Source organism: Artemia sp. Qi Xiang Cuo, chromosome 7, assembly GCF_049724085.1.
Source record: "Artemia sp. Qi Xiang Cuo chromosome 7, ASM4972408v1, whole genome shotgun sequence".
NCBI classification, from domain to species: Eukaryota; Metazoa; Arthropoda; class Branchiopoda; order Anostraca; family Artemiidae; genus Artemia; species Artemia sp. Qi Xiang Cuo.
The window spans coordinates 62,649,300-62,771,545 of NC_142800.1; the positions used below are offsets into that span (position 1 = coordinate 62,649,300).

General features: G+C 35.4%; 1 protein-coding gene across 1 annotated transcript; it reads left to right on the plus strand.

The window, feature by feature from the left end:
• The first annotated feature begins 27,194 nt into the window (after nt 1-27,194).
• LOC148950549 (transcription factor kayak-like) lies at nt 27,195-96,770 on the plus strand. The gene is made up of 6 exons (XM_089092474.1): nt 27,195-27,292; nt 40,130-40,239; nt 69,931-70,177; nt 82,816-82,988; nt 90,718-90,828; nt 92,945-96,770. Exons 2-6 carry the CDS (start codon nt 40,141-40,143, stop codon nt 93,359-93,361), a joined length of 1,047 nt encoding a protein of 348 aa, XP_088948600.1. The 5' UTR covers nt 27,195-27,292; nt 40,130-40,140; the 3' UTR covers nt 93,362-96,770.
• The last annotated feature ends 25,476 nt before the right edge of the window (nt 96,771-122,246 follow it).

A 122,246-nucleotide genomic window follows, 5' to 3' on the forward strand; every position in this document is an offset into this window, starting at 1 on the left:
GGATTAGTTGCCCTCAAATCACTTTCGACTATTAAAAAGGGAATCAGCCCTTTCTATTTTCAGTCGAATGAGCCCTTTTTGAAGTTCCCACGACAACTCCTTCGATACGAAGGGCCCTGGTCTAAACAACAACAACACCAAAAAATAATACATTATACCCACATTGATCTTGACTATAAAAATGTCAAGCCTTCCAATCACTTTCGACTATCAAAAAGGGCACTAGGCCTTTCGATTTCCAATCGAATGAGCCCTTTTGGAAACTACAACGCTTTCTATAAACACCTTATATACCCCCAGGGCATAAATTATAACCCTTACCCTAAGGTCTGTTAGGGTGGTTGTCATCCTCTAAGACCGAATTTCCTGAACTTTCAACTACGTTAAACAAAATGGCTATCTCAAAATTTTGATTGGATGTGTTTGGGGAAATGGCGGGCGTGAGAGGGGCGGCAGTCGCTCTCCAATCACTTTCAACTATTAAAAATGAAACCACCCCTTTCAATTTCCAATCACATGAGCCCTTTTGAAGTTTCTACGACGACGCTTTCAATAAAAACCTTATATCCCCCCCGGGCATAACTTACAACCCTTGCCCTGAGGGCTGGGGGGGGGGGGTGTCATTCTCAAAGACCTAATTTCCAGAACTTTCTACTACTTCGAACAAAATTACTATCTGAAGATGTTGACTGGATGTGTTTGGAGGAATGGTGGGCGTGAGAGGGGGGTTAGTTACCCTCCAATCACTTTCTACTATTACAAAGGGCACTAGCCCTCTCAATTTCCAATTGAATGAACCCCATTTGAAGTTTTACGACAACTCTATCTATAAAAAAATTTATATGCCCTTAGGGCAGAACTTACATCCTTTGCCCTTAGGGCTCTGGGGGGGTTTGTCATCCTTAAATACATAATTTCCTGAACTTTCAACTATGTTGAACAAAATGGCTATCTCTAATTTTCGATTGAATGTTTTTGGGGAAATAGTGGGCGTAAGAGGAGGGTTAATCACTCTCCACTCACTTTCGACTATTAAAAAGGGCAATTTCAATTTCCATTCAAATGAGCCCTTTTTGAAATTTCTGTAACAACTTTCTATATAAACTTTATATGCCCCCAGGGCATAAGTTACAACCCTTGCAATGAGGGCTCTAAGGGGGTTATCATAATAAAAGACCTAATTTTAAGAACTTTCAACTACGTTGAACAAAATGGATATTTCAAAATTTTGATTGGATGTGTTTGGGAAAACGATGGGCGTGAGAGGGGCGTTAGTCTCTCTCCAATCACTTTCAACAACTAAAAAAGGCACTAGCCCTTTCAATTTACAATTGAATGAGCCCTTTTGAAGTTTCTACACTTTCAATACAAACCTTATATGTCCTCAGGGCATAGCTTACAGCCCTTGCCCTGAGGGCTGTGGGGGACTGTTCTCCTCAAAAATATAATTTCTGTCTGGAAGTCAAATACGCTGAACAAAATGGCTATCTCAAAATTTTGATTGGATGTGTTTCGGAAAAGGGTGGGCGTGGAAGGGGTGTTAGTCACCTTTCGATCACTTTCGACTATTAAAAAGGGCACAAGCCACTCCAATTTCCAACTGAATGAGCCCTTTTCGAAGTTTCCACGACAACTTCTTCGATACGAAGTGGCCTGCTCTAAAGGAAAAAATTATTAAATAATATATTGTGCCAACATCGTTCTTATATGCCCCCAGGGCATAGCTTAAAACCCTTGCCCTGAGGGTTATGGGGGAATGTCCTCCTCTTTATTTAGTCCCCGTTTCTTGTCTCGTTCTCGAGTGTCCCCGTTCTTTACTTAGACAGCCCGATTGCGCTGCCTATGATTTATACAACAGCTTTCTATATAAACCTTATATGCCCCCAGGGCATAATTTACAACCCTTGCACTGAGGGCTCTGAGGGGGTTATCGTCCTAAAAGACCTAATTTCCAGAACTTTCAACTACGTTGAACAAAATGGATATTTCAAAAATTTGATTGGATATGTTTGGGAAAATGGTGGGCATGAAAGGGGCGTTAGTCGCTATCCAATCACTTTCAACTATTAAAACCGGAACGGCCCCTGTGAAGTTCCAGGTGAATGAGCCCTTTTGAAGTTTCTATAACAGCACTTTAACCAAGAACCTTATATGCCCCCAAGGCATAGTTTGCGACCCGTGCTCTCAGGACTGTGGGGGGAGGGGCTGTAATCCTTATGCATGTAATTTCCAACTACGTAAAAACTTTCAACTACGTTGAATGAGATGGCTATCTAAAAATTTTGATTAGATGTGTTTGGGGAAAAGGTGGGCGTGAGAGGGAGTTAGTTCCCCTCAAATCACTTTCGACTATTAAAAAGGGTACTAGCCCTTTGAATTTCAAATTGAATTAGCCTTTTTTCAAGTTTCTACGACAAAGACTTCAATAAGAATCTTATATGCCCCCATAACTTATAACCCTTGCCCTGAGGGTTGTGGGGGAGTGTCCTCCTCAAAAACATATTCTCTAACTGGAAATCAACTTCGCTGAAAAAAACGACTATCTCAAAATTTTTATTGGATGTGTTTGGGGGAATGATGGGCGTGGGAGGGGGACTATTTCCCCTCCAATCACTATAGACTATTGAAAAGTGCACTAGCCCTTTGAATTTCCAATCAAAAGAGCCTTTTTTAAAGTTTCTACGACAACGCCTTCTTTAAAAACGTTATATGCCCCCAGGGCATAACTTAAAACCCTTGCCCTGGAGGTTATGGGGGAGTTTCCTCATCAAAACATATTTTCTATCTGGAAATCAACTACGCTGAACAAAATGGCTATCTCAAAATTTTGATTGGATGTGTTTGGGGGAATGATGGGCGTGGGGGGGGGCAGGTGCCCTCCAATCACTTTCGAAAATTAAAAAGGGCACTAGCCCTTTGAATTACCAATCGAATTAGCCTGTTTTTAAGTTTCTACGACAACGCCTTCTACAAAAACCTTATATGTCCCCAGGGCATAACTTAAAACCCTTGCCCTGAGGGTTGTGGGGGAGTTTCCTCCTCAAAACTTATTTTCTATCTGGAAATAACTACGCTGAACAAAATGGCTATCTCAAAATTTTGATTGGATGTGTTTGGGGGAATGATGGGCGTGGGGGGGGGGGGGGCTAGTTGCCCTCCAATTACTTTTGACTATTAAAAAGGACACTAGAACTCTTGCTTTCCGATCGAATGAGCCCCTTTCAAAGTTTCTACGACGACCCCTTCCATATGAAGTGCCCTGCTCTAAAGGAAAAAATAATAAATGATATATTGTGCCAATATCGTTGGCAAAACCCTTGCCCCGAGGGTTGTGGGGGAGTATCCTCCTCAAAAACATATTTTCTATCTGGAAATCAACTACGCTGAACAAAATGGCTATCTCAAAGGACCTCACAGATCTGGCAAAAAAAAATGAAAAAGATGCACGTTTAAAAAATCTGATATTAAAATTTATCTATCGAAAATCAGCCACCTGACGTTTGTAAGCCATTTATCACACGAGACCGGTGAATTCCCTAGTGGTCTTAAACTGGCAAAGGTAATACCATTGTATAAAGGGGGCAACAAACAAGAACTATCGAATTGCCGACTGATTTCGTTATTACCTATTTTTTTCAAAAATCTATTAAAAGATAATTCACAGGAGACTTTATGAATATTTGGATAAACTAGGAATATTGTGTGACAGCCAATTTGGATTCCGCAGTAAACATTCTACTAGCAATGCTGTTCACCCTCTTCGGGATATAGTCAATGGAGCTCTAGAAAAAGGTTTTATTCTTTCAACGATCTTTGTCGACTTCAAAAAAGCCTTCGACACTTTGGATTTTGAGTTGTTGCTGTGTCGCCTATCTAGTCTGGGGATAAAAGATGTTTACTTGGATTGGTTTAAATCATATTTGTATGGAAGGTCAACTAAAGTAATGCTTGGTGACATCGTTAGTGGAGTCTATCCTGTTAAATGTGGAGGTCCACAGGGATCAGTCCTGGGTCCGTTACTCTTTGTTGCATACGTCGATACTCTAAGGTTCTACGTACCTTAAGCAAATGTTACGGAATTTGCAGACAATACTGTTTTGACGATCTTTACACAGTCACTGGAAGAACTAGTGGATAAAGCAAACCGAACGCTGGAAAACCTTTTGGTGTTTACCTCCTTGAGTTACCTTGCTGTTAATACTTCTAAGACAAATTATATAATTTTTAGTAGGGTAGGAAAAATTTTAAATAGTGCTTCTATAGTATTTGAAAATATGTCGCTTTCAGAGGTTTTTGAAAATATATATTTAGGATTGTATGTTGATAATGATTTTAGTTGGAAGAAATATAAATATGATTTTGTCTAAACTCGCACAAGGTTTTGGAGTGATGCGGCGTTTGAAACACGTGTTTCCTTTAACTGCTTTAAGAAATGTATATCATACTTTTTTTCAACCCTTTATTGTTTATGGTTGCTGTACTTATACATTTAATTTTACTTCAAACATTAAAAGATTGTAGATTCTACAGAATAAGGCCCTACGAGTACTTGGTGAGTTTGTTCAGTATGAGAACACGCGTGAATGTTTTATCACTTTTAGAATTTAAACGTTCTTCAGATCAGTGACCATTAGGCGGGAGTGTTTACTTACCAATTGCTTAATAGATTATCCCCAGAATATTTTAGAGATTTTTTTAAGTTTAATTATGATTATCATCATCATAGGACTAGAGGTCGTGGAAGCTTAGTCTCAGAAGTAAGGAGTACGAGTCTATCTAGTTTTGCAATTAGAAATTATGCAGTTAATTTGTGGAATGGTTTCCCGGAGAGCATTAGGGAGTCAGAAAACCAGTTTCAGTTTAAAAATAGATTAAAAAAGTTTTTATTGGGTGGGAATTAAATATATATATATATATATATATATATATATATATATATATATATATATATATATATATATATATATATATATATATATATATATATTATTATTATTATTTGGGAGAGTTAAATTGTATTGAACGGTATGAAAAGAGAAAGGAAAAGTGAATGAGTTTGGTTTATGATAAAAGATTGTGTGACGCTGCTCAAGCCACAATAGTGGCTTAATAAAATGTCATACGTTCTTACCATTTCTACGTTTGTTGATAATATTATTAAAAAAAATGGGGTAAGTGCCAGTTAAGTATGGTGTAATTATTAGTTGAAAATAAAAGTCATCTCATCTCATCTCATCTCATCTCATCGCACTCGATATTGCATTTCCAATTTATCTAGCCTTTTTTGTAGTTTCTACTACAAAACGTTCTATAAAAACCTTATTTGCACAATTAACAGAGCATAAAACCCCTTTTACCGCGGGCGTTGGGAGAGTGAGCCTCTCGAAGTCTTATTTTCTATGTGTACGTCAACTAGCCTATGCTAAACAAAATGTTTATCTCAAAATGTTGATTGGATATGTTTGGGGGAAGGGTGAACGGGGGGGGGGCTAGTTGCCCTCCAATGAGTGTCGACTACCAAAAAGGGCACTAGCCCTTTGAATTTCCAATCAGATGAGTCCCTTTTGAAGTTTCTACGACAACGCCTTCTATAAAAACCTTATATACCCCAGGACATAACTTAAAACCCTTGCCCTGAAGGTTGTTGGGGAGTGTCCTCCTAAAAGGCATATTTTCTGTGTTGATATCAACTGTGCTTAACAAAAGTGCTGTATCAAAATTTTGATTGGATGTGTGTGGGGAAATGATGGGCGTGGGGGGAGGGGCTAGTTCCCCTCCAATCCCTTTCGACTATTAAGAAGGGAACTAGCCGTTTGAATTTCCAATCGAATGAGCCTGTTTTGAAGTTTCTACGACAACGCCTTCTTATAAATCCTTATATGCCCCCAGGGTATAAATTAAAACCCTTGCCCTGTGAGTTGTGGGGGAGTGTCTTCTGGGGGAGTCTCCTCCTAAAACACACATTTTCTATCCAGAAATCAACTAGCCTACGCTGAACAAAATGGCTATCTCAAAATTCTGATTGGATGTGTTTGGAGGATCGATGGGCGTGGTGGCTAGTTGCCCTCCAATCACTTTCAACTATTAAAAAGGGCACTAGCCCTTTGAATTCGCAATCGAATGAGCCTGTTTTGAAGTTTCTACGACAACGCCTTCTATAAAAACCTTATATGCCCCCAGGGCATAACTTAAAACCTTTGCCCTGAGGGCTGTGAGGAATTGTCCTCCTCAAAAACATATTTTCCATCTGAAAATCAACTACGCTGAACAAAATGGTTATCTCAAAATTTTGATTGGATATGTTTGGGGGAAGGATGGGCGTGGGGGGGCTAGTTGCCTTTCAATCCCTTTTGACTTTTAAAAAGGGCACTAGGCCTTTGAATTTCCAATCGAATATGCCTGTTTTGAAGTTTCTATGACAACACCATCTATAAAAACCTTATATGCCCCCAGGGCATAACTTAAAACCCTTGCCCCGAGGGTTACGGGGGAGTGTCCTCCCCAAAAAGATATTTTATATCTGGAAATCATAGACACCTATGATAGTAGCCAAGTCATAACGTTGATGGCAAGTTTGCAGAGTTCATTGCATCATTACTGACTTAATCGCTAAATTTGATGCCAATGAATCTTCTTAGACCTGAGTGGTTGAATGCGTTAAGGGATTGTATGCTGGATACTCTCAGAGCCCATGTCTCACAGCCGTATAGTGGGACAGACTGAGCGAGGGCCTGATATATCCTTATTCGTGTCTTCAAAAGGACTTTTTCTGGTTCCATAGAGAGTGGCTTAGCTGCGTGAAGACTCCAGTTGCTGAAGCAATACTCGGCTGAATTTCTGATATGTATCCTCCTATTGGGTCTACCAGAGAGCCTAGGTACTTGAATTCAGGTATCTCGTGTATAGGCAACTTTTTTAGTAAGATCTTGGGGTCTTGAGAGGATATACCAGACACCATGACTTTTGTCTTCGAGGAGATTATCGCCAGGCCCACTAGAGAGGATTCTTCAGCTACCTTCTATAGCATGGATTGGGCTTCTGAACAAGATTCAGCTAATAAGCTAATATTGTCGACATAGTCCAGATCGGTGATCGTGAAGTTCAGAATTACTTTAACCCCTGAGAAGGTCAAGCTTGCTCTGGTCATGATACCGTCAATCACAAAATTAAATGAAACAGGAGATAATATACATCCTTGTCGGGCACCAAAATCAATTCGGAATATCGATGAGAGCTCCCCACCGACCTGCATTTGGGATCGCGTACGCTGGTAGTATGCTTGAACAAGCCTGACTATCTTGTTCGGTGTCTCCATCCTCCGTCTTGGCCTTCCAGATTCTATCCATTAGAATAGAGCTAAAAGCCTTCATAAAGTCAATAAATAAAGATACTGTTGGTTTCTGGTGTTTTGCCCTGTGTTCAAGGATTTTTCGGAAGACGAATAGCTGGTCGATTGTTCCCATGCCTGGGTAGAATTTGTCTTTAGCCCTTTTTGAAGACCGGAAGGATAATAGAGTTTCCCTAATCGCGTGGAACCATCTCTTCTTTCTATATACGATAAGTTAGCTCATGGTGCCTGCTTACAAGTGCTCTTGCTCCATACTTCTGAAGTTCAGCCGAGATCAAATCAGGACCAGGGGGTTTATTAATTTTCAGGCACTTGATCGCTCGTCGGGCTTTATCTAACGTGGGGGGACCCAAGCTCACATCTTTGTAGACACTACTGGGTGGGTTTGGTTCCTGCAGGGCAGCGGCAAGGGTTATGGCTACGCTGATTTTGATTTGTTATTGTGGAGAGTTGGTGCTGATTAAGCAGTTGGTCAAAGTGCTCCTTCCAACGATTGATTATTTCACATTTCTTTTTAGAGTAACTTGCCGTTTTCATCTTCGATGGAGGTACCAGTAGGTTTGAGTGATTTACTCCTAATTGATTCTAGGAGCTGATAAATCTTCCTGGCCTCGGATCTTGATGCAGCCGCTTTCAAGTCTTCGACGATTTTCTCCCAGTACTGGTTCTTATTATTCTTATCCGACTGGTGGCATTCTCTTCTCAGGCGCCTGAACAACTACGATTTTTTGTTTGAAATTGTTTGCTTGCACTCAGCCAGCTGGAATGTGCGTGTTGACATCCATCCCTCGGAAATTATTTTTCGCTATCCTATCGTAGTTTTTGTGGCCTTGTGGATTGCATTGTGAATGGTTACCCACCCTCTACCCAAGCTGGGAGTTTGCTCGTCGGTCGTTTGCACTTGGATAGCTTCAAATCAATTAGAGATTTCTAAACTGAATGCCTGTCATATAATAGGATCATTGAAGCGATTGGTGTGAAATATTCATGGAGGTTTCATCTTGGGGCGTGCTGCTAGTCACAATTTTAGATCTAGCTTGACCAGGAGATGATCCGACCTATGTTTTGAACCAATGTCTGCTATAATCAATCTGGCTTTTCACTCTACCATCTCTTGATTACCACGTGGCTGTATGGCTGGGCTTGTGTTTGAATAGTGTATTGGTAATGACCAAATCAATGGTCATGGCAAACTCAAGAAGCCTTGATCCCATGCTACATCTGGTTCCAAAACCAAACAGGCCAATGACAGACTCAGTATTATATATTTTTATGTCGCTTCTGGCGTCAAAGTCACCTCCAATCAAGGTGAGGTCTCATATCGGGACCTTCTTAAGTTTACAAGTTAGAAGTTGGTAAAAAAGATCTGCTTTGCTCTCCGATGCGTCTCTGATTGGAGCTTGAGCCTATACTATAATAACTGGCATGTTGAATACGTGGAATTTGAATCGCACTCTTGCTACTCTATGTGAGATAGGCTCCCACTCGAGAAGTGGCCTCGATGCAAGGGTGCTTTACCATATGCAGATTCATCAAGGGATCTGGAGTTGAAAAGGGAGAATAAAGAGTCTTCCTGGGAAGTTCTAATCTCTAAGCTTTCCACAATACTGTTGAATCGAGTTTCTGAAACGTGCATAATATCTATGCTATAACGATAAAATTCCCCAGCAATGAACAAATGAGTCGTCAGGCATTTGATCGAACAGATGTTCCAGCACCTTACACTGAGGGGCTTTTTACATTTTCCGAGAAGGCCAATTTTTCCGCCAATTTTTCCGAGAAGGCGTCGATGAAACCAACAAGACAATACTTGCCAGGAATGCCGTAGTATTGGTTGGACTCTTAACATTGATTTGCATTTGGATGTTTCATGGAAATGCGTTTAACCATGCAGGTCTTTAATCACTGACGGTTTGGCCTAGCCCTCTCTGTGGGACTAGACTAACCTGTTTGAGGGATCACATCTCCCAATTCCATCAGAACCGTCTAGACTATTTAAACCCAACCTAGTTCACAGAAGCTTTGGTCAGGTTGTCACGTCTTTTTTTATGTAACCAACTAGAAAAAAAATCAATAAACACACCTATGAAAAGAAAAAAGACACTTAATGAAAAACATACCCGAAATATAGGAATGAAAAAATAATCTGATAAATAAATAGAAATTATCTCTAACAATTTATAAATCAAAACTAACGTTTAAAAAATCAGCCACCAGACGTTTGAAAGTGGCAAAGGAATGACAGCCCCAAGCAACAGCTGGAAGTGTATTCCATTCTCTTGAAGGTGCAATAGGGATTATTATATTATCAACACAACACAGGCAATGTGATGAGCTTATATATATATATATATATATATATATATATATATATATATATATATATATATATATATATATATATATATATATATATATATATATATATATATATATATATAGATACTTTATTAGCGGCTAAACCGAAAATCCAGTATTTCATATCTACAACTACAAAAAAAAAATGTAAATTGACACTAAAAAGAAATGAAAAATAAACAGAACAACTGAAAAGAAAAAGAACTACTTTAAAAAAACAAAAACTACGAACTAAATAGTAAGCAAAGGCTATCACTGTAGAAATCAACTATGAACATAAATTTACAAACACTAAGCAAATACAAATTGAAAGAAGAGAAGGTTAACAGATGATTTAAACTTTTTATATGAAGAGCTTTCGGATATAAAATTAGGAGACTGGAATACAATTCGAAGTGTCACAATTAGCTGTGCAAAAGTAAACAAAACCCATGCAAGGACAATGGAAATTATGTTTGAGCAGGACACTCCCCCCACAGTCTTCAGGGACAAGGGTTATAAGTTATGCCCAGGGGACAAATATGGTTCTTATGAAAGGAATGCTCTTATAAACTTCAGAGAGGGCTCATTTGATTGGAAATTGAAAGTTCTAGTTCAGTTTTTCAGCATCAAAAGATATTGGAGGGTAACCAGCTCCCCCCCCCCCCAAACCCCCTTTTCCCAAATGCATCCAATGAAAATTCTAAGATAGCTATTTTGTGAAAAATAGTTCAAAGATCATATAGAAAAAATTCTGGTGTCGATACAACCCCCCCCCCACGCCCCTTTTTCCCAAATGCATCCAATAAAAATTTTGAGATAGGCATTAAGTTAAAAATTGCTCAAAAGTCAAATAACAAAAACTCAGGTATCGTCACAACCCCCCCAGGCCCCGTAGGCAGGCATTGTAAGTTATGCCCTGGGGCATATATGTTTCTCATGAAAGGGATGATCGTATTAACTTCAGAGCGGGCTCATTTGATTGTAAATTGAAAGTTCGAGATCACTTTTTAATAGTCAAAAGAGATCTGAGGGCAGCTAGCCCCCCCCCCCACGCCTTCTTTTTCCAAACTCATCTAATGAAAATTTTGAGATAGACATTTTGTTAAAAATAGTTCAAAGGTCGTATAAGAAAAACTCCGGTGTCAATACAATCCCCCAGGGCCCAGGGGAAGGCGTTCTAAGTTATGCCCTAAGGGCATGTACGGTTCTTATGAAAGTGATGCTCGTATAAACTTCATAGAGGGCTCATTTGATTAGAAATTGAAAGTTCTAGTTTACTTTTTAGTCAATAGAGTTAAGGGCAACTAACCCCCCCCCCCAAAGCCTTTTTTTCCCTAAACCCATCCGCTACAAATTTTGAGATAGCCAGTTTTTTGGAAATTATTCAAAAATTATATAACAAAAACCCCCCTTGGCCCCCATAGGCGTTGTAAGATATGCCCTGGGGGCATATATGGTTCTTATGAAAGGAATGCCCGTATAAATTTCAAAGAGGGCTCATTTGATCGGGAATTGTAAATTCTAGTTAAATTTTTAAGAGTCAAAAGATATTCGAGGGCAACTAGTTTCCCCCACACACCCTTTTTCCCCCAAGCCCATCGGATAAAACTTTTATAATAGCCATTACATTAAAAATAGTTTTAAGGTCAGATAAGAAAAATTCCTGTGTCGACGCAAGTAGGGAGTCAGGTATTATTCCTAACAGAACATAATTTATTCACTGATTATTGATCCACTAACGGGTCAATGACACCTTTTTCAAGGTCAATCAGGGGCTGTTTCTAAGTGTATTGACTCCGGGACGAAGTTTGCACATGCGCATCGTTTTATATCGTAATCATACAATAAATGTGTTTGTACTATATTAATTTTCTCCTACTCGTTAAGCCTAGAGTAAGGATACCAGCAGAGACTTCTAAAATAAAATATCAAAGATAAAAAAAATTTCATTGAATATAGCACTTTAACATTTTTTTTTCTTAAGAAATCAACCATTTCTATTTTTCATCAATACTATTTAGATAAAATTATCCTTCTGATCATTTATTGATTCTTTAAATAAATATTTATAATGCTTATTAAATATATGACATCCTCCTCCACTGCCGCGTCCTCAACGATAATAACTTAAATTTGAGATGATGGTATTGTAAGTATTTGAATACTGGCATCATCACCATCATCATTATTGATTATTTCTATATTCCTCAAAAGGGGCTGTCCTCATATAAGCGATCATCATCATTATTGATTATTTCTATATTCCTCAGAAGGGGCTGTCCTCATATAAGCGACCATCATCATTATTGAGTATTTCTATGGTCCTAAAAAGGGGCTATCCTCATGTAAGCAATCATCGTCCTTAACACAGACTCAGGCCAAAGGTCTCCTTCATACCAAATCATCTGATTTATACGACAGTCCACCTTCTGTGTCGTAGATCTCCCTTATATCATCTCTAGTATGTTCGCTACTGTTAAAAAGAAGGAACTCTTCTTCAGATACTGTTGAACTCTATGTGTCCCATATGTTCTCTCTCTAGTGGAGATACTCGGGTGTGCTCTATAAATTTAACAAACAGGATTACTTAACATTTTTCATTATATTCATAATTGTCATATTTAAAATTCATCAATTAGCCAGATATCTAAACTTTGAATTTTTTTTATGAATGCAGGACGAGATTTATGTCATTGATTAAAGCCTGTACGAGATTTGATGTCTTTAGTAAAACCTGGAAAAAACCTTCCCGATAACTAAGTTTTTCAAAGAAAAGTAAGGGGATGAGATTGAACCATTAAAAGAGAAGAAATAAAGATATGTTAAAATTACTACTAACATAAATTACTATGGATAAACAAATGACAACCAAAGCAATTTGATGTTTTAATTTATTATCATGTCAAATTAGAAGAAACAGTTAATGCAACAAATAAAATTGGGGTCATCACCCTCTAAAACACTGCAAAAGGATGCATGGCATATATTTTGATCCAAAGCTGGAATTGGTTTTAACCAAAGTTTCTAATTTGAGCCAGAGAAATGTATTTTCCATACAAAAAAACTATAGTTTACGGTCAAAAACCTTTATTAGTTCAATTTTTCCGGAAATGGTTTATTTTTCGATCAAAAACTGGACTTTTCCTAACCAAAGATGCAGGATTACTTAATAGTTTTCTTTATATCTATAATTTTCTTACAAAAAACTAGAGTTTACGGTCAAAAAACCTCTATTAGTTCAATTTTACGGAATAGATTATTTTTCAATCCAAAGCTGGACTTTTTCTAACCGAAGATTAACATATTAGCCTAGAAATTATATTTTTTATAATTTTCTTACAAATAACTATAGACTGCGATCAAAAACCTTTTTTAATTCATATTTTATGGAAATAGTTTATTTTTCGATCCAAAGCTGGACTTTTTTCTAACCAAAGTTTCAGGTTAGGTTAGGTTAAGTATTTAATATATGCTATGCTTTACCCCCTACCCCTAATGTGCATATATATAGCCCAAATTGGTTTCTAATCTATTAAATTTTCATTCTATTTTTTTATATTAGCATTAACCAAACCTGACCTTTTTCTTGTATATAATCTATTAAGCGCAACAGTACCGTTGTTTCTTTGTAACCTAAGATATAGTAAAAAAATGGCAACGCTTCGTTATCGTAACTTATCTATCCATTTAGGAACATAAGTAAAATAATTGAGCTTGAACTGTATTACTCTTAGGATTGATCCAACTCAATCCACACAGCTTGAATGATGAGGGTAGGTATGTGGGAAATTCAGATCCTCAGGCTTGGAGAGCACGCCCTTACATTTTTGCACCAAATTACAGTTTTATGAGTATGGCGCTCATAATAAAAACTGCTTCTAAATGGAGAATCCAAATTACGAGCACTCGGTGTGGACAAGAAATTCCCTTGTATAACAAGTATGTATAATTCTAAAGATAACACCAAAAACATTGTATCTCACTCATCAACTTGGCACTTGCTAAGAAACTCTTCAGCACACGACTTAACGAGAGCCTTACCCACAAGACATTTCAGAAAAAGCCAAATCTGTAAAATTCCTTTTTAAACACAGCAGAAGTTCAGAAGCATAAGAAATTAAAAACATACTATCGCACTTGCGCATCAAATTAGCAAAAATGAATTATTTTAAGAAAGTGAGCTGTATTTGTTAGAGTGTCAGAAACATTACATATTTAATTTAACCCTTTTTTGAGCTATAATAATGTTTGGTGTGATTGACACAGAATATATTGGGCCTTTCAATATTCCACAACTGGCATTATTTTCGAAGCAGCTTTCTTACTGATAGAAGAACAACGGAGTGAAGTTCATAGCTATAAATGGAACCTCAAATACAATATGCATAAGTACGAGAAAAACAGATGGAGTCCAACATTGAATTTTATAAATCGAAACGGCTTTTACATTAAAACCGTAAGACCACGTAATGAAAATAGCAATGAAATAAAACATATACAGGAGGAAATTCAGGAAATATGCAGTGTTTTCGGTGTGCAAGATATATATGTTAAGGGAAACATACCAACTGATAAACTCTTACTAGAAAAATGTGATAAGGACATAGCACTATTCAATTTAGAAGACTTCAATGTGAGGAATACCTGCATTCGGTACATGATCCGGAAGATAAAGTTAGATATTTCGCTCAATGGGTGCTGGAAAAGATACCTGACATGGAAAAATGTATCAGATATCCAAAGACCTAAACTCATATTCCTCCTCATATCAAATGAATTAAGCTACTTTTAAATATTTCAATATGTATTTTTTCAAAATGTTTTAATATGTTTAAACAATAAACATCTTAAGCCTCAACCGTCTTTATTCTTTAGAATAGTTCATCACCATGAAAATTATACTTTCAGATTCAGCATGTCAGGGAACACACTTTCAGGCTCAACATGTTGGAGAACCCTAAATGATCATCCCTAAAAAGGTAAGTTAACCTAAAAGGTTAAAGAATTTTTCTGAAATCACACTTTCAGATTCAGCATGTCAGGGAACACACTTTCAAGCTCAACATGTTGGAGAACCCTAAATGCTCATCCCTAAAAAGGTAAGTTAACCCTTGGAGAACCCTAAATGATCATCCCTAAACAGGTAAGTTAACCCTAAATGGTTAATGAATTTCTCTGAAATTACACTCTCAGATCCAGAATGCCCAAGAAGTCATACATTACTTTTCAACTTCATGTATATCCCAACACCAAGCAATTCAGCAATGAAAAAGAAATATGTTACAGATCAATTCAAACTTTTTACTGAGAAAATAAAAAGGTTCCACTTCAATTCAAATTTTTCTCAAAGAGATGAAAAAATTTAAGTTCTGCTCCAAATCTATCATAGAAGATAGAAAAAGTTATATTTTGTTCATGAATATTCACCATGAAGATAAGGAGCTAAACTTTAATTCTGAGTTTTCTCGAAGAAGTGCAAAAACGTTCAAGTTCTCTTCTGAATTTTCTTAAAGAAGAGGAAAAGTTAGCTAAATTCTTAATTTTACCAAAGAAAATGAAAAAAGCTTCCACTTCAGCTCATAATTTCAAAAAGATATAAAAAATTTAAATCTCTGTTCTAAATTTACCCATAAAATGACATTTTATTGAACCATAGAAATGAATAGTCATATGATTTTATTGTAAAAGCCACTATACTTTATAAAATTCTTTATTTCATGTTTCATCTCCTTAACATTTCCGGAAAATTTTAAATTAATATACACAATCTTAAAGGAGTTTAGATCTGATTACGGGGTTCTGAAAGTAAAAGTAAAATCTTTAACGAGAAATAAAAAATAAAATTTAAACTTACATTAATTACATCAGCACCATGTGGGACATCAAATTGATTAGACTGTACAATAACTGTTTGCCCTTGAAGAACCGGAGACTTCACTAAAGCTATTCATTTCAATATGCACTGAAGTAAAAAGTATCAAAACCAAATAATATATATGAGAACAACAGTACAACTCTTTCAATAATTAAATTAACCAATGTTATTTAGAAGTACAAAACAGTTCGCAAGCTATAGGACTTCTTTCATTTACATATAGACTTCAAAGTCCCCCGCAATGAAACAATTATAACAACCCGAGGGCTTTATTCTTAAAATGAATACGTCGTTCTATTATTAAAGACAGTTTCAAGCTCATATCAGCAAAAATGTGAAATGTTTGCATTTTTGGCCAGAAAAAGATCACGAATGTCTATTTATTTGTTTCTTTATTTTTTCTTGTTGTTTTTTTCCATGGGTTATCATATCGATCCAGTGGGCCTAAAACGTCGATAGAGGGCTGATTCTAACAGAAATGGAAAGTTCTAGCACCCTTTTAAGTGACAATAAATCGTGAGCCCCATCCCACACCGCTTTTTCCCAAAATCGTCCGATAAAAATTTTGACATAGCTTTTTTTTCTTTGGCATAGTTGAAAGGCCCAATAAGTATGTCTTTAGAGATAAAATGATCCCCCTACAGCCCCTTGGGAAATGTCCTTAAGATATAAATTTACCTATTGTTATATTTATTACTGGGAACTATGTATACTGGGTTTTATACTGGGTATTAGAGAAATACATTTCTCTGGCTTAAATGTGAAACTTTGGCTAGAAAAAGTCCTGCTTTGGATTGAAAAATAAGCTATTTCCATAAAAATTGAACTAATTGAGGTTTTTGACCGTAAACTCTAGTTTTTTTGTAGGAAAATTATTGATATAAAGAAAAATATTAAATAATCCTGTGTCTTTGGTTAGGAAAAGTCCAGCTTTGGATCGAAAAATAAACCATTTCCGTAAAAATTGAACTAATAAAGGTTTTTGACCGTAAACTATAGTTTTTGTATGGAAAATACATTTCTCTGGCTCAAATATGAAACTTTGGTTAAAAAAATTCCAGCTTTGGATCGAAAAATATGCCATGCATCCTTTTACAGTGTTTTAGAGGGTGGTGACCCCAATTTTATTTGTGGTATTTACTGTTTCTTCTAATTTGACATGATAATAAATTAAAACTTCTGATTGCTTTGGTTGTCATTTGTGTATCCATAGTAATTGTTTTAAGTATTAAGTTTGACATATTTTTATTTCTGCTCTTTCAATGGTTTAATCTCATTCCCTTACTTTTCTTTGAAAAACTTAGTTATCGGGAAGGTTTTTTCCTGGTTTTACTTAAGACATCAAATCTCGTACATGCTTTTATGAATGACATTAAATCTCGTCACGTATTTATAAAAAAAAAATTCAAAATTTAGGTATCTAGCAAATTGATGAACTTTAGACATGAAAATTATGAATATAATGGCAAATTTTAAGTAATCCTGTTTGTTAAATTTAGAGAACACTCCCAAGTATCTCCAAGAGGGAGAGAACATATGGTACGCATAGAGTTTAACTGAATCTGAAGAAGAGTTCCTTCTTTTTAACAGTAGCGAAGATTCTACAGATGATATAATGAAGATCTACTGCACAGAAGATGGACTGTCGTATACATAAGATGATTTGGTACGGAGGGGGCCTTCGGCCCGAGTCTGTGTAGAGAACGATGATCGCTTATATCAGGATATGCCCCTTCTGAGGAATATAAAAATAATTAATAATGATGATAGTGATGATGCCAGTATTCAAATACTTACAATACCATCATCTCAAATTGAAGTTATTATCGTTGAGGATGGGGCAGTGGAGGAGGATGTCATATATTTAAAAAGGCTTATAAAAATCTATTTAAAGAATCAATAAATGATCAGAATGATAAATTTATTTAAATAGTATTGATGAAAAAAATAAATAGTTTATTTCTTAAGAAAAAAAAACATTAAACTGCTATAATCAATGAATTTTTTTTATCTTCTATATTTTATTTTAGAAGTCTCTGCTGGCATCCTTACTCTAGACTAAACGAGTTAGGGAAAATTAATATAGTACAAACAAATTTATTGTATGATTACGACATAAGACTTAAGATTGGTAATAATAATTATATTTATCGTTAAATGATATATGAGAGCTCTTCCAGCCCGATTTTCGGTGTTTAAATGCCATGCCATAAAATAACCCCTTATTCTTTATTTTTCATAGCAAAGTATTATCTTCTTTTGAATGCTACTATTCACAGTACTCACTGTCATACCTTGCACTGTATTTGTGTGTCTTCGATTTTTCATCACTGTCTATACTGCAATATATTGAGTTATCTCTGCATAGAAACCCCCCCTGTCCCTGACTCTTCTTTCGAGCTTCCTTTTCAGCATTATCAAACCTTGTTTTATAAGAGCTTGCTTGCAATCTGTATAAATTTCTCTCCATATCATCTATGATTTTTCTCCTCATTTCCTCTAGATTTTTCTCCTCTATCCCTGCGTCTACACTGTCTAAGCATGTAGTATGTTCATGATAATACTCAAAATCATGATGATGTTCTTTACATATAGAACAGTCACAAAAAATGATATTTCTAACTCGACAAGATCAACCAAAGGATCAGGCATCTCATGATCAGGGGCATATTGCGCAGGCAATAACGGTCTGGAAGGGGGGAGATGAGGTATGGATGGGCTATGCATCGTCGACCGTTTTAGTGGTGTGGGATTATTATTATTCCTTGCCCTATTCATTGGGCCTGTCAACTCATAATTGTCCTAAAAAGGAAGAAACAATTTAGTATAAAATATTGACTGCCTGTTAGAGAACCTCCTTCTACAGATTTTATTGTAAGACATAATTTTGTCTAAAAAGCATCTGTCATTGTCCCAAAGAAGCCCCTCCCCCTTTTCAGCAAAGCAAAAAGTAAAATTTGTAATGATAAAGCAAGGTTTAGAAATCAAAAGTTTTTTATACAAAACGTGTGAGAAATTAGCCTTCACAATCAAAAGTCTGTAGCCTTAGGAACTAAATCAATGTTTTTATCTTTACCTTTAAGAAAAAATTTAAAAACATACCTAGAGACGCAACGCATATATTTGCACATTATTCCTCTAGTGTCAGAAGTTTATATCATTTAAAAGGGACCTGCATTTCAATGAAACTTCTCATAGTAGGTGTGTATCTTTTTCTTAGCCCCTGTCCCCCCTCAGATAAACACTGAGCACACAAAATTGAAAACAAATAATATCTGAAACTATTTATTATAGGTAACACATACACCCTTAGTAAGTCAAAGCATCTCCTGCAGTTAAATTGACGGGACTAAAAAAGTATATTCTTCTGCAAAAACTCTGCTATCCTAACTCATATGGATATAGCACACACGATGATCACTTGATGGGTGTCAATAATTATCCCTATTTAAATCTTAGCGGCTTAATATCATAGTGGGAATCGGCATACCTAAGAGTTGACGGTTGTAAGTTGTCACTTTTGCTAGGATAGAGAAAGCATGAAAATTACATGAATTTGTCGAAAAAGGGAATTATTTCCAATGAAAGAATTTAAATCGTTAACAGTGGGGGGGGGGGGTTACATGGTAAAAAAGAGCGTATTTTACGCTTTCTAACAACTATAAACATCACAGAATGGAGTTTATATTGGGGGGGGGGGGTATACCCTGAATTTGAATATACTGGAGGGGGACTACAAAATGATTTTATTTGGAAAAAACCCAAGAAAATTTACTAAATAGAACTCACATTATAAATCGATGTAGCTAAAGTTTCCACATCAATAATATCAAATGTACTCTCAATGATGCCTTGAGACTGTATTATAAATCAACACATTTCCATTATATGCAAAATCTCAAGGGTGAATTGTGATGTCAGGGAAACCTCGTGTAGATCCCTGACTGACCTAGAAATAGACAAATGATTCTGTTCCGTCACCGGATCAATACATTTAGAAAAATCCCCTGATTGGCCTAGAAAGAGACACGTGATCCTGCTCCGTTAGCGGATCAATACATTGTCCGTTAGTATTCAGTGCGCATGTGCAAACTTCGTCCCGGAGTCAATACACTTAGAAACAGCCCCTGATTGACCTTGAAAAAGGTGTCACTGACCCGTTAATGGATCAATAATCCATGAATGAATTGTGTTCTGTTCGGAGTAATACCTGACTCCCTACTGACGCAGCCCCCCAGGGACCGGAGGCTGGCATTATGAGTAATGCTCCAGAGGCATATATAGTTCTTATGGAATGTATGCTCGTATAAACTTCGGAGAGGGCTCATTTGATTGGAAATCGAAAGTTCTTGTTCACTTTTTAAGAGTCAAAAGTGATCGGAGGGCAAATAGCCCCTCCCCCCTCCTCTACGCCCTAAATGCATCAGATAAAAATTTTTAGATAGACATTTTGTTAAAAATAGTTCAAAGCTCCAACAAAAAACCTTCGATGGTGACACAGCCCCCCAGGGCCCGCGGTAGGCGTTTTAAATCATGCCCCTCAGACATATTTGGTTGCTATGGAGGGGTTGCTCGTAGAAACTTCATATTGGGCTCATTTGATTGGAAATTGAAATCTGTAGTTCACTTTTTAAGAGTCGAAAGTGATTGGAGGGCGGCTAGCCTCCCCCCCACTCCATTTATTTTTTTCCCAGTGACACTTCATATAGAAGGGGTCGTCGTATAAATGCAAAGAGAGATTATTCGATGGAAAATCAGGTGTACTTGTGCCCTTTCAGAGAGTCAAAAGTAATCAGAAAGTAATTGGCCCCCCATGCCTCTTTTTCCCATATACATTTGATAAAATATTTTAGATAACTATTTGGTTAAAAATATTTTCAAGATCGTTTAACGAAAACTCCTCTATGCAATACCATGTCGTTAAAAATGGTTCAAAGGTCAGATAAGAAAAGCTCTTGCGCTCACGCAACCACCCCAGGGCCCGGGGCAAGCCTTGTAATTATTGCTCTGGGGGCATATATGGTTCTTATGGAAGGCATGCTCGTATACACTCGTATACAAGGAGAGGACTCATATGATTGGAAATTGAAGGTTCTCGTTCACTTTTTAAGAGTCAAAAAAGATTGGAGGACAACCAGAACACCTCTCCACGCCATATTTTCCTCAAACCCATCCGATAAGAACTTTGAGAGCCATTTTTTCAAAATAATTCAAAGGTCAGATAGCAAAAACTCCGGTATCGACACAACCCCCCAAGGCCCAGGGGCAGGCATTGTAAGCTATGTCCTCGGGCCGTATGTGGCTCTTATGAAATGGGATGCTCAAATAAACTTCAGAGAGGGTTCATTTGAATGGAAATTAAAAGTTGTAGTTCATTTTCTCAGAGTGCAAAAAGATCGGAGGGCAGCTAGCCCCTCCCGCCCTCCACACCCTTGGGTTTATCGGATGAATAAACCCATGCGATAAAAATTTGAGGTGATCATTTTGTTAGAAATAGTTCAACCATCAGATATTAAAACTCCGGGGTCAACACAACTCAGGAGGGCCCAGGTACAGGCGTTGTAAGTTATACTCTGGGGATACATATGGTTCTTATGGAAGGGATACTCGCATAAACTTCAGAGAGGGCTCATTTGATTGAAAATGGAAAGCTCTAGTTCACTTTTAAAGAGTCAAAAGAGACCGAAGGTTAATTAGCCCCCCTCTCCCACACACCCTTTTCCCCCAAACCCATCCGATAAAAAATTTGAGATAGCCATTTTGTTAAAAATAGTTCGAACATCAGATAATAAAAACTCCGAGGTTGACACAAACCCATTTTTTCACTTTGATATTGTTACTTTGATACCAGTTTTGATGCTTTGATGAATATTTTTTTTTTTTAAAGTTTGATTTTGAAATAAGGAATTTTTAAAAACTTGAAACTTTTTGCAATCAAAAACGAACAAAAATTAATTAAGATAAAACTTTCCGAAAAATAAGTTTTTCAAATAAAAGTAAAGGCAATTTTAAAATTCAGATCAGAATATACAAATACATGTTAAAATTAACAAAAAACACGACCCGAAATTACTATTAAAGAATAAATGAAACCCAAAACGAACAGAAATTAAATAAACAATCATATCAAAAACATACAACTAGTAATAATATGAACGAATAAATAGATCTTAAAGAGAGTAATGCTTAGATTGAATATGAATATAAAGCTTAAAACGAAATATACATATTTTCCTATTGAAGTATAAATAAAACTTAAAACGAACAGAAATTAAACAAACAATCAATGCAAACAAACATACAACAGTTATATGTAAATTAATAAATAAATCTTAAAACGAGTGAAACTTGAATTTAATATGCAAATCAAGCTTGAAACGAACAAAAATCACTACAAACAAGAGTTTGGGTATGACCTCCTTCTCTCACTCTATAAGTCTAAAACCTACTGCGTCATTGGCGCTTTATTGAAAACTAAATACGTCATCTACGGTACTTGGAAAGTATTAAAAACATCAAATTTAGTATTCGAGTTATAATGAAATTAACTTATGAAAGATTAATCAGTTAAAGAATTTCTTTCATTGTTATTTTACTTTAATTGTCAATTCTCTAATAGCTGGATAGGAAAATATTTGTAATATAATTCGTTTTCAGTTAAGCGCCAATGACGCAGTAGGCTTTTGGTTCTTATTTACAGTTAAGAAAGGAGGCATTATCCAAACACTTGTTTGTAGTGAAACTATATTCATCTTGAACAACTTTAAAAAGAGCTAATAAATTAAACTGAATATTTGATGTATAATGATATTAATTGCTGAAAGCTCATCAGTTAAAAATTTTACTATAATTTTAATATTTATTTTCAATATTAAGTACAAAAGAAAATATTTGTCATAAAATTGGCTTTCAGTAAAGCACCAATGACGCAGTAGGTTTTAGACTTTTACAGTGAGAGAAGTAGGTTAAAACCAAACTCTTGCTAGTAATGATTTTTATTCTTTTCAAGTTTGATTTGCATATTAATTTTATGTTTCACTCGTTTTAAGATTTATTTATTAATTTACATTAATATCTACTGTAAGTTTGTTTGCATTGATTGTTTATTTAATTTCTGTTCGTTTTAAGTTTTCATTTATGCTTCAATAGGAAAATATGTTTTTTTTTTGTTTTAAGCTTGATTTTCATATTCAATCTAAGCATTACTCGCTTTAAGATCTATTTATTCGTTTATATTATTACTTGTTCTATGTTTTTGCTATGGTTGTTTATTTAATTTCTGTTAGTTTTGGATTTCATTTATTCTTTAATAGTGATTTCTGGTCGTTTTGAGTTTGAATTTTAAAAGGTATTTGTATCTGCTGAGTTAAAGTTTAAAATGGCCTTTACTTTTCTTTCAAAAACTTATTTTTAGAAAAGTTTTTTTTAATTAATTATGAAAAGAGGCTATACTCCGCAAATTTGACTGGAAAATAAACATCCAAATAAAGAATCGTTCCAGCCGATAAATAATTGTCTACATAATTCCACTTTGGTTATAGGAAGATCAGTGCAAACCGAGGATGGTATAAAAGACCTGCTCCCACTAAATTCTACTCCACCTTTTTGTGAACCCCTTTGTTCTTTATGCTTACAACTCGAATGGACTATCTCAAATTTTGTAAGTTTCTTCTTTATCTTGAACCATATGCAAAAAAAAACACGGTTTCCTGTGAATGTTTTTTACTTTTCGGATTGTTTCGAAGTCAAAAATACGGCACACGAGGAAACTCTCAAGTATGGCTTATGCGCAGTTGTCACCGTCTTCTTATCCGAGTTTTGTTCAAATTAAAATTAATTTGTTTAACATAAAAAATACAAACAAATTTACAGCATCCATCTACAAAAACCCGAAGGTTTGTTTACGATGGCTGCTAATCCATTATTATAAAGCTCTACATCCACATAAAAACTATCTCTTTACGGGGAAAAAAGTTGATTCTGTGTTCTTCTCTTGTGTTTTTTATCTTTCTTGTCGTTATCCCTCTTTTATACTTTTTTTGTCTTTAAGTGTTTCCAATAGACAAATGAACAAAAAAATTAACCGCTTATTTTGTATGAACTGCTAGCATGCATAGGAATGACAAAACTGAAAAAAAACAGTAAAGAAGAGAGAAATAATGATAATACAAGCCAGTGAAAACTTAAACTATAATGCAAATATTTGGGTCAAGACCTCCGCTTGACCATCCTCAGTGCATGATAATAAAACAAAAATTACTAATAAAAATCCAAGGATAATATAAAAAATCCAACCTTAAAACAAACACAAGAACTAAAATACAAATACCCTCTCAATGTACTTAATTTGATGCATCTTTTAGATGTCTCTCAAATATTAGTCTACGGAAAGTAAGTCTTTTATCTCTTGACACAAAAAAGTATTCAAAGTTAACAAGGTTTCTTAATAGAACCAATTAGGGCAGTACTAGCTACAAAAACGGTTTAAAATTATACCCATATAGATGTTTGTATTATTCATTTTGTAACTATAACTTTCAGTTAAATATATCTAGTCGAATATCAAATACCTGATCAAACCGATAATTCATCAAAAATGTATCCCTCCCTTCCAGACTAATCTATTTTCTAGGTAACAAACCATAGCAAAACTTTAAAATAAGTATGGGTCAAAATGTGAACATAAATTGTGTGAAGCACCTCCGATTTCCAATTATTTTTGTCGACGGGTTCGTGAAGATAAGTTTTAATGTGTTTGTTCTGTTTATTGCGGCTCATTTTGATTGCGGAACATCAATAATCAAAATACCAAAGAGTTCTTCAAGAGCCGCACTTTGACGACGAAAGAGCCACACGTAGCTCACGAATCACAGCCTGCCAACCACTGAACTAGGAGATCCTAAGCCAGCTTCCTAGCCCTACCTGTACAGCACTGAAAAGTAGTATTTTTCTGCAATGTTTCTGGAATAAAGATGAGTGAGTTTACTAGAGGTATCTTTGATCACCCGGCTAAGTTCTAGAGATATAACTGCCGTTATAGCTGATTTGCTAGTGCACTAGGCTTGCAATTATGTGTCCTTCGAGGAGAGAGCTGGAGTCCTGGTTTTGCATTTTGTATGCATCAAATTGTATGCATAGGCTGTCGGTTTGGTACATACAGCAATTGCCTTTCAAAACATTTGGACTGAAATTCCGTTGTAAGAGCAACAAGTCAAGCCCCTCCATTCTTTGGGCATTGTGTGAAAAGCCACTTATTATCCTGTTGACCTTGTGTTAATGTATTCTTTTTTTAAGTACTGTGGTTACCCGCAATACTTAAAAAAAGAATACAGTGGGAGGGGGGGCAAACAAACTTTATCGTAAATTACAGAGTTGGTGTGGGAATAACTACTCTTTGCGTTCTTTGAGACAAAACTAGTTTTTTATTTAATTTATACTTGTTTCTAATACCATATCCATCCCAAATATTAGAGGTGCTAGTCCCCCCTCACCCACTAAAGTTTAACAACTGCATATTAATTTACATATTTTTAATCCTTCAAAGGAGGAGAGGTCAAGGTTGAATCCATATTCATTACAATAATCGTCACGTTGGTTGAAGCATCTCTCATAGAGAGTTTAAATATGCAGGCCTCAAAGTGCACGTTTTCGGCCTTGGCTGCCCCCCTCCTCTAAAAAATATCCACCAGTTTCCATCCTAATAGATGCCGGTCACTTATGCATTACTCTTGCTTTATCGTATAAATAATTTTCAATAACGGTTTGTTTTTTATGCACTGTACGCGTGTTTAGTGACGAATGTTACCCCAATGCGCCAGTTGTGTTTCCAAAATTGGGAAGTTACATAAATATCCTTTCAATATTCTTAAGTCGATGGGCTATCTCAGAGTTTTCAATCGATAATATTTTGTTTTTCAGGATAAAATGCAAGCAATTTGCCCAGGGATCTTTTAATACGACTAGATTTTCATATTTTCGTCCGTGTTCTTCCGGTAATTTACGAATACTTATTCGATAAGATAACCCTTAGAGGAAAAATAAAATTCGTGACAATTCTTTTTGGGGAAAATACAAAATTTCCCACTTTTATTGATAGCTTTACGGTTCTTAGACACATTAGATCTCATTGTATAACTTCCATCAAATGCAGCAATTTTTGTGGGGGTTAATCCTTATTAAGACTATGTAAGTTTTCGGAGACTAACAGATTTTGATGAGAAAACTTAAAAACAACGAATTTTTCATATCTATATTAGGCATAAAAAGTAAGTTTTTTCGATGCAATCACAGTAATTAAAATTATGTTTTTAGACTTTTGGTTTGTAAGCTTTTATTTTTCTTCTGCCGCTGGCGGGGTATTAAAGCATTGTGCAGATATGTTTGAGGAATCAGTTGAAAATTAATGTATACCTGCATTGGTAGAATTTCTTTTAAAACCTTCTTCTTCTTCTTGTTTGGATTGTTATGGAGGCAGTTTCGTACAATCGTAACACCGGAATCGAATTTTGGGCCCTGCAGTGGGTTGCTGCAGCTGATTTTGAACTCTGGGTCCTGTATTACCAAGCAGAAGTTTTGGTTACCACTGCACTGCTACAGAGCCCTTTTAGAACCGTTTTTGTTGCAAAAATTTTTCTAGATCTATAAAATCTTCCGTTTCTGCCTTATACCTCTGAAAATATTTTACAAATTCATAGGTTCATTGAATAAATTCCAATATTTAAGAACTTATAGATCCATAATTCAGATATTATTACTTTTTCTCGCTTGAGTCGATTATAACAGCAGAAGTCAGGTACTTTTTAAATTGTTTTTATTTAACTGGGCACTTTTTTTTTTTATAAAGGACCTTTGCTTTTCCAACAAATTTACGACTGAGATTTTTTTTGCCGGTAAAATACAGATTCTGGCGAATATTCACTTTTAAACTTTTGTTTCATTCGACGGTTGGAAAATAGTTTTTTTTTTTTTTTTTTTTGACCAGTTTCTGCTCTGTTTGTTATGTCTGTTATGTAGAATCATAAGATGATTCTATTCTGGGTGCATTCAGTCCAAGCACGCATTGATTGGTCATTAGGCATGACAACACTTGGAAAACTTCGCTTAAATATGGAATAGAATAAATAGAATAGGGGATTGAATAGAGCTTATTGCAATTAATTTTCATTTGTTTATCAGTGGAAATCAGGGGCGTCGTTCGGGAGGGGCAAGGGGGCAGTTGCCCCCCCCACAGTATTGTGGAGAAAAAGTTATTATATAGCCCATGCTCCTTGAATATCAAAAGTAGACTCCTCTTGCCCCCCCCCCCCCCCAATGAAAATGTTGTAGATTCGCCCCTGGTGGAAATGGCTTTTGATCAGTTGAAGAGTGTAACTTGACATCACTTTCAACCCATCAGAGGCATTTTCTAGTGACAAGCCTAAGAGAATTAGTTGCAATAAACTCTATGGCCCGTGATATTAGTTTCTTCATCTGGAGCCTGTCAATTATTCTTATTTTACCGTTCAGACAATTCTCTTCTACAGACTTAAGCCTTACAAATGCCATCTTTGCAGTTTAAAGTAACTATTAAAGATGGTAGCAATACAAATTTTAAAATAGAAATGACGTCAGTGCTGCTCCAATCATCATCAACAAGATTTCATGCTGCGTGTAGTCATTCTGACTCATAAGGTGTTTTCTTTTACAAAATAATTTTCTGAGTAATAACTGAGCTGGCAAACCACATTCAAGTGAGTCATCTTTTTTTGTTTGTGAAAGTCAGTGTCTGTATTTGCTTTATTGGTAAAATTCTACTTTAGCTACTTTTGGCTATCTTGGGAAGGGGTTAGGTTAGGACAATGAGACTTTCAGGGATGGGTCTACAGGCTAAAGTATGTCCCGGGAAGGTATTTTGAAGTACCTACCTCCACTCCTTCTCCCTCTAAAGGGTCGTGAAATTTGCCTACATGACAGGTCTATACCCATTGAAATTTTGACAAAACAACATTTTACCTTAATTTTCAGTTATCAGTTTCTTTTTCTCTGGTTTTAGCTCTGAAAATGCAATTTCAGTTATTTGAGCAGAATTTTAAGACATATAAATAGTTTATTTTCAAAATTTAGGAAATGTATTTGCATATCTTTAAAACCTTATAAATTGGGATTGAGCAAAGTTGTGAAGCTGAAAACAATTTTGGTATAAGACTAGGCTAGTCCAAATACTGTAGGCCTAAGCTACCCTATGTCATGATGCCTACAAACTTATTTCTGGGGGTATTGGGGGCTAGGCTTAAAATAGTTTTTGGTATTAGCCTACAGTTAGGCCTGCTTAATAGGAAACATTGAAAAATCCAGAAATAGACTTAAAAAAATCTTGAAATACTTTCATAGCCTCTATGCAATCCCCAAAAGCACTTTAGTTTAGTAGGCTATACTCGCCCCATCATGTGCAAATATAAAGCCAAAATTGTGTTTGTTCCATCAATTTTACCATGTGTTACTCTTGTTCAAATAGATTTAGCCTAACACCAAGAAGTAGCAACAATAAAATAAAAAAATGCATGGGAAATTTAGGCTACATATTTGCACTTTATGTCAGGGGCTAGGATGGGAAACTAAACTGAAGTGCTTTTGGGAATGATGTGGGGAAGTATTTTAGGGTTTGTTAAATTTGTTTTCAGGATTTTATATGAATTGCCCTAACAGTAGACTAATACCCAATTTTTTTTGAAGAAAGAGACCAGTTCACAACACCTTTGTGCATGGCCTCTTCTGAAGTAAAAACTAAGCTAGCTTATAATAACATAAGAGTAGACTAGTTTAGGCCTAGTAGGCTTACTATCAGACATCCACCACATGGCTAATATGGGAGTAAAGTTCATTTGTGATGCAAATGGATGTTATATTTAGATTGAGGATGCAATTTTGTGGTGCTACTTTCTTTGGGTAGACTCAGGGGCATCCCAGCTAAACTTCCACTCCATATGTCTCCAGTCATGGCACCATATGTCTCTGTCATGGGCACCCATAAGCTGAATTTTAGGCGCGCTTACCTGGTCTAATCAGCACTTCCAATGCTTTATAGGCCTAATAGAAATCTCAAAACAAAAATATAAGGCAAAATCATTCATCCAGGGGGGCTGGAGTCCCCCATGGTCTCTGTCCACTGACTTCTTGAACAATTTGATTAATTTTGTCCTATACTGTTGCTTCTCTTAGTGGGGTCCACAAAGGGATGCCTCAGGCAGGAAAGAAGTTGTATCCTTCATGGTGTCCATGAGTAAACTATTGTAACTTCTTTGAGTGTCTGCTGATGGTGTTTGATTCAGCTGGAGAGAAAATGGCATTTCCTGCATCCAAAAAATTCTTCTTCATTATTATGTCTCTACACTTTCTCCTGTAGGTATAAAGTTGACAGATTCAGCTTCTTTAGTTGTTCCTCATAATGCAGGTTTTTGATGTTGCTTGGGAAACTAGTAGCTTTCCTTTAAATCCTCTCCAGTGCAGGTTTGTCTGTTTCATAGTAGGGGTAGGCAACTGTTGACTGAAATTCAACTTTTGGATGTACTAATAATATGTACAGCTTCTTTATAATTTTAGGTTTTCTAGTGATGATAGCTCTTTTCGTCAGTCCAAGCACCATGTTGACTCCTGAAACTTGGTACTGAACATATCCATGGAACTTTAATGTAATATCTGTTAGAACACCAAGTTCATGCTCTTCTTTGACATTTTCAAGTATTGAACTTGTACATGTGCAGGACAGCATGGAATATTTGTGGTATGAATCTCTTGGACCAATATGAAAGACTTTATCTGCATTAAATTCCAGGCCCCACTACTTGCACCAGTTCCACAGGCATTAAGGTCTGTTTGTATTGATACAGCACATTGTTCATCCTCTGGAGGTCTGGTCAGTTTAGTGTCATCTACAAAGAGAATCACGTTATTGGAAACTAAAGCGGCTGAACCATTAATGTACAGGCTTAACAGGTTGGGTCCAAGCTTTGTGCCATGTGGGACCCTTCTGAGGACATGCAGTGGATCTTAATGCAATGGTATCCCATCTTCATCATACAGGACTATATGCTGTGTTCTTCCACTAAGAAAACTGATAATCTGTTCAATTGTATCAGGATTAACTTTTTAGGCTCTAAGTTTCTTAGTGAGGTAGCAGTGCACAACTTTATGAAAAGATTTTGCTTGGTCAAGTGACACTATGTTTACATGGATACCTTCCTCCATCAACTTGGTCACTATGTTGTAAGACTGAATGAGGTTAGTCTCCATGGATCAACCTTTTCTATAGGCATGTCCATTAACCAGCAATTTGTTAGGTGTTCATTGATAGTATTATTGATTATCCCTTTTAAAATCTCTGAGACAACAGATCTTAGGCTAATTGGTCTATAATTCTTTGCCTTTTTTGTCACCTTTTTTGAAGATTAGCATCATATTTGTGGATTTCCAATCTTACCTTACCTTAGTTCCTACAGGGCCAGGTGTGGCACAAAGGGCATCAACAAAGCCTTGCCAGATGTCTCGGAGCAGAGCATCAGCCGTGACGTCCTCCCTCTGTGGTTGTAATGACAGCTCATCACTCTGCAGGTCTTTGTTGTTCTGTCATTGGAGGTTTTTTTTGGTCACCCTCTTTTTTGCCCACTCTTGGATTGCCACTTGTAGACAGAATCTGGAAGACAGTCTTCTGGCATTCAGAGGACATGACAAAGATAGGTTCATATTCTCTGCTTCAGGAGATCAGTGACTGGTGGTTGACCTGTTCATCTGCAGACCACTATGTTTGTGACCCTGTCCTGCCATGATCTGTTAAGAATTCTTCTGAGGCAAACATTTTCAAATGTTAGGATACGTTTTTCCAGCTGGACATTCAGCTTCCAGCATTCACTTCCACAAAGGAGAATGGACATGATTTTGCTATTCAACAGATGGAGCTTTAGATGCAAAGAGTATTTTTGCTTCACCATACTGGTTTCAGTTTGTTGAATGCTGATGTTGCTTGTCTAATTCTCCTTTTTATCTTGTTGACTATTCTGCCATCATATTTGATCCAACTTCCAATATATTTGAACCCCTGGGCTTGTTTGATTGCTTTTCTATCCTAGGCAGCGCAACAGCACTGCCTAAGTAAAGAACAATGTTGACACAATGTACTATTTTTTTTTTTTTTTTTAGTTGGTCTTAGACCAGGGCACTTTGTATCAAAGGACTTGTCATAGAAATTTGGAAAAGGGCTCATTTGATTGGAAATTGGAAGGGCTTGTGCCCTTTTTAATAGTTGAAAGTGATTTGAAGGCAGCTAACATCCCTTCCATGCCCACCATTTTACCAAACACATCCCATAAAAATTTTGAGATGGTCATTTTGTTCAACGTAGTCAAAAGATCTAGAAATTATGTATTTGAGGAGGACACTCCCCCACAGTCCTCAGGGCACGGGTTGTAATTTATGCCTTGGGGCATATAAGGCTTCTCTTGAAAGCATTGTTGTAGAAACTTCAAAAAGGCTCATTTGATTGGAAATTCAAAGGGCTAGTGCCCTCTTTAATAGTCAAAAGTGATTGGAGGGCAACTTACCTCCCTCTCACGCCCACCATTTTCCCAAACACATCCAATCATTATTTTGAGATAGTATTTTTGTTCAATGTATTTGAAAGTTCTGGAAATTATGTATTTGAGGATGACAAACCCCCCACACCCTCAGGGTAAGGGTTGTAAGTTTTCCCCTGGGGGCATATAAGGTTTTTATAGAAAGCGTTGTCTTAGAAACTTAAAAAAGGGCTCGTTCAATTGGATATTGAAAGGGCTAGTGCCCTTTTTAATAGTCGAAAGTGATTGGAGGGCAACTAACACCCCTCTCACGCCCACCATTTCCCCAAACACATGCAATCAAAATTTTGAGATATGCATTTTGTTCAACGCAGTTAAAAGTTTTGGAAATTATGTCTTTGAGGATGACCCCCCCCACACACACACACCCCTCAGGGCAAGGGTTGTAAGTTATGCCCTTGGGGCATATAAGGTTTTTTTTTATAGAAAGTGTTGTCATAGAAACTTCAAAAAGGGCTCGTTCAATTGGAAATTGAAAGGGGTAGTGCCCGTTTTAATAGTTGAAAGTGATTGGAGATCAAATGACTGCTCTCTCGTGCCTACCTTTTCCTCAACAACATCCAATCAAAATTTTGAGATAAGCATTTTTTCAACGTAGTTGAGAGTTAAAGAAATTAGGTCTTTAATAATGACAACACCCCCCCCCCCCCACAACCCTCAGGGTACCGGTTGTAAATTATGCCCTTGGGGCATATAAGGTATTTATAGAAAGTGTTGTCATAGAAACTTCAAAAAGGGCTCATTCAAATGGAAATCGGAAGGGCTAGTGTCCTTTTTAATAGTTGAAAGTAATTGAAGGGCAACTAACCCTAACCTAGAAATTATGTTTTTGAGGAGGACACTCCCCCCACAGTCCTCAGGGCAAGGGTTGTAATTTATGTCCTGGGGCATATAAGATTTTTATAGAATGCATTGTCATAGAAACTTAAAAAAGGGCTCATTCAAATGGGAATGGGATGGCTAGTGCCCTTATTAATAGTCAAAAGCTATTGAAGAGTGAATACCCCCCCCCCCCACACCCATCATTTCCCCAAACACTTCCGATCAGCATTTTGATATAGCCATTTTGTTGAACGTAGTTAAAGGCTCCGGAAATTATGTTATTGAGTATGACAAACCCCCTACAGCCCTCAGGGCTAAGATTGTAAGTTATGCACTGGGGGCATATAATATTTCCTAGAAAGTGTTGTAGAAACTTCAAAAAGGGGTCATTGGACTGGAAATTGAGAGGGCTGTTGTCCTTTTTAATAGTCGAAAGTAATCGGAGGGAGAATCACCCCCGCCCCATGCCCATCATTTCCCCAAACATTTCCAATCTTGGCCATTTTGTTCAACGTAGTTGAAAGATCTAGAAATTATGTCTTTGAGGATGACAACCCTCCCCCCCCCATAACCCTCTGGACAAGGGTCCTAAGTTGTGCCCTTGGGGCATATAACGTTTTTATAGAAAGTGTTGTCGTAACAGCTTCAAAAAGGGCTCATTCGATTGGAAATTGAGAGGATTAGTGGCTTTTTATTAGTCGAAAGTGATCAGAGGGCAAATGACCCCCCCATGCTTATCATTTACCCAAACACTGCCAATCAAAATTTTGAGATGGCCATTTTGTTCAGCGTATCAGAAAGGTCTGTAAATTATATTTTTGAGGATAAAAAATCCCCGCAGCCCTCAGCACAAGGGTTGTAAGTTATGCCCTGGGGACATAGAAGGTTTTTCTAGAAAGCGTGGTCATATAAACTTTGGAGGAGGATTATTGGATTGGTAATCAGACACTCTAGTGCTCTTTTTGAGAGCCAAAGTGATCTGAGGGCAGCTACCCCTCCCCTCCCCCCTCCCCGTCCTCACACGTCATATTGTCCCGAAATGCATCCAATAGAAATTTGAGATAGCCATTATATTCAAAATAGTCTAAATATCAAATGAAAAGGCTTTGGGGGTCGAAATAAACCCCAGAGATTAGGGGCAAGGGTTGTAAGTTATGCCCAGGGGGTATTTAAGGTTTTTATGGAAGGGATTGTTGTTTAACTTTAGAAGAGGCTCACTCTTTCTCCCTGAAAGAAGATTATGTCAATATTAAACGGACAGAAATTATTTTAAAATACTTTTTCCACAAAATAAGTTTTTCAAAAAAACAGTAAAGAACTTCATTAAACCAAAAATGAAAGAAAATAGAATCAAATAATCTACCTAGCATACAACTACCACAAATCAGTACAAACAGAAATTAGAATAAATAACAGTCAAACTCAAAACGAGCAGAAATTAATATGAATAGGGTTCTAAACCCCATGCTTTCTAAGAGCCAGAATATAATCTGTACTTTACTGAAAAAAATATTTTAAATGTTTTCACTTTTATAACTTTAAGAAATCAAAAATTAATTAAGGTTTTAAGGAATAAATATCAGCATATGTATATTAAACTGAAAATGCATATTTTTTTTCAGTAAATTCATTTGATTTTTTTCAGTAAAGTACAATTTATATTCTGGCTTTTAGAAAGCATGTGGTTTAGAACCCTATCCATATTAATTTCTGCTTGTTTTGGGTTTCATTAATTTATTGATATTGATTTGTGGTAGTTGTATGTTTCGTAGATTATTTGATTCTATTTTTGTTCATTTTTGGTTTAATGGAGATCTTTACTTTTCTTTGAAAAACTTATTTTGTGGAAAAAGTTTATTTAATTAATTGCATTTAAGGATCATAGGTGAGTTGGATGTGGCCATGCTCTTTGATTTACCAATATTTACTATTAGTCCCACTTTATCAGCCTTGTCTGCTATGGTGTCAAGTAGTAGCTACAAACGTTGCTTCGCCTCTTGTAGAAGTACTGCATTGTCTGCAAAGTCCAAGTCTGTGAGCTGCTGGCCACTGACTTTTACACCAAAGCCTGATGCTTGTTGTAGGACATAATCAATTACTAGGACGAATAGGAACAGGGATAACATACATCCCTGTTTCACCCCAGAGAGAATCTTGAAGAATCTTGTCTCCCCATTTTCGTTCAGACACAACATTTGCTCTCTTTGCAGAGGGCCAATATTATTCAGACTAGTTTATTAGGTACTCCATAAAATTTCAGAATCTTCCATAAAACATCGCGATTGGTGGAGTTGAATGCTTTTTCAAAATAAATGAAGAGCAGATACAGCTTTTTATTCCATTCTCTTGACTCTTGCCCCATAAGTCTGAGGATAACAATAAGGTCAGAGCATGATCTACCAGGTTGGAACCTATGTTTTTTCTTCCCTTAGATGTGAGTCAAGAGCGGCTCTCAAACACTACAATATAATTGTGGCCAAGAGTTTACTTGGCACTGAAATCAGGTTGATCCCCCTCCAGTTGTCACAGTTAAGAGTATCTCCCTTCTTAAACAGTTTGACTAGAATACCTCTAGTCTAATAACGTGGGACCTTTTATCCATGCTCCAAACTGCTTCTAGGAGAGCAGTCCATACAATTAAGCAGGCTCGAAGGGATGTCTTTAGCATCTCTGCTGTTATCCCATCGACTCCCAATGCACAGCCATTTTTAATCTTTTTGACAGCTGCTTCTACGAGGATCAGCACTTACGTCAATTTGTAAAAACGGGACATCAGATACAGTTTCTTGGTCGTTGGGTGGAGGACAATTAAGTATATTTTCAAAATGGGATATCCTTCTTTTGTCTACTTTCTTTATAGTGAAGCTGCAGACAGTCTTTATCTTCAGGCCTTGATGCATTCAGGATATCTCTCTTTGATTCCTTGCGCTGTTCAATGAATTTCCAGGTTTTGTCTGATATACATTCCTCCTTCTTTCTTTTCTTATCCAAGACTTGCCTTGGTGGGATCATGGTAGATATTTTTGATTATCAACCAGATATCTTTTGCACAATGATTGCCAGTTTAATCTGTTAGATTCAAGGCATTAAATCAGTTTTTCAGAGAAATACATAAATACTTTCTTAAGTCTCAGTCTTTCAGTTTGTTGGTGTCAAACAGCCTATAGGTACTGGTCACTTTCTCTTCTTTTGAGCTTTCAACTTAATTTGTATTTCATCAATCATCAATATATGGTCTGAATTAACGTCAGCTCCTCGAAAAGCATGTACGTCAAATAAGCTGCTTCTCCAACATATTGAAATTAGGAAATGGTGGATTTGGTTTTTTGTCCAACCATCTGGGGACACTCAGGAGTATTTGTGGATTGACTTATGCTCGAACAATGTGCCACCTATGATCAAGTTTTTGCTCAGCACGTACTCTACAAGAAGCGCTCCGTTTGCGGTGATAACTCCTATACCATGTGGGCCCATGGCTTCTGGGCAATACTGACAGTCTGCTCCAATTTTGGCTTTGAAGTCACCCACAACGCAGGGAATATCATGTCTGGGCAAATGTTTGGTAACCGCATGTAACATTTCATAGAGTTTGTCTTTTTCATCTTTGCCGGCTTCATTTGTGGAAGCATAGCAGGCAATGATGGTAAGTTTGATGTGGTTTGAGATACATCAGACCACCAATAAACGTTCGTTTATGGGGTTCAGCTCACCATTGCCTTCGACGCGCTAGGTAACGTCAAAACTCCGGCTCCAGCGTGGTGTGTTGCAGGATCTCCACTAAAAGCCAAAGTGTATCCATAAACAAGTTTCTCTAGTCTGCTTCCTGTCCATCTAACTTCACTCAGGACAAGTGTATCCAGACAATACTGTTTCATCTCTTTGAGAACTTGTTGGGTCCTTCAAATCTGGTTCATAATTCTTATATTCCAAAATCCTATTTTGGTGGTTTCTATTGCAGTCAGAAATCGAGTCCGGGGGTGTGCAGGGGTCTTCATCAAGGAGGTTGAAGTATCTGAGGCTATTGTTGACGTTTCAGTTGCAGTTGGTTTTCCCCAGGGTCTGGGTTGCAAACCCTCAGCCCAACCCTCCTCCTTTTTCCAGGCTTGGAACTGACTACTATGCACACATTCGTATACATAGTAGGCGGAGTTAAGCTTCCAATCTGCAGGGACTAATTTCAGTTCAGTAGATATTTGAAAACTTTTGCAAGGGGCTCTGCAATGCAACCTGCCCCTTCTTTTAGAAGTCTTGGGTGAATCCTTCTGGGGCCCTTAGCTTTTGCTAGGTTGACAGTTTTAAGTTGTTGATATTCATTGGATAGTGATATCTTGGCTCTAAGCATTTCGTGTGCTCTTTGAACAGATTCTGTATTAGGGCCATTAGGCTAACTGGTATTGAAAAGTTTGAAGATACGCTATGGCTTAGGATACTTCCCATCTGGACAAGATTGCTAATTGTTGTGTTTCCATCTATGATAAGTTCAGTGATTGCTTCTCTTTCAGAGTTATGTGATAAAACATACATCCAAAATGATTTGGAGTTGCTTTTGCTTCACATGTAGGCTACTTGACTTCTCATGTTTAAATACTACTTTCTGTGTTAAATTTCTCAGTTTATTTTTTGCATGTCTGTAATTGATAAGGTGATTCTTGCTTTCACTTTTCTGGTATTTATTCCGTGGTCTTTTAGATAAGATAATATTTATTTTCAAAAGGCTATCATAAGCTGTTACTATAGCCGAATTTGCTTCATATGTCAGGCAAAAGAAATCAAAACAACAGATAGAGCAAGACAAAAGTTAAAAATACCAATCAAGTGTAAAAATGGTCCATATAAATTTCACACAAATTAGTAAAAAAAAACTATGTCCAAGAACTAAAATTAACTTGATGCAGTTAATGACCGGACAAAAACAGAAGGGGATGGGGGGATAAAATGTTAATACGTAATGACTAACAACTATCACAGGCTAAAAGAAAAAAAAAAATAGCTGAATTTGTATTCCGAGTCAGATACTGTAAAAATGAAAACAACTGAAATCAAAATGTCAAAAAGAAATATTTACAATTAAAGAAAGGATTGCACAAAAGACTGGCTTAAAAAACGGATAGAACTCAAATAAGTACCACAAAAGGGCAAAACAAAGTGGTGATAGATAAAAAGTGGGGATAGTTATTGTGACCATACAACATCAACTAAAATAAGAGACGGAGGAATTCATTTATGTTCAGAACACATCATGAATGATTAAGGTGCTCCAGAATAAAGGGGATAAAACTTCCGGAGCATCTTTGTAAATGCATGGATCAGAGAGTAGGTTGGAATTGCTTCTAATGGGTTGTAAAAATGAGGGAAAATGTCCTCAGTACGGAGATTAAAAATGACAGATTTGGCAAAAGGCAAACCAATTTTTCCCTCCTTTCTTTTAATGTGGTAATGCCTGCAGCTTTAAGGAGGAAGGAGCATGGATTTTCTTCTGGCTTATGGCTTATCTGACTTGGGGTGTTTTGATATTGCCAGTCATGATAATTTTTTCACACTCTGTTTCTTGCAGCTCTTTATAAATACCTTTATAGTTAACAAATTTCTTAATTACTTTGTTATTGGGCTTTTGACTTAAAAGATGTGTTGAAGCAATGCAAAGGTGATCACAAGCACCAAGTGCTGGTAGTTTTTAGATTGATTAGCTTCTTTCTGGGTTGTTAGTAATAATAAAGTCTAGAAGGGATGGTATTGCATTGTCTCTGTATTTTGTTGGAGAGTTTACCAGCTGTGTTAGCAACTTTTCAATGAGGGCATCTGTAATTGGATTAGTTTGGTCATGTGGTGTTGGAGACCCAAGACCTTCAATCCACTGAACCCCTGGCATTTTAAAATCTTCGGCTGTAATAAGATTTTGGTGGTGTGTCATAATTGCAGTGATTTGAATCAACCTAGCTGTAAATAGATATTTTCACATAATCTCTCAAGCACAAGAAGTGTAGTAGGAATGAAAGTGAGAGCTTTAAAGCAATATTCTCAGCCAGGATTTGATCTGTAGACCCTTTTTTTGAGAGTCTTATTACAATAGCTCAGCAATTTTCCAGGTTCTGACAAAATTATTTATGAAGAGAGTATCTGACTCTACTTTCAGAGGTAGTGATTTCAAAGTACTTGCAAAGCAAAAGAAAACCAAATATGAAAGTATGCTCATGCTTTTCAGACCCTTAACCTTTAAATATTATGCCTAGCTATGTTTTTCTGGTACAACAATGAAAATGTAATCGATAATCGATTCAATTTCATCACATATGAACAGATTGTCAATCCACAATCCCAACTGGTAAAAAGTAGAGTAGATTCAAAGCCCATGTCTCAAAATAGGGGCCTAGTCTCCAAAATGTGGTGATTTAACTCAATTTGGTTTACATGCAAGAATATAGAGACCAGCAGATTTTGAAAGTATACTGCCCTAAGACAAGACAACGTGTCAAATGATTTTGAATCACCAGGAACCTAGCTTTACTGCTACTACTAACAACTCACTGCAGCATCAAGCCGCCTGGCCTCAGGCTGCTTGGTGATGCCCTAATTTGTTGATAGTTCTGGACTATTATAGTAGATCATTGCAAAAAGTTTGGTTAGTCTTGGTTAGTACTTATTGGATTATCAGAGTTGCTTCCACTATAACTGTGTTCCAACTTTAACCCACATAATGATTGGATATAGCCCAAGGCTCTATGCAAAAGTTTGTACACTTGTGGATCTTTCTTAAGTGGTATTAGGCCTATCTGGTAATATGAACCATCTTTTGATTAGAAATAGGAGCAAAGAATAATATTTCTTTGCTCTAATACAAAGACTGCTAAATCAGTAGAGTCTTTTTGACCATTGAATTTGGAAACTGTATTGAATGGCTAATTGATTTTCTTAAAAAAAAAAAAAAAAAAAAAAAAAAACTGGTTGGAAAACTGGAGGGTGAGGTACCCCCACCCCACCCTCAAATGTGCAAACATATAGCCCAAATTATATGTTTCCCATGCAATTTTTCTATTTCTTGGTTTCACTGATATTGCTTCTCTGCTATTAATTCCATTTTAACAAAAGAGTAACGCATGGTGAAATGCATAGAACATGTACAATTTGGGCTATATATTTTCTTGCAGTCCAATCTAGGAGAAGGAGGAGCCAGAAGAATATAAAATTACATTTCCAGACAATTTTATAATTTTATAAGTCATGACAATTTTATGACAATTTTATAAGTCTCGATTTTGTTTAGTGTGGGTTGAATTTTAGGTTGAATATTGCCTCCTTCTTTGTCCTTACCCTGTAGGCAGATTTCTGTAGCCTTTTATTTTTAGATTAGGGGGTCTCATATTTTTTTTTTGATTAATTTGTAGACTATATATGCTTTTCAAAATGTCATCTGTGTTGAAATTAGTCTCTTCATGGAATGCATTCAAAGGTAATAATTGATTTCAATGAAAGCCATTGTACGTTTATAACAGAATGATGTCTCAAAAATTTTCCGAAGGATTCCTCTCCCCACCATTAAATAACTATCACAAAAAAGAGAAAAAATGCTTTTATGCCATTTTAATCCAATTCCAAGAAAAAGTTCTTTGATTGCATCATAAGCCTGAAGGATTTGTCATCCTCAAAAAGCTGAGGCTTAAAGTACACCTCTTTTTTCTCATCTATGAAAGAGCTCTTTGGTCCCTCACTTGCAGTTGGACTTGAGGGTGCACTTGTACATTTGTAGATGCTTGGCAGGCACTGAACTCCATATGATACAAGTTTCAGTTGTATGCAAGGGCGGATTCAGGATTTTTTTTAGGGCGGGGGGATAGGTTGATCCGATAAACTTGCGTTAGGAGCAAGTTATTAACGCAATCTTGCGTTAATTAAGTAGATTACACTACTAGACTATGTTAGGGGGGCGCGTGCCCCCTCGTCCGCCGAGATCCGCAACTGGTTGTATGAAAACTTTTTTTTATGGTGTCAGTGAATATTTTGAAAGGATGTCAGTAGTTAATAGGTGAGTGGGTCCATAGTGTTTCTCAACTGATAGAAATTTTAGACTGAAATTTTTATTTCTCTGAAAGTTTGAACAGAATTTGCCTCTTTCTATAATTGATGTTTCTTCCTTTCCTCTAGACATTTATAACATGACGAGCACACCAGAAAATTCAGATGCTATTCGCCTTACGGTAGCTGACATATTAACATCAATGGCAATGGGAGCAGAACCAATCACACCTACAACTGTAAGCTTGAGTTTTTTAAATTTATTGTTGCTGTTAAGCTAAAGGTCATATCTGACATTTTCGAACTCCTTAATTGCCAAAAACCGTTTACTGATCTAGATTCAAGGAAGGATTAGCAGGGCAATGGATGTTTGATAATACTTTGGTCATCCTGTTGTTTAATACCCTGCTGATCCTCCCTTTGAGAAGAGCTTAGCACAAGATTTTTAGCCATTATCTAAGAAGTGGGAAAATGTCAATTGACGAAATGCAAAACTGACAGCAATGACGTATATACATATATATGTATATGCATACATATATATGTATATATATATATATATATATATATATATATATATATATATATATATATATATATATATATATATATATATATATATATATATATATATATATATATATATATATATATATATATATATATATATATATATATATATACATATATATATATATATATATATATATATATATATATATATATATATATATATATATATATATATATATATATATATATATATAATATATATATATATATATATATATATATATATATATATATATATATATATATATATATATATATATATATATATATATATATATATATATATATGTATATATATATATGTGAATGAGATTTATTTCCCGTTTTTGTCATCAGTTAACAAACAGAGTAATAGTAAATAAAGAAAAAAAGGAAGAAAAAAAGAAAACATACTGAAATGCAACACAATATAAACAACCACAGAAAAGAAGATCCTCCACCAAAGCAACTGAAACAAAACAGATAGATTCATTTTAAGAAAATCCCCTTCCAATACAGAATGACAGAATGTGCAGAATAACAAAATCACTATAAAAGGGCACATGTAAAAAACGGCTAAGCAAACAATTTACTGCCAACAAGGAGTCCGTATGTACAGTGTTTTTTTTCTGCAAAATGCTAAAAAAGAGCCAGACGATTCGATTTAAGAATTGACGCAACCATAAGGCCCAGATAAGTAATAGTGCTAGAAGCGATACAAACTTGGCTGCTGAGCTAAATAGAAGCGGTAGAGGGCTGTTGAGGACAGGGATCAAACACCTTTTTTTATTTTACTTTTTATGTTTTACGTTTCACTTTTTACGTCAACCATTTTACTTTTACACTCACAAAAAGACAAGATTAATCCTATGATATGCCTTTGAAAGTCAAGAAAAATGTTCCTCAACTCGGAAAAACGATCTGCTATCACTCAGGGTATCATCAGCATAATTCAGTAGCATAATATCTAATCCACGAAACACACATTTCTGCACTACAACCTGCTACAGCTCAACAACTCTATGATTATACAAAGCAGAGGTGCTAATAGCTCCCTCCCTAATACCTTTATATACAAGAATCAATACTCTAGTTCTGTTAGTCAGAATACCTAGGAATTTTTGCAGTATAGATCTCTGACTGTTATGACAATAGGCCTAGACCACAGTAGGGAGAATATATTGAATCTACTGTATAATATATATAATCTAGAATATATAGAATCTACAGTGGCCTAGACAGATGACGCGTACGAGAACTTAACTTGAGCTGCGCATGTATGCTGGAGTCAAAAACTCTCCTAACATCATGCATAGCCAATACAAGCCTTTCACCTTTTCATCACAATCAATCAACAGGTGTGCAAGGAGACAATTTACATGTTCTCTGCTCAGGCCTGCTTTAAAGCCAAGCTGGCATTCGAGAGTGGAACACGAAATATTTACATCTTTAGTAATAAGCAGCTCCATTAACTTACACAATAGCAGGGCGACAGTTGATAGATTGTTCCGGGCCTTTGCGTTTTGTTAAGATTAGCCTATTTAGCCTGTTAGGTAACTATGTCTATTGGAAAAAAACTTCAGACACTGATCCAGGACAAGAAATCATCTGATAAAGCGAAACAAGGTGTCCAATGAGCCTAGCACTGTAAAACAAATGCGTACCACAGACTTCGTCAACATCTCTTGATTAGCGTAAGGAAGGTCATTGGTTATTTGAATTGGTATTCAAACAGACTAGTTCAGTATTTCTCCAGTTATGTTAGTGAGATGTTTAGACAGACACCTGGCAAAATGACATTTAGCATGGTAACATACTTTATTCATAATACTGCTACGGGGCTTTTTACGAGCTTTTAGCAAGGAATACCAGAACTAACTCAGGGTTTTCAGACCACCCAAGGACTTCAGATCCAATGCGGACCTTTCTGATTGGAACAGCCCCTTTTTTCAGAACGAGTTGCGTGAATTAGCTTACTTGTATAGATATTCAGCACAAGCAGCTTCTCTGATATAGGTAATGACGGGGCTTCTTGCAGTAACTGAAATGGCACTTTAACCTTGTAAATTATATCATGACAGACTGACTGAAAGAAACTAACATCTGTTTTATCCCACTCATTTCTATAGTACCACTTCCTTCCCTCGAAATGGGGCATGGACAGGACTGCAGAATTTTGATGTATTTATATTATTGATGTATTTATATCCATGTATTTGGATTATTGGTGAGTCATCACTTTAGTGATTGCTTCAGGGGTTGCTTGTATAGACATCAGGAAAAAGTCCAGACCAGAGATTGGGCCCGAGTTGTGAATGTAAGTGAAGTATATCATTTTTTACGTACTCGAAATTTTTGCACGAAGAGAGAAGTAATGGGACAATAGTCATGGCCTAACCAGGTTAAGCGCCATTTTTTATCATTCCAATGCCATATTTCTGGCGGCAACGCAGTCTAACTTGGGTACTACTGACCGTATCTCAGACAGAAATACCAAGGATTCGCCTCAAATGAGAATGGTCAAATTTCATAGCAAAGATGTCCGTGACTTTCGGAGGACAAGCCTCATATCTGTAAAGGAGTACAGAGCGGACAAATGCATCCTAGATCCTAGATGTGAATTTTCGTCTTCAATAGTAAATATTTCTGTAGCCATGTATGTTTCCTTGGTTGAGCAAAGACTACAGATGTTGAAGGTATTTTAGTCTGCACTGCGACCACCAGAGGTGTCAACGAGAGATCCCAGATACTTGAATTGATCGATGACTTTTAAGCAAGAATTAGCGAGACAAATACCACTTTCCAATACATACCCACGAGTTCGTTAGAATGTTAGATTTTTTTCGTGCTAATCTTCAGATCAACCGTCTTCGTGGTGACAGCAACTTTGCATGGCATGAATAGTAATAACAAAGGATTAGCAGTAATCTCTACTAATCTAAGACTAATTAGTCTTCGATTAGTAATAACATAACTAATAAGGTTGGCTGTCTTACGATCGTGCTAGTACCATGCTGATTTACAGGCCATTTTATGACCAACTACTGTATTTATTATAACTAGTTTGCTGTACCTACAAAATTGTTCAAGTCTGTTACCATTGCTTTTTTTTTTGCTTCGAAACACCCAATTTACCTAAGCTAGGATAACATCCATCTGTATTTGTGTCAACATTGGCATTAATGTCCTCTTTTGAAAATATCACATTTCTTGCTGGTTCTCAGCAGCGCCAATTGGGTATGGGGGCATTTGTCCCCTTAGATCCCCTGTATATTCGAAAAAAACACCCATTTTTGGTATTGACTTTGAAAATACCTTTTTTGGTATTCCATGAAAAAAAAAAAAAAAAAAGTTGACTAACTTGACTTTGATACCGGTGGTTTCCAAAATTTTAAGTAACTCATCAGTCTTACAGATCATAAACCTTAGTAATAACCTACCCAACGATGTAGGAAGATAAAACGTGTATTTTCTTTTAATTCGTACAATTGTTTAGTACCTTTAGTTATATATTTTTATTTTATGTTAACAAAATATCCAAATGTCCGTCAGACGACCGGTTCCTATGCTTGTTTTTAATCAATTCTATACTTGGAAATGAAATATGACACGGATATGTTATCAATTAGCTTCATCTCCGCTACAGCGTCGTCTTCTTCAAAATGTTGCAGGACAAAAGTAGAGAATTCTTCAGTATCAATTTCTGCAAAAGGAGATGTGACGAACTGTGGTACAATCGAATATCTTTGAAGTCTTCAAAACGTTCATTGAATTAGCTTCCCAAGTCTGAAAGAATTGCAGTAAGTTCTTTGTTCAATAAGGAGGGTGTGAAGGCCCTTGCTTGTCAAGAGTCTGCTCAGGGTTTATATTCACAATGGGTGAGATTTTTTGCCCACATCATGAGCTTTTTTTGTGAAGGAGGCCACATCTGAAGTGGTTCTACCAATATCTTTATCTTTGCCTTGGAGCTGTAATTTAACGATACTTAGCTTTTCGGTCATGTTCTGAGTTCTTTTATTTATAAAAATTTACAACAAAAATCAACTGTAACATAATTTTCCCCGTAAGACTCCATGGCCAGGAAGGAAGAGGGAAGAAAAAATACCCCCCCCCCCCGCAAAAAAAAAAACAACAACAAAAAATAAACCATAAGCAGAATCAATAATCCAGTCAACCACCTTAATAATCCCCAAAATCACAAGCTAGCCAGAGGAGTAGCACACGATTCCACCAACTCAATTAAAGATCCAACCCAATCCAGAGATATCAACTCCAAGGAAAAGTGGGGAAGACTTAATTATTAACTAGAAATTCTCTAACATACCTTTTGAAGATATGTAACGAGTGGTAGCTGAGGGTTGAGAGTCAGAGGGTTGAAGTCCGACTGCATTGATGGAGTATGAGGAATCTGTAAGTTGTTGGAAATGCGGAAATGATAAGTGTATTGCTCAGGAATAAAAGGAATATTACCACGTAGGGCAGCAGGAAGCTAGTCATGCAACCTTAAAAAAGTAAAAGAAGCACAAGACAGAAAATAAAGAGATTTAAAATCAAGCAAGGGTTTAAGTAAGGAACGATTAATGTCCCGTATAAGAGTCCTTGTTTTATCATAAAGCTTTGAAATTGGCCTCAGTGACAAGGCAAAATTTGACATCTAAATAACAGAACAGTATTTAACATAAGACGGAACTAAGCTATAGAACAGGATACTGAAAATTACGAATACTAAGAGCACTAAGAATACTAAGAGAATGAGTTTAAGTTTTTTAAGGATCCCGAGGCTTCTGGAGACTTTCGTTTTGATCTGGGCAATATGATGCTTGACAGAAAAATTTTCATCAAGCAAGATGCCTAGGAATCAAAATTATCGATCCTTAGGTCTACTAAGGGAACTTCTCGATACATATATTTCATTTAAACCACAACACGCCTTTGAAACTTGAGAAAATGAGAAAGCCTGACTTTTCAACATTTAAGGCGAGGTAATTAACATTAAACCACTGAATAGCTCTTTCAAAAAGGACAATCATCTTTGAACAGAAATCAGATTCCGTTGTGCCGACTGTGTCAAGTGTACTGTCATCAGCAAAAGCAATAAGTGTATCCGAGAAAGACTAACTCTTGTCACAGTTAGTGATTTATAAATGATCGTTGAATTGCCGCCTCACTCTGTTAGCTTATTATCAACGGCATGAAAGATAAAGATGGCTCAATAAACCCAAAAAAATGAACGATTATGACATTCTGTTCCTACAGGAACACCTACTTCCTGCCATCTCCGTTAACTATATGCGAAGAAGCAGCCAACATATTGTGTTTAGAACCAATGCCCACAGAAATAAAGACCTACCCTCCGATGGCTTGGAATATGTTATCAAACGATTAGCCACACCCTTGTCACCTGTCTTATTTTATTCCTCGATAATATTATTTGCAGTACGACTTTGTCACCTTTTATTCATTAATGTCTTCCTTCCTTGTGATCAGAAGCGTTTAATTTTGCTTACTAAGTTTTCTTAATCCTGCTCATCCCTTAAAACTCTGCTATGCAGTATTGGAAGTCACCGTTATCGGTGACAGGTGACTTCAATTGTGATATTAATAGCTCCTCTACTCATGCCAACCTAGTTTTGGACTCTTTATCAATTGGTTATCGCATAACATCTAAAGTTCTTAATTACAGTTATATTCACAAGAGTATTGCCGTGACTAATTGTGACCACTACATTCGCTCCGCAGATGTTACCTGTTCTATCGTTTATGTTGACAAACATCTTTGCGTTGCTACTAATAAAAAATGGTGTATGAAACGTGAGTGGGGGAAGGCGAAATGGTCCTTATGTATTTCTACCCTAACTGCTTTGTTTTCGTAGGTCAAAATCCCCTTTAATCTACTGTGCGTGAGCGTTTTTTGCCATAAGCAGAGTGCAACTGAATGTTTATTACCTTCGATTAGTTGAGTGGATGAAACAAGCTGAGAATGTGGCCGTTTTTGTTATCCAAGTCAAACTCAATACTCGAAGCTCGATTTGGAAAGAAGACTCCGGTCTTAACGCTGTTAAAATCGTGCTAAATTTTGACTTCACTTCAGGATTCGTGTGGGCCTCCCTTGCAAGGCCAAATGTTTAATATAAAAAGTAAGACAAAATCAGAATTTAAGCGGTATGTTCTTTTGGTTCGTTTTAATGGTGCTGAGTTCTCTGAAACTACATTACAATTGAAGCAAGTTATTAACTCGTCTAAATTTGGTTCATGAGGGACCATCAATGTTATCCTAGGCTCGTCTTGGCTTAGGCATCATAAAAATATTTTTAGTAAGATTAAATATAGTGTTTATTATCTTTTCAAGGCTTAGTTTCTAAACTCTTGCCCGCTGACGTTTTGCAACGCTATGTTATTCCTGTATCAACTAAAAGTATTATTAATAGTATGCGGAAACTTAAGTCTAAATCGAGTGATCTTGATGGGATTAACACTCATCATTTACGTTGTTATTGCCCGGCATTAGTCATCCAACTCCAATTACTATTCCAGTTTCGTTTATGTTTATCAATGGTGCCGGATTCCTTTCTTTACAGCTCGGTGACCTCTATTCTTAAACGTGGATAAGACCCTTTTAACTACAGTTCATTTAGGGCTATCACTGTTGCATACAATAGTAGTAAAATTTTTGAACATATTCTGCTCCTATATATTACTAAAGGCACAATAAAAGATTCAAACCAATTTGGTTTTCAACCTCGTATTGGGTGCGAACATGCGCATAAGGTTTTAGCTTCACTTCTTTATGATGCCCAGTCTAAAGGTCATGAAGTACATATTTATACTTAAGATTTGTCTAAGGTTATTGATAGTTTTGTCATGCGCTAGTTCGTTATTCTTTGTCAGAGTTTACAGTGAACCTTTATGTTTTACATCTACTTAAATTTTTGGTATAGTAATTCATTTCTTCGTTTTACATAATATACCAGTTCAATCTAGTTTACGACAGGCTACACTGCTCTCCCCTTATCTATTTAATGCTTGCATTCATTCTGCGCTATCAGGAACTAGGCCTTGGTATTTCCATAGTTTATCTGATTATATTAGGTACAGGAAGGACCTCTTAGTTTTAAGCCAGACCAAGTCTACTTTGGCATTACCTGTGCAACGTATTTCTATCAGGTTTCCGAGCATTTACCAGGCTTTGAATCTCGACAAATGCCAATATTTAGTTTCTAATCACAAATCATCAGCACATAGTTTGGCTTATGGATCTTCAGTAATTCGTAATGTTGGGAGTTTGCGGTGGTTAGGGATACGTATATGGTCCATACTCCCTATTTTGCAACTCCAGTTTTTGAGGGATGACCAAGAAAAGTTGAAGTCTGGGTATGCAAAAATTGTACCAATCCGTAGAAATACTCACACCGTGCTTTAGATCAAATGTAATCCACGTATTGTGACTATTCCGCCTTGGTTTGACTGGTATGTACTCGTTATAAAAGAAGAAAGATTTGAGCCAGATCCGCATTGCTTATTTTAGATATTGCAAATTTTTGCTAAACGTTCCCACTTCATACCGCAATTAAATAAAAAAAAACAAGTTTTTTAAACTGAAAGTAAGGAGCGACATTAAAACTTAAAACGAACAGAAATTATTCCGTATATGAAAGGGACTGTCCTCTCCTCAACGCCTCGCTCTTTGCGCTAAAGTTTTTTATTGTTTTAAAAAATAAAGTTGTGAGACAGAGTCAAACTTTAGCGTAAAGAGCCAGGCGTTGAGGAGAGGACAGTCCCTTTCATATACGGAATAATTTCTGTTCGTTTTAAGTTTTAATGTCGCTCCTTACTTTTCAGTTTAAAAAACTTGTTTTTTTTATTTAATTTTTGAACGTTTTTGAATAAATGCAGGTTTTGATCTTGGCTCACCGTACATGAATAATTAAAAGAAAAATTTCATATTAATTTACTTTTATTTAGTTAAATGGCTTTCTCGAAACTTGTTTAATTTTATTTACGAACGTTTTTATTAGTAATAAATATACGTATATGAAAGAGACTGTCCCCGCCACAACACCACGCTCTTTAAGCTAATGTTTTTTATTTTTTTAAAAAATAAAGTTGTGAGACAGAGTCAAACTTTAGCGTAAAGAGCAAGGCGTTGAGGAGGGGACAGTCCCTTTCACATACGGACTAATTTCTGTTCGTTTTAAGTTTTAATGCCGCTCCTTACTTTCAGTTTAAAAAACTAGTTTTTTTTATTTAATTTTTGAACGTTTTTGAATAAATGCAGGTTTTGATATTGGCTCACCGTACATGAATAATTAAAACAAAATTTTCATATTAATTTACTTTTATTTAGTTAAATGGCTTTCTCGAAACTTGTTTAATTATATTTACGAACGTGTTTATTAGTAATAAATCTACGTAACTTACGAATTAACTTACGTAACGAACTTCTATATTCATATATTTTTAATTTGTTTATTAGGGGATTCACGCCCTAGTCAATACCTTTCTATTTAATCGAAAGTTCGAATTTTTTTACAATTCTTTAAAAATGAAAGCTTAATAAAAAAGGCCGTTAATTAGAATAAATAGCTCTTATGAAAGTAATAAAAAATCTTTGGCTTAAAGACCGAGGTATTGACTACGGGGTGAACCCAATAATATATATAATATTTTCTGTTCGTTTGAAGTTTCGATGTTGCTGCTATTGCAGTTGAAATACTTGTTTTTTTATATTAAATTTCTGATCTTTTTTTAAATAATGCTGGGAAGTCCGGCGTCCCCTTTAGAGCAATGTCCCTTCCCCCATGAAAACATCCTTCATGGAAAGATCCTCCCACATAACCCCCCATCCCCCCCTCTCCCCCACGACCAGTAAAAATCTCCCCTTAAAACGTCTTTATACGTACAAATACCCAATACTCTATGTTAACATTGGGTAAGTTTCATAAATTTAAGCCTTCCCCCCGGGAACTTAGGGGGATTAAGTCATCCTAAAAGACATACTTATTATATTTCGACCATGCTAAACAAAATGGCTATCTCAAAATTTTGATCAGGTGACTTTGGGAAAACAATCAGCGTGGGAGGGGGCCTAGTTGCCCTCCATTTTTTCTTGTCAATTAAAAAGGTCACTAGAACTTTTAATTTCCATTCCAATGAGCTCTCCCACTATATTCTAGGACAACTGGGTCGATACGATCACCCCTGGGAAAAAAAAACAAAAAAAACAACAAATAAACACGCACCCGTGATCTTTCTTCTGGCAAAAAATGCAAAATTCCATATTTTTGTAGATAGGAGCTTTAAACCTCTACAGTACTGCTTCATGATACGCCGAATATGATAGTATCATTTTCATCAAGTTTCTATAGTTTTTAGGGGGTATCCCCTCCTTTTTTCGAAAATCAGCCAAATTTTCTCAGGTGCCTAACTTTTGATGGTTAGGATTAAACTTGATTAAACTTATATATTTGAAATCAGCATTAAAATCTGATTCTTTTGATGTATCTATTTGTATCAAAATACCGTTTTCTAGAGTTTCGGTTACCATTGAGCCGGGTCGCTCCTTACTTACAGTTCGTTACCACGAACCGTTTGATACACGTATTATTGCGAAGTTTGGTGCTACTGACATTATTCAGTCGTTTTAGCTGCTTAGTTTTAAATTGATAAGACATGCTTTTGAGTCCCTAGGTCCAAACCATAGTACTATCCGTGTGTTTTTGCCTGAGTCCCTGAGATAAATGTTTAATTATTGTATGTGTGTTTGTATTTGTTTTTTTTTCTTGTTTTTGTATTTAACTATGTTTGTTTGCCTAAATCCGGGTTAAAAATAAATTATTATTATTTACTATGACTTGATACCCTGCACTTTTGGTCATAAAGTAAGCAATTATAATTCTGTTATCTGTTATCTCAAATAATTCGGTATAATTCTGTTATCTTCCCAACCAAAGAAAAATAAGCTTCCTTATTCATCAAAATCCCTACTCCCTGCCTGTGTATCCCATTCTTCCTACCCGAAAAAAGTCTACGTCACCTAATTTCATGTTTCTTAACCGTGGAAGATGGGTTTCTGAAACTCAGAATAAGTCTTGTTCAGAATTTATAAATTCTTTATCTGAAATGTCAATATGATAGTTGTGTTTCAATGTCATAACGCTCCCTGTCATAATTTTCATATTATTCAAAACATTGAAATTGTTATGGGCTCAAGAAAGCCTGTGATCTCATCAGTGCAGGTTAGGGACGACTAACTTCTTCTTAAGTCTGTCTCTGCAGCACGCTCCAGTGGACTCGGGCTAAGTCGGTATTATTATCTAAATCATCAAAATTGTTACTGCACTTAAGGACAGCAATGGGTCCCATCAGTGTTGGCCAGAATCGAATAACTTCTTAGTGAGTCTATGGTTGGTCCTCAAGCTGGCTTAGAACCGAACAGAAAGGAGTCTCCGGGATCCCCAGTTGAATGGGGGCTTTGTGCAAGCATTGGTCCGTCTTGTTCAATAGATGGGTTTCTGCTGACTGTTACCTCCGAATCATTATATATTCATGACTGCAAATATTATGTGTTGTTTACTAGGCTTAATTTCCTCGGGAAACACCACTCCTCAAGGTGACCCTGGGGTGTTGTTTGTAGTCACGTTTATGGTTAGGGAAAACTCGTAAAAGGTCCACCCTGACGCTACTATGATACCCCGCAAGCAGTGTTTCCCCTTTGGGGGTAGGGACGCAAGAAAGAGCTTATGACAGTGATGACACCAAACCATTTTATAACATCGGAACTACTTCAGCCTTCCGGGATGCCTTCTTTTACGCCTCTTAGTTTCTATTGTCTGCCTGAGATGTGTGTACACATGCTGATAAAATAATTCCATATAGAAAGAGTATAATTTGTTTTAATTATAATTAAAGCAAACTTGCGTCACTACTTTATGGTTATTGTCATTTCTTGTATATTTATGGCTGCTATAATACGCCTATGAAAGGCGTCAACAACAGTGCTAGATGAAATTTAAGTAGAAAGGGGGGTCTGACTCGTGACAGGACCACGTGGTCCTGTCAGCATTTTTAATGCTGACGGGGCTCCTAATATGGGCATAGCCTCCCTAGGGAGAACACGTGGTTAATGGTGTCAATGACCTAAATTTCCAAGGTCGATGTTGTTGTTGTTGTTGTTTTGGCCATGTGCATAGTCATTAGGGAAAAGACGTGGTTAATTAAAGCGATTGGGAATTTGGAACACCTGTGCTGTCAGTCATTAATCAAATTGTTTCCGGGCAAAGTTTAATAATGTCTGACAGGTACTGTCAATCATTAATAAAATTGTTTCCAGGCGAAGTTTAATAATGTCTGACAGGTGATGTCAAGATTGATTGATATGTCACGAAATGGGAATTAATTCGTTGTTTCTAAGAGGAATTATTGATTCAAGAAAGGGGAATTAATTTGTTGTTTCTAAGGGGAATTATTGATTCACGAAAGGGGAATTAATTTGATGTTTCTAAGGGGAAGGTGGGGAAGAGATATATTGAGTGCGTAATCGAAGTGAGAGAATTCCAGAGAAATTGATTACATAATCGGTAGAACCCTATAAGGAGATCGTGACGGGAATCCATTTATGGGCATAACCTGACGTAATCAAATAGGGCAAATTGATTTTTGAGAAATTGATTACATAATCGATAGAACCATATCAGAAGTTCATGACGTGAATCCATTTATGGACATAGAATGACGTAATCGACAAAGACTAAAGAATTTCTTAGAAAATTATTAAATAATCAGTAGAACCCTATCAGGAGGTCGTGACGTTAATCCATTTATGGTCATAGAATGACGTAATCAACTAGGACAATTGGATTTCTGAGAAATTTATTACATAATTGGTATAACCCTATCAGAAGGTCATGACAGGAATCCATTTATGGGCATAGAATGACGTAATCGACTACGACAAGCAAGTTACTTTCAGAATTTCCCTCCTAAACCCATTTTCCACCTTAAAGTACTTATCTTTCTAACTAAAAGCTATACATTACAGCTTTTAGGATACCTCAACATAAAAAAATACTTTTAAAAGATAATTTAAGAGAAAGATAAATTATTAATTTATAACATCAACAAATATTGCAACTTGAAGAACTTATCTTTTTCACACACAAGTATACTTTACAGCTTTTTGGATACCTCAACAACAAGAAATACTTTTCAAAGACCATTAAAGAGCAAGTTACTTTCTTAATGTTCATTCTAAACCCATTTTCCAACTTGAAGTACTTATCTGTTTCACCCAAAACTATACTTTAAAGCTTTTTGGATACCTCGTCCCCAAGAAATACTTTTCAAAGACCATTTCAGAGCAAGTTACATTCTTAATGTCCCTCCTAAACCCATTTTCCAACTTGAAGTACTTATCTTTTTCACTCACAACTATACTTTACAGCTTTTTGAGTGTCCCAACACCAAGAAATACATTTCAAAGAGGATTTCAGAGCAAGTTACTTTCTTAATGTCCCTCCTAAACCCATTTTCCAACTTGAAGTACTTATCTTTTTCACCCAAAACTATACTTTACAGCTTTTTGAGTGTCCCAACACCAAGAAATTCTTTTCAAAGAGCATTTCAGAGCAAGTTACTTTCTTAATGTCCCTCCTAAACCCATTTTGCAACTTGAAGTACTTAAGTTAATTTCTTAATGTTCATCCTAAACCCATTTTGCAACTTGAAATACTTATCTTTTTCACCCACAACTATACTTTACAGCTTTTGGATACCTCAACACCAAGAAATACTTTTCAAATATCATTTCAGAGCAAGTTACTATCTTAATGTCCCTCCTAAACCCAAAATCCAACTTGAAGTACTTATCTTTTTCACACACAACTGTACTTTAAAGCTTCTTGGTTACCTCAACACCAAGAAATACATTCCAAAGACCATTTCAGAGCAAGTTACCTTCTAAATGTCCCTCCTAAACCCATTTTCCAACTTGAAGTACTTATCTTTTTCACTCACAACTATACTTTACAGCTTTTTGGATACCTCAACACCAAGAAATACTTTTCAAAGACCATTTCAGAGCAAGTTACTTTCTTAATGTCCCTCTTAAACCCATTTTCCAACTTGAAGTACTTATCTTTTTCACCCACAACTATACTTTACAGCTTTTTGGATACCTCAACACCAAGAAATACTTTTCAAAGACCATTTCAGAGCAAGTTACTTTCTTAATGTCCCTCCTAAACCCATTTTCCAACTTGAAGTACTTATCTTTTTCATCCACAACTAGCTTTTTGAGTGTCCCAACACCAAGAAATACTTTTCAAAGACCATTTCAGAGCAAGTTACTTTCTTAATGTACCTCCTAAACCCATTTTGCAACTTGAAGTACTTATCTTTTTCACACACAACTATACTTTACAGCTTTTTGAGTTTCACAAAACCAAGAAATACCTTTCAAAGACCATTTCAGAGCAAGTTACTTTCTTACTGTTCCTTCTAAACCCTTTTTCCAACTTGAAGTACTTATTTTTTTTACCCACAACTATACTTTACAGCTTCTTGAATATCGCAACACCTAGAAATACTTTTGAAAAAAGAGTCTAGAGCCCGCTCCTGTGTTAATATCTCACCTAAAGCCATTTACAAACTAGAATTACTTATGTTGATTCGCCACAATAATACTTTACAGCTTTTTGAATACCTCAGCACCAATAAATAACTTTGAAATACCTTGTCAGAGCAAATTAATTTCTTAATGTCCCTCCTAAACACATTTTCCAACTTGAAGTACTTATCTTTTTCACACACAAATATACTTTACAGCTTTTTGAATGCTTCAACACCAAGTAATACTTTTCAAAGACCATTTCAGAGCAAGTTACTTTCTTACTGTCCCTCCTAAACCCATTTTCGAACTTGAAGTACTTATCTTTTTCACCCACAACTATACTTTACAGCTTTTTGAATGCTCCAACACCAAGCAATACTTTTCAAAGGCATTTCAGAACAAGTTCTTTTTTTTAATATGCTTCTTAAACCAATTTTACAAATTCTAAATTTTTCCATAGTAGATAGAAAAAGCTATATCATAGCTGTGAATATTTTCTCGAAAGATAAGCAGTTCTATTTCAATTTTAAATTTTCTCAATGAAGTGAAGAAAAGTTCAAGTTCTTTTCTGAATTTTCTCAATGAAAAAGAAATTAGTTTTTATTCAATTCTATTTTTCCAAATAATATAAAAATTTTCCACTTTAGTTCAGATTTTTCTCAAAAGGATGAAAAATTTAAAATACTATTCCAAATTTTCTCAACGAAGTGAAGAAAAGTTGAAGTTCTCTTCTGAAATTTACCAAAGAACACACTTCAATTCTAATTTCTCCAGAGAAAACAAAATCTTCCACTTCAGTTCTTTATTTCACAAAGACATAAAGAAATTTAATGTTCAATTCAAATTTTTCGGTGGAAGATAGAAAAAGTAATCCCCAACCAGAAGGACCCCCCCGGTCCCCCAAGGCCCCCGGCACCCCCGGCCCCAAAATGTCCACCATAAGAGACCGAACCCAAAGGCCCACAAAGGCCCCCCGACACACCCAAAAGACCAACAAACAAAAATTTCTCTTAGAAATAATATTTTTCAGCACTGATAACACTTTTCTGTTCGAACTAGCAAGTTTTCTAGCAAAGATAGCAAATTTTTTCATAGAAGCAACATTTTTTGATTGTGATAACAACTTTTCTGTCAGAAATAGCAAGTTTTACTTAACACTAACAAACACACTCATCAAAGTAATGATATTTTACTTTAATACTAACATACTTTTACTAAACACACGCAAATTTCTCTTAGAAATAATATTTTTCATCAATGATAACACTTTTTCTGTTCGAACTAGCAAGTTTTCTACCAAAGATACCAAATTTTTTCTTAGAAGTAACATTTTTGATTGTGATAACAACTTTTCTGTCAGAAGTAGATAGTTTTGCTTAACACTAACAAACCTTCTCATCAAAGTAATGATATTTTACCTTAATACTAACATACTTTTACTGAACAAACAAAAATTTCTCTTAGAAATAATATTTTTCATCACTGATAACACTTTTCTGTTCGAAATAGCAAGTTTTCTAACAAAGATATAAATTATTTTCTTATACTTAAAATTTTTTGATTGTGATAACAACTTTTCTGTCAGAAGTAGCAAGTTTTGCTTAACACTAACAAACCCACTCATCAAAGTAATGATATTTTACCTTAATACTAACATACTTTTACTGAACACACAGAAATTTCTCTTAGAAATAATATTTTTCGTCAGTGATAACACTTTTTCTGTTCGAACTAACATGTTTTCTACCTAAAATACCATATTTTTTCATAGACTTACCATTTTTTTATTATGATAACAACTTTTCTGTCAGAAGTAGCAAGTTTTGCTTAACACTAACAAACATTCTCATCAAAGTAATGATATTTTACCCTTAATACTAACATACTTTTACTGAACACACACAAATTTATCTTAGAAATAATATTTTTCATCAATGATAACACTTTTTCTGTTCGGACTAGCAAGTTTTCTAGCAAATATACCAAATTTTTTCTTAGAAGTAATATTTTTTGATTGTGATAACAACTTTTCTGTCAGAAGTAGCAAGTTTTGCTTAACACTAACAAACATTCACATCAAATTAATGATATTTTACCTTAATACTAACATACTTTTACTGAAAAAACAAAAATTTCTCTAAGAAATAATATTTTTCATCACTGATAACACTTTTCTGTTCGAACTACCAAGTTTTCTACCAAAGATACCAAATATTTTCATAGAAGGAACATTTTTTGATTGTGATAACAACTTTTTGGTCAGAAGTAGCAAGTTTTGCTTAACACTAACAAACATTCTCATCAAAGTAATGATATTTTACCTTAATACTAACATACTTTTACTGAACACACACAAATTTCTCTTAGAAATAATATTTTTCGTCAATGATAACACTTTTTCTGTTCGAACTAGCAAGTTTTCTACCAAAGATACCAAATTTTTTCGTAGACGTACAATTTTTTGATTGTGATAACAACTTTTCTGTCAGAAGTAGCAAGTTTTGCTTAACACTAACAAACCTTCTCATCAAAGTAACAACATTTTACCCTAATACTAACATACTTTTACTGAACACACACAAATTTCTCTTAGAAATAATATTTTTCATCAATGATAACACTTTTTCTGTTCGAACTAGCAAGTTTTCAATCAAAGATACCAAATTTTTTCTTAGAAGTAACATTTTTTGATTGTGATAACAACTTTTCTGTCAGAAGTAGCAAGTTTTGCTTAACACTAACAAACCTTCTCATCAAAGTAACAACATTTTACTCTAATACTAACATACTTTTACTGAACAAACAAAAATTTCTCTTAGAAATAATATTTTTCGTCAATGATAACACTTTTTCTGTTCGAACTAGCAAGTTTTCTAGCAAAGATACCAAATTTTTTCATAGAAGTGACATTTTTTTATTGTAATAACAACTTTTCTGTCAGAAGTAGCAAGTTTTGCATAACACTAACAAACATTCTCATCAAAGTAATGATATTTTACCTTAATACTAACATACTTTTACTGAACACACACAAATTTTTCTCAGAAATAATATTTTTCATCAATGATAACACTTTTTCTTTTCGAACTAGGAAGTTTTCTACCAAAGATACCGAATATCTTCATAGAAGTAATATTTTTTTATTGTGATAACATCTTTTCTGTCAGAAGTAGCAAGTTTTGCTTAACACTAACAATCATTCTCATCAAAATAACAACATTTTACATTAATACTAACATACTTTTACTGAACACAAACAAATTTATCTTATAAATAATATTTTTCATCAGTGATAACACTTATTCTGTTCGAACTAGCAAGTTTTCTACCAAAGATACCAAATTTTTTCGTAGACGTACCATTTTTTGATTGTGATAACAACTTTTCTGTCAGAAGTAGCAAGTTTTACTTAACACTAACAAACATTCTCATCAAAGTAATGATATTTTACTTTAATACTAACATACTCTTACTGAACACACACAAATTTTTCTAAGAAATAATATTTTTCGTCAGTGATAACACTTTTTCTGTTCGAACTAGCAAGTTTTCTAGCAAAGATACCGAATTTTTTCTTAGAAGTAATATTTTTTGATTGTGATAACAACTTTTCTGTTAGAAGTAGCAAGTTTTGCTTAACACAAACAAACCTTCTCATCAAAGTAATGATATTTTACCTTAATACTAACCTACTTTTACTGAACAAACAAAAATTTCTCTCAGAAATAATATTTTTCTTCAATGATAACACTTTTTCTGTTCGAACTAGCAAGTTTTCTACCAAAGATACAAAATTTTTTCTTAGAAGTAAAATTTTTTGATTGTGATAACAACTTTTCTGTCAGAAGTAGCAAGTTTTGCTTAACGCTAACAAACATTCTCATCAAAGTAATGATATTTTACCTTAATACTAACATACTTTCACTGAACACACACAAATTTTTCTTAGAAATAGTATTTTTCGTCAATGATAACACTTTTTCTGTTCGAACTAGCAAGTTTTCTACCAAAGATACCAAATTTTTTCGTAGATGTACCATTTTTTGATTTCGAAAACAACTTTTCTGTCAGAAGTATCAAGTTTTGCTTAACACTAACAATCCTTCTCATCAAAGTAATGATATTTTACCCTAATACTAACATACTTTTACTGAACAAACAAAAATTTCTCTTAGAAATAATATTTTTCGTCAGTGATAACACTTTCTGTTCGAACTAGCAAGTTTTCTAGCAAAGATACCAATTTTTTTCTTAGAAGTAATATTTTTTGATTGTGATAACAACTTTTCTGTCAGAAGTAGCAAGTTTTGCTTAACACTAACAAACCTTCTCATCAAAATAACAACATTTTAACTTAATACTAACATAAATTAACTGAACACACTGAAATTTATCTTAGAAATAAAATTTTTCGTCAGTGATAACACTTTTTCTGTTCTAACTAGCAAATTTTTCTAGAAAAGAAAACAAATTTTTTCGTAGAAGTAACATTTTTTGATTGTGATATCTTTTCTGTCAGAAGTAGCAAGTTTTGCTTAACACTAACAAACATTCTCATCAAAGTAACGACATTTTACTTTAATACTAACATACTTTTACTGAACACACACAAATTTTTCTTAGAAATAATATTTTTCGTCAATGATAACACTTTTTCTGTTCGAACTAGCAAGTTTTCTACCAAAGATACCAAATTTTTTCGTAGAAGTAACACAAAGTTCTCTTAGAAATAATATTTTTCATTTCTATGTCTGAATATATTTGTTTACATGTCTGAGATGGTGTTTGGTTAGGTTATGTTAGGTTAGCTAAGTTAGGTTAGCTAAGTTAGGTTAGTTTATCTAGTAAACATTCCTCCATTTTTATGTTAGGTTTGGTTAGGTTAACTTATCATGAGCGCTCGTGATAAGCTAACCTAACCTAACTAAAGCATGGTACAAAGTCGACATGGGTAGATTTTCCGGTGAGTATGGTTAGGTTAGGATAGACTAGATTAAGTTAGGTTAGGTTAAGTTAGGTTAGGCTAGGTTAGCCTACATACGCGCGCGTACGTAGGCTAACCTAACCTAACTTAACCTAACTTAATCTAGTCTATCCTAACCCAACCATACTCGCCGGAAAATCCACCCATGTCGACTTTGTACCATGCTTTAGTTAGGCTAGGCTTGCTTATCATTAGCGCTCATGATAAGTTAACCTAACCTAACTTAAACAAGGAGAAATGTTTACTAGCTAACCTAACTTAGCTAACATAACCTAACTTAGCTAACCTAACCTAACCAAACACCAACCCAGACATGTAAGCAAATAGATTCAGACATAGAAGTGAAAAATATTATTTTTAAGAGAACTTTGTGTTACTTCTACGAAAAATTTGGTATCTTTGGTAGAAAACTTGCTAGTTCGAACAGAAAAAGTGTTATCATTGACGAAAAATATTATTTCTAAGAATAAATTGTTTGTTCAGTAAAATCATGTTAGTATTAAGGTAAAATGTCGTTACTTTGATGAGAATGTTTGTTAGTGTTATGCAAAACTTGCTACTTCTGACAGAAAAGTTGTTATCACAATCAAAAAATGTTACTTCTATGAAAATATTTGGTATATTTGCTAGAAAACTTGCTAGTTCGAACAGAAAAAGTATTATCACTGACGAAAAATATTATTTCTAAGAGAAATTTGTGTGTGTTCAGTAAAAGTATGTTAGTATTAATGTAAAATGTTGTTACTTTGATGAGAAGGTTTGTTAGTGTTAAACAAAACTTGCTACTTCTGACAGAAAAGTTGTTATCACAATCAAAAAATATTACTTCTAAGAAAAAGTTTGGTATCTTTGCTAGAAAACTTGCTAGTTCGAAATGAAAAAGTGTTATCACTGACGAAAAATATTATTTCTAAGAGAAATTTTTGTTTGTTCAGTAAAAGTTTGTTAGTATTAAGGTAAAATATCATTACTTTGATGAGAAGGTTTGTTAGCGTTAAGCAAAACTTGCTACTTCTGACAGAAAAGTTGTTTTCAAAATCAAACAATGGTACGTCTACGAAAAAATTTGGTATCTTTGGTAGAAAACTTGCTAGTTCGAACAGAAAAAGTGTTATCATTGACGAAAAATATTATTTCTAAGAAAAATTTGTGTGTGTTCAGTAAAAGTATCTTAGTATTATGGTAGAATCTATTTACATTGATGAGAATGTTTGTTAGTGTTAAGCAAAACTTGCTATTTTTGATAGAAAGGTTGTTATTACAATCAAAAAATGTTAAGTCTTCGAAACAACTTGTTATAGTTGCTAGAAAACTTGCTCGTTCGAACAGATAAAGTGTTATCCTTGATGAAAAATATTATTTCTGAGATAAATTTTTGTTTGTTCAGTAAAAGTATGTTAGTATTAAGGTAAAATATCATTACTTTGATGAGAAGGTTTGTTTGTGTTAAGCAAAACTTGCTACTTCTAACAGAAAAGTTGTTATCACAATCAAAAAATATTACTTCTAAGAAAAAATTCGGTATTCTTGCTAGAAAACTTGCTAGTTCGAACAGAAAAAGTGTTATCACTGACGAAAAATATTATTTCTAAGAAAAAGTTGTGTGTGTTAAGTAAAAGTATGTTAGTATTAAAGTAAAATATCATTACTTTGATGAGAATGTTTGTTAGTGTTAAGTAAAACTTGCTACTTCTGACAGAAAAGTTGTTATCACAATCAAAAAATGGTACGTCTACGAAAAAATTTGGTATCTTTGCTAGAAAACTTGCTAGTTCGAACAGAAAAAGTGTTATCATTGATGAAAAATATTATTTCTAAGAGAAATTTTTGTTTGTTCAGTAAAAGTATGTTAGTATAAGGGTAAAATGTTGTTACTTTGATGAGAAGGTTTGTTAGTGTTAAGCAAAACTTGCTACTTCTGACAGAAAAGTTGTTATCACAATCAGAAAATGTTACTTCTAAGAAAATATTTGGTATCTTTGCTAGAAAACTTGCTAGTTCGAAAAGAAAAAGTGTTATCATTGATGAAAAATATTATTTCTGAGAAAAATTTGTGTGTGTTCAGTAAAAGTATGTTAGTATTAAGGTAAAATATCATTACTTTGATGAGAATGTTTGTTAGTGTTATGCAAAACTTGCTACTTCTGACAGAAAAGTTGTTATCACAATCAAAAAATGTTACTTCTATGAAAAAATTTGGTATCTTTGCTAGAAAACTTGCTAATTCGAACAGAAAAGTGTTATCATTGACGAAAAATATTATTTCTAAGAGAAATTTTTGTTTGTTCAGTAAAAGTATGTTAGTATTAGGGTAAAATGTTGTTACTTTGATGAGAAGGTTTGTTAGTGTTAAGCAAAACTTGCTACTTCTGACAGAAAAGTTGTTATCACAATCAAAAAATGTTACTTCTAAGAAAAAATTTGGTATCTTTGCTAGAAAATTTGCTAGTTCGAACAGAAAAAGTGTTATCATTGATGAAAAATATTATTTCTAAGAGAAATTTGTGTGTGTTCAGTAAAAGTATGTTAGTATTAGGGTAAAATGTTGTTACTTTGACGAGAAGGTTTGTTAGTGTTAAGCAAAACTTGCTACTTCTGACAGAAAAGTTGTTATCACAATCAAAAAATGGTACGTCTATGAAAAAATTTGGTATCTTTGGTAGAAAACTTGCTAGTTCGAACAGAAAAAGTGTTATCATTGACGAAAAATATTATTTCTAAGAGAAATTTGTGTGTGTTCAGTAAAACTATGTTAGTATTAAAGTAAAATATCATTACTTTGATAAGAATGTATGTTAGTGTTAAGCAAAACTTGCTACTTCTGACAGAAAAGTTGTTATCACAATCAAAAAATGTTACTTCTAAGAAAAAATTTGGTATCTTTGGTAGAAAACTTGCTAGTTCGAACAGAAAAGTGTTATCAGTGATGAAAAATATTATTTCTAAGAGAAATTTTTGTTTGTTCAGTAAAAGTATGTTAGTATTAAGGTAAAATATCATTACTTTGATTAGAAGGTTTGTTAGTGTTAAGCGAAACTTGCTACTTCTGACAGAAAAGTTGTTATCACAATCAAAAAATGTTACTTCTAAGAAAAAATTTGGTATCTTTGATAGAAAACTTGCTAGTTCGAACAGAAAAAGTGTTATCATTGATGAAAAATATTATTTCTAAGAGAAATTTGGGTGTGTTCAGTAAAAGTATGTTAGTATTAAGGGTAAAATATCATTACTTTGATGAGAATGTTTGTTAGTGTTAAGCAAAACTTGCTACTTCTGACAGAAAAGTTGTTATCATAATAAAAAAATGGTACGTGTACGAAAAAATTTGGTATTTTAGGTAGAAAACATGTTAGTTCGAACAGAAAAAGTGTTATCACTGACGAAAAATATTATTTCTAAGAGAAATTTCTGTGTGTTCAGTAAAAGTATGTTAGTATTAAGGTAAAATATCATTACTTTGATGAGAAGGTTTGTTTGTGTTAAGCAAAACTTGCTATTTCTGACAGAAAAAGTTGTTATCACAATCAAAAATGTTACTTCTAAGAAAAAATTTGGTATCTTTGGTAGAAAACTTGCTAGTTCGAACAGAAAAAGTGTTATCATTGATGAAAAATATTATTTCTAAGAGAAATTTGCGTGTGTTCAGTAAAAGTATATTAGTATTAAAGTAAAATATCATTACTTTGATGAGTGGGTTTGTTAGTGTTAAGCAAAACTTGCTATTTCTGACAGAAAAGTTGTTATCACAATAAAAAAATGTTACTTCTATGAAAATATTTGCTATCTTTGCTAGAAAACTTGCTAGTTCGAACAGAAAAGTGTTATCAGTGATGAAAAATATTATTTCTAAGAAAAATTTTTGTTTGTTGGTCTTTTGGGTGTGTCGCGGGGCCTTTGTGGGCCTTGGGGTGCAGTCTCTTGGGGGGGACTTTTGGGGGCCGGGGGTGCCGTGGGCCTTGGCGGACCGGGGGGGTCCTTCTGGTTGGGGATTACTTTTTCTATCTTCCACCGAAAAATTAGAATGGAACATTAAATTTCTTTATGTCTTTGTGAAATAAAGAACTGAAGTGGAAGATTCTTGTTTTCTCTGGATAAATTAGAATTGAAGTGTGTTCTTTGGTAACGTTCAGAAGAGAACTTGAACTTTTCTTCACTTCGTTGAGAAAATTTGGAACAGTATTTTAAATTTTTCATCCCTTTGAGAAAAATCTGAAATAAAGTGGAAAATTTTTATATTATTTGGAAAAATAGAATTGAATAAAAACTAATTTCTTTTTCATTGAGAAAATTCAGAAGAGAACTTGAACTTTTCTTCACTTCATTGAGAAAATTTAAAATTGAAATAGAACTGCTTATCCTTCGAGAAAATATTCACAGCTATGATATAGCTTTTTCTATCTACTATGGAAAAATTTAGAATTTGTAAAATTGGATTAAGAAGCATATTAAAAAAAGAACTTGTTCTGAAATGCCTTTGAAAAGTATTGCTTGGTGTTGGAGCATTCAAAAAGCTGTAAAGTATAGTTGTGGGTGAAAAATATAAGTACTTCAAGTTGGAAAATGGGTTTAGGAGGGACATTAAGAAAGTGACTTGCTCTGAAATGGTCCCTGAAAAGTATTTCTTGGTGTTGAGGTATACAAAAAGCTGTACAATATTGTTGCGGGGGAAAGATATATATATTTCATGTTGAAAAATAGACTTTAGAGATATATTAAGAACGTAAATTTCTCTGAAAAGATCTTTAAAAAGTATATAATGGTATTGAGGTATCTATAAAGCTGTAAAGTATAGTTGTGAGTGAAAAAGATAAGAAATTAAAGTTGGAAAATGGGTTTTGGAGGGACATTAAGAGAGTAACTTGCTCTGAAATGGTCTTTGAAAAGTATTTCTTGGTGTTGAGGTATCCAAAAAGCTGTAAAGTATAGTTGTGGGTGAAAAAAATAAGTACTTCAAGTTGGAAAATGGGTTTAGGAGGAACATTAAGAAAGTAACTTGCTCTGAAATGTTCTTTGAAAGGTATTTCTTGGTGTTGTGACACTCAAAAAGCTGTAAAGTATAGTTGTGGGTGAAAAAGATAAGTACTTCAAGTTGGAAAATGGGTTTAGGAGGGACATTAAGAAAGTAACTTGAACTGAAATTGTCTTTGAAAAGTAGTTCTTGGTCTTGTGAAGATCAAAAAGCTGTAAAGTATAGTTGTGGATGAAAAAGATAAGTACTTCAAGTTGTAAAATGAGTTTAGGAGGGACATTAAGAAAGTAACTTGCTCTGAAATGGTCTTTGAAAAGTATTTCTTTGTGTTGAGGTAACAAAAAATCTGTAAAGTATAGTTTTGGGTGAAAAATATAAGTAATTCAAGTTGGAAAATGGGTTTAAGAGGGACATTCAGAAAGTAACTTGCTCTGAAATGGTCTTTGAAAAGTATTTCTTGGTGTTGAGGTATCCAAAAAGCTGTAAGTATAGTTGTGAATGAAAAAGATAAGTGCTTCGAGTCGGAAATTGGGTTTAGGAGGGGCTTTAATAAAGTATGTTGCTCTGAAATGGTCTTTGAAAAGTATTTCTTGATGTTGAGGTATCCAAAAAGCTGTAAAGTATAGTTGTGAGTGAAAAAGATAAGTACTTCAAGTTGCAAAATGGGTTTAGGATGGACATTAAGAAAGTAACTTGCTCTGAAATGGTCTTTGAAAGGTATTTCTTGGTGTTGAGGTAACCAAGAAGCTTTAAAGTACAGTTGTGGGTGAAAAAGATAAGTACTTCACGTTGGAAATTGGGTTTAGGAGGGACATTAAGAAAGTAACTTGCTCTGAAATGGTCTTTGAAAAGTATTTCTTGGTGTTGAGGTATCCAAAAGCTGTAAAGTACAGTTGTGGGTGAAAAAGATAAGTACTTCAAGTTGCGAAATGGGTTTAGGATGATGATTAAGAAAGTAACTTGCTCTGAAATGGTATTTGAAAAGTATTTCTTGGTGTTGAGGTATCCAAAAAGCTGTAAAGTATAGTTGTGGGTGAAAAAGATAAGTACATCAAGTTGCAAAATGAGTTTAAGAGGGACAATAAGAAATTACCTTGCTCTGAAATGCTCTTTGAAAAGTATTTCTTGGTGTTGGGACACTCAAAAAGCTGTAAAGTATAGTTTTGGGTGAAAAAGATAAGTACTTCAAGTTGGAAAATGGGTTTAGGAGGGACATTAAGAAAGTAACTTGCTCTGAAATGCTCTTTGAAAAGTATTTCTTGGTGTTGGGACACTCAAAAAGCTGTAAAGTATAGTTGTGAGTGAAAAAGATAAGTACTTCAAGTTGGAAAATGGGTTTAGGAGGGACATTAAGAATGTAACTTGCTCTGAAATGGTCTTTGAAAAGTATTTCTTGGTGATGAGGTATCCAAAAAGCTGTAATGTATAGTTGTGGGTGAAAAAGGTAAGTACTTCAAGTTGGAAAATGGGTTTAGGAGGAACATTAAGAAAGTAACTTGCTCTGAAATCGTCTTTGAAAAGTATTTCTTGGTGTTGAGGTATACAAAAAGATGTAAAGTATTGTTGTTTTATAAAAAGATAAGTACTTCAAGTTGCAAAATGTGTTTATGAGGGACATTAAGATTGAGACGTGCTCTGAAACGATCCTTGAAAAGTATTTCTTGGTGTTGAGGTATCCAAAAAGCTGTAAAGTATAGTTGTGGGTGAAAAAGATAAGTACTTCAAGTTGCAAAATGGGTTTAGGAGGGATATTCAGAAAGTAACTTGCTTGTCTTAGTCAATTACGTCATTCTATGCCCATAAATGAATTCCCGTCATGACCTTCTGATAGGGTTCTACCGATTATGTGATCAATTTCTCAGAAATCCATTTGTCCTAGTTGATTACGTCATTCTATGCCTATAAATGGATTCCCGTCAGGACCTCCTGATAGGGTTCTACCGATTATGTAATCAATTTCTCAGAAATCCAATTGTCTTGGTCGATTACGTCATTCTATGCCCATAAATGAATTCCCGTCATGACCTTCTGATAGGGTTCTACAGATTATGTAATCAATTTCTCAGAAATCTATTTGTCTTAGTCGATTACGTCATTCTATGCCCATAAATGGATTCCCGTCACGAGCTCCTTATAGGGTTCTACCGATTATGTAGTCAATTTCTCGGGAATTCTCTCCCTTCGATTACGCAATCAATATATCTCTTCCCCACCTTCCCCTTAGAAACAACAAATTAATTCCCCTTTCGTGAATCAATAATTCCCCTTAGAAACAACAAATTAATTCCCCTTTCTTGAATCAATAATTCCCCTTCGAAACAACAAATTAATTCCCCTTTCGTGACATATCAATCAATCTTGACATCACCTGTCAGACATTATTAAACTTCGCCTGGAAACAATTTGATTAATGATTGACAGTACCTGTCAGACATTATTAAACTTTGCCCGGGAACAATTTGATTAATGACTGACAGCACAGGTGTTCCAAATTCCCAATCGCTTTAATTAACCACGTCTTCTCCCTAATGACTATGCACATGGCCAAAACAACAACAACAACAACATCGACCTTGGAAATTTAGGTCATTGACCCCATTAACCACGTGTTCTCCCTAGGGAGGCTATGCCCATATTAGGAGCCCCGTCAGCATTAAAAATGCTGACAGGACCACGTGGTCCTGTCACGAGTCGGACCCCCCTTTCTACTAATTTACCTATAAAAACAGAAAAAGCATTTAATTCAAATGCATAAGAGGAATATTTTTATTATTTTTCTGATTGATCTTGGTTGACTTATTCGTTGCCCAGCAATGACTTTATGCCTGTATGAGGGTATTTACGCAGAAAGAAGCGCCTTCATGCCTAAATGCACAATTTTACGATTTTTGACAGAATATCATTAATTTTGTGTGTCTCACCCCCTCCCTCAAGATAGTTTCCTGAGTATTTGCCCCGCTTGTAAAACAGTCGTTGATGCTAAGTCTCTTAGACAAATAGTTACCAAGGGATTGTAGAAAACTAACTTAGCTAGTAAAGATAGGAAAATTGTTTAGTAATATGGGAAAGCCATTGTTGTCCTCTAAAAGAAGTGTTCTATCTAGAATCCTATGTTCTTACGAATTCTATCTGCCGATACGTATTCCATAGCCCTTTTTTCTTATTTGAATTATAGCATCGTTGCGCTCGAACGGAATGAACATATCTTTCAAATTTTTCGAAAATGAGCTACCAAATTAGAAGTATCTCACTGCAATATCTATTTCTACTGATCAAATTTGCTTTGTATTACTTTATAGGATTTAACAGTATTACTTTATATGATTTTGTCGGAGGTACGAGAGATAGGCCAGTTTTAGAACCTCTAGCTCAAATACTATTGTTTATGTACCAAAATGAAGCTAATTCATTCAGCTATGTATAATAAATTTTTTAGTTTTTTCTCTCCTTTGTATTGTTTTGGATAAAATTGTTCCCGCCAACAGGTTGAAAATCTTATTTTTGGTCCCCTGTAAAATTACGAAAAAGACAGACGTGCTCTTTAGTTTTCGATACAACGGTATATGTTATCATTTTAGAATAAAACATAAGCTCCTTGATTATTTTTGTATTTTACATCTTTTTATTTCCCCATTATAGTGACATAATTTTCTTCATTGGTAGGAAGGATTTTGGAGGCTGCACCCCCTGGCTCTTCGTTCTTCCCCTATGTAGTCCTCGAATGCCTTCTATAGAACGATTGGACTTGTTTTTTTTTTGTCAATCTTATGTCCTCTTTATCAATGATTGCACTGAAAGCAACACAGCTATCTTTTTTTTTAGCTCTTCAATTTCGGTTTTTACGATAATGTTGCATTAGTCATGGGCTACTTTCCAATGACCGACTGTTCAGTGTCTGGTGTTTTCTTAATTTAAAAGAGAACTTTTGCCAGGAGCTGGCAGTGAAACACAAATTAAGGTCCAATATTTACTTTCCTCTACTGAGTTGAACACACTCTTTTCTTCATTTTATTTTTATATTGAAGGTTACTGTCATGAACAGACAATAAAAGTTCACCTTATTTAGGCTCATCTGTTTCGTCATGGCTTAAATTGATGCAATTAAAAACAGCTGCAAAAGTATGCAGAGAAAACGCTAAGCCTTTCAAAAACAATTTTTTTTGTTTTTACTAAGATTCGTGGCGTCATCAAATACTTAACAATATGTCGCTAGTCTTGATAATTCTCAGCTGTTTTCGATATTAGCCCTTATAAAAGATACGTTTCATCCAGTGATGAAATTGCTGCAGATAAGCACACACACACACACACACACACATATATATATATATATATATATATATATATATATATATATATATATATATATATATATATATATATATATATATATATATATTTATACACTCAGTAGAGGTGAACCTTTATACTTTTTCCTAGAATATAATGAGTTTTACGTTTGGAGGTGAGTATAATATAAATTGCGTTTTTGAGATAATTCTTTGTATTATTGATGTAACGCGATTTTTATTTTTTTTAAAGATGTCTATGGAAGTGAAATCACTACCCTTTGAGGTACATTCTTGCACACGTCTCTCAAGTGTACTAGAAACATATCTTGATTTATGAACGGTCTAATGAGTTTTACTACACAGCTAGACTAATTGGGGAGGGCCAAAGCTTTTAACAAGTCCTTGTCTATATCTAGCTATTCTTGTTAGACCAATTTGACACCAAATGTGTAACATGACTGAGCACATAAACTAAAAAAGAAAAACAGCAAAACACGTTTGACAGCTATTGTATAATAGCAACTACTAGCTATTGAATATTGCCCTCCGCCCCAGAAAATTCCCCTTATTTCTCCCAAACACATCCGGTCAAAATTCTGCGATAACAATTTTTTTCAAAACAGTCCAAAGGTCAAATAACCATGCCTCCTGAATTGACAACCTCCCTCCTTCTAATCCCCGGGGCAAGGGCTGTAAGCTATGCAAGTTGCCCATTGCTAAGATATAATGATTTTATGTAAGGGTGGTCGCATAAATTTCGGAAGGGGCGGATGCCTTAAAGGGTTTATTTTAATGCCGAAACATCCTAATCTCTATAGAACCTTCAGGTAAATACATAATTAATTCGAAGGAAGGAGTGGGGGGGGGGGGCTGGAGTTGGAAATTTATATTTATTTCTTTTCGATTCCCTCTTGATTTCAAAATTAGCAGAACTTATTCCGAATAGGAGCTGCCCCTTCCTCATCCCCAACCTTTCCCTCGTGGTCTTATGAACTCCGGAGGATGCTCATTCGATCGAAAATTGAGAAATCTAATCCTTTTTTATAAGTCGAAAGTGATTGGGGACCAACCAGCCCCTGTCCTAAAACTCTTTTTGATATCTGGTCCTTTTTTTTACCCCTTAGGGCATTTGATCGAAATTTTGCTGTACCTATTTTTTACTTCCTCTGTGGCTGCTCAACTTTGTGTGGGGGAATTTTCCGGGGACGTCGGCTACCGAGTCCACCAACATAGTATGATTTACACATATTGGATGTTGGCCATTTTAACTGAGGGAAGTTTATTTTTCTGGTTTAATTTTGTTATCAATAGCGTCATTCTCTGTAAATTGATAACAAAAGTGACTAAGCTATTAAAAAACAACTTGCGTTCAGTCATATCAATGGATTTTGCCTTCCTTATGATTAATTTTGTTGTTGGAAAATTCTTTTCTCGTAGATTAACTTATAAATAATTGAGTGATATTGAAACGAAAGTGTGTTAAATATTTGTTTTTTTTCTTCAATATTTTTAATGCAGTTCTTTCAGTTTGCCGTCCTTGATGGTCTTAGTGGAGTTCCTACCCGGACGACTCCTACCTTAACCCCAACGACATTGAAAAACATTGAACAAGTTTTTTTGGACGTTGAATCAGGAAGAAATGCACATCAACATGAAGCTGGATTTGTTCCACCCCTCGCTCCCCTTATACCCACAACTGTTACGTCACAACCCTATCCAGTTAGCACATCACAGTCCAAAGTCGAAGCTTCACAACCTGATTATCAGCAATCTGGTAAGAATCTTTCAGCTACAGTAGTTCGAGAAAATGATCTTGGAATAGTTTGTGTATATAGATTCGGAATAACAGTTCTGAAAATATGTCTACATATTACTGAGAGGTGTAATTTGAGGGAAATTGGGTAGGCTTGATCTCCAGCCTGGTGCAAATTTTCCTTACTATCATACAAATGTACCCTCGTCTAAGATGAATGTAAAATGGAATTTTCAACATTTTAAATAGACGTTTTCTGTCTTGGCCTCTTTTTCTTACCTTAAAAATTGTTTTTGGACCTCCTTATTATGGTTCTTTATGCCTATATCATCTTTTATCTCAATGTGTATTCTATAAGATCGTGTAAAAAAAAAAAAACGCTTTTTGGCATATGTTTGTAGTATTTCTTACTTTTTGTGCTATCTGTAAGAAGGCTGGGTGCAGTTATTGTAACTTTGAAGGTGAAGTCTATACTAGAAAACCTCTGTTCATCCCTTAAGTCCCTCTGATAAATTCTGTGAACATGAAATTTTAGGATAAATGGAGATGGCGAGGACTTGCGAAAAAAAAAATCTAAGTAGTTTAAATTTATTTCCTGGGTTGCTGTTAGTTATACGTCTGTTACCATTATTAGTATGAACTTTAGCTAATTATAAGTCATTTTTTACTAACATTTGACGATGTGTTGACAAACTGATTATTGTAGCCGATGAAATTTAGTCACAGATACCTGGGAAATACGATTATATCTCCCACCTTGTATGATATTGGTATATTTTGAGGTATTATACGGAGAAGACTCGTAGCTTGTTATTACCATGACTAGTTATTAGGCAGGGTTATTGCTCGCGCCGCGAATGTTGGTACTAAGAAAGAGGGGAGGGGGAGGTAATAAAAAGAAACTGAAGTGCGGCTGAACACGAGTTAGTTCATTCCAAGCGAAATTTGAGATTAAACTGTCCAAAAAAAACGGAACCAAAGGATTTATCCCGAACTTTTTTGAAAATGATGTCAGAAACTGAGAACGATTTGTTTAGTGGCTCTTTATTCGTCAGTCAGGTCTGGAGAGCTGCATTTACTTTATATGAAGCAGAGCAGTGATGCCAATTCACTAAAATTGTCGGGAATGGGGACAATGTTTTTTCGATTTGTTGAATCAAAATGTCAAAAAGGAGGATTTTCAATGAAAATACCAAAAACTGTATTTCTTGAAACTTGGGGGTGGTAAAAATTAGTCTGGGGGGCACATGCCTCCCATCAGTTACCGTTACTGAGGCAAGGGTTATTGCCCATGGCCGGGACAAAGATGGATCAAAATCCTACCTCAACTGCTATCTGATATAATCGTGTATGAAATATTCCAAAACGAAGCGAAATTAATTTGCTGCAAAGCATGTATTTTTGGCTTGATTTTGTTTTAAGTTTTTGTACAAGCACCTACCCCACGAAAAGCCTAGGTCAGTATATTTTCACTCTCCTATAAAAATTTAGAAAATACCTGACAGTACTTTTGTTTTGGGCATAACAATATGATATTATGTTTAGTACAAATTGATTTTAACGGTTTAAATTCTTAATTTTGACACTGTTTAACTGCAGTCTCTAATTTGTGTAACTCAGTTATCTGATTAGTTCAAGCCATTTAGCTTTTTGATGAAGTCGCGATACAAAAATGTCAGTTTCAACATATCATCAAGACAACAATGTACAATGCCATCAGAGCGAGGATTCTTAATCCCTATACTCCAGTGCTAAATCGTCGAAGATTTGACTCTAAAAGTTTCCATTCTTTTTAATTCTAACCATCTTCTTGGTACTGTTACCACTATGGTCATATTCCCAATGCACATAGTAACTGTTGCTTAGATTCTGAAACAGGGCTCATTAACAAAAATTTTTTATCTAAAACACTCACGAATGGTTGCTAAAATACGGTTAAAAACAATAAGAAAAGAAAGTGGGCCCAATTTAGTCCCATGTGGCGAACTGCAAACAAAATATATAAAAACCCAGATGGCTCATGATCCGGGAGTTGGGCACACTGAGATCTTTTAAAAAGAAAACTAGCAAGTATACGTACAACAAATGGACGGGCACCCATAACCCTAGCTTCTTCCACTGCTACAGTATGGCAAAGACTATCAATTTCAATTCAATTTATAACTGGGATTTATTTTACTATATACATAAAAACAAACAAACAAAATACCCCCAGAAGCAAGCTTGTGCGGGGGTAATCCCTTCTAAACGCATAAAAAATCATAATAACAAAATAAGATCCAAAATAATAACTCTTTTCAATTAATATGACTACAAATACAAGTTCTGCCCTCCAACTCAAAAACTAGTACTAACATACTATACATAGCCACCTGACCATAATCACGTACCCCCCCCCTTTTTAGCCAATTCATTAAAAATAATAAATTACTAAACAATACGATCTCAATAAACTACGGAACAGCAGCAGGTCATCCACACATTTAAGTTCCACTGGTAAACTATTCCAAGCACTCGGACCGGCATGACGGATAGAAAAAAATGATCTTGTCGCTTGCGGAATCGGTCTTCGAAATTCTTCCAAATTTCTAGTTCCATGCTCATGAACATCACCCCCACTCACAAACATTCCCTTAAAACAAACAGGAACACTACCATAAAGATACTTAAACATGAACTGTGTTTTATAAAATTTAAAAAGACCCGATACCGGTAGAATCTTCAGCGTCATAAACTCATTACGAACAGATGATCCTCTATTATCCTTACCAATCAAAAGCCTTATTGCCGAATTTTGTAGTACACGCAGGGGCAGAAGATGCGTTCCAAAAGTAGACGACCATACTGAAGAACAGTATAATAGATATGGATGTACAATTGAAAAATACAATAATCTTAATATACTAGTTGGGAGAAAATTTTTCAGTTTACGCATAATTCCAACATTACGTGCAAGTTTCATAGACACACAATCAATATGATCTACAAAACTTAAAGTTTCATCAATAATAATCCCCAAATATCTAACACTCCTCTTTCGTGGAATCATTGATGTACCATTACTTAAATTATTCACCCATGGGTAATAACTAGGAGATCTGCTATATATCAATAAACTAGACTTATTACAATTAAGTTTTAACCTATTACTTCTCATCCACCTTTATATATTCTTAAAACCTTCTCGTAATTGCGACATCAATTCATTCTCAGTCCTACCACATACGGTTAATTTCGTGTCGTCAGCAAACATAACTAGGGCTTTACTAGGTTTAAGTGTCTCTAGAGGAGGTTTAATAATAGTATACAACCCATCAACTGCACTTGACAAATCATTTATATAAATAGAAAACAGAAGTGGGCCTAGGGGTGATCCCTGGGGAACTCCACAATTTATAAATTTACTGTCAGAACGTGCATCATTAACCTCCACAAACATTGACCTTGAATTTAAGAATGATTCTAACAACTTCAAAGCATTTCCCCTAATACCACAATTTTCTAACTTCATTAACAAAATATCATAAGATACAGTGTCGAACGCTTTCGCAATATCCAGAAAAATTGATGCAACTTTAAGGTTATTGTCTAATGCATCATTAACATATGTAGTCAAAAACAACATTGCATGCTCACTAGAATAACCTTTTCTGAAACCAAATTGATTTTGATAAAAAAAACAAATTCTTTTCAAGATACTTTTCTAGCCTTATATATACTAGCTTCTCGAAAATTCTAGCAATAACTGGTAGCAGCGAAATGGGACGGTAATTACTTATATCATTTTTATCACCCCCCTTAAATATTGGAACAATCTTTGCTCGTTTCAAACACTTTGGAAACACACCACTTTTAAAACAACCATTTATTAGTGAAACCAGTTGTTTAATAACACATTGTAGAACAAACTTTAGCACTCTTATAGATATTAGATCAACACCTGAAGCTTTATTTTTCATAGCCATTATTACATCTGTTATTTCACTTTCCGTTACCTTAGTCATTAAAATAGAAGTATCACAACTGGGAGGAAGATATTGATCAAAAGTACCATCACTCCTATCACAATAAATAGATCCGGCAACATTATTACCTACACTAGAAAAATAATCACACATCTGATTGGAAAGTTGAACTGGAGTTTGATCTGACTGAAGATTTGGCAACGTAACTCTTCTCTTGCCAATAAGAGGCCTGAGGAGACTCCACGTCTTTGCCGGGTTACCCTCACTCTTCTTAAATTCTTTAGCTAAATACTCAATTCTAGCCTTCCTCAATAATTTATTTAAAGCAACATTATACTTACGATAAATTTGCTGGTTTAGTACGCTTGCCTCAATTATACTCTTTTTATATAATTCATGGCGCCTTTTCATAGATCTAAGAAGACTACTGGTAATCCACGGTTTTCTTGCAGAATCATATTTACTCTTGTTTTTTTTTTACGCATCCGGCAGTTTTCTCTTAGACTACTACACAATTGATCATACCACTTACAAAATTTAAGATCCGGATCACTTATTGCATTCAAAAACTCCCAATCCATACACTCTAAGTCATTCTTAAATCGTACAAGAGAATCCGCGTCCACAGTCGGTACAATTGGGCTACAAAAACTCCCAGCTGTATAATTATGGTCCACTTCAGCAGAAAGAAACACTCCACAGTGGTCTGAAACATCATTTACCAGCACTCCTGGTTTCCAAAAATTCACGTTCGTGAATATATTATCAATTAAACTAGCTGACGTGTTACAAATCCTTGTACAAATATTTATACCTGGGAACAATCCGAAACTAGACATTAAATTTAACAAACTAGTAGTTGCACGATTACTAAGTACCATCATATCTATGTTAAAATCACCCGCTATGAAACTTGGGCAACCTGATACATTCAACATTTCCAATTGCTGCTCCAATAACTCTAAAAACTCTATCTCTGAAGCAGAAGGCGGCCTATACAAAATAAGAACCAAAAACTTGGATCCATTTCTACTTATTTCCAACACCATTGACTCAAAAATCATTTCACGATAAATGCAAATATCCTGTCTAGTCTTAACTGCAAAACCTGATTTAATATAAACTGCTAATCCTCCATGCTGTCGAGTCTCCCTATTCCTATTAATAAAATCATAACCATTAATATCTAACAAAGATGAATTATCGTTCCGAAGCCATGTCTCAGTCAACGCCAACACATCAAAATTCGGATCCGAACACAATTCTGAAATATAATGTAGAGAACTATTTAACCCCCGGCAGTTTAGATGTAATATATGCAGAGTTTGTGGCCCCCGCCGCGTCACATAATCCTTAAGATCACTTGCAAATACATACTTAGAATTTTCCAAACAAACCTGATTATTCCCATCTCCATCAAACTCTCGATTTAACGTCTCATTCATTCGATCCGCAAACTTTACGTGACTATTCTCAAGCAGCGCCAGTCTCTCATTATTTAATACCATTATCAAATTTCAACGCACATTGTAGGGCAGGACTTGTACTCAGCAAAAGAAATCCCAAATATTCAATCATATAACGTAACGAAAGTAATATAAAAAAAACAAAAGAAACATATAAAAAATCAAAATAACGAAAAGATACAACGAAAACATGCTTATTGTCAAAACACATACTTTTTAATACTCTGGTATGTTAACTTCAGGGAACCTGATTATTAACTTCATCATAACATAATATTCACTTATTATATTCCACTAGCAAACAGACTAAGGGAAATTTCATCTAATATCATTTCAGAACGCCACTCCACTACCTCTAGCGCCTCTCCGACCAGCTTGGATACGCCCACTGCTAGTCGCCATTTCACCATCTTGGGGATTAATAAGCTCCTGTACAAATTCACCAGCATTGTACTTTGTAACTGAGCCATCTGGACGCCTTATGAACAAGCAGGGGGGCACGGACTTAGAGACCCAACTTTCTATGCCGCGTTCACGTAGCTTCATGCGAGTCAAGATCAGCTTTTTTCGTGCTTCTCGAACACATTGCGGAGCATCATCTGATATATAAATATTCTGAAAACCACAAATAGACTTTCCTTGCAGTTTCCTCGCGTTCTTAAGCAGTAGTAATTTAGAGCTTTTCGAAAATAAGTCAACTTTCAAGAATTTCTTATCTGGTTTAAAGTCCAAAATCTTAAATGACGGAACATCATCTAAACCCAGACCCTGCACAACAATCTCCTTGAAAATTGTAGCACCTTCAATTTCATCCTTTGCTTTAATATTCCAAATCAAAATATTGTTTTCTGAAGGCTTGCTTTCTAAATTCATCATTCGTGTCGAGATACTAGTCAACTCGGATCTCAAAAGCTGATTTTCATCAACGAGGACTTTCACTTGATTTGTCATATTCTTATTCTCATTCTCAATTGCAACAACTTTCGGTTCTAGCGCTGAAACTATCGATATCGAGTCAGTTACTGTAGTTTCTAGGCTTTTAACACGATCCTCAAGGCCTCTGAACCCAGTTGTTAATACATCCAATTTAGAGCTATTTGCAGTAACAATCTCCAAGATTTTGCTGAAATTATCTGATAGACTTTTTAGTTCGTGTCTCTCATGGCTAGATTCTGTTGATTCCTGAGACACATCCAAATTAATCTCTTGCATAGACCCATCTTGTAGACGAACTTTTCTCTTTCGGCCCATTGTGTGTTAAAAAAAAAAAAAAAAAAAAAAAAAATTTTCTGTTTCCTTCAGTATCAATTTAACGCAGTCAGACACTTGCTAATCACAATATGCTCTCGCTCGCCACTGCTAAACACGTTAATCCACAAAACAGGTTCCCCGAGCATAAAAAGGTCTTACTCGCTTGGGTTCAGTTTGATAACTTGCTTAAAAGCAGTGATGCCCAGCAGCATAGGTGTTTCCATGTTTCACTTATTGGGTCAGATACACAGAGAGTCTTTCCTTACTGTTCCAGGTACTAAGGAATCACTCAATTGATAGGTATATAGTTCATAATTCAATTTCTAAATGCCTACTAAAATTGCAAAGGCCTACCTTAGAATGTGCCAGCCATATGCTCCGGCACTAGAGTTATCGAGTTGGTCCTAATTTAGGCAAATCAACGCTCAGGATGCAGCGTGTTAACACCAATGGTGGTATGAAGTGAGCAATCCCTCGTATTTAAATCAGCTGGATTTTTTCACGAATAGTTAATTGCGCAATCTAACCAAGTACTTTGGCCTAATTTCTTCTTTTGTTACGAGTCAATAACTCCTTTTTTTGTTAATTCAGGTAGTCAAGATACGCTAGGCAATTCATTCGGAAAAAAAAAAAAATCATAATCCTTTGACGAAACCTGAAAACATTGCCAAATCTAAACTAGCTTCACTGAGATTAGAATTCACTGAAAAGCGTACTGGTTAAAAATATCCAATTTAATAGCAGATGCGTACACTTTGAACTCTGAATCAATACTATCAAAAGGCTTAACTATTTCAGCAAATAATGCATCAACATAAGGCCCGTTTCTTTCTCCCAACAATGCGACCAAATAATGAACAGTACTATGCCCGGGTCTAAATCCAAATTGTTGGGAATCTAAGTTATCTTTTATGTCCTTAATTAAACAATCAAAAATAAAACTTTCAAACACTTTCCAAAGAGCCGGTGTTTTTTAAATCGGCCTCATATTAGTAATATCCTTAGGGGTCTTGCACATGGGGAATGGGATAACGTCGCCTGTTTAAAAATACTAGGGAAAAAACCATCAACAAAACATTGGTTAAAAATTGCCGTTAAAGGAATAGATAAAAGATTAGTACATCCAATAATCAGTCTAATCGGTATCTCACTTGGGTAACTAGATTTAAGAAAATCAAGTGCCTTCAACTTTTTAGCAACTGAACTAATCTCTAGGATGGGGATATTTGAAACTGAGTCATTAGGTGGTGAGGCTATTAGTCGCGGAGGAATTTTACTAAGAGATGCAAAAAAATCATTAATTTTACTAGGTAGCAGGGGTTTACCATCATCACCTCTCACGTCAACTTTAGTCACGTTGTACCGATGGTGTTCTGAACTGTATCGTGGAGCTTCTTTGTGTTGGATTTATATATTTTGCTTATTGTTTTAGAACCATACTGCTTACATGAACATCTTATTTTATACACAATTGTATTGCTTAATCTTTTCAAATATTCCTCAGATCCAGTTAAATGCAATTTATTCCTGAGTTGTATCAGATCCCGAATATCTTGAGAAATCCATGGTTTTTCATTAGATTTCATATTTTTTTTGTAGTAGTAGTAGCAGAACTAGTAAAATTCCACAGTATTTTTCGAACAGTTTCTTACAGAATAAACTTGCCATTTTGTCACATCTGACAATGAGAGGATACCATGACAGTCACGATCTGTGAGCTATTTCTTGAAGGGATTTACTAGCTCAGGTGTGTAGGGCCTGTACACCACACTATTTTTTCTTTATTTGGGATAAAATGATTATATACCCAAGGAACACACAGGTGGTCGCTCATACCTAATGGGGGTATGTAACTGGGATATTGTAATATTCAGGACAGTTGCTAATAATGAGATCTAGCATACGGTTACCTCTTGTTGACATATACTTAAGTGACAGAAAATTGCTTTGCTATTTGGAATCTAAGTCATCAAAGTCGCCACACACTATGTGTGCGCCACGCCACGACATCAGCGTTAGGATACAAGGGTCGTACATTGTCAGTGCAATTTTGTAAGTAATCCTTAAGGTATTTACGACAAGGGCCGCGGGGCGGATAGTAAAGTACACATATCACCAGTGATACCACTTCCTTAGGTAGCCTCTCAGGCGTGCACAACAACCATAAGACTTCAAAACAGTGTTTATTTGCGATATTGCTGAAATTGAGAACTCTGTTTTTTTTTTTTAGGAGATCGAAAAATAATACCACTACGACCACCGTATGTTACTGTAATGTCATCGGGTGTCATTCGTGGTTTAAAATGGGTATCATATCAATCAAATGGAACATATTCTTCAGGTGCGGACTGAGATTCACATATACAAAAAGTATCAACAAGTTCATTTTTCAAGCATAGTTCGACCTCTTCCATTTTGTTCATAAGAGACCGGATATTTGACACTAGTATTTTCGGAAATGAATACGGATAAATGAAGGGCTTTACACTGCGGTGTCGAATTTGCTTGCCAGCACACTGAATTGATTCCAAGTTGTTAAATTCGGAAAGTATGGTTTGAAGGGTGAATCTTTGATTTCTTTCAAATTCCAAACCGGTTGGTTTTTTGGACCGGGCGGATTGGCCGAATGCTGGTTAATGTTGGTTTTTGCTAGGTTCTCCAGGGTTTCAACCCAAGAGGAGGGGCTGGTACGATGGGAGAGGGATGTTCATCGGCTGATGTAAGACAGGCGGCATGAGATTCAAGCTCATGAGCGGGACTGGATATAGCTGTCTTTGTGCAAACCTGCATCAATAGAGGTGTATTTTTTCGTTCCCCGTTTTTCGGACTTTGCAGTTCAGTCTCTGAACGTAGCTTCTTCCTTCTGTGGAAAGTGAGATGCACACTGGGACTACAGTTCATGAAAGAAAAGCCATGAGCAAATTTTTTATTCAGAGATTTGTGTGGCAGAACACAACACTCGTCAGGGCAGTTGCCTTAAAAAAAAAAAAAAAAAAAAAACAACAACAGGCAAACATGGAGAAACGTGCAATTCTCATTTCTGCAGCCTCCACTTATGTAAAATCTGCAAACACGTCATACCCCGGATCATATTCAGAGGTATGATCCGTTATATGAGCCTCTTCATCTGTAGAAGAGACTGAGGATACTCTACTTCAGTTTGAGTGGCTTGACTGGTAACAAAGCTACTGCATTGAATAGATACATCAGTACTGGGACATTTTGAGCCGGTCTTATTACCCTGGTTTTTAGCACATTCCACCGTTATATTCTCTATAGCAGCGATAAGTCTCGGTGCTATCCCAGGAGCGGCCTTTGATTTTGTCTACAGATTTTCACTTGGGAAAATAGCATTCCTTTTAAATTGATCGAGGTTCTTCTCGTTTCTATTTGACTGTTATTTTTCGACTTCAATTTAGTCAAAGTACAAGTTTTTGGAGAATCTTTTTGCGCACAAATTACGCACACAAAAACTTTCTTTAAGTCATTTGAGTACATTTTCCACAGCTAAAATGAGACAATTTATTGCATTCAATACACTGCACGCCACCTGTTTTGCTGGTTATTCTTTTTGAGCGGATGCCCCGCAATGTTTTGGGTCCATAATAGATACCACTACTGTGCACAAAGAGTTCAATCCTTTAAGGTAATTAAATCTCTTTGTCCAAGTCTCTGTACTTATTAAGTCACTAAATCTCAAGGGAATTTATGTTTAAGTAGCAGAAATGTCAGTTGCAAGCAAATAAAATAACTCGATTATAAATGTCTCTAGGAAAATCACACAGGTTGAACCCTTACGTTATTACAAGGTTAATATCCAAATATAAGCCATACATTTTACTATGCGATTTTTGTCACAAAGAATGTGATACAAGGTATGTGATACAAAGGTTTTTATGGTACCGCCTGGTCCATCTATGAAAAAACAATTTTTCCCAACATAATCCGGATCATTGACAGCCTGTAAAATATTATCTACAATTTCTAGCTGTTTTTCTTGCAGAAGCCGATACGTACTATCTCCAGTATCAGCAAATTTAATAGAATTTCGAAATTCCAAGTTTTGGTCATTTTCACAGGTCCCATTGTTGTTCATGACATGTCATTCCGCCCTAAAACTAAAATTTCGACCTTTTGTTGCCATCGCATTTAACTTGGATGCAGTAGTCCAATAAGCATGCTTAATTGCAGTATTTTCAGATATATTAATTTGTCGCGCTTGCTGAATGAAATCCTCTGTAACTGATTTTTGAATCTTTCCCAGATACTTTTGGGATCTGCAGGATTTCCGAAAACAAGAATCTGTGCGAAGAGTATTCACATTACAGAAGACATTTTGGACAGTGCCGATTCTTCTAGGGCATCAAACCAAGGTTTATTGTCAAATTCAAGGCAATGAGCCAGGCATGCTTGTTGTAATGTGACATAAAAAAAATGTTATTCATAGTTTAAGATATTCAAGACGTGCTGCATCCTTCACATGATCCTCGCAAGTACTCGCAAATAAACGCACTTGGGACAAGCTACAAAATTTACGTTGTGAATTTGACCAATGACACGCAATTGACGGATTTGTCGTTCCCATTTGCTCGTTTTTCTATCCCATTTAAAGTATTCAGGTTTTTCCCAATAATATAGAAGTTCCTGGTTTTATTTGTTTCAACACCTTGTTGTGTCGAAAATACGCTTCCAACATTGAGTCTTGTTATCCAATATCTACCAAATCTTCTTGAGCTCGGCTGATATCTTGGATTTGGTAGTGTCCAGGTAAATGAATATTTAAACGTTGAACGACATGACCCTTTTCTTGAATATTGTAATTAAATAGTCGCACGCATGCTTCAGTTGGTGAAATGCAGCGTCTTTTCACATAGGTGCCTGCTTCATCGTAAACCAAGCGCCGTTAAAATTCGACAATCTTTATTGAAGTGTCAAAAATGAAATTAAGAACAAAGATTTATGGTGTTTGAAGAGAAGTGGCAGCAAAAATCAGAACGAGTCAAAAATGAAAGCGGAGAAGAAAGAAATATTACGTTAGGAGAACAATGCGATCACAATCTTTTACGCCAACAAGATGCGGCGTAAAACCCAGTACAAACCTACAAAGATGCCATAAACTGCGCAACTGTTGATTACAAGTCATTGGGATCCTTCAACGTTATATGTATTTCCTGGGGGCCCCTCTATTTTTTTGAAGAGAGAGTAACATACAAAGATGACTCATTTGGAGGGGGCTACTTACACCGAGAATCAATATATACAAGCCTACCATATGCCGAGTACCGGGGCCCGGTTTCGAAATCGACTACATAGTTGTTTTTTTCTTAACTGGCATATTGACATTTCTGTCCACTAAAACGATTTTTATTGGCAAAGAATTTGTGTATGTGGTTCTTTGCGGATAATTATAAGAAAAGTCACAAATTGTCAAAAGAAAACTGTATTACCTTTGATCGAAATTTAATCTTTAGGAAAAGGGTTTAAAGGTCAATTTTGCATTTGGTTTTTATAATGTCTAGCGGATAAATTTGTGTAAGATAAGACAGTTTCATTGTCTATAAACTAGAGTATTTAAACCTATCAATTATACACCATTCATTAAAATCTGATCAATGAAAACCATGGTTAAAATTGTCACTCTTTGTCTTCACCGGAGGGGATGGGAAAAAAAAAATTTAAAGCAGGTTATAACCATATAGATTAAAATGAATATAAGAGCAAATTTCACCAATGAGCTACTTAAAACACAATTTCGATATATAATGAAGGCACAAATCAGATAAAATTAAACTGAATAAGGAAAGATATTTTGTCCAAAATCAATAATTTTACGTTAGAAAAATCTACTAATTAGTGACGAAGAGAAAATTTAAACAAACAGCAAGATAATGGAATAGCTGGACTTTCTTAAGGGCTACTACCCCTTGTCCTCACTAGCTACATTCATGCTGCAAGTACTAAATCATTAGATTTTCAGGTTTTTATAGCACATTTGAAGCCAAACCTCTCATTTCCTTGACAAAACCTTCAAGAGGTCGAGGTCAAACTACTCCGATGAATCTTGCTACAACCACATCCAATGATATAATCACAATAACAGCAGTGCGGCCCAAAAAAGTTGGTGGAAGGAGACCTGTCAACATTTCAGATGTAAGTATGAAGCATGTTTAGTGAGAACTTCTGCTGTCCAAAGTCAAAACACATTAGGTATTCAAAACTGGTTTTTACCCATTGATATTTGAAGTTGCTAAGTTTGTATAGAAACTGATTGTGTATGTTGATATTTAGAAGGAGACTAATTGTACAGTATACATATAGCCTAGAGCAGTGGCTCCCAACTGATTTTGGTCCATGCTCCACCTAGGCATTTCTATAAATCCTGAAACCTCCCTTCGTGATATTAAAATTTTGCTCCTCAAAAATTTACGCCTATCCACCTGAAGGAAGCTTAAAAGGCCATTGACTTGATATTTTTTTTCGAGTCGTCCTCAGCGCATATTTTACACGATTTTTTTTAGTGTAATATTAGTATAATATACTAATTATACTAAATTTGTTCTGTATATAACACCTTTTATACAATACATGACGTCATTGCAATACTGCCAGCTATCTCTTTCTGCTCGTTAAATACATATGAATGTGACGTCATTCACATGAAAAATGCTTTTTAAAAAAATTAAGGTTCTAGAGCAGTGATTCCCAAAGTCGGCGCTACCAGCCCCTGGGGGGCGCTACAGGAAACCAGGGGGGCGGTAATGGGCACACATGCATTTGGGGGGCAATGATTAGCTGTAGAGGATGGTGAAAGCATAAAAGAAAAAGAAAATAATTAGAAAAATGGTAACACTTATAGCACATTTATAAATAAATAAAATAATGCAAGTTAAGTTAAGATTTATAACGTGTTTATTTGTTAACATGGTTTTGGTTTTATATTTTCTTCACTTAATTTATTTTAGCTTATTTTAACTTAATGAATTTATAAATCGACCTATATACATGGTAGCAATAATAATATAAAACAAAACAGAAAAATTTAATACGTAAAAAATACTTGTTGCATTTCAAGACTAGATGACTAAATTATAAAATGTAAAATTGTAAAGTAAATATTATTTTCATAAATTGATATATGAAAGAAGATATCACAACTTTGAAACAAGAAGAAGAAGTAGTTTAAAATACATCAACATGCAACATAACCTTAGCCTACCGCCTAATACCAATAAATTGGAAGAAGAAGAAGAAGAATGCAACATAGCCTCAACTTCTTACTACTGCTATCACGTAAATCAGCGTGATTGATATTTGTTAAAGATAAGTAATAAATAGCGCGACTATAATTGGTGAGTATTATTATTATTTTTTTGTTGTAATTATATGTGCTTCACAATTAATGATATCATGTTTATTTATATTTCATTAAATACTTCTATAAAAGTTTTATTTTTCTACAGATAATAATGGCTGAACCAAAGAAAAAACGTAGACAATATAATATTGAATATATGAAATATGGCTTCATTGAGTCGCTTGTAAATATTACATTGCCAATGTGTCTGATTTGCCAGAAAACATTATCAAACAAAGCTATGAAGCCTTCTAGACTACAAGAACATTTGACTAAAATTCATGGTGATAAAAAGATAAGGATTTAAGTTATTTTCGTACACTAAAAGAAAAACTTAGCCAACAACCGACAGTGGCAAAACTCTTTGCATCTGCAACCTCACAAGATGGCGATGGCTTGCTTGCTTCTTATAATATTTCACTAATGATTGCCAAATCGGGAAAACCTCATACTATTTGTGAAGAACTAACAATACCGGCTATAAGTGAAGTAATACGTACTGTGTTATACAAGCCAGCATTTGATATTATCAAGGAAATTTCTTTGAGCAATAATACACTGCAAAGAAGAATTGATGAAATGGCACAAGATATTGAAGATTCATTGTGTGGCTATTTAAAAACATCTCGGTTTTCTATTCAGCTTGACGAATCCACTTTGCCAGGAAACGAAGCTTTGCTTTTAGCATACGTGTGGTTCTTAAAGGAAGAAGAAATTTACCAAGAATTATTATTTGCTAAATATTTGCAAACTGACACGAAGGGAGAATCGATATATTTCTTGCATTAGATGAGTTGTTTAAAGAAAAAGGAATGCCCCTGAGTAATATTTTATCAATAGCCACAGGTTGTGCTCCAGCGATTGTAGGGCGCTACAGGTTTTTTTGTATATTTAAAAAACGAGGTGCCGAATGTATTCACAGTACACTGTGTCATTCATCGCCAACATCTTGCTGCCCAAAATTTAAGTGCACGTCTACATAATTCATTACAATATGTAATTAAAGCTATCAACACAATCAGAAGCAGATCCTTGAATGATAGATTATTTAAGCAGCTTTGTATTGGAAACGATGAAGAATTTAATCGTTTCCTGCTTCATACAGAAATTCGGTGGTGCCTGTTTAGATAGATTTACAACCTATTTATCTCGGTGCTAGAGTTCTTGAAAGATAAAAATGAGGAAATGCGATCCAAACTAATTCAATCCAAAAATGACATCACTTACTTGACCAATTTGTTTCAAAAATTCAATGAAACCAATCTTCAACTTCAAGGTGATGAATTGATTTTAATAGAAACAATATCTGTTCTTTCTGCATTTATGACAACACTTCTTGTGAACAAGCGAAATTTCGGACGAGGGGTATTCAGCCAATTTCCAAATTTATCAGGAACAGAAAAAAAAGATGACATGCTTTCTTATTGTGAGCATTTGGACGCACTCTTTTCAGATTTTAATAAACGATTTAATGATATATTAAAAGTAAATATACCTGATTGGATTTTAGATCCTTTTTTAAGTGCAAATATAGAAGACTCTACAGTTACAAGAAGAATTGATGGAATTTACTACAAATGATGAATTGGAATTCAAAAGTGGCTACCAACAATTCTGGCTGCAAAAGGAGATCCCTACAGCTTATCCACAAATTTGGGTTGTCATTCAAAAATTGTTGATTGTATTTCTGTCATCATACATAGCGTGGAACGTGGATTCAGTGTGGTAACCAATTTATTAACAAAAAATAAAACCGATTTTAAATAGCCGATCGTGGTGATTCAAGATTACTGCTGAGGAAGATAGAACCGAAAATTGCTAAATTGGTAGCAACCCACCAGGTTCATCCTTCACATTAAAATTAAGATACTTTTTTGTATCATCTTTATTTTGAATTTAATAAATAGTTTCATAGTTTCAAACTTCGATGTTCTTAATTTACAACTTTCTTTACTATATTTACGAAAAACGTACATACAATAATGATATAAAATAATTTAGTCTTTCATAGAATGTGAAGACTGAAGAGGAATTAACGAGTAAAAGACTAATTTTGATAATTATCATTATTCTAATAAATAAATCATCAAACGTTTCGGGAAAAAACCTTCCGATCGTCAGTGGTGTACTAATGTTCTAGGACCGCAAATCAGTATATTGAATTTTACAGACATATTATATTTTATTACAAATATGATATGTCTGTAAAATTCAATATACTGACTTGCGGTCCTAGAAAATTAGTTCACCACTGATGATGGAAAATACTCGTTAATTCCTCTTCTCACAGATACAATAATATTGATATCCCTTATTAATTGCTATTAAAATAAACAAAAATCTAGAGGGGCGCTGGGTAATATTTTTTCTGGAAAGGGGGCGATAGGTCAAATAAGTTTGGAGATCACTGCTCTAGAGTATGGTCAGCCGAAGGGCTCGTTGCTGCTCATGACCCACCAAAATATTGCCATGCCCCACTGGCTGAGCCTGTGCCCGACGTTGGGAATCACGGGCCTAGAGGGTGGGATATCTAACTCAAAATGCGAAAAATGTTCGTATTGTGTTTTGATTTTGGTCTTGACGCTATTCGCCTACCTAAAAAATCTCACGATACAAACCTGTCTTAACAATGCTTGGTGGTCTGAATATTTTAAATAGTCATTTTGGTTTTAAATGCGCTAAAGAAGCCCTTGTCCGTTCTATTGTGAAATAGAATGTTATTCTCAGACACAGGAATGCTTCCTGTCTCATATTATGTATATTTTTAAGATTATGCAGAATGTCTCGTTAAAAACAGAGACACAAAACATTGAGTTTCTCCCTAGAAGTTATTGGCACGCTCATGATTTGGCTCTATAGAGGGATTGAGGCAGCAGCAGAACTGTAAACGCTTTGTTTGATATTAAAGCCCATTTACAACAAGATTTTACTAATACCAGGATTTAGCTAGCGCTAATTTGAGCCAATTAGAATTCATCATGGAATATTGAACCAATCAGAAAACTCAATGAAAATCATAATTAGGTTAAGTTAGCATTAACCGAATCTCGATATTGGTATAATGTCATTGTGAATGACAAAAAATACAAATCATATTTGCCAGAAAAGGAAACGGTTTAATAGTATGGAGGGCTCTTATACCTCTCAGGTATCTTGCTTGTACCTCAGGGATTGCTCTAAACCTTCCTGCTGCTCCCTACTTTTATTAAATTTTTGTTAAAATCTCTGAATGATACAAATAGCTTGAATTTTTACTTTAACTGATTTGCTATTATGACCGATTCTAAAATAGGCTATCCTATTATCTTCTTTTCCATTTTTTAGCACTCCTTTTGGCCTTCTTTTTGAAGGCAAAATTTCCTCTTTGTTGTGTTTTTTTTTTTTTCTTGTTAAACAGAAGTTAACTACTTTGTTATAGTGGGATATTGGGGATACTGATACGTAGCTAGTGAAGAAACTTTGCAATTGACCATGTAACATGCTAACCAATCAGGTCAGTAAAAGCGTGCGGCCACAAATTTCGGTGATTCCTTTTTGCTTCCCAAAATAGAAGTGAACAAAAGAAGGTACACTCTGCTATGTCTTCCTTTGTTTAGAGCATGATGAGTCTACATCACCTACATCTACAGAGTCTATATCTACGTTTTTAACAAGCCAACGCTGGGAATCTTTCAGCTCTCTACACGGAGGCTGGGAGGATCATATCATCCCTAGAGGCATAGTTATTGGATCTTTCAACTGTGCTCAATAAAATAGTTATCTCAAAATTTTGAAAGGATGACTTTGGTGAAAACAGGGATTGGTGAGGGGGACTCCTTTCTTTTTGGTCACTTAAAAAGGGGACTAGAACTTGTAATATTGATTCGATTGAGGCCTCTCCCAATCTTTTAGGACCATTGGTTTGATAATATCCCCCCTTGGAAAAACAACAACGAAAAACAAACAAATAAATACCCATCCGTGGTCATTCTTCTGGCAAAAAAAGTTGCAAAATTCCGGATTTTTGCAGATGGGAGCTTAAAACCTCTACAGTAAGGCTCAGTGATATGCTGAACCTGATTATGCGATTTTCACTGAGATGTCTTAACTTTTTGGGGACGTTTCGTCCATTTTTTTGAAAATCGTGCAAATTTTCTCAGGCTTGTAGCTTTTGATAGGTATCATCAAACTTAATGAGTTTTATATATTTGGAATTAGGATAGAAAGCCAATTCTTTTTATGTATCTATTGTTATTAAAATTCCGTCTCTTAGTGTTTTGGTTACTATTTGGCCGAGTCGCTCCTTGCTTGCAGTTTACTACCACGAACTGTTTAATAATTTTAATAGATATATAAAAGTAAAATAAGATCTGTAAAGGGGAAAATTTTATTGCTGTGAGCCTCTCAGATAAATTACCAAACTATACCGCAAGGAATCGAGATCACTGCTGCCAGTGAGAGAATAAGCTCTTTTAAAAAAATCTTTAAAGGTCCACATTAAACACGCTACTGCCTAACCTATGCGTAAACTCTTATTCCCATTTTCTGGTTAGAAGTCGATATCAATAGACTTTACAAAGTTACTTAGCAGCAAAGTATAATCACCTACGGAACAAGTACTGACAAAACCTATCCTCTCCACACAAAAAAAGTGACCCTTTGTATACCTATGCGAACCTGGCAACTAAATTGTGTAGTTACACAATTCATCCCGGTCACTCGTCGCCTGAATCACGCTCTGGCATGATTATTGGCCGGAGCAAAGTACTTTGGCTCGGAGCGATTAAGTAGTACAACATTTTGTGTCTAGAGGCGCTGAGGTACGCGGGGTCACTTTTGGAGTTTTGTCAGTACTTGTTCCGTAGGTTATTATACTTTGCTTAGCACGTTAGCTTACTTAGCACACCGAAATCAACAAATCACTGCAGAACATAAATGTAGAGACTGGTGGCGTGCCGCCAAAGTTTTTTGTTCATGCCGGCACGTCTACCATTGGTGCGCTGTCGGGGTCTGTTAAGTCGATAACTTCTAATAAGCTATTCAAGCTATTATTTGTAAAAAAAAGAATTACGAATTTATAGTTCCTGGGTCTTAAAGGCAGCCGAGTCTTCCGAATATAGACTTGTAACAGGAGCTTTATTTATTCCATTATTGCTTGTTTTTCTTGGAATGTTCTCTAATTCATATGTTTGTACTGATTTTGGGCTGGGACCAACTAAATAAGACTTTTGTGATGAGATTGGGGTTTGCTGGCGTGATTTATAGTTGTAAAGCCCTGACTTACCTTCAGCTTCGGAATGGCCCTACCAAATTGAAATTCCTTGGACTTCTTCAACCATTCTTTAAAGGGATAAAGCTAGTTCACCAGGTTTTTTATTTCGGGATTCTGCAAGAACTGGAGTTTGGGTAGTTTTGTATGCTCATTTGTGTTCCAAAAATGATACTCCCTACCATTTAGAAGGAAAAAAGAAGAAGAAATTAGGCAGTATTACAAGAAGATTGTTTTGAAAAAAAAGGTAAGGAAGTAAGCAGAACAGGCGCACTTTCAAGATGCATCAAGCTGAACCTGGCTGGAAGTTAGAATAATAAAAAGAGGAAAAAAGACTATTGATAACCAATTGTTGGATTCTGTGCTTTCTTTTTATGGAAAGCGTAATGTCTTTCAGTGTGACCCAAAGAATAATTATTTAAAAGCAGGCAAATTGCTGGTTCTTTTTGTTCCTGTTTTGATGCCACCTCAAAGGCGTTTACGTGAAGGCTGCAAAATTTGCCAGACACCCCTTATGGAATAAATCTATTAAATTGGGGATATTTTAATCAAACATTTTTGCTATATTAACAAACAATTGAAACACGGGTTTCTGTGCGGATCAGTTTCTGTGATAAAATATTAGGTCCAAGGTGGGTGTGGCTAAATACACTTTTGTTGGCATAACTAAACTTACTAATGTATAAAATGTCAGATTTAGGACGGTCTCTGTCTTCACGTTTTGCACAAGTGAGTACTTCAGAATTGGACTTTATAAATTTTCTTTTTATGCTCTGTATTATCTAAAAATCTATATTTTTTGCTGACTTGTTCTGCAGACAACTATTAATCCGAAATTAAAAAAAAACGGTTTAATTGAATGTAGGAACCAAAAAATAATAATAATTAATTCAACTTATCCTTAACATTTCTGTCTTATGTTTTCTGGGAAATTTCTCATAGCTTTATCATCTGGCCAGTTTTTGTTTCTAGTGTCATGTGCTGTAATTTGAGAACATGTTCCGCTCTGAAGTTCTCTTCTTTTTTCTTTTTTTTTCATTGAGCTCTAATATAAAAGACTGATTTCCTCCTCCTCCCCCGTCTCCTTAACATATAGCTTTCTCGACGTAAACATATTATTAGTTTTAAAGCTAAAAGAAAGGGCCTGCCTAAAAGGGGCCTATGTCTATGGCCATGTAAAAGAGCATTATTTAAATATTCTTAAACCTTTATATATTTTTATTTTTTAATTCTGTTGTAAAACAGCTGTTTTCAGTAAATGTATGATTATCTTGCAGGGAGTACCCCAAGAAGAAGTTCACAAGCGACTTTTACGTAGAGAACGAAACAAAGCAGCTGCCGCAAGATGTCGGAAACGTCGGTTGGATCATACGCTGTTGCTCGTTGATGTAAGTTGCTTTACTTTAAGATAAACAGAGAGAAAAAAGTCTATGTCTGCTGACAGAGAGATCAGCAGATGGAAATACGTGTGTAAGAGTGAGAAATATGTTTTAAAAACATAGAGTGATTTGCGGACTTATGGAAAAGGGAGCTGAAAACAGGAGTGTAAAAAAAAAAAACCTAGGCCATAATATGAGGGAAAAGGGGCTTGTCTTTCGCATTAATCATTGAAGGAAATCCCTCTCTCTACCCTCTTCTGTATGCAGGTATGTGTACAGATTAATGACCTACATTAACGTCAAAAACATTATTTTATAGCGATCTTGCACTAAACTATTTTATATACTCTTTTCTAACCAGATATATCTGACTTTCTTGAAATGCGTTCATTTAGTATTCCAGAAATCAAAATATTTTTAGAGTTACATTAGATACACTCATCGATAATTATGGGTGTAGCTGAACACAGGGCGTGGGCACAGAAAAAAAGAGAGAAACATGCTTGTATTAAGGTCACCAGCAGTTCAAAGTCGCCATCAGTCAATACATCGGAAACATGAATCAGAGTACTGTACAAAACAAGAATTTCACAGGCCTAGGTTGGGACTATGTCATATTATCCAAAGTATATAGTGGCACATAAACATTTAACAGAAGCAAATTCACTTTATCACATCTAAGAAGTGCCGATTGCCATGGACTTTTATATGCTGAAGACTACTGAAACCTGTGTCGCATCAAATATAGAACCCCATATGATTCGCCTCTTAAAATACAAGAGTCACACCTCTCTGATGATTTAAGGAAAATAAAAAAAAGAAAATCAGTGTGTAGACTTTCAAAACATCAAAGTATAGCTGTAGTTGCATTGTTTCTCGAAGAAGGATCAACTAATGAGTATCATACAATGAAAGAATTTTCTGCGTACAAAGACATGTGGAACAGCAGCTATTGTTACGGGAGTTGTTAACAGGTCCAGAATGAGAGCTTATAGCTTCAGGTTTCACAGTGTTGGGTTTCTCATTAACTTGTGATAAAAAAAACCACACGCTAGAACTTAGAATTTGAAAGTCTGAACACGCACAGTTTTGGCAGCTCATATCTTAAACGATTATTAACATTCATACTTAAACCCAAAGCAACTAAAATTTCACTTGACTTTTCAAATGTTTGTTGACAAACTCACTCACATAACAAAGGAAGTATTTGGAGTAAGCGTTGGAACAATTACTTTATAAATTGGAATCAAGGTAAATGACTTCAGATTTGGAGAAGGCTTAAACGAGCTACCTATGTTACTTTGCTGCCTTCTACAATATTAGAGCTTCTGCTGCTCATGTGATTCCTGTTTGCAGAATTCCATATCTGTTTACGATATTTCGCCACTGATGACTTTAATGACTTTATTTTCCTCTACAAATTTGTATAAATTCAAGTAAAAACTGCTCCCAAGTCAAAAAGGACAGTCGACAGATTTGTATAAATATGAGTTAAAGCGGCACCAAATCCTACCCCCCCCCCCTCCCCTCCCATATTTTGCATCTGGTATCGTCACAGCTTCTTAAGTTGAGAATATTAAAAGGGATATCATAATTCTTATACAAACCCTCTGCTGTTCATTATTTTTCTCTTTCTTTTTGTTAATTTATATTGTCACTAGCTAATGCTTCTTGAATGGTTACATGTAGACCCGTTAAATGGTTTTTATATCCAGATCTGTTGTAGTCGGTAGGAAAATAAGAACAACTAAAGTGAGAAGAACAATTAGGGAGATTCACAGGGAAATAATTTTAAGGGAAAGGCCAGAGATGACTGAAATAAGTCTAGGGGGTTGATAGTTTTATGCACTCAGCTCGCATAGTGAACATAATCGAGCGAAACCTTTACACTAGTGAATAACAGAAAGGGAAAACGTGACCTGCTTCAGAATTATATTTTCTTTCAGAGCAAAAGCATGTTTTGTTGTACGCGTCTTAATATCTTGCCAATTACCAATGCTAATCATATGTGAAAACAGGGTCAGGAGATGGGGTCTACTAGGAGGAGGGGATACTAGCCAAATAATCAGGATGCATGTTCTAGTGTCTTGCTACTTTTGATCGTTTAAATTTGTCAAATTTTTAGGAGACAGAGCGTCTTGAGGAGATAAAAAGAAATGTTCAACACGAAATCGAAACTTTGGAGCTGAATAAACTAAAACTTGAAAGAATACTACTCAGCCATAAGTCAGAATGCAAAATGGTCAAAGTTAAGGAAGAGGTGACAGAGGAAGATATTTACGCTGTTCCCGTTCCCCGAAAACGACCTAACACACTTTACATCCCAACATTTAAGAATTCAGAAACACAAACCCCAAGTGCAGGCTTGGGACTGAATATTGATTCACTGATGGCCGGTGGCACGGGTTTAACACCTGTTACGTCAGCAATGACAACACTGGTCGGATCATTTCCCTGTTCGTCACAAAACAGGAATCCAAACACTATGCCATTGGATCTATCGAGCCCAGATACTGGACACTCGAAGTTAATTTCTTTGTGAATATATTTAATTGAAGGTGTTGGAATTAATTTTAAATGAAGACGCGCCTAAAAAGAAAAACTGTGCCTGTTAATTTGAACTGTGTTAGCTAAACAGTGATTCAATTTGAATTGAAAATGTGATTTATAGTATTGGCCAGAAAACATGGGAAACTGGGGAGGTCTTGTGCCATCACTAATTCAAGATAGTACTTGCAAGGTGCAAAAAAAAAAAAACATCTTAAAAAGTAATATAACGGTAGTCAGCTAAAGCGCAAAAATAGTCCCAATTCCGCTACATTGCCCAAGCAATAGCTTTATAGCCAGGCTGAGAGTCGGGATGTGAAATCTGCAAATAGTTTCTTTGTCCTACATTCCTGTATGCTGCCTTTGGGCAAATTGGTGTGATATTTTTTGGGGATGGTGCGATTTAGCAGAATTTGGGCAATTTTTTGGGGAAATGTTTGCGAAAAAACGTAGATTTGGGCGCATCAAAATATATAAAGATACATAGCAAGAAACTTAAATGAGTAACTGTAATGTAGTCTGTCTCAAAATATTCGAGCTAATATAATTGCTTTGTTTGCGACCTTCCGAATTCAAAATGAGTTTTTTCGCAACCCTTCCGCGTGTTTTTCGTAAAGAGAACTTCTCTGTTGCACTGTGTTAGTTTTGTGAAATGGATGCTGAATTGTAGAGTCAAATTCGGCGTTATTTTAAGTCTCTAAGCCTCCCATAATGTTTGACTTGTTTTTTTTTCTTTTCTTTCTATCTTTTTTTTTGCTAGAATTTAATTCTGTATTGTAGTTGTTAGTGGATTTTGCACAGTGATTTACTGTCGATATTGTCTAGCGATTTATACATATGTATTGGGAAATATACATGCACAAAGGCATATATTCTCTCAAATTTGGTGGGAAGGACTACCACAGAAAGATTTTACCTATGTATCCGAAAAACTTGCTTCTAATGAAAAATAATTCTTCCCAAGCATTTAATTTCTGGATTCAATTTACTCATTATTTTCCATAGACTTGCCAAACGAGGTTTGATTTTATCCTTTTATATGGAATAAGATTATGTATAATTGGAGCATTTTACATTGTCGGTGAACTTTTCTCAGTGATTTGCTGTCGTTGTTACTAAGCATGAGAGGTTAAACGCTATATGTAGTTTCAGCTTCTTTTTTTATTGAAATTTGTTTGTCCTGCTTGAACATATCAAGTAATTCGAAGAAGTCAAATACATAGATTATGTTTATATATCAGACCCTATTAGTTGATAATATGTTTTGGACTTAACTAAACATAAATTTTTGTTTATTAGCTTGGTAATATGATATTTGCAGAAAGATTATGTCTATGCTTCTAAAAATATGTTTATTTTTTAGTTTAAGTTTTACTCCCCTGAGCTTCCAGGTAACAGTATTTCAATGACCAAACAAAATGGGAAGTAAAAGAAAATTATCGTTTTGAATTTAGGGGAAGGAGTTTAGTTACAGCTTGGGATCCTACCCACCAAGGTTGCGTAATTTTTGTATTTCCTAATAGTACATTTGATTCATGGCTCAAAGCAAAATAGTAAAGTATGTATTTTTATGATCAAAAAAACTAATTTGGCACTAATTTTACTGTTTGCTCAATTGTTCTAAATAATGGAATTTTTTATAATGCCAATATGTCACTTGGACATTATGCCCGTTATGTTCCATCTCTTAATACATAACCTACACATGTTCCTGTTTGGGCTTCAGTCCATATTTTTGAATTTTAAGCTTGTAATTAGCTTTGAAATAAACCCTTTTCTGAAGGGTTAAAATAGGGATTAGCATTTTGTCTAGATTGCTAAAAGGTTTTATCCAACTGAATGGAATTCAGACAAATGCTTTATTGTCAGTTCAGAAATCTCAATTTTTGTTGGCTGCTTTTTCGAGTTTGCAATTGGAATAAAGACGTCGCTGAATGCTGCAAATAAGTATAATTGGCATAGAATCTTTGAAAAATGTTGAATTAGTTTAGTTTAGTTTTTCCCCTAATCTAAACCCCGTTTAACTTACATGGATGGTTTGGGTATTATAAGGATGAGTGATGCAGCAGCACCCTCTAGAAACCTCACTGAGTCCTTACAGAAATCGCCAATAGCATGCGTTTGAGTGAACACGGTAAATTTAAACAATCAACTTTCCACTTCTTCCAGACTGACGGATTGGCTAGCATTTTTATCCTCATTCGTGGTAGATTATATCTGGGTAGTTTAGGGTTAATTTAAAAAGTAACCCCCATGAAGGTGGAATGTCATTGCTGTTAAATACTTTTGATGTTATTTTTATTGGATGATATTATTTTAATGAGTTGTTTTTATTATCAGTCTTGTTTTAATTTCTGTTTATTGTAGAAGCTTTGTTAAACGTTTTTAGATAGGTGATTTTATCGTCTCAGACTATAGTGTAATTGCCGATCGTTTCCGTATTAGTTTATTTCAGTACTGTGTTTTATAATATGTTTGGTCGCTCTGGAGATAAAAGCAGCGCTAGTATCCACTTATACTTAAAAATTGATAAACCGTGCAGGTTTCAGTGTAATTAGAAAGCGGAAATATGCTCGTTCCGTTTTTAGCTTGTTTTTTTTTGGATGTAGTTTGTTCTTTTTATTTTGAATGATTTATGTTTATCTTATTCTTACTCATATTTGAACACGTGTCGGGATTCAATTCCTTACGTGGACATCTTTTTTTTTTCATTTACATAGTTGTTTTTGTATCAGAGTATCTCCAAATTATAAAACGTAGGCATAAATAAATGCTAGGAAGCTAGAAACGGAAGAAACTGTAATGCAAAGACCTTAGTGTCACCTAGGGAACGGATGACGCTAGATTTAAACAAGGATTTTCAAATAAAAGGAAGAGGAAATACCTGGTCTATTTTTACAAATAACTATATTTGAATTATTGTCTGTCTTTAACTAACTAACTTTTTATTTTTCTTAACTACTATAAGAGTATTTATAATACTATATTCGTAAAAAAAATAGTATTTTGTTTTCTATTAAACATCAAACTGGTGAAGCTAATTTTAAAATGGAATAGTTTTATAAGGGTACCATCAATTGGGCCCAATATACCACATTATAATTTCTTAGAATTCTGTTGAATTTAGTTCATCTGACATTCGTTGGAGGTTCTGAAGCTACTCGTTTCCATCTTAGGAAGAAGAAGATCCTAGTCTTCATATAATTTATCTATGCTAATGGCCAGTTGTCATTGCAGTTTCAACTGTTGATACTCGTTTCAGCTGTTATCACAGAAACCTTCCAAAGGCACTATGTTGTTTTAATCTGCTCGAAAAAAATTATGTCTGTTTTTTTTTTTTACTATTTTCGGATCCAGTTCATTTTTATTTCCTTATTAAACATCAACAAGAACAATAAGAGATTCTTTTCCGTAAGACGTGGAATTCAATATTTGAATGAATATTTTGACCCTTTGTCCAAGTGACGTCCTGAGCACAACACTTGCAAATATATATATATATATATATATATATATATATATATATATATATATATATATATATATATATATATATATATATATATATATATATATATATATATATATATATATATATATATATATATATATATATATATATATATATATAAATAAAGAAGAAACTTAAAAACCTCTTCCAAAAAGGCCTTTGAGGCTTGCTACCAAAAAAGCAAGATTAGCTTTGAAAGTGTGTATTTAATCATTTTTATTTCGTTTGAATGATAAAAAAAAAGAGTCCTGGTTGAACTTAGTTGAAGTAATGATGCGGCTGTTCTAAAAAGTTTTAAAAACACTTTTAGTTTTAGTTTTTCGCAATTTAATGTAAGTTTCTTCTTTTTTCTTTTATATATATATATATATTTTCGCTTGTGTTGTGCTGAGGACGTCACTTGGACATATGGCCGAAATATTCATTCAAATATAGAACTCCACTGTCTTGCGAAAAGAATCCCCTATTGTTCTTCTTGTTGATGTTTACGAGGGAAAAGCAGTGTTGCCTTCATCGTTATTTATTTCCTTATTATACGTGTATTGGTCTTAGCTTTTACCATAATCATCTTAGTAAATTGACCTGACATTTTGTTTGTTGGTTTATACCCATGAAAAAGGGAGGTGATTTTAGTCAGTTGAATTTGGGTCCCATATCTCAAAAGCACTTTTCTAGACGTGGTCGGCTTTAATACTGAAATTACTTTCGGCGGGAACCAGACGATAAACTGTCCTGCCCCGCGCCAAAGGATCTTGGGATGACTTCTGACGACCACTTGGAGCTGTCGGCTGCAGCTTCTCCGGCGATCTTCAGCCAGTCTTTGTCCCATCTCGACCGTGTTTCCTGAATCCTCCCAAGGTTCTTCTTTTGTCCTCCTGGTTTACGTTTCCAGGAGGGGGCTGGTTCGCAGACATGGACGTCTCAGAATATCGTGCCTTCGGGACGGCGCAATATGTGGCCGAGGAGCTTCAGTCGACTTTTAATACTGAACCCGAGTGCATTTATCATCATCTATGTTTTTTTATGACGGGGTACCTCGTAATTCATTAGTTCGCCTGGGCCTAGCTCGCTGCCATACAAAAGTCGGAGGCAGTCCTTCCAGTATGAAAGCCTGCGCTCTTGAATGGCCAAATTATATGCAAGCTTGTTGAATTTTGTTTTTGGTGTTATGTTTCTTTGCTTTTTCTTAATAGTGCTTATTTTAGTTTTTATGGTCTATGATGTTGTGTACTCTTAAAAATCACCCGTTTAAGTGGCTCTGTATTTTACTAGGTTTTACTAGTGTATAGTTTTAGAGCTACTAATAAATTCTTTTTATTGCTGTTTTAGACATTCTTTTTGTTTTGAAGTGTCAAAAGTCTATATGCAAAATAAAATTCAAGAATTCACATGTAAAAATGTTTCTAAAATCGTATTCATAACCTATCAGTTTGAGAATGAAGGCGAGCAACTAATTTATCAAACTGAAAGTTCAAGACTAGGTTAATTTACTATTCTTCCTCTTCTTCGGCGAGGCAGAAAGTGAAAACTACTAGCAGAGAAACTAACATAGAGCTGGAAAGCAGAAAACTAATCAACAGATTCTGTTGCCATTGCTGTAATTTGCCAACTTCTAGAAGAAAGGTAAGTAAAAGCAAATAATAAACTTGTACAGTGGTAAAAAAAAGTTGAAGATTAATTTAATGTGTGTTAAATTATTATTTATGTATCTTGTAGGTACTATTTACCTATACAGGCATTATCACCTTAAAGGTATATTACCTTCTAGGAATTACTTATTAAATTTTAAAGGAATTGATCACCATGTGGTATCACAGTGGCCTGATCCGCTGGGCAATGCGGATCCCTGATCTCGATTCTTGGTTCCAGAAATTTCGGTAATACGCCTGGTCCCTGTCTGTAAAAAGGATCCAACAACTGATACGTCGATTTTCCATAATGGCTGCAATGGCTCTGGAGGATTCGCTTTTTTTATCCTAATGGGTTTGATTTTTTTTTTTTTTTTTTTAATATACATTGATCAATGATATTTTCTGGGCGTATATTGGGCTTACTTAGTTCTCTTTAGTAAAAGACGAATTTATCATGCAAATGAACACCAGTTCACTTGCTATCAAGTCTAAAAGCAAAAAAAAAATTCAATGCGATAGAGTATTTTTTTTGTAATTTTTTAATTATTTTACTCTTTTAGTTACCTCATCCACAAAAAGTTACATGGGAAACTCTCGAATACATACGGAAAATTTTGGGAGTGGTGTTCAGACCTGCCTGTCGTAATGTCTTGGCCCTCGAGGAATGGTGACCCTTACATAATCTTCTGCTGTGTTTTAATTTGGGGACTTTTTTCTGCGTTGAGTTGTTGCTAGCAAATGTAAAATATGTATGCACAATTATCCTTCTTATTATTCAGACGGAACTGGTTTTTACTAGCTTTATTGTATTTACTTATTGTAATGCAAAAATCTGACACCAACATCAATTTTTAAATGATAGAAGGGAAACAACACAAATAAATATACCAAGGATCAGTACTGCCTAACCAGTAACGTAGGACCGTGATAAATTTATAAATGATAGGCGGGAACCTTCTCATATAAATGTACCAAGAACCAGCGCTGCACAAGTACTAACCTCATGTCATAATTTCTAAACGATAGAAGAGAAACTACATATACATATGCAAAGAACCATTACTGCTCAACCATCAACCCGGTACCTGCATACATTTTTGAATGATGGACAGGAACTTGGCAGATAAATATAGCAAAAACTGGTACTGCACAACCGGCCACCTGCTCCCATCCTAATTTATAAACGACAGAAGGGACACTTTAAATACCAAAAACTATTACTGCAAAGCCAGCAATCTGGCACCCAGATAAACTCAAATGATTAGCCCAGAAGAAAAAAAAACAACCGAAAAATCGTGACAAAGTTAAGTCTCCCTCCCGCAACACAACATACTTCGCATAGTTGGAATCAGCTTAGCATGAAGATTAATTCAATCAAACAGTTCGTGGTAACGAACTGTAAGTAAGGAGCGACCCGGCTCAATGGTAACCGAAACTCTAAAACACGGAATTTTGGTACCAATAGATACATCAAAAGAATCAGATTTTAATTCTGATTTCAAATATATAAGTTCATCAAGTTTAATATTACCCATCAAAAGTTACGCGCCTGAGAAAATTTGGCTGATTTTCGAAAAAAGGGGGAAAGACCCCCTAAAAGTTATGGAACCTTAATGAAATTCACACCATCAGATTCAGCGTATCAGATAACCCTATTGTAGACGTTTAAAGCTCCTATCAGCAAAAATGTGGAATTTTCAATTTTTTTCCAGAAGAAAGATCACGGATTCGTGTTTATTTGTTGTTTTTTTTCCCAGGGGTAATCGTATTGACCCAAGGGTCCTAAAATAACGAAGGAGGGCTCATTAAAACGAAAATTAAAAGTTCTAGTGCCCTTTTTTGTGACCCAAAAAAATGGAGGGCAACTAGACCCCCTCCCACGCTCATTTTTTTTTCAAAGTCACCCAATTAAAATTTTGAGATAGCCATTTTGTCCAGCATAGTCGAAAATCTAATAAATATGGCTTTTACGATGACTTAATCCCCCACAGTCCCCAGGGGCAGGGCTGCAAGTTATGAACTTTGCCCATTGCTTACATATTGTATTGGTGATTGGGAAGGATCCCGACAGTTTCCGGACGAATTTTTGGCTGGTGGGGGGGGGGATGACCGAGGGGGTTACTCGGGAGAATCTTTCCGTGGAGGATGTTTCTTTGGGGCAAGGGACATTTCTATGAAGGGGGCGCCAGATTTCCAAGCATTAATTAAAAAACGATCAGAAATTAAATTAAAAAAAACCAGTTTTTTCAACTGAAAGTAAGAAGCAACATTAGAACTTAAAATGAACATAAATTATTACGTATATGAGGGGGGTCTCCCCCAATTCAAGACCACACTCTTTACGCTACTGTTTTTTTTATCGCTTTCAAAATAGCCATCTATTCTAATTAAACGGCCTTTGTGATTCAGTGGTTTGTGAATCAAATTTCTTTTTTTCTTTTAGAGTAATGAGCGTGGTATTGACTGGGAGAACCCCCTCATATACGTAATAACATATATGTAATAAAAAAACAATAAAAAAAACGAGCGATACGGCTCAATAGTAATCGAAACTTTTAAAAACGGAATTTTGATGTCAATAAATGTATCAAAAGAATGGGCTTATAATGCTGATACTAAATGTATGAATTTTATTAAGTTTAGTATTACTCATCAAAGGCTACGAGCCTGAGAAAATTTACCTGATTTTTTAAAGAGGGGGCAAACATCCCCTAAAAGTGAAAAAATTTTAATGAAAATCACACCGTCGGATTCAGCGTATCAGAAAACCCTATAACATAGGTTTCAAGCTCATATCTGCAAAAATCTGCAACTGTGTATTTTTTGCCAGAAGAAAAATATACGAATATAGAAGTTCGTTACGTAATTTAATTTTTAAATTACGTCAGAACCAAATTTAGAGACAGCCATTTAGCAAAAGAAAAGTAAATTTTTTATGCAAATTTTGTTTACTTATTCAATGCCGGCGAGCCGAAATAAAATCTGCATTAACTAAAAAACGATCAGAAATTATATAAAAAAAACAAGTTTTTTAAACTGAAAGTAAGGAGCGACATTAAAACTTAAAACGAACAGAAATTATTCCGTATATGAAAGGGGCTGTGCCCTCCTCAACGCCTCGCTCTTTACGCTAAAGTTTTTATTGTTTAAAGAAAAGAGTTGTAAGAAAGTCAAACTTTAGCGTGAAGAGCGAGGCGTTGAGGAGGGCACAGCCCCTGTCATATACGGAATAATTTCTGTGCGGTTTAAGGTTTAAGGTCACTCCTTACTTTCAGTTTAAAAAACTTGTTTTTTTTATTTAATTGCTTATAGGGCCAGTACGAAATGGAGGGTTTTCAGGTCTATCCAACCCTGAAATGTCACGGTTTTTACAATTTACCCATAAATTCTGATATTTTATTTCTCTTTTTATGATTCACTTGCTTCAACTTCCTTTTCAAATTTGGTCCTCCAATAAATCCCCTTTTAAAATAAATTCCTGGGTACGTGCTTAAATATAACCTCACTATTTTGTATTACGTTTATTTTCACCATAACAAAACAAATTCCTTTGCACATGCAATACCATATCATTTTGTTTGAGTATCGAATATTTGAGTAAATTGAGCATTTACCTCGTTAATAAGTATTGCTTTTGACAATATTGTAGGTATACGTGTATGCACGTCTGTAGGAAATAATTCCATAGGAGCAGTCCATTTTTTTTAGGGGGGCGGGGTTAAAATGGGAAGTTGAAAAACGAACATTCACAAATCCTCCTTATCACATGCCTGGTTACATTGTCTAATTATTTTGGTATGTTTAGAAGAAGAAGTTAGGATCTCTGTGAATGGAAGTTGTGAAGATTCCGAAAAATGGATACCCGTTATATATATATATATATATATATATATTTTTTTAATTCCATGTCAGTCCTGATATAACACTACATGTTAAATAAACACTAGCATATAACATTTGGACTATGTCATGCTTAACTAGTTATTTTCGGACCCAATTTGATCGTGTCTAAGCCAAAATGATATTTAAATACCAGAAATTTAATAAACTGGAATTTTTGTGATAAAACAGGGTTTTGCTATTGGAATTTGAATAAACAGTGATAATCCTTAAAAAAAAAATCTAAGAAGTAGAAAGGATGTACTTGAAGAAATATGACATTTAAATGCTAAAATTTTTAAGAAAAATGGAAGTTTTTTCGTAAAAAAGGGTTTTGCTATCAAAATAATAATTAAAGAAAGATTGGAAAGAAGCAACAAGAATATAACAGTTATAATATTTAAAATTTTTCGTAAGGCGCATCGGTTGACGAATTGTCAATAAAATCCATAGCTAATAATATAGCTATAATTTCACCCCAGGCTGTACCCAGGATTTTTTTTCGGAGGGGGTTTTACTGAAAAAAAAATTTTCTGAGGGGGGAGTACACACAAAACCTCCAAAGACGCATACAAAATTTGTTTAGATCCATTTTTGATACGTTTTTACGAGTCAGACAAACATTTCGGGGGGGGAGGGCAAACCCCCTACCCCCCCCCCCCTCTGGGTACGGCCTTGATTTCACCAACAGTAAAGTATAATCCAAGTACTTTGTATGGTTTAATGGAAAATTTAAAAGCCAAAGAGAACCGATTATTGGAGGTGGAAAAATCCCTAACGGGCTCAAATAAGGAAATAAACAAATCAAAGCCGCGAGTTTTTGCCACAGAAAGTGAGGCGTCCAGTCTAAAGTCGCAAATTTCGATTTTGGTTAATGAAAATGTGAGGTTAGTAACCGGTTTATCTGCAGTAAGGAAAAGCCTCAGCGAGTAGATTCTAAGGAAACTCGAAAGAGCGTGATTTTATGGAACGTTTCGACATACGGAATCAGCCAAAGAAGGATAAAGTGTTTGAGAAGGTTTTTAAAGATAGGTTAGACTATGAACAGAATTGTGGTTTCTCGATTATGGAACTATGAAAAAAAATATATCAAGATTGAAATACACAGCACAGAGACCCGTCTAACATTGCTGAAGAATGCTAGACAACTAAATAAAAAAGCGATTATGAATTTACGTAATATTTATTTGACGAATAATGTGCCCTTTTTGGTTAAAGATACGCGTCAAAAATTACTGGTACTTAATGAGAAAGCCTCGAATTACAAAATTCACGAATTGTATGCTTGGGTCACCAAATCGGTACCATCTCTCTGGTGCATTCAACGTCACGCAAATGCTTCAGTGGAGAAGTATACTATTGAACATATTTTGGATAATTTTCTAAGAAGTATCGTGATAAGTAGCACAAAAAAATTACCGGTTCGGTACCCGAACAGCCTATGCAATATGAAAGTATTGGGGGGTGGAGACAAGAATATTTCGTTTAAATTCTTTAAAATTTAGGATGTTTGTTTTCTTATTTATTATTATTTCTGCTAGTTTTTCAGTGCATGTGTTGAATTGAAAAGTGCTGATATTTATGGTATTATTTTAATTCAACTGTTGCATAGTAATTAGCTAGGTTAGGTAATATATTCAATAAAAAAAGTTTTTTCAACTAGAAGTAAGGAGCAACATTAAAACAAACAGAAATTATTACATATATGAGAGGATTTCCCCCCTCCTCAATACATCGCTCTTCACGCTAAAGTTTTTTAATACTTTTGAAAAAGCTAGTTATTGTTCTAATTATACGACCCTTGTGTTCCAGGAGTTGTTCTTAAGACATTGGAACAAAATTCAAACTTAGGCGTAAAGAGAACTTGGAGTAATTGATAAGGGTGAAACCTCATATAGGTAATAATTTCTGTTCGTTTCAAGTTTTAATGTTACTCCTTACTTTCAGTTGAAAAAACGTGTTTGTTTTTTTTTAATTTAATTTCTCATCCTTTTTTAAGTATTGCCGGGGAATTCGGCTCCACCTCCACGGAAAAGTCCCCCCCCCGGAAATCAGATGTGGAAGGGCTATGGTGCTGTAGATGGAGGCTAGAAGGTGACGGCTGAAGCGCAGTTTGTTTTTTACGATTCCAGTGTAAGAAAATACTAATTTTACGCTCAATGTGAGATATCAGCAAACTGATATCTGAAAAAGATATTTGATAACTGAAAAAAGAAATCGGTGTATATGGCCGATAGATGAGCTAATTGGAACGTCCAGGTCGGTTTTGATAAGAGAACCGTCAAGATTTCGGAGAGAAGTGGAGGGAATTCACCAATTGGAAATTACAACTTCGGTTTTCTCAGGATTGAAAGACAGTCCGATTTTTGCATATTTATCTATGAGGATTTTGAAATTCTGCTCAATGTGCTGGATCGGTGCGTATCCGCAACAACCCTTCGTCTTTGGTTTTGCTCCATGGCTTAAGTGATATTTCAATCACTGACTTAATTTCTTAAAGCAGCCATATGTAAAAGTTTGTTAGAGGGTGATTGACCACAACTATGAAGTATTTTCTATATATTTCTATACATTTTGCAGGTGCAACAGTCCTATCTAGGTCTTCTTCGTTAATCGAAGGTTTGAGTTGCATTAAATTTCGAGCCAAATGAGCTTTGTTTCGTGTTGATATCTTCCACGTAGTACTCTGTAAAAAGCTCAGGTATCTTGTGTTTAGGCATCTGTTTAATATTAGTTGTAACAAATAACGTTATCTTGATGATTAAAAAGGGATATACAACGTAATTTTATTTTATAAGATTTTAGCATGACTTTTTTAATGGCTGTAACCTATCATATATGACATCAATCGTATGTTATTTCATCCTTTTCTTTTTTCAAAATGTACTTTAATCTTTTGTTTACTACGAGCTGTGTTTGCTCTTCACTAGGCTGTTAAAGGGGCTGATAGAGGAAGCACTAAAAAGGAAGGATATCTGGCTATTGTTTTTTTGACCCCTTTGATTTGAATGCACTTCATGATGAAATTATTGAGAAGAAATTAAAAAGAACACGGACACATGATCAAGAGCTTTAAAATGAGCCATTAAATATAACTCTATGATGTTGTTGTAGCCTGCTACTTTCACTAATCAACCCATCTATTTATGAAACTTAGTAGGTGGATGGGAAGGAGGGTGTACAAGAGGGTGTTGTGTGGGTTCATGCTTCCTAGCCTTTCCAATTCGGATATGGCACCAAAAAACGTTATTTTTTTTACCATAAAAGACTTTATAATGGCGTTATATAGAAAAAATTATAAACAGAAGGACGATATAAAATTTAGCTCTTAAATGATGTCATAAACAGCTCTCTATGCTGTTTCAGTAACATGCTAGTTCTTTTAGTTAGTAGATGATTTACGAAAAAACGGGATGGGAGGGGTATTGTATGCCGTAGGTCTAGAGTTTTCAACCAAGGAGATTATGGTGGTATGCTTTTCATTCTTGTCAGGTTTCCTGTTCTAGAAATGGCACCCAAATTTCACTTTTTGGAGGCCATATGACACTTTGTAATAGCCTTACCAAATCGAATTTAGATGACTGGTAGCGATTGGAGAGATACATAAAAAGTGTCTAGCAATTAGCGATTAGACATAAGAATGTATCCTTCAAATGAGCACTTAAACACCTTTCTAAGATTTTCCAGCTTCCCGCTAGTGGCAAAAAAAGATAAATAAAAGAAGAGCAACTCGCGAAAAAAAAGTGATTTTTCTTGTTGTTAGAAGTCAGGGGGTTGTAATTTGTAGGGGGTCTTCTGCAATACTATTCAGCAGGATTAATTCAGTAGGAACGTCAGGATAGACTGTGGATATGCGTCTTCAAACAAGTTATGCAATTAAAGCATCTAACACAGCCTGAATTATAGCAGCATTGTTTCGCTTTTCAATCTAAACACGCTAAAACAGTGCTTCCATTTCGCTAATGTGGGAATAAAGTATATAAGTGCGAAAAAAAGAGCAGAATTAAAGTAGGGCACAATCCGGAAGTAAGTATGCTGTCGTGCTTACTATTTGAACAGGAACGTTAACAAAATTGATTCTTACGCTATATTACCAGTGTTTCTACTTTAAATTTTTTCAATCCTTTAAAGGCTGGTGGAAAATCCCTAAAAATCCCTATTTTCAATACCTAAATTCCTCAAAGTTTCCCCATTTTCTGACTTCTTCCCAAGTTACATGTAAAGACCTATTAGGCTGACTTTTAATAGCATTTGTTCAAGACAACTTATTTTGCAACTCAAGACCTTTTATGTGTACCAAAATATATTCTTTTGACGTTAAAACAATGCTTTGTATTTATCGACTATTTAAGTTCGGTTTTGATTCATAGATTCCGGGTCCAGATCTCAAATTCTGGGCCACATGAATATATATTTTTTTTTTTTTTTTTTGCCATTATTTTTGACTTTTGCAACACCCTCGTTTTTATTTGAATTGGTACGAAGGATTAGCATGAATGATATCCAATCAGTCGCTTTTTCACGCATTATTTTTATTTTGACATTTTTTTGTATTGAGTTGCTAATTTGAAGCAGAATATAGCAAAAATGAATCACAAAAAGCTTGATTTAAGGACAGCGCCTGCATTTTGATCTTTTGAATTATTTGATTTTAACTATAATAGACTGCTACCTGCCTCCCAGTTTTCCAGCAAATGCCGAATGTAGACGCACTTTAATTTGTATTCAGGAAAATTTAACGAGAATTACCAAATATTAAGATTTAAGAGAAAATACCAAATACTAATATTAATACCCCGAGTCAGCGTTGTCCTCACCATCCCCATCGTCTTTCCCAATACCTAAAAAAGTGAAATCCGATGAAGTCGCATCGGATTTCACGGACTTCATTTTTTTTCTTTAAAATTTCGGTGTATGTAGGGGGGCCTTAGCTTCATCTAATACTTGACAGAAATCATCGCAGAAAAAGTTACGTTTTTGAGCCTATTCCTCCTTTTAATTTTTTACTGTTTTCAGATTGCTGAAAAGTCTTTCCACAACAACATTTGAGCAGCCAGGTCCAAAAATAAACTGAATGACATGAGGAAAGCTAGTGAACTTTAGCACTGCACTTGGTGTCTTGATGGATGCCACCCCATTCCAAAAATCAAATTTTCAGTCCTTCCCCGTTGGTTATTTTGTTTCAAATATCGCGGTTCTATCCAAGTGCAACAAAAGCTAGAACGTTTGTCAATCGCTTTTGCCGACACCCCGCCGTTGTATCCAAAATTCCTTTCTCTGTAACAAAAATCCATAGGCTCGGCAAGGAAAAAAGTGGAAAATCCAAATTTAAAGTAGAAATAAAGTATTAAAGTAGGTCTAAAAATATTAGAGGATAAACATTCAAAATAAAGTAGTTTACTCTAAAATATAGTAGAAATGGAAGCACTTTGCTAAAAGTCTTTCTGTAAGCTGAAACAGCCAATGAGCGTTAGATAGGTTTTAGTGCGACATATTTTAGTGGACGGCTTTTATGGCAATATCTTGTCGATTTATGTATTCATGTTGAAAGTGATCGCACTCCAATGCATAAAATTGAACCAGAGAACTATTTTGGCCAATTACTATGCAGGTATTGGCGAAAAAGTAATACGTAATACTAAAAAGTAATACTACCATCTTCATTCACCGGATCAACACGCTATATGCTGAACATGTTAAAGATGCCATGGATATTGCTCGTCGCTTTTGACTGCAAGATTCCTTCACAACTACGACTTACCATCCTGATTGGCCAGAGTTTAAAGAAGAAGGACGTATTATATCTGATAATAATGAATTTATCTTAGAGAAGTCCACATAAGATCGTCCCGATCTCGTTGCTCGAATTGCGAAACAAAACAAAACTCTGATGAAATAATCAATGATTTAAATTAAAGACTGATATTTAGAAAGGTGGCAGCATATGTGTATGCAGTTGAATTAAAAAAAAAAAAAAAAAAAAAAAAAAAAAAAAAAAAAAAAATTGGAATATCACATATGCATTTGCTATTGATATTGAATCCATCACCCAGTCAGAAGTGACGATAAAATTTCACCTTAAATTCCAAATGTCAACGACCCTGTTTTACGAGAAAAAGAAGTTTGCATTTCTCGAGTTACGCTGGGCTTCAGTTCAGGTATATTCGGAATATAAAACAGTGGCATCAATTTCCGCTTCGACTAGCATTCGCGACAAGAGTACCTATATCGCAAGGGCAAACTTTTGAATATGTTGGCATCTTCCTCCGTACACCTGTTTTTAATTACGACATGTTGTACGTGGCATTTTCTCGTGTTGAAAGACAACGCAGGTTAAAAGTTCTGCTACCCCCTGAAAATGAACAACGAACATTTAATCTTCCTGTCCTGATCTATTTCTGAAGGATCAGTCAGATTTCTTTAGGGTTTACGTTAATGTATTCGCAATTGACCATCTTACCGCCATTGTACGTGGAAATCTCGTATTCCTTCTTGCATGAAGTACGAATGGCAAATCCTGCAATACAAAAGAGGAGACTGGGATTGCTTAAGAAACGTACTTGCTTCTCAGCAATGGAGATCCTTCCTCCTTCAAGGGACCGAAACAGCTGCAGAGAGGTACCACCGTGCCATAGTCGACTATGTATCGCAAGCTACATCCCATCAAAGAGGATCTAGGTATCCAGGAAGGAAAAACCTTGGTTCAACGTCCACTGCAAAAAAATTCCCGAGTGAAACAGAAAGCACACAAGCGATAGCTACTTTCAGAGAGCGAAATGGTCAGACTTGATTTCATAAAGGCCCGTAAAGAGACAGTTCTTACGATTCGCTAATCACGGATTCAGTTCAAAGAAAAATTCGCCTCTAAGCTCAAATGCCTCTGCTAAGGGCTGGTGAAGAGTTGTCAAAGGGACTTTACTATCACTTAAAAGAATTTTATTTCCTTCCCTAAAAATTAGTAACTGGGCTATTGCCCAATACCTGCAGGAAAAGACCAAAGCTCTTGCCAAGACGTTTGCCGAATTCTCAAATCTGGAAGACAACGGTAAGGAAGTCCATGATTTCCTTGATCGAAGCAGCACTATCCTTAATCGTGTGAATTTTTTGACTCCTAAGGTGTTAACAGTTTTTGCTTTTTTTTTGTTTTTTTATTCGTTTTTTCCCAAGGAGTGATGACAAAAAACTTTTTGGTATGAATGGTCAGAAGATCAGAACTAAAACAAATTCCAAAAGAAAGTGATGCATACATGCATCAGAACAGTTCATAAACGAAGATGGTTTGGAACGAAATCTGCGGTTAGAAAACCAGCAGTAGCGGGAATCACAAGTTACAACCCATCGCAAGCAAAAATGATTCATAGTGAAATCTGTGGTAAGAAGTCATAGACAATGAGGATCATCAATTGAACAGGAAACATTCGCAAATCGAAATTACAATAGAACAAATGAAGGCGTTATTTTAGCGCCGGAGGGTATATGCAATAGAACATGCCTATTTGTAACTGAATTATTTTTGTCTGAAAATTGTCACATATTCTGGCCTTAAAAAAAGCTCCAGAAAGGTCACGACTTTGGGAATTTGTTTTAAGGCTGATTGTTCAAACATTTTTGTTATCTGTAAGAACATGCAAAACGAAGGTAATGAAGGTAACGAAGGTAAACGAAGGACAAAAACAAAACACAACTAAATATGCAGTTAGAACACATGTGACAACGAGCATCACACCAATCGCAAATGAAAATTATTTATAACGAACTCTACGGTTAGAAGACAAATGGTGGCAAGAATCACATTGAATCGCAAACGAACATAGCGATCGTGATACATCACGTCACGACTTTTAATAACTTATTTTCTAGGTTCGTTGCATCGAACATTTTTTTGGTATCTACGATGACGTGCGAAATTATAAGAAATGACAAATGAATTTGAACAGCTAAAGGAAAAGACATGGAAAAATGTCTAAGGTAATGATGGATAAAAACAAACCGCAATGAAAATTGGGGTTACAAGACATGGGACAACGAGTATCACAATGAGTCGCACATGAAAATAATGTACAACAAAATCTGTGGTTAGAATACAAATGAATGCAAGAATCATATTGAATCGCAAACAAAAATATCAGTCTAGATGAATCACAACTTTGGAAGATTTTTTTCTAGAGATGGTCGCGTCAAACGTTTTTTGTTAACTATGAAGACATACGAAGTTATGCAAAAGGAAAAGTGAATCCAAACAACTAAAGCAAAGGTATGGTGAAAATATCTGAGGTAATGAAGAAAAAAAAATTAACATCAACAAAATCTGTGGTTAAGAGACATACGACAAAAACAATCACAATTGAAAATCATGCAAAGCGATATCTGTGGTTAGAAGACAAAACGATAGGAAGAGTCAAATCGCAAAAAAAAAACGTAAAACGAAATCTGCAGTTGGAAGACAAGCAGCAGTGAGAATTACAACGAATCGCAGGCGAAAATCATGCAAACGAGCATCACAACGGATCACACATGAAGATGATACGAACAAAATCGGTGGTTAGAAGACACTCAACAGTGATAATTGCAACGAATATCAAACCAAATGATGCACAACGAAATCTGCTGTTGGAATACGTGTGACATTGAACATCATCAATCAAACAGGAAGCATTCGCAAAGTGATCAAAATTACAATGGAATGAAGGAACCCCCTATTTTAGCACCAAAGGGTTTGTACAATGAAACACGCCTGGTTGTTATTGGATTATGTATCTTAGAGCATTGATATAAGTAAAGTCCAGTTTAAGCCTAAAACTCAAAGTAAAGTCAAATCTCATTGAGAGGGAAAGAACTCATTTATTTCTATGTGCTTTGAGCAATGAAATCTTTACTTTAAAATGTGACCACGATAAAGAGACTATTTGCTCCCCTCGTATAAATGTTACTTTTAACCGTTAACGTCATTTTTTACTTTAATAAAATAAAAACCATTTTTCTGTTTTTTTATACTGGTGTTTAATTTCATTTTTAAACTTATCCTAAATGTGAATAAGTCCCCCTCCTCTATTTCGCTTCCCCCCAAATTTGATCTGAAGTAGCTCACACAACATTTTATTGGGCGCGGGGGGCCTAAAACGCTCTTTTTAGGGTTACAGGTAGTCCCTTCCCCCTATAAAATGATCCGCGGATCCCCCCCTCCTCTATTAATAACGGGTACGTAACTACGTAATATCCTGTGTAACTGAACGAAGTATTGATGCGTACTCTTAAATATAATGAAGTATGTATAATTGGATTAAATCTCGTATCAGTAGATTAGCCTTGATGATTTTCAAACGATTGGCGGCTTGATTTATTTTTTTATTGAACTGAAAACTTAGGAGAAGGCTTAAAATCAAAAATACTCTTTGTAGCTTTTCTTACTAATGAATTTAATTATCAACTTCTCCGCGAGAGCCAAACATACCGTAATCGACACTCACAATAATTTTGGAGACGTTCAAATGTCTCTGAGCCATGCAAAACTTTGGTTCAAACAATAAGGCACTTAGCTTTTTGGGCGTAATACCCTAAATGATCAATTTTGTAAGGGCGAACTAAAACAAAACTTAGGAAAACTATCTCGATTGTTGAATTTTTTCCAAGTCCAGTCTTAACAATTTCTCTAAAAGACATGGTTTTAACTAAATGGGCGTCGGACAGAATCAAAAGGAAACTTTCTGGAAAACTGGGAATTTGGTTTAAACCTTGCATTGATGAAGTCCAATAAAGGACGTATTTCAAATTTGATATTTTACTACTAGGGATATGTACTTTGTATCTATGTTTTTTTGTGTTTTGTTTTTAATGCGTGTCAATGTTCTAAAACCTATTTTCTCGATAAAATGACCTTCGGATCCTGCACCTTTATTTAAATAAAAACGCAGAGACTGAGGAAGAATTCGCTTCGTTTGGAATCCTGTAGAAAATACTAATGATAAATGGGATATGTATGTTTTTTCAATGAGCCAAAAAATTTAAAAATATTTGGACACGTGGTTTGATTCTTTAGCTTAACGTAAAAGCTTCACTGGCAGAAAATTATCCTCTTTTTCTACCGTTTTGATTTTCATTTTTTTTTCTTCGTTTTTCGTTCTAAGGTATTACATCTCTTCTTATGCTAAAGAAATTTGATGTACAGTATTAAGCCAAATGAAATTTAAATCCTGGGATTCACCATGAAGAGTAAACTGTTGATGTATGTAATGCTTCTAAACTTTCCTTTGGTAACTTAGGTTGCTATGAGTCAAACTAGTTGCTTTAGTGAAAAAAACTAGCCTTAAAACTTAATAGAAGGAAGATCAAATCGTATTTCATATTACAAGATTAATAAATTTCTTCAAGATATTTGTGAGTGCTTCTCCAAAGAATGGGTACTGCAGCATTGTAAACTATCCGCTTGTTTGGGCTATTATGCTCGTGCTTATATTATGCTTTGCTATTTACTTTGCTATTTGCTTGTGCCCATATTATGCTTCGCTATTTGCTTGTGTATACTTATATTAACCTTTTGTTCTAGGTGCTTGGGTTTTAAATAAATTATAAATAAAAAAATTCTACACGGTGTCAGAAATCATGGATATCACCCACCTATCAATCAAATGCAATGCTGACAATCTCGATTCAGAATGGACTGCGTTTGAAAGCCATGCAGTGCTTATGTATGAAGGCCCCCTTGCTGAAAAGTCTGAGAAAGTATAATGTGCGTACTTCCTAATCTGGGTCGGTGCACAGGGCAGAGAGACCTTCAGCACCTTTGAGCTTACAGCAGCTGAAGGAGACAACATCAAAGCCTACCTGAAGAAGTTCAGAGACTATGCAGCCCCCAAAAAGAATCAAGTATTATCTCGATATATATTTCAGAAGCAAGACCAGAAGGATGCTGTAAATACTGACAAATATATAACAGAGCTAGTTAAACCATGCGGATACACCAGTGAAAGTGAAATGGTAAGAGACAAAATAGTGTGTAGAGCCAGAAATCCTAAACTATGTGAAAAACTATTAGCCACTGGTGACAGCCTTACATTAGCCCAAGCTGTCACCATATGCAGAGCTCATGAGTCAACCCAAGCACAGCTCAAAACTTTTGAACAAAAGAAAATAAAACAAGAAGTGGATGCTATTGCACATAAAAGATTCATCTCCCTACATAAGACGATAGAGTGCTACTTCTATGGTGGAAACTACTCACCACAGCATGTATGCCCTGCAAAAGGAAAAACGTGTGCTAAGTAGAAAAACAAAACCATTTTGCAACAGTATGCAAAAGTAAGGCTGTTAACGCTATTGGAAATGAAGCCACAAATATTCCATCATCCGCCAATGATATGCAAAACCAGGAAGAAACAGAGGTGTTCCTATATGCCACCAATGATAACTCCAACAAAGATGAAATTTTTGCTGAGATTTCTCTGTGTGGAAAAATCCACATTAACTTCAAGAGACACAGGTGCTCAGGTCAGGGGCGGATCCAGGATTTTTTTAGGAGGGGGGGGGGCGCAAAATAGGTTGATCCGAAAAGAAATTTTTAGGGGGGGGGGGATTAAAATAGGTTGATCCGGTAAACTTGCGCTAGGAGCAAGTTTAATTAACGCAAACTTGGGTTAATTAAGTAAATTACACTACTTTTGACTACACTAGGGCGGGGGGGCACTTGCCCCCTTCTGGATCCGCCACTGGCTCAGGTCAACATCCTGCCTTCCTAATACCTAAAAAAACCTGGCGCCAAAGCCGCAGGTGCTCAAATCCACACAGAAACTCACCAGCTATTGTTGGTCGACCATACCTCATCTAGGAGTCTGCAACATCCCTTGTCGCTACAAAAATGGACCAGTGCAGTCATTTGCCTTCTATGTGGTTGAGTCAAACACTACACCCATAATCGGTTTCAAGGAAAGCAAAGACGTGAATCTGATCAGGCTTGTCCTGCACATTAAAATCAAAATCGACGACTTCAAAATCTTTCTGAAACAAAATTTTCAATTAGATTTCTTCATATATTTAATATTAACCATCTTAGGAATTAGTGATTTTCGCTCTGTCGTTATGACATTCTGCCTCCGGTAAGTCATTCTTATGAATCACAATCTCTTGTCAACCCTATTTGCCCACTCGCTTCTTCGTCGGCTCGTTTTGAAGCTTATTGAATCCCTTTGATTAATTGCGAAAGAGATAAATTTTCAATAAGATACCAAATCCCTTCTATAGCAAATATGCTAAAATTAAATAGTAAATTTAAAAATCTTAATAGCCGATCACTTTTAAAGACTAGATTAGTATTATATTATTAACCTTTGATGACGGGGTGATCTTCTTGATAATTAGTTTCTTAGCATTATTTTTAGATTTTGCCGTTCTGGGGTAGCCTCCTTTGTCCTTCTCCTTCTATATGTTATGATGTTTTTTGGTTTATCTTCTTTATTTTTATTTTTGGTGTACTTGAACTCATTGTAATAATTTTTAGCCTTCCTTTCGAGTTTAGCTCCCTGTTGGCTTTATTTAATTATTTGTGTTGTTTATGTTTGTATGAAATAAAATTTACCAAATATTGCGATGTGTTTAAGGCCATAGGGAAACTTGAAACGGAACTTAAAATACACTAAAAGGACAACACAACGCTCACAGTACATCCAGCTAGAAAAATGCCACTAGCTCTGAAGCAGAAGTTCAAGGACGAGTTAGAACGACTAGAAAGTGTCGACATCATTGAAAAGGTCAGTGAACAAACGGATTGGGTTAATGTCATGGTAAAGTTGAAAAAAAGGATGGAGGCATAAGACGCTGTATCAACCCTGAGGACCGGAACAAGGTAATAAAACACCCCCACTACCCAGTCCCAATATTCGAAGATACTGTTGCTAAGCTTGATGGCGCAACAGCATTCAGCAAGCTAGATGCCCGCTCTGGCTACTGAATACCCCCACTTTCCACGGATCTTCCTACTATACAACGCACCATCTATGTACGGTACAGATGGAAGAGATACCCCTTTTGGTCCGGTGTCTGCACAAGATGAGTTCCAGAAGAAGATGGAAGAGGCATTTGAAGGATTAGAATGTATCAGGGTATCTAGTATATCCCTAATAAGGTATCTAGTATACGGAAGAAATCACAAAGAGCACGACCAAAGGCTTGAAGCCGTTCTTAGAAGAGCTAGATAAAAAGGGGTCTGTTTCAACAGCATAAAATGCAAATTTGCCAAAGACAAAGTCAAATATTTTGTACAGATTATTAGCAAGGATGGGACAAAGCCAGACCCAGAAAAATTCAGGGCCATAAAAGACATGCCAAATCCCCAGTCTAGAGAAGGGCTACAGAAACTGTTAGGAATGCTCAACTTCCTATCAAAGTACATACCCGACCTATCTTCCAAAAATAAGCCACTGAGAGATCTCACTAAAGCCATGAAATTCAGGTGGGAAGTTAATCACGAATCCTGCATGAGAGAGATCAAGAGGTTTATATCAGAAAATCTAGCATTCTTTGACCATTCTTTGAGCTCAAGGTTGATGCTTCAAAGATAAGATAAGATTTACTGCTGAAAAACAATGGTTCTTTAGCAACGTACGAAATTCCTGCAAACCCCCAAATTCCTCAAATCCTCTGGCAAATTTCCCAAACTAACGGAACAAAATGGCGAATTGAAAACCTAGACGTAGAAGTGACCATAGCTGGTCTTCGCACCAACTGAGAAGATCGTGTCAAATGATCGTGAATAGTAGACGCAAGACTAAACATTCCTGAAAAGCATGATGGTAACTCCGAAGCTAAGTATAACATAAACAGAGCATTATAGAATACGCATATTCCTACCAACGGTAGAATTTTATACTCGCGGTAAAGATGCCTCACCGATTACCATACAGTCAATTTGATTACCACACAAAACTCTAATTGCCATATTCTGCGTTACACAGAACGGATGGAGGTGAGTTACAAATGTTTTTGACCAAACCATACAACAGTAAATGAGATATGGGTGAACCATAGAAAAATACAGCATTCTCAGAATTTCACACGGAAAAAGATACCTAAGTTTACGGATAATACCAACATTACGAGACAATTTGCTGCTAACAGATGCAATATGGTTCTTTAAAACTAAGGCTTTCATCAATTATAACACCTAGGTATCTAGTACTAGTAGATCTTACAATAGTATGGTGTCCTACTTCTATCCTATTAATCCATGGATAATGTCCAGTAATTCTACCATAAATAAAAAAATTCGACTTATTATGATTCGGTTTCAATTTATTTACTCGCATCCACTTTTCAATTGAAGTCATCAACAAAATAGTCATCAACTCATTTTCAGTTCTAGCAGCTAGAGTAAAATGGGCATCATCAGCAAAACATGGTAGAATTCCTTTAGTACCGTAAGAAATCAAGGTCTAAAGAACAAGATATATTACTTGAAGCTCTACAAAGGTCATTAATATAAACCAAAAACATCAAAGGGCCCAAAACGGAACCCTGGGGTACTCCAATCAAAATATGTTCAATTTTAGATGTAACTCCATCCATCACGACACACTGAGTCCTTCCACTAAGAAAACTAACTATCACATTTAAAAAATCACCACGTATGCCACTACTATATAACTTTTGAACTAGTATATCATGATCAACAGAGTCACATGCTTTAGTAATATCCAAAAATATCGAAGCTATCTTCAGACCCTTGTCTAAAGCATCATTAATAAAATTTGTTAAAAACAAAACTGCATGCTCTGTAGAATGATGACTCCTAAACCCAAACTGACTAGAACTAAAAAATTGTCTTTTCTCGAAAAAACTTGCCATCCTACTATGAATCAACTTTTCAAACACTCTAGAAATAAATGGCAGTAAAGGAATCGGTCTATAATCACTAAAACAATTCTTATCCCTTTCTTTAAATATCGGGATAACATTTGCGCACTTTAGACAATCGGGAAATATTCGAGCTTTTAAACAATTATTTATCAGTCCTAAAAAATGACTAGATATAACAGGTAAAAAACTAAAAATACCTTCAATGAAATAAAATCGCCTCCTGATGCACCATTTTTCATATTTTTTATAACATCAAATAATTCATCAATAGTTACAGATTTAAGGTACGCAGACACATCACAATCTTCAGGTAGGAACTGACGAAAATCTCCATCTTGATCAAATACTGGCACCGATGATGACACACGCTGCCCAATAGTAGCGAAGTGATTACACATCTCATCTACGACATTATTATTCATTCCTATATTATCTGGACGAATCAAGACGCTACCAGAAAGAAGGTAATAAGAAGGTAAATATAAGGTATTTTACCCTCATTGAAGATAATTCTTAGGCACCTTTTTTGGACTGCCTCTATTCTGTCCAACAATTCAATGGAAATGCCAGGATGCCAAACAGGACAGCCGTACTCAAGGGTTGAATGTACAAATGACAGGAAAATCCTCAAACAATGCGATTTAGGGCATTTAAATTTTTTAAGGAGTTTAAGGAGGGGAAATGCTGCATTTGCACGTTTTAAGATGTCATTAACATGACAATCCCATTTTAAGTCGCTTGAGATGGTAACGCCCAGTAATTTCATAGTCGTAACAGACATTTCAGGGGGGATTGGACAGGAGAAAGAAGGGGGAGTTTTGAGGAAATTAATAGTAAGAACAGTTGACTTTAAAGGGTTGACTTTCATATCATCAGTAAAACCTTCGGCTGATATCGATTCCAAGATGTCCATTGGGTTGCTTTTCAAATTTTTGAAACATGTCTCCAAGACAGTTAGATCATCAAAGAATTTCCATCTATCTGAAAAATAAACACCAAGGTTGTTTATCATTGTAAGAAATAAATTTGGACCTAAGATGGTTCCTTGGGGCACACCATTATAAATTGAGAGGGGATCAGAATATACATTCAGGTATTTTACGACTTGCGTTCTATTTGAGAGGAAGGATGGAATTATTCTAATAGAATAAGGGTCATCTTGAAAATCATTAGATAGCTTTTCTAATATATATTGTGTATATTGTGGTTGTTTAAATCAAAAGCTTTTTGCAAGTCAACAGCGATAAAATTGAGCCAGGTATTGGGCTTTTTGAGTGTGTTATATATTGTGTCCATAAGGTGAATAAGATAGTGGGTTGTAGATGTAGAGCGTAAGTTTTAAAATTGTCTTTGGTCAACATTTGGGATTATCTTTACTTTCAACCACTCAGCTAAAAAGCTTTCATATAACTTCGAAAAAACTGGAGTAAGAGTAATGGGACACCATCAAATCTTGATTGTTACCTTTCTTCTGTACGGAAGTAACCACTTCAGTTTCAACCACTCAGCTAAAAAGCTTTCATATAACTTCGAAAAAACTGGAGTAAGAGTAATGGGACGGACACCATCAAAATCTTGATTGTTACCTTTCTTCTATACGGAAGTAATAAAACCTAATTTCCAACAATTTGGAAATTTACCAGTAGAGGTAGTCAAACAGTTCGTGGTAACGAACTGTTAGCAAGGAGCGACCCGGCTCAATGGTAACCGAAACTCTAGAAAACGGTATTTTGATACAAATAGATACATCAAAAGAATAAGATTTTAATGTTGATTTCAAATATATAAGTTTCATCAAGTTTAGTCCTACCCATCAAAAGTTACGCGCCTGAGAAAACTTGGCTGATTTTCGAAAAAGGGGGGAAAGAACCCCTAAAAGTTACAGAACCTTAATGAAAATCACACCATCATATTCAGCGTATCAGAGAACCCTACTGTAGAGGTTTCAAGGTCTTATCTCCAAAAATGTGGTATTTTGTATTTTTTGCCAGAAGAAAGATCACCGGTGCGTGTTTATTTATTTATTTATTTTTTCTTTTTCCCAGGGGTGATCGTATCAACCCAGTGGTCCTAGAATATCGTGGGAGGGCTCATTGGAATGGAAATTAAAAGTTCTAGTGCTCTTTCTAAGTGAATAAAAAAATGGAGGGCAACTAGGCCCCCTCCCACGCTCATTTTTTTTCCCAAAGTCACCCGATCAAAATTTTGAGATAGCCATTTTGTTCAGCATGTTCGAAAATATTATAAGTATGTCTTTTAGGATGACTTAATACCCCGAAGCTCCCGGGGGAAGGGCTGAAAGTTATGAACTTTACCCAATGTTAACATATAGTATTGGTTATTGGGAAGTATACAGACGTTTTCAGGGGAGATTTTTTCTGGTAGTGGGCGGGGGGGGGGGTTTGGTTGGGGGTTATGTGGGAGAATCTTTCCATGAAGGAAGTTTTCATGGGGGAAGGGACATTGCTATGAAGGGGACGCCGGACTTCCCAGCATTATTTAAAAAAAGATCAGAAATTAAATATAAAAAAACAAGTTTTTCAACTGCAACATCAAAACTTTAAACGAACAGAAAATATTACATATATGATTGGGTTCACCCCCTAGTCAATACCTCACTCTTTAAGCCAAAGATTTTTTAGTACTTTCATAAGAGCTATTCATTCAAATTAACGGCCTTTTTGGTTAAGTGGTCATTTTTAAGGAATTGGAACAAAATTCGAACTTTAGCTTCAAGAGTAAGGTGCTGACTAGGGGGCGAACCCCCTAATATGCGTATTAAAAATATATGAATATAGAAGTTCGTTACGTAAGTTAATTCGTCAGTTACGTCAGAACCAAATTTAGAGACAGCCATTTAGCAAAAGAAAAGTAAAATTTTTATGCGAATTTTGTTTACTTATTCAATGACGGTGAGCCAAAATAAAAGCTGCATTAACTAAAAAACGATCAGAAATTAAATAAAAAAAAACAAGTTTTTTAAACTGAAAGTAAGGAGCGACATTAAAACTTAAAACGAACAGAAATTATTCCGTATATGAAAGGGGCTGTCCCCTCCTCAACGCTTCGCTATTTATACTAAAGTTTTTATTGTTTTAAAAAATCAAGTTGTGAGACAGAGTCAAACTTTAGCGAGGCGTTGAGGAGGGGACAGCCCCTTTCATATACGGAATAATTTCTGATAGTTTTAATTGCTAATATCGCTTCTTACTTTCAGTTTGAAAAACTTGTTTTTTTTATTTAATTTATGATCCTTTTTTAAACAAAAAAAAACTTTAGCGTAAAGAGCGAGGCGCTGAGGAGGGGACAACCCCTTTCATATACGGAATAATTTCTGTTCGTTTTAAGTTTTAATGTCACTCCTTACTTTCAGTATAAAAAACTTGTTTTTTTTATTTCCTTAAAAAGTAAGGACAAAGGCTCTGAGAAATTGTCGGCAAAGGCTTTAATTAGTACAATCGGGATGTCTAATGGACACGTACTACACTTTTTAATGTTCTTAATTTTTGTTTCATATCTGACGGTGAAATAACGGGAAAATTGAGAGAGCACAAATCATAAGGGGTGTCAGAAGAGAGGGGAGGGAGGCTCTGAACTATGGAAGAAAGAAACCTGTTCATATCATTGGCTGTAACTGAAGGGTCTTCTTGGAAATGGAAATCTATATTAATATGTGTTTTCCCACAAATTTTCTTTATTCTATTATACCATTGTTTTGGCTTTGTAGAAAATAAATCCTGGACTTTGCATCTGGAAAATGAAGAAGCAGATTTACGTATTTCTTTTTTTTATATGTTTAGGCAATGAGTTCGCTTCGGATGTTTTACCACTCTTTAGTAGATTCAATATAATTCTAATTAGTTTTTTCAATTAGCTAATAATGTAGGGTTTATCATTAGAACATGTTTTTACTTTTTTCACAGGGAAGGAATTTATGTATTTTGATTTAATCAGATTTTGGAATTCAGAGACTTTAAAATTAATGATATTTTTTCCTTAGAGAGCCGGCCAGTTTTCATTGGTAATCCAAGATCCAAATGTGTAAAGGCCATCATTGGAAATTGAGCGATAAGCATAGACTTGGAGCCGGTTTATCATCAAATGGGAAGATAGTTGGTTTTGCATCTAGAGCCCTCAGTAAGACAGAACAAAACTATTCACAGCTGGAAAAAGAACTCTACGCAATCGTTTTTGGATGCAAACACTTTCATCACTATATCTATGGGCGCAGAACCATCATAAAAATAGATCATCGCCCGCTAGAGACCATCCTGTCGTGTCATTCACTGATGCACCAGCGCGATTGCAGCGAATGATGATTCAAACCAATTCGTATGACATAGAAGGACACTAAAGCCCCGGATCAGATATTCCGGGACCAGATGAACTCTCTCGACTTCACTTACCAGATACTGATGCCCAAATGCAGAATAAAATCGAAGTCTATGTGCACGCAGTAATGAAATCTCTGCCAGTAAGCGACTCCAGACTAAAGGAGATACGCCATGAGACAGAGAAAGATGCTCAACTCGAGACACTTATGACACTCATACACAAAGGATGGCCTATAACACGCCGGTCATGTCCAACAGGAGCTATCCCATTCTGGAATATCAGATACGAGTAAGCAATCCATGATGGGCTAGCTCTAAAAGACCAAAGAATTTCTTTTATCCCATCTTCTCAGACCAACATACTTCACCAGCTTCACTCAGCACACCTGGGAATAGACAAAAACAAACAGCGTGCCATAATGATCGTGTACTGGCCAGGAATGAACGCAGACATCGAAACCTTCATTCAAAAATATGAAGCATGTGCAAAATTTGCTATGAACAATCAAAAGGAGCCATTGATTAGTAACCAGCCACCCTCCCCAACATGACAGCATACCGGTATTGACCTATTTGAGTGGAACAAAACCTGTTATCTCATAACTGCTGACTATTACAGCAAATATTTTGAAATAGATAATCTACCAAGTCCTAACAAAAGTAAAGGAAGGTGGAAATGAC

Excerpts from the sequence above, each read along its gene's own strand:
- LOC148950549 (XM_089092474.1), top strand. The coding sequence starts at position 40,141 with ATGACGAGCACACCAGAAAATTCAGATGCTATTCGCCTTACGGTAGCT. Across the intron at positions 40,240-69,930 it reads AACCAATCACACCTACAACT|TTTGCCGTCCTTGATGGTCT; the intron begins GTAAGCTTGAGT and ends CAGTTCTTTCAG. Across the intron at positions 82,989-90,717 it reads GACCTGTCAACATTTCAGAT|GGAGTACCCCAAGAAGAAGT; the intron begins GTAAGTATGAAG and ends ATTATCTTGCAG.